General features: G+C 41.6%; 1 protein-coding gene across 2 annotated transcripts; it reads left to right on the top strand.

Moving 5' to 3' along the window:
* Nucleotides 1-74,935: 74,935 nt before the first annotated feature.
* On the top strand, nt 74,936-143,844 carry NEDD9 (neural precursor cell expressed, developmentally down-regulated 9). Of its 2 annotated transcripts, XM_063298892.1 has the most exons (7): nt 74,936-75,163; nt 107,388-107,810; nt 134,701-134,802; nt 138,299-138,400; nt 139,930-141,123; nt 141,920-142,009; nt 142,830-143,844. In XM_063298892.1, the coding sequence occupies exons 1-7, from the start codon at nt 75,152-75,154 to the stop codon at nt 143,337-143,339; spliced, it is 2,433 nt and encodes an 810-aa protein (XP_063154962.1). In that variant the 5' UTR covers nt 74,936-75,151; the 3' UTR covers nt 143,340-143,844. The 2 variants fall into 2 exon arrangements, with proteins under 2 accessions (XP_063154962.1, XP_063154963.1); XM_063298893.1 differs by lacking the exon at nt 134,701-134,802.
* The last annotated feature ends 335 nt before the right edge of the window (nt 143,845-144,179 follow it).

Raw genomic sequence — 144,179 nt, 5'->3', positions numbered from 1 at the left:
TCCAGAATACTGCATTGCACACATACATTGATTTCTGTTTTTCTTATGACAGGCATTCAACATGTTTAGTTCTCTACAAGAACTGGGTCTCTTCAAAGTCCTTTGTTCATTAGTGCCACTGGTTTATGTCCATATTTATATTTATATTCACAGAACTAAGGTCACAATATACACTAAATCAACCTTGATTTGATCTAGTGAGCCTTTGGTTTGGGTTTTTTTTTTTTAAACAAGCAGGGTGAACAAATGTTATAGCAGAAGTTCCTGCTGAGGATATGCTTCCCCTTTGACCATCCTTTTTTATTTTCCCATGGGGAGACACAGGAGGAGCACTGATGCAAAATAAGCACTGCTCTACTGTGATAGAAGAAAACCATTGTAATAAGAAGAATATCAGTAGTTCTTAGACAAGCCACTGATTGTGTGACATGGGATCTGATCAGGAAATAATTAGATGCCCTTGACAAAGGTTAGAAATGGAGATCAAGCCTTGGTTTGTGTAGGTATAGAGTGTTGTTTGGCAATGCTTTCTGAGAATAGTTGGGATGCTTCACAGGATAATTCGTTTTTGTTTTTGTTTGTCATTTAACCTTTTCTTCATAGTGTGCATTACAATTCTCTACTTGTATACTCAGAAACAGGCTCCACTGGGTTCAGTGAGACTGAAGAGAGGGAAAGTCCATCCAGATTTAAATACTGTAGCTAACTTGGTGCCCATCACAAATGTCTTGAACTACAAATCTCTATCCCCAACCAGCAGAGCTGATGGATTATGCTAGCTCATGATTATGGGAGTTATAATCCAAGATTAGAGCCAGTTTGGTGTAGTGGTTAAGGCGCCAGGCTAGAAACTGGGAGACTGTGAGTTCTAGTCCTGCCTTAGGCACAAAGCCACCTGGGTGACCTTGGGCCAGTCACTTTCTCTCAGCCCTAGGAAGGAGGCAATGGCAAACCACTTCTGAAATCTTGCCAAGAAAACTGCAGGGACTTGTCCAGGCAGTCTCCGAGAATCAGACACGATTGAACAGATTAAAAAAAAATAATCCAAGACTGGTTTAAATTTCTAGGATATTATTCTCCTCTTTATGATTCTGTCAAACTTTCTTCCTTTTCATAGAAAACAGAAGCATTTTTAAACACCAAACAGATATGGCATCTCTAATGGGAACCTTCAGAACAACTGAATAAAAACTTTACTACTCTGAAGAAAAATGTCTGAGTTTGAGATAAAGGCCTTATAAATTCAGATGAGCCGAAGCCTGTGTATCCCACTGCTTAGCAATGGCCCCTTCCCCAAATATTGGGAATGGCCAAGGGGAATTCTTTTAGCTAGAAGTATAATTGGCTCTCTGAGTAGCAAGATCTCCTTTTCCAGTCATCTCAGGTCCAGTTCTTGGCATTGCCAACTGAAAGTTTCAGGTTTCAGAAATTAGGAATCATCCCACAGATGCACTCACTGTTAGCCAATGATCTGATCTATGCAACTTTGTAAATGTAAAGACACAAGAATCCCATACAAATAAACATACAGAGAAGCATGAATTTATAGATAGGTGCAGATACGGATACATGTTTGTTCATGTGTGGTAGGGCTGATGTTTTGACTAATTACGAGTCCAGATGGGATTTAAATATCAGCCATATTTTCCCCAACTCAATCACCATCAGCACCTTTTTTTTTTTTTTTTAAAGGAAAGATCACTACTTGAGGAGTTCTTGGAAACTGAAAGTCTACGTACCATTTGGTAAATCTATAGTCGACTTAAAGACATTGCTATATCTGTTTTTATCATAGTCAGAACTATTTATATTCATCTTCTATTATCACATTCACAAAAATAGCAATCTTTTTTTTCTTGCTTTAACATCTCAAATTATTAAAAGCTTTATTTTTTTTTGCATGAGAGGGTGATATCTTGTGGTTTGAGTCACAGAGTTAACTCAGTTGCAGCTATTAGAGATATAAATGGCTTTGCTAAGTCTACTGGTTCTAGTGGGACTAGATATTTGTGCTTGTTCTTTTTTAAAGGGACAAGTGTGCAAATCTTAAATTGTTTTTGGGGTGCACAGATAAAAAAATCAGCCTGTTAACTGCTCAAAATTAAGATTTTTAGCCATTTATGTGTTCTATGACTGAAGATTGCCATTTTATTTTTATATTAAAGATTTTTATTAAAAGATGAAAATGTTCACAATGGCTGAGTCAGCTGCCCAGGGAACAAGCAATCTAATATGTAATTCATTTATTTTGTGTCAGTTTTAAAGAAGTACAGATTAAGTGCTCTGAGAGAACCTGTCAGAACTTGTTCCTAGATCTCATAAAAGTGAAAATGAATTATTTTATCACTGTCCAAATGTTTTAAGACTGTTTTTCTTTGATAGAGCTTCAAATAATGCATGAAGCAGACTTTACCTTACTGAGTCACTTCACTTATTCTAAAGCCTAATACAAACAAGAGCTATAATAAGCAGCAAGACTTTTATATGCCCAATGGTGGAAAGATTTAACATTACCCACAATGGAAGAGTGGATGGTGAAGATGATGGAGCTTGCTGAGATGGCTAAGTTGACAGCCTTGATTAGAAAAAAGACACTGACTAAATTTAATGCCAATTGGAAGCCCCTTTTGGACTTTTTGCGTGAAACATAAAAAAATGAAATTATAATATATGGGTTTGATGATTAGAGAAAATAGTACATGATATAAAAATGAAAGTTATATTGTAACCACAGAGTAAGAGTTCAATTTAAATTTATACCAATAACTGTTGTAAAAGCAAATTGGAAATCATTTCTATATATTTTCTTCTTTCTTTTCTGCACTTCTGGCTGTGTTTGTTCTTTCTTTCCCTTTTCTCTTTCCCTCATCTTAAATATTAGTTTCTATTAGTCTTTAATCTTTCTTACTTAAAAAAATTAATAAAGTTATTATAAAGAAAGAGCTATACTGTAATTCTGCTTTCTAGAAATAAAAAAAGGTAAGATTTGAGTTCCTTTACATTTAATATGCAGTTTGTTAAAGTGCATATTATTTAGTTTACAGAAAATGCACTTGTTTATAATAGGAAGAATTCTTACTTCCATCAGAGCTTTTGGTGATGCCCTCCAAATCAACTGAATTACAGCTGTTGCCCCAGAAGCCAAGACAGAGGTTGGGGCAAAGGCTCCAGAAGTAAAAGAAGCTGATTTCTAAACAAAAAAAACTGCCCAAGGACTAGGATGAACTGAAAGCAGGTTTAAAACCTAGGTTAAGTTCAGATGGATTTCTCTTATTATTACGTAAATGACAAAACTGCTTTAAAAGCTTTTTAGAAATGGAAATATTGTTACAATAATTATATACTATTTTCTAAAACTTGTAGTTTAAAAATGGGGACTTAACCCCGGCTTGTTTTATTTATTGACAATAATATATGACTCAAAGAAATATAAGACCAAGTAAAATAGCAGTAACAATCTCACTTCAACCAACAGGACTCAACTCATAAAGAGGACCCCAGGGCTAATCAGGTACCAAAACCCCTGCAAAAGAGCTTGATCTTTCCAGAGGGTAGCAGGATAGGAGATCCTCAGATCTTCAGACCTCTTAGAGGGGAATATGCATTACATTTCATCCCAGATAGAGTGTGCTGTTTGAGTTTGGAGATAGTCCCGGAGAAACCTGAGTGCCAAACCAGATAGAGGTTTATAGGTTAAAACCAGCACTTGGCTCTGAACATAGGGAAAAAAATTGGTAATCAAGGCAGCACCCACAAGGCTGGTATGATGTGACAGTAATGGCTCTCACCTACCAGCTGGCAGGTCATCACACTCTGTACCACCTGTAATTTCTGAATTATTCTCAAAGGCAGCCCCATCTAAAGTGCATTGCAGAAATCTAGCCGAGAGGTGATAAAGGCAAGTGCCACCATCACCAGGGTGTCCCAGTCCAGATATTGCTGTCCCTCCTTCTCTACTTTGACCCAATACAATGTCAGATGGATCATCATAAAAACCTATATAAGATACTGAAGTCACCACAGATTAACAGTTTTTGTGGAGGCAGCCAGAAAAAGATAACATATTCATTGGTGGAATCAATGAAGCATGGGCAGGGCTTGGACTGCACTGCAAGTTGACATGGCTGAATCACACTTCAGTTATTCACTGTTTAAAATGGGCTACCAATGATACATGGCTTTAATCGAATTGAACAAAAAGGGAGAGATCTTAAGCAAATGAAAACAGCTCTAATAGTAAAAGGTGTAAGAATATAAATCACTGCTAAATTCTAAAATTTCCATGGAATGTATATCTTGCTCTTGTAAATGTTCCCTCCCCTCCAAATGAGCAGCCATCTGGAATCCAACAGGTTTCTAGATACCATTACATGCTTGAGACCTGATCACTTGTGACTGACTGTGGACTGTCTTCAAACAAACCCTTAGCCTTCAATAACTGCCCAGAGATTAAACCACATGCAATTGCATCCATCAAGTAAGTATTATATTTGCTTAAATCTGGGAAGCCCATAATTTTTCCTGTCATAGTCTGCAGCTTTCTCCTACAAAGTTTGCTTGGGGTTCAGTTACTGACCTTGCTGCCATGTAATCCTAGCAGTCAGCAGAAAACTCTTGCATTATACAGTCCCGAAAGTATCAGATGGAACTTGAGTCCCTGATGGTTTCACCAGGAATTAGGGAAGACCTTGAATGTGTGTGTAATTTTTTTATTAAAGATTTTTCAAGCAATAAAAGACAAATTGAAAAGAAAAAAGAGAAGAAAGAATAAGAAATAAAGAGAAGAAAAAGGAAGTGCAGAGAACAAAAAAGAAAAAAGGAAAGATAGAAAAAAAAGAATAAGAGAACAAAAGTGAGAAAAATAAGTGATTTCTGACCTTCTTTGCAACAGAATTTTACAAACTTATTATCCAACTTCCCTCCTTAATATTACAAAAATCCCTTCAGCCCCTTGTTTAGTCCTTTTTCAATCATCAGATCCATAAATCATCACTTTGCTTTTCTCTATTTTCCGCAAAAAGTCCATAAAAGGCTTCTACTCTTTTAAAAAGTTATTTAATGTCAATCCCTGAGCAAACAGGTCAGATTCACTTTTTCTGACAATTCCAACATCTTCACAACCCATCCCTCCATTGTGGGAATTTCCAGTATTCTTCCATTGTTGTGCATATCATAGTCTTGCTGCTGTTACCACGTATAAAATCAATCGTCCGTGAGTTTTTTTCCCCTAATTGGCTATCCATAAGTCCCAGTAAGAAAAGTTCTGGCTTTTTCTCAATATTAATCTTTAAGACTTTTTGTACCATTGTATGTATATGTATCCAGAATTTTCTAGCTTTTTCACAAGTCTACCATGCATGGTAAAATGTCCCTTCATATTTTTTACATTTCCAACATTGCTTGAGGTACCTTGATACACCTTTGATGGTTTCTCTGGTGTCGTATGCCTTGAATATAGAAGACCTTGAATATATAGAGAGAACAATATTCCACTACAGCTGAAACAAAAGCAAGGTTTAAGAGAGATTTCGTGTTTAAGAGGCTAGGTCAATACTTGCATCTAGAAATAGTTTCTTAGTTAAGATCAACTGTCATACACAAGGGGGACAGCACCAGGGAAAGGGGGCTTGAGAAAGATCCTGATGTGGAACATTGAATTTAAGTTCTTAATGTGTAAGATTATGTGCCATCAAGTCAGTGTCAACTCTTAGTGACCCCATAGATTTTCTCAGTGACAATCTGTCCCTACCCTGGTCCTTCAGGTCTTCCAACAGTGCACCCATTGCCGATGTAACTGAATCTATCCATCTCACTGCTAGTCATCCTCCTCTTCCCTTTCCTTCCACCTTTCCAAGCATTAGAGCCTTCTCCAGAGAGCTGGGTCTTCACATAAGAACCCTCAGTGAAATTAGCAACTATTGCTGCTTTTTATTTTGTTTTTAATGGATCACACATGTATTTATAGTAGCACAGTAATCGTAGTCAGTGAAAGAGGAACCTATTCCTCCACTGGCAAGAAAGGATCCAGAAAGAACAGAAGGCAGAGGTTAGCTGATGTATGCTAGGAAAAGCAAGGACATAAGCAGTTTCTATATTTAATTATTGCAAATGAAAACTAAGATATTCCTGCTTAACAGCAAGTCTCAGGGCAATTTATAAAGAACCAACACTACTTGCAACTTTTACGTGACAGGAAATGCAAGTAGCAGATTATCATCTGACAGCACTGAAAAGGAAGAGGAAATAAACTGCTTGTGGTTTCTCTTTTACCCAAAAAAAACAAACCTTACAATTTGTCCAGTGTGTGGAGGTGGGGAAGAGTGCTAAAATTAGCAAATGGAAAGCCCAAAGGCTTTTTTCCCCCTTGATTCTGATAGTTTCATTGTTGGAGATGACATAATCTCTCTGCAGCTATGAGCTGTTTTGATCGCTAGGACAAATGGCTAGAGAAAAAAAGAGACGGAGGTCTTCATGTGCTATTTCTGTGTCTTGTTTCTCACCTGACCTAATGTTAGTTACATGAAGCTCTGTGTTTAAGAGGAAAAAGAGGACTTCCTTTTCTCTATCTCTTTCTTGTGTTTCTCTCACTTCATGATGTAGCTTAGGCAAAAGTGAGGCTTTCCTACATGTTTCTTAATAAATCTAATTTTTACTTCAAATATAATGAATGTCTGTTAGCATAGCTGGGTTAAGCCCATACGCTACATTCAAGATAACTATATTATGGGAATTGCATTTTTTCCCCCAGTGGAAACCTCTGCTAATTAATTACTCTCTTACAACCAGTGGTCAAAACAATAAATATTTTTTTTTTAAAATTAATTACTCAGTATTCTTTCAGCATTCTACTGATGCTCAGAAGCATGACCTCTAGCAGGGGCTTCTGCTGAATTCAAACCTTCAACACTCATAGAAGAATCCTTCCTGGTGGGGATTCAAAGGAGGAGAAGTGAGAAGAAACACAGGGACGGACAAGATCGCCCTGCAAACTGTGGCTGCTTTCAGCTGCTTTCTCTGTTTCTGATATATGAAGTCAGCCGGTGGCTTTCAGTTCCCCTCCCTGCTGATGATCTGCAAATGCACATTCTGCAAAATGATGAGCGCTCCACTCATCACAAAGGTACATTTTATTGGTGAAATATATGTGTGTAGATCTTGCTCCATTGGGTGTAACTCTAAGACTAGTGGTAAATGGTCACTATCTAAACACCAATCAACCCTATATCTACCCAGAAATTTCAGCAAACTGTGGGATATAGCCAGATCGTTTATTCATTTTGGCATCTGCCCAATATGTAAATTACCCAGAATAATCTTCTCTTTCAGGTCCATCCAAAATGGATAAATCTGCTAAATGCCTTTGCCAGATTCAAGCTAGCATAATTACGATATTAAATCATTACAGAGACAGAGTCTGCTAAAAGAAATGCTTGCTCCGAATTGAGAGAAATGTTCTGATAATATTTATATATAGTCCTTTGTCATTTAGATATATTCTGACATTGCAATTAATGCCCATAATCATATGTGCTCTTGGATTTATCATTAGCGACTTCCCCAAATGTTTTATTAGGTAGCATCATATAAGGCTGATTTGTATGTTACCACTAAAGGGAAGAAGGTACACATTGATCAGCAACAGGCTACACGGATTAATCTTAATTAGAACTGTTGAAGCATGCCTCTCCAAGCAGGGAGGGGGCAGCTTTGGACATGTGACATGAAACTTAGTGGACTCAAACACTCCAAGTCCTCCACTGGGACATCTCCTACCCCAAATCATGGATTATTGCAATGAGATGGAATAGTTAATCAATCTAGTTCCGTGTTTGTCAACCTTGGCAACTTTAAGATGTGTGGACTTCAAGTCCCAGAATTCCCCAGTCACACTGATCTAGTTAATCTCCCCCTGCATCCAAGTCTCCTGCATGATCACAACATCACATTTAGCTAGATAAAATAATGAGCTGACATCCCTATTTTGGTTTTTCATCCTGCAGCATTCTAAGAGAATATTCTAAGTCATGCATCTTGCAAAACTATTTTGCTGTCTCTTTGGAGGTCAATAAATTTGCAGGGATATATTCCAACATGGGGAACTCTCATCTTCCTCTGTTGGCTGGAAATAATTGTAAGAATAATCCCACAGATCAAAAGGGCAACATGCTGGCAAAGGTTAGTTTCAACCATATTGTAACTTTAGAGATGCTTTATGTATGGCTGCCAACATTTGAATGATGTTTTAATGTAGGATGACCACAATGGAAGAGAATGCAAATCATAACCAGAATTTAATAAGGTTTTCTTTCCTTAGTCCAAAAATCTAAATCATTCCTTTGTTTTATTCTCTTCAACCTAACATATAATTGATACCTATCCTCATTCAGATAAATACACTGCATACATTCTTGGAATGCATGGACTTATTGACTGCAAGAAGCCCAAAGGCAAACAGAGTATATGCTATTCCCTGTAAGTTATATTTTATTGTTTTAACCACTTGCATGTTGTTCTTTAACCATTTACTTAAAAACAAGCCCTGTTTAATAGAATGGGATTTACATTTTAGTTAATATGTACTTCTCAGATGTCTATTTATGTTTCAATACATTTCTTTTGTAGTTGATGTTATTTAAGAAAATCACATTGCAATGTAGATTAATAAAGATGAGCATCTATTTTAAAAAATCAGTAGGAAACATGACAGAATTAGCTCTGTGTAACATCATTCTTGTTTTTTCTCCTCTGGGGGTAAGTTTTCATGACATGATATGTCACAGAAAGGATTGTTTAATGTCAGTTTCTTGTGTTGTGCAAATACCTAGCAACAGGTAAACAATGACTGTAAACTGCACAGTTATATTATGGCTTGTAGTTGATTAACTCAGCCCAGTGTTCATTCACAATGCCATTCAAACTAGAAGCCTAGTTCAGTATCAGATTTATTTATTTATTATTTTATTTTATTTATCAAATTTGTTACCACCCATCTCCTCCCACCAGAGGGACTCTGGGCAGTTTACAACAAAGTAATCAATAAAACAATAAATATATAATATAATTAATATATAAAATATGATATATAAAAATGCGATTACAAGTAGACAATAACTACAAGTAAAAAGAAAATCCAAATGGCAGATGATCTAACTCAGTCCTTGTGTGAGACGAGCACTCTAGGGCACTAGCCATCCCCAGACGTGATTACTCCCTTCCCCACCCCAGGCCAGGTGGCACAGCAGACACAATTGGAGTTTTGGCAGTACGGCAAGAAACAAAGATTGATCTTGTTGTTGTTGTTATGTTTTTATCCTTCCTTTTTTATATATAAAGAGCAGATAGAAAACTGAAGAACTCTGGGCAGAAATTGTGGTTTTATGCTACCCTGACAGAAAATTTACTGTTAACATGGCCTAGCAACTGATGACATGGCAATTTTAAGATTTATATTATATTATATTATATTATATTATATTATATTATATTATATTATATTATATTATATTATATTATATTATATTATATTATATTATATTATATTATATTATTGAATTTTTTATTGTTCATAATGTCTACATTTATCCACTCCAGCACAGAGGAGCTTGATACACATCAGCTAGGTAGTAATCACGTCAGCAGTTCAAGCTGATGACTGAAAAAAAAATTGGCAGGGATGGAACAGTTTAAAAACTGGCATTACACATTACAAGCTGGCTACCCTTTTCTATGTGGAAGAACTGTATCTCTGACTTATTTCTGATGAATGGAACTGCTCTAGAAAAATGTGGCTAAGTTGTGCTTTTGCAAATTCAGAAAGGAAAAAAAAAGCCAAGATAAGTATAAAGCTGATAAATAACAGAAAGGCCAGTTGATGGGTTGAATTGTCAGCAAAAGAAGAGTACACAGGTCAGGAACCAGCACTGAAGTCAGAGCCTGTCATTTATTTATTTATTTATTGCAATTATTTGTATGCTGTGTCTTCTTGCCTGTTTAGATAGCTCGTGATAAATACAATAAAAATCTGTAAAGTATCCAATACTAAAATAATCAGCAATTAAAATTTGTATACATTGTGCACCAGCTTCTTCAGAGAAAGTGCTAACCCATCAAGAGCTATAGCTGAAACATCCATGGTATCAGCAGGTTTTTGAACCAGCAGTAACTCTGACTTGCTGGATTCAGATATAGTCAACTGCCCCATTGTCCCTCACAGCCTCCAGGTAGCAGGTCAGGCCTCCGACACATCTCCTGCTCTGCCTGAGTTTCTTGTAGATGTTAAACAGAATGGGAGAGAGGGCCAAGCTGTAGGACAACCCATGCTAAAGTGCCCAAGGGCTCAACCATGCACTCAAGGAGTGGAACGAATGTAAAACAATGCCCTAAATTCCCTACTTTTGTGGGCAATCCAGAAAGATACCATGATCAATGTTACTGAATCTTGCAAGTACCAAAGGGGCATATAAGCACCCTCCAAGCCCTACTGCAAGTCATCAACAAGAGTGACCAATACAGTCTTCATCCTATGCCCAGACCTGAAATCCACTGGAAAGACCTGAGATCCACTGGAAAGGATACAGATATTATCCAGGGCCCGCTGTAACTGAAACTCATCCGCCTTCTCTACAACATTACCAAGGAATAATGTCAATAGTTCTCTAGGATGGCTGGGTCCAGAGATGGTGTTCTGAGGAAGGGGTCATATCATAATGTCAAGACTAGTGACATTATCCCCTCCCCTAAAGATGCATTTGCTACCTCCTAGTTCCATGCCACCATGTTCTCTCTAACTGCCTGTAATAACCAAGAGGGACATGGATGTAATTTACAGCTAACAGAGAACCCTGTTGACTTCCTCAAAAGTACCAGATGATCCTGCATGAAAACTGTATTTTCATGAGATTCTGCCTATCTGGCATCCAACTCAGAGGAAATATGAGTGATTTTGTCTTCAAACTACTCACAAAGACCAGCAGTGTCCCAGAGCCCAACATGAAAAAAGCTCATTCTACATGAAGCTGGTGGTCTGCACTCCTCAGACACAGAAAGTGCAGAGAGGTATTGGTGGAAATGCTGGCTTTACTCTCAGACCTGGAAATATTTGGACAAAAAAGAAAAAGAACAAACAATCATCTAATTTCCCTCAAAGGTGGTGTTTTGCTGGAGACAAGATGAAGGTAACGTCATGAGGATACAGCAGGAAAAAAGAAGTTGCCAGGACATGTTTGTGCATGGTTAGGTGCAAATGGCGAGCACGGTTAAGAATTATTTCCTTTTTTCTTGCTCCTGCTAGATTAAGGTAATGAAAGTAAACACTGTCTCATAGGACTCTTGGTTTCTGCTAAGAAGAGAACCAGTCAACCTTTGTGCTAAGTTGCACTGGGTGAAACGTAGGAATCATAATCTCATCTACTCTGAGATGTGCCCACAACACTAGGAACAGGCCAGCACTAGACCTCATTAAGCAGGATGGTCTCTGGCCATCCCAGAGAAACAAGTTTTCATTTCTCCCTTTGCTTCAGGACTGGATCAGGTGCAATTTCCTGCATGTGTCTCAGAGATCACCATTTGAACATTTCTAACTGGTGCTTCACAGCCCAGTCAAGGGAGAAGTTGAGGTCACATCCATTCCCAGAAAGAAGTCATGGTGGGATGGGGGTACCTAGAGTTTCTTCTACTCAGTGGAGCACCTGGGGCTTAAAGGTTGGTGAACCAGAAAGTCCATATTGCACCCAAAGCTGCAGATGATGCAAAGTGAAGGAAAAGCAGGTTGCTTATATAATATTTTAGCAATGACTTGAAAATGAATCAATGTTGATCTGGAAGAATTTACCATGTCAGAATATTGCAGGAGTATATGATTGTCTATATCTTCCCACAGGCTGGAGTTTCCCCATATCAGTTTGGAAGAACTCAATACATGTTTCTTACACATTGTTCATGCTCCAAAATCTTGTACAAAGAGGGTTTCAGAACAATTATATATAGAAGTCTATGCACATCTGCTTTCTCTGTGTAGATGCCGATGCACAGAGGATGGGTAGGAGCAGCAGCATGACATCTGGATGGAGAATAGTAGCCTAGTCCTGGTGCTCTACTTATGTGTCAACTTTCCTCTGCAGGAATAATGTGTGAATATTTCTATTCACCTCTGTATAAAATGATCCTGAATTTTTAAGAAGTGTCTATGGCTGCTTGAAAGTAATAGTGTCTTAGGACCTACAAGTAGTCACTGGGCTAAGCAGGACATTATTCAATATTATTAAAAATTCCTCCTTGGACCTCAGTTACCAATGCAGTTAGAATCAAGTGATTATGATATACATGACTCTCTCCCTTCTGTGTATAATAGTAGGATCTCTTACCTTTCCCCTGGTTATTTAATTATTGACGCCATGTAAGAAAGGGTTCTGACTGCACTTTGTAGTGAAAGCTTCCTGTTAACTCTCCCTAGGCTTACTATCCTTAAGTTGGCAGTTACAAAGATTTTCTCTTAGTTGCTCTCACTGAGTTGAGGCTAACAAACCAGTTCAGGATCTGCTTAGAACATTGGAATATAGGCATGCCTCTTTCACAGGCACACAGAGACGAGAAAAACAAGCATTAAAAGATGTAACTTGACTATTATTAAACTCTCAGAAAGGACAACTTTAATATACTCAAGCAGCTGGCAGGACATTTTGAGGCCAATTCTGCAGAAGCCGAGCAATTGTGGTTTAGACGGCTTCCAACTATTACCTAACAGTTTCAGAGTTGCGGCTGTCTGCTCTTTATGCCATCTTCCCCCAACCTGATGTGCTGGCCTATAACTTCATTCTACTTGGTAAAAACAAGAAGAATCCAAGTGTCTATCCAACACTTCAAGAGAACACCAGTTTGGAGAAGGCTGTTCTGAACTCAGTGGCAACACTTTGAACTAAAGTATTCTTAGCAGAAGTAAAGAAACTACAGTAGAAGAAATCAAATGAGATACATATGTTGCTGTTTATAATGCTAATACAGTATATGCTCCCAATATTCCCAACAGGTAAGAATAGAAACATGCAGAGAACTATATTTATGTCTATCTTTTCTGGAAATTGCATATGTTAAGAATAAATATTGTTCCCTGTGAAAGTCCATAGACATCTAAAAACATAGAAGTTATTATGAATGCAGATAGTGGGTAGTTATTATGAATGCAGATATGATTAAAGAACTTTAGGAGGAATAATTGCCTGTAATAACAGAGTGCAAGTTAAGTGCAAATTAACCTAAAGCCACTTTAAATTTCATGGTTGCTGGCAAATCAAGTTGGACTGTGTACTATTGATCCACAAATCATTTATCTCTCTGGCAGAAGCCCACTGTAAAAATATTGCTAAGCTGGATAATAAATGTAAAAGAATAATTCCCTTTTCAATTACAAAATATGCATATTTTGGCATAGCTTGGGAGTTCCCCAAGTCAATAGAAGCTGCTGCCTTAATTTTAAGTGGTCCCACCTCTCTTCCAAAACATTAGTCAATGAACTACATTATCAAACACACAGAATTGCTCAAGAAAACACTTAGAATGTTTTTTTTAAACCTTGAAAAGGTGCCCTAAGGGGCTTAGAATAAAATTTTGAAAAGTTCCAAATAAAACCAAGGTTAAAATGCCCCACCCAGTCACCAATTTTAGCCAAAACATCCACATTTTCCCTTAGCCATTTTAAAGAGCATAAAAAGTGGATAGTCAGCCTGAAATACAGGAATTAGGGCAAGGCAGATGGTTGAAATGACTTTCAGGTTATTGTAAAATACTTCATCATTCAAACTGCAGACTTGGGAAGAAGCCAAATACTGTAGTTGAGTGAGAGTGAATTCTCTCTCTCTTTTCTAAATAAGAATTTTATTAAGTTTCAAGTAAAGATAAAAGCTACAGAAAAGCAAAAAACTACAAAGAGGAAAAAAACTAAAAAAGTGTAGAAACACAAGAGAATTTTTTTTCAAAGTTACAAAAAGAGATGACTTCTGACTTTAAACAGCAAGGATATACAAAAATTTCCATAATCAATCCCTTACTCTATATTGAACCAAAATCACATTATTTCTATAAATCATTCCATTGGCACATTGTAAAAATCACTAAATACAGTTATTCCCTTCCCTTATATTAAAATAAAAAAAATGAAAAATGTATATAAACCTCCTAAACAACTCCCCCCCCCAAAGATAACATTCATTTAATTATTTCCTTCCTACTACTATTCTATACATTTCTGTCTACTATAATAAAAATCAAACTAAATATATACATATATATATATATATATATATATATATATATATATATATATAAATTGTCTGCCATTATACTTGATAATACAACAATTATAATAATCTTAATCACATTAAACCTAAAGCCATCCAAATAAACATTTATTTTTTTTATTATACCTTAATAATCTTAATCCATATCGTTAAAGATAAATGAAATCAACCAAACCCTGAAAGCAGTCCAGATAAATATTCTTTAACCCTTGTCCATTATGCAAAATAAACCAGAGCATTTACATATCCTGACAATGTGCACAGAGCTTTTTTCTTTAAAAAATTGAACAGCCCAACTGCTCCCCTCAGAAACTCCGACTTCTCTTCAGGAGACCTCCCATACATAATAACCTCCTCTTTTCCATGGCATTCCACCAGAAAATCAATTTCACTTGTGGCTTGCAACTCACTCTCTCCCTTAAATTTCTCCAACTCAACTATCCAATCTTCATCCAGCATTTCAACAGAAGCCCCGGTCTCACTCTTAGAAGAGACATTTCTGTCACTGTTAGATTCCTCAGTTTCATCCATGACATCCCCAGCCAGATGACACATTTTAGACCTCATATCTTCCACAATGTCCTGAATGTCTTGCATAAAAACTTGGTAGGATTCAGAAAGAATCTGTTTAAAATCTTGATGAAAGTCAGAGAAAATCTGTTTGAAATCCTCCATGTCTCAGGCAGTAGAATATGATGCCCCCTAGGAGCTTAACCAGCAAAAGTCGAAGATATGAAGGAATTTCGGAATGTGTTTACATAAGCAAAAGTGAGATATGCAGACAGTTTCCCAGGGAAAGTAGAAGCAGAAAACTGGAGGTTCAAATCAGCCAATTCAACGTGTAGGAAAATGCTAATCTGTTCAAATTTAGTACAAAAATAGTAACAGGGAAAAAATTATTTACTCTCAATCCTCCTTAATATTTGGAGGGAAAACAAAGTCCAAAACTTAAAAAGAATTTTTAGAAAGTAATCCCAAAGAGTGAATTCTCTTTTTGTACTGTGGGCCTTTCCTTACTTTCTCTTAACAGTGGCATGACTATGCCTATCTAGCAACATGCTTTTTTTCCTGCTGGGTTCTCATGCTTTCATCTCACAAATTCCCCACCACCACCACGAGTGAGACAGGCCTAAGTGATCCTTAGCTGCACATGAATTAAAGTAGTGTTTTCCCCCTTATTCTGACACCATCCAAGGGTAGCCTCAAAGCCTCAAATCTGTTAGACTTACTAGTCTTCCATCCCCTTGAAGGGGAGTTCAGTGATTAGCAGCAAATGGGAACAGGAATAAGGGCAAGAGAAGGATTAGTAATAGGTACAGCAAATATAATTTTCAGACAACCTAAGGGTTGTGGACAGCCCTTTGAATCAGCAGTGGGAAAAGGCTTGTGCTAAATGAAAGAGTGGATGAACTCTGGGTGACCTACTAGAACAAACTCTTCTCTGCCCTGTTCTGATTTTCCAGCTGTCCTAAATAGCTCCTAATTCCTCTTCCAGTTATATTCCACCTCTTTCATAACACAGAGTTCTTCATTTCCATCCACAGTAGTTGCTTGCTGTTATTTAACTCTGGAATTCAGGGAAGAATTAATTTTCCCCATGAAAGGCAATTCTGAGACAAAGATGAGTGATCTTTTGGCAGAAAACCTTGATTAGTAGTGAGGTTGCGCAACTGTCATTTCACTCCATTTAAATAGTCTATTTTGAGAATGGGGACAATGTAATGACTTCACATTGGCCTCTTCTGATTGGTACAGCTCAGCTTTTGTTAAAACGGCTTATGCTTTTTTCTTCTCTCCTTAATCTCTTTTTTTAACATCAGCCCTTCACTATACACTCATCCCATTATGAACAGAAGCCAAATGAACTCATGTGGCCTTTCAAAATCCAGACAGGGTATTTTAAGAAACTGACTTATTATTTCTTGTGCCTGGGGAAGGTAACTGATACATCATTCAAGTGTCCTATGTGTGATGTATTTGATCTAATATTTTGTCTGGCCTAAAGTTGATCCAATTTATCATTCTGGGTATAATTTATTTGAAGAGATGGAATAACATCTCAGAGAATGGGTGAAACAGAAATACCTATCTGCCACAGTTTCCTGATATTAAAAATAACTTTCTTACCCTGTGCTATGAGCATTCCTCCTCTATTAGGTATAAACTTTGCAGAAACTTACTTAGATCATTGCATTTTACAATTCATCTACTGACTTAATTGGAAATGCTGAAGGCTCTGTGTTTAGGATGGTTTGCTTGTTAAGTATGTCTGCACAAACCCAACAGACTAAATTATTGTGTTTAAGGAATAACTTCCTGGATTGAATCATAGAGACCATTTAAATTTAAATGTTTACAAGTCACTCTACACACAGCAAGGGCAGGAATATTACAGGTAGTCCTCAAGTTATGCCCACTCATTCAGTGACCATTCAAAGTTATGATGGCACTGAACAAGGGGGACTTATGATGGGCTATGAAGTTGCAGCAATCACAGTATCCCCACAGTCAAGTGATCACAATTCAGGCACTTGGCAACTGGCTTGCACTTACAATGGTTCCAGAGTCCCGCAGTCACGTGATCACTATTTGCAACCTTCCCTGCTGGCTCTGACAAGCAAAGTCAGTGGGGAAGCTGGCAAGGAAGGTTGCAAGTTGCTTCACTTCCACTCTTGCTGCTTTTTCTCCCGAGGAGCCCCACTACAGAGTATGAGATCCCAGGGATCTTGTACTCCATAGCACGTGCCTGTCCACAGCATTCCCCTGCCTGCCTGTACTCACAACACAACACACCACAGCATTCACCCACCCACCCACCCACCTGCACTCACTCTGTAGCACTCACTCGCCCACTGGCCTGTTTGTGAGCCATCTAAGGAAAGGCTTGTTGTGACCAGGACTTGCAACTTCCTGCCAGCTTCCCCACTGACTTTGTTTGCTGGAAGCTGACAAGAAGATATAAGTTGCAGTCACGTGAGGTCCTTGCTTAATGACCCATAATCCATGCTTAACAATGGCAAGGTGGACTGCTAAGATTGTTGTCACTAAGCATTGCGGTCACGTGACATCAAGTTTTATGACTGCTTCACTTAGTGATGGAAATTTTAGCCCAAACTGCTGTTGTAACCTGAGGACTACCTGTATTTTGTTACCATGAAGCTGTTTACCCTGCAAAATGCAGGCCTTCCTTCTCCCATTTCAACCTCACCTAAACACCTGTCTTTGGGAGTAGCATGCTGGGTAAAGATTTAGTCTGGGTCCCTCCAGATGGGTTTAAACTACTTATCTGCACAACTACCTTGTGACAGTCAAGTTGTATCACTTCATGCTGCAGGTTGAGACTCACCTGACATGCAGGTAGGGACTCATATGAGTCATAAGCCATGTGCAGCCAACTGGGCGGACCTTTGAAGCAGCCCCATGAGCCATGCAAAGAAGTAGTAGAACACTGAAAGGTGTTTTGCTCATGCTAATGTGCTTTGTGAAGCCCCCCTTTGAATACTTTGCATAGCTCAAATAAGTTGCCTTGTGGACAATTAGAATACACTGCTGTATTTGCTATTTATGATTTTTGCTATGATGCTTTTTACCCAGTTTTTATTGCTTGCTAACTGCCCAAAGTCATTTGTTTGAGATGGCTGGCCATATAAATTGAATGAATGAATGAATGAATTATCTTTCCAGCTTTCTTCTGCTCGCATGAAGTGAGGTGCTTTTTGATGCTGGAATTCAATGTGCTTGGCTGATGGTTAAAACAGTAGTTGTACCTCTTGATCAGCCAGATAACATCTGGAAATATAAATGAATTCTAAGTTCCCTTGCCCCTACAAATAATGGCTCATGTAATGCAGAAGGAGGGTCAGGACAAAAATAAAGAACAAGGATGACATGACATTATTTTTGCAATGTATGATTTTCACTACAAAGGACAAGGAGGCAGAGATATTGGGTGGTTTTATTGCAGGCGGCCATTCCACACATTTTTCCACTTGCCAGTTGCTCTAAATATACTTGAAAAGCAACCCATGATTTCTCCACATTGCCCTTCCTATCTTTAAGTCTCAAATACTTTTAGCATACTATTGGTTTAATGCTTGAAATTCTGGAACTCACAGAGAATAATTTTAGCCAATAATTGCTTGCAATTTTTCAGTCTGATTTAGCTAAAAGCTGAATTTAAAGAATGGTAGCCAATCAATACACATTCTTTCTGTTTCAAATTAGCCAATTTCTGAGTGTATTACTCCCAGAGCTTCTGCACTCTTTGAATTAAAATTCCTTTCAAAAAGGAATCCCTGACATGTATTCGTATCCATTGTTTGGCAGCTTGCAACATATTCTTCCTAACAGATTGCCACAAGAGCAGTGGCAAAGAGAAATAGCTTTTAAAACGATTAATAAATACACTGAGAAGCCTCAAAAGTTTTCTGTTCATCATGGTGCCCAATATGCAGGGCAAAGAAAGTCCTGTGAAATGGGTCTTCCCAAACTAAACTGGTGAGTGTGGTTTTGCACCAAGCCTTGTGAAACAGCCCCCACTCACCCAGGAGAACTGTTGGCTTTCCAGAAGGTTCTAAAAACCTGGCTTTTCCCACAGGCTATAGGGCCAGGTTGTTAGCAGAGCCTAATATTGGCAAGTTTGCAATTGAGGATAATAGGTGAGATGCCTTGGTTTTTGTATTTTGTATTCTGTAATTTATGATGTCTGTTTAAAAGTATTTTTGTTATTTTATTGGTCTGTACTGTGAGCATCCCAGAGTTATTTGAATAAGATGGGCAGCTATATAAATTTCCTAAATAAATAAAACGAATACTGATCAAAAGGCAGGGAAAAATCACTTTATGAAAGTTCTTATTATTTCTGTTGTTCTAGTTCTGTCACTTTGTCATAGTGATGCAAATATGTCACACAGCTGACTTTCAATAGAAGATTCAGAATGTCTAAGACAGACTCCCCTACTCTGGCACCCTCCAGATACATCTGATCATTTCTTATCATAGCTTATATCATTCCTAACTAGCAAGTTGACTTTTAACAATGGAAGATGTAGTCCAATACCTCTAGAAGGCACCAGATTGTAGAAGGCTTGTCCAGCCATTCTGCCATCCTGAAATTGCTGTTTTTTCAATCTTTCGCATTCCTTTTCCCTCTGTTCTAAAATGTATTTAAAGAACCTGCATCAGGGAGGGCACTTCGACCTGTCAAATCCTCTGAACAGTAGGAGAAAACGACCTGACACAAAACTTTCCTGTGCTCTTCAGTCCTTACAAGGCAAACATAGCTGAAAATGAATTTTCACATTTCACCTCAGTGGAAGTTCACAAAGTTTAATCTGTTCAGAAATGACAAGAAGTGGGAAGGGTGTGCTTGACTTCCTACACTATGTAAACAAACCCATTCACAACCATGTACACAGCAGTAGAAGAGACTGAAGAGCTACCTCTCTTTTACATACTTCGTGACGATGAAGAAGAAATGGAGACCTGACATTGTAGAATGCTATACAGAATTTCTTTTTTAGAAAATCTCAATCTACATTTGACTTGAATGCTGATCAAGGTCTCCTCAAAGCTTTTTCTGAATGGTCCTAGGATTTAATATATTATTACTTGTGGACTTTGATGAGGAGTAATTTCTTTCCTTAAATTAGCCTTCTCCAACCTTGAGATATGCTGGAATAACGACTCCTGAACTCCTGATCACTCTGGGTGATTTTTTAGTGGAGGAATAGATTAACAATATGCCTTCCTATTCAGCAAACTGGGAGAAAGGAAAATCTTTGCTCACCCAGCAGGAAAAGAAAGCTGGAAAGAATATAAATGTAGGAATGGGAAAATAAACAACTACAGTATGAGCATATATAAGTAAAAGGAGGGATGATAGAGAAAGAGGGGAAGAAACATTTAAATTTGTATTGATCTACTTCCTTCAAATCATAAATGCCCTGGGACAGTGTATCTGTATATGTGTTTTTGTAAATTATCTATATTTACATGGAAAGCAAGAAAAGTGAAAAATAATTAAGGAATGGCATTTTAATTTAATGGAGGTTTAAGTTCAACCAGTTTACAGACATTTTAGGACCATTTTGGGATACAAGTAGCACAGCATAACACATCAGTTTTGATTAACTGCCCAAGATGAATGGTTTATAACATCTCAACAAATCAACATAAAAAACATTCAGGCTTGAACTTAAAATGTAATATTAAAAACTATTGTTCTGGATGAATAAAATCTTTATAACAAAGATTTAATTTAATTACCTTTAATTAACAAGGAAATTATATAACAAGGGAACCAATACATCTTGAAACAGTACAGGTAATCCTTGTTGAACAACCACTCATTCAGCGACTATTCAAAGTTACGATGGCACTAAATGAGGGGGACTTATGATACATCCTCATAGTTGTGGCCATCATTGCATCCCCGCGATCACATGATCATGATTCAGTTGCTTGGCAACCAGCTCACAATTACTATGTTGCAGCATCCCACGGTCACATGATCACCATTTGCGACCTTCACTGCTGCCTTCCCACAAGCAAAGTCAATGGGGAATCTGGCAGGAGGTTGTACATGGTGATTACATGACCACGGGACGCAACTGTGTGGGACTCATCTAACAACAGCAACTGGGACTGCCACAACTGCTGTCATAAGTTGGCATGTTCAAGTGACATCATTTATGACCATGTCACTTAGTGATGGAGTTGCCAGTCCCAATTACCATTGTTAAGCAAAGACTACCTGTATATGGGGTCATAAATATAATCAGAATCATAAAAAACCATAAAGTGCCCAACGTTTCTGTTATGAAGATATTAGAAAAGGGCTTCCTAAGACACTTTGCTACGTCACATATTCCATCTGATTCCTCCTCCTTAACTACCTCCACATAGTTTCTAGAGCAAATAAATACCCAGCTTCTGTCTTTGTAACTCCCATATCTCTATTAAAAAAGGACAATTTATCTTTTGGCAAATGGACCTGCTTTCCTGAGTGTCACGTAATCAAACACACATTTGTTCCTAACCTCTTGTAAGAGAGGGCAATGCCTGTAACAAACAGTGCAGTAAATCCTGCACCTGCTGCATCTGACACTGACAAAAACCTAGGCTCCTGAGGGGCCTTGGTCAGGCTGCCCTCTAAAACTGCAGTAGGCCTTAGCTCAAATCTAGCAAGGGCAAGAGCCCTTCATAAATTATATTTATCCACTTCTTTTAAGTAATCTTAATAAGGGAAATATATACTGATTAGATTATGAACTGAAGACGTTAGAAAGCTTTGACTTTCACCTCACTCAGTGTCTGGGTTTGGAACTGGGCTGGAGTTTGGCCACTTTCTCCAGTATGCAATCCCTGACTTCTTTCAAGAAAAAGTGTCTCCCCAACCCAAAATATTTGTCTATGCTCTTTTAGATCAGTGGGCCTCTGAGAGGTAGTTGATCAGTGCTCAATAAACTGAAGGTGTACCAAAAGAAATCTGGTTGGACCCCATGCTTAGAAGTGACTGCAAAACAGGAATGTTGGATTTGGCAGGAAACAGAAGGAGAGACACACAGACCAAACAATAGCTTGGTGGAAATCCATGGCCGTGATGCTGGAAGAAAGTGCATGGACAGATATGTCCATTCCCAGAAAGCAGCACTATGTGGATGTGAATCACTTACTGTACTTGAGAGTGAGAGAGAGAGAGAAAAACCCTTGGATTTTGTCCAAAACAGACAGATGTTAATTTACGTTCTGTAAGAGGACTTCCACATCTCCATATCACAGAGATCTCTGGTGTTTTATAGTGTAAAGGTTTGTGTATGCTTGTGTGTATATCTGTGTGTGTCGTAAATGGAATTTAAATGTATAAATATTTAAGTTTGGAATGGAGTTAGGAAATTTTGCTCAAGCAGCTACATTTTTCCCCTCGGTCTTTGGACACCAGACACAGAAGAAAAGAGGCAGTTGGCTCTTGCTCCCCAAATACCACTTCATTTATCTCTCAAGGGAAGTGTCTTCTGCATCCAAACAGATGGGCAAAGCCTTTGCCAAGCAAACAGTTTTCCTCATTTGCTGGGAACACAAAAATCAGACAGTTGTCTGCGTTTCTTTCTTCGACTTTCTAAACTAGCAGTAAAAGAAACTCCACATTTCCCAGTGCATTTATTTGCATCAGCTTTAGATGGAAAGAAACAGCCAAACTGGAAAAATGATTGGGGTTTGTGTTTTCATTGACAAAGGCCTCTATCTTAAAACACATACTTGGTTCATTCAGTAATGTTGTGTTGCAATGTAAAAAACTGTAGTTTGCATTATTCTGCTGTGAACAACCCAATATATTTTACTGTCCAAGAGAAAGAACAAAATGGCCTTCCTTCTCCAGTCCCTGTACAGACAGACTGTTGAATCTAACTGCAACACAGGAAATGTGTCTTCTATCACATGTGAAGCCACAGAATAATAAAGTCAGAGAATTCATGAAGGGTGTCACTGCTGTCCTTCCCCTGTTACACTCACCACCTGAGGTTACTACCTGTCATGAGTGCCGTTGAGCTAAAGTCATCAGCGCAATGGCACTCATGACAATGACAAGGAAATAAGTGAAGGGGCACAAGTTAAGTAGCCATCAACCCACAACGACTAACGGCTAACAAACAATAGCTAAACTAATCACGGAGCCACCCAAGCCATCAGCGACAATACAACGGGGATCGCCCAGCTGAAAGCAATCAGCAGAAGAATGGAAACCTGAGGATGGGCGATCCTGGAAACCCTCAACCAATGGCAGGGCAACGCATGGGACAAAGGGGGGTGACGTGACCGTGAGCGAGGGGGCGCTGACCGGCGCGGGGTATTTAAACCCCGCACCGGCGCGCTCCTGTCACTCTCAGCTTTTTTCTACCAACGTTGTACCTAACCTGAAATAAACCAGAACCTGCTTTGCAAACCAGCGTCTGAATGTTATTCAGAGGTAGGCAGCGCATGACATAAAGCTGAGAGTCATAAACTCAGCCTCGCCGAGCCCCACCGGACGACAACGAGCCGAGGGAGGAGTAGACGGCGAGAAGACCAGCAAGATGAGGCCGGAACGGCGCGGGCAAGGAGGGCGAGCCGCGCGGCAAGAGACAGAGGAGGACCGACTGAGGCCAGAGGCACCGCGGACTCCCGGAGCCATGGACGCCCACCCCACCCGACCCGAGCCTCAGCTCCAACCCCAAGGGGAGATGGCGACGGAGGCAACCCGACCGCGGGAGGGAGCAGCACGACTTCCGAAACCAGCGGAGGACCCCGCGCCCCACATCGCACCCCAGCAACGGGCGTGGAGCGACAGCCCCACGGTGCTCAACACGGAGGAGGACGACGGAGACACCCATCAGACGGAGGAGGAAGCGGACCCGCGGCGGAGGGACGATGAACCCCACCGGCAACCCACCCCCGAGGACGCGCCAACGGAACCGGCCCCAGCGGCGGCGCGGGCTGTGGACGAGGAGGCACGAGCTGAACTCGCGGCCATGCGGGCTCAGCTGACGGAACTCCGGACCATGCTCCAGGCGCTTATGCCCCCCACGCCACCCAACGACGTCCCCGCACAAGCCCACACCCCGAGCGAAGCACCGAACCCACACGGGCCAGCGGAGAGCCAGCAGACGGCACAGGCGGCCGACACCACACCCCAGGAAGCGAGAGGCGGGGCCGCACAAAACGCCCGGGCCCCAAAGGACTTCCCCATCTTCTTCGATGGGACCCCCTCAAAACTCTCGTTTTTCATCACCAACGCTAGGGAGTTCATGGGGAGGCACGGACACTCCTATGACTCCGAGGCCGACAAGATCGCCGCCGTGGCGATCAAACTCCAAGACAGGGCGGCGGACTGGTACGTCCAACTGTACGAGTCCAGCTCCCCCGCCCTCGCCACCTTCCCTGCTTTCATCAAAGAGATGAAAAACTACTTCGAAGACCCCCTAGCTAAAGTACGGGCGAAAAGCGCACTCCAGAGACTTAAACAGGGCACACGCACGGTCCCTGACTACGCCCTGGAGTTCAAAGCCCTCGCGGGAAAGGTCTGCGACTGGTCTGAGACCACCCTGCTGGAAATCTTCAAAAGGGGGCTCAACCGCGACGTTCTCCAATGGGCCCTCTACCGCGACGACCCAGAAACGTTACACGGGTGGATCCACCTCGCGGGGAGAGCCGAACACGCGCACCGCACCTTCCTTATGACAACCACGGAAGACACAAACTATGTCGGGAAAAAGGTACCCGCACCACACGGGGGGATGGCCGGCCCCATATACCCAAAAAAGAGGTTCAACCGGGAGCCCTGCGGGAGGTGTGGCAAATTAGGGCACAAGACGGCGGATTGCTTCGCCAACCGACCGCCGACCAGCGCGCCCAAGCCCGCCCCGAAAATTAGCCCCAAACCACCCAACCCGGGGCCGCCCCCTCACCGCCGAATGACCGTGGCCACAGCGACACCGGAAGAGGGCTGGGACGCGTACTGGGGGGAAGAGGACAATACCGACCCCGACCAGCCGGCGGGAAATGCTCCCCGCCTGCTCTGAGACGCGTGGCAAGGCAGGCGGTGGGACAGCAACGCGGACCACCTCAACGAAACGACAAAAGCTCCGTAATATTGGCAGCAATCCAACTCTCTGCCGGCAACGGAGCCACCACGGCCGCGGCACTAGTGGACTCGGGGTGCTCAAAAAACCTCATCCACCCCGACCTAGTTGCCAAACTCAACCTCCGCTGCTTCCCCCTCCCCACGCCGCTGGCATTCCACCAGCTGGACGGCTCTACAGCGGGAGGGAAACCAGCCACGCTACAAACCGAGCCGGTCACCCTGCAAATGGGCACTCACACCGAGCGCACATCGTTCGTAGTCACGCCCATCGGACGGCCCATTGCAGTCCTGGGGATGCCATGGCTCGCGAAAAACAACCCGCGGATCAACTGGGCGACCCGCACCTTCACATTCGGCGACGGCGAGTATCGAGCACCAGCACCAGCTGGCAAAAGCAACCCCACGGTAGGACGAGCGGAGGCGACCACACAAGACAACGCCGCTACCACAGCAGACCTACCAGAACAATACGCCGACTTCTCCGAGGTCTTCGGAGAGGCAGAGGCAGACCAACTACCCCCCCACCGCAAGACGGATTGCCGGATCGACCTACTGCCCGACGTCCCCCTACCTAGACCAAAGATCTATTCGATGACCCCGAAGGAGATGGCAACCCTCCGGGAGTTCATCGATAAAAACCTAGACAGGGGATTCATAGAGCCAGCATGCTCACCGGTCGGAGCCCCCGTCTTATTCCGGGAGAAGAAAGACGGGACCCTACGGCTCTGCACCGACTACCGGGGCCTAAACGCGGCTTCCCTGTCCAACAAATACCCCTTACCCCTGGTAAAGGACATGCTCGCCCACCTCTCCACGGGCAAAGTCTTTTCCAAATTGGACCTTCGCGAAGCGTACTATCGCATCCGAATCAGGGAGGGGGACGAATGGAAGACGGCGTTTAACTGCCCCCTAGGCGCCTTCCAGTACAAGGTACTGCCCTTCGGACTCGCGGGGGCCCCTGGGGTGTTCATGCAGCTCATCAATGAGGTACTGCATGAACATCTGTTTAAAGGGGTCCTGGTCTACATCGACGACGTCCTCATTTACACAAAAACACACGAGGAACACGTAACCTTAGTCAGGCAAGTCCTCGACAAGCTCAGAAGGGCGCAGCTCTACGCAAAGCCTACAAAGTGCGAGTTTCACAAAGAGCGCCTAGACTATTTGGGGTATCGAATCTCCGGGGACGGCATCGAAATGGACCCCGCAAAAGTCGAAGCGGTGCTAAACTGGGAGCGGCCCCGCAACAGACGGCAACTACAGAGCTTCCTGGGATTCGCGAATTTCTACAGGTCCTTCGCCCGGGGGTTCGCTGAGATAGCCCTCCCCTTAACGGACCTCCTCAAAACCAAAGGGGTGGGGGACACCCGACGCGCCAAGAACCCAGGCACAGTGCTGAATTGGACTCCCGCGTGCCAGACCGCATTCGACAAGCTGAAAGCGCTGTTCACGACGGAGCCAATCCTCGCACACCCGGACCCAGAACGGCCGTTCGTGGTCCAAGCCGACGCCTCAGACTTCTCCCTGGGAGCCATCCTGCTACAAAAAGACTCCACGGGGCTCCTGAAACCATGCGCCTACCTGTCAAGGAAGTTCTCCGAGACAGAGAGGCGATGGCACGTCTGGGAGAAAGAAGCCTTCGCGGTGAAATCGGCACTAGAGACATGGCGTCACCTACTCGAGGGAGCCACCCAACCATTCGAGGTCTGGACGGACCACCGGAACCTCGAGGCCCTACGAACGCCTAGACGCCTTAGCCCAAAACAGGTCCGATGGGCCCAATTCTTCAGCCGCTTTGATTTCCAGCTGAAGTTCATGCCGGGCAAGAAGAACTTCCTGGCCGACGCCCTCTCCCGGCTGCCCCAAGACGAAGAGCCCGCCCCAGACACCATTGGGACGGTCCTATCCGCCTCGCAACTGGGAATGGCCGTGACCACCCGAAGCGGCGCACGGAGGCAACTCGACGCTACGGCGCAGCCGACGGCGGGACAACCGGCGACGGAAAGAAGCCAACCGCAACTACCAGGGGGAATGCGCACGGACCTCGCCGCCGCCCTCAAAACCGACCCCTGGTTCCTGGCAAACCCCGACAAGGTAACGATGGCGCAAGACCTGGCATGGGGGGAAGGCAGAATCTACGTCCCGGACTCGCAACGCCAGGCGATCTTGCATAGGTCACACGACGCCAAGCAAGCGGGACACTTTGGGTTCCTCAAGACCCTACACCTAACACGGCGCCAATTCTGGTGGCCCGCGCTCAGGCGAGACGTAAAAACCTACGTGGCGTCCTGCCCAACGTGCGCTAGGGCCAAACGGGCACCAGGCAAACCCGCGGGGCTATTGCAACGAGTGGCAGAACCCTCCCGCCCATGGGAGGAAATCTCTATGGATTTTATAGTGGACCTCCCACCCAGCCAGAAGAAAACGGCCATTTGGGTGGTGAAGGACTACTTCTCAAAGCAGGCCCACTTCATCCCCTGCACGTCGGTCCCATCCTCACAACAACTAGCCAAACTCTTCCTCATCCACGTGTACAGGCTACACGGATGTCCCGCACGTGTGGTGACCGACAGGGGCACACAGTTCACCTCCAAATTCTGGCGGGCCTTCCTGAAGCTGACGGGGACCCAACAGGCCCTATCTACGGCTTGGCATCCGCAGACGGACGGAGCCACTGAGGTTCTTAATGCCACCTTAGAGCAATTTATACGATCATATACGAACTACCACCAAGACGACTGGGCTGAACTGCTCCCGTTCGCCGAAGTCGCATACAACAACGCCGTCCACACGAGCACGGGGAAAACCCCGTTCGAAGTAGTCTCGGGGCGCGACTTTGTCCCCATACCGGAGCTACCTCAACCCCCGGAACCCCAGGTGGACGCCAGCGACTGGGGACGGAAGATCGCGGAAGCATGGCCAGTAATCACGGCGGCGCTAAAGGAGGCACAGGCTGCTTACAAAGAGCAGGCCGACAAGCACCGGCGCCAACAACCGCCGTTCCAGGCGGGAGATATGGCCTATCTCTCCACCAAGTTCCTAAAGTCAACCCAACCCTCGAAAAAACTGGGGCCTAAGTACATCGGGCCGTTCCGAGTCACGCAAATAGTGAACCCGGTAGCAATACGCCTGGACCTGCCACACAACCTCCGGAGACTCCACCCGGTGTTCCATACCAGCCTCCTAAAACCGGCAACCACCTCCCGATGGCACCCAAGCACGCCACAGCCCGCACCGCTAATGATCGACGGGCAACACCACTTCGAGATCAGGGACATCCTCGACTCCCGCAAGCAACGAGGAACTCTACACTATCTGGTCAGGTGGAAACACTTCCCCCAACCGGAATGGGTGGCGGCGCACAACGTTAACGCGCCTGACCTGACCAGAGCATTTCACCGGGCATACCCCGACAAGCCACAACCAAGGTCAGCAAATCCAACCCCCTCCCCGCAGGCCCCCCCCCGCCTCCCGTGCCCCAAGGGAAAGGGCCCCCCCCAAGCCCGCGACTTGGGTGGACCTTCCCCCCCCCGGGACTCACTCCCCCCGCCCCGGGCCCACGGGGTGGTGACAAACGATCGCCAGCACCCTCCCCCCGCCCCCCGGCCGCGGGGGAGTGGCAAGCAAGTCAACAGGGCAACCTGGGGGCAACGCCCAGGAGACACAACAAAGGCGACGCACTCTAAATAAGAAAAGAAGGGCCCTACCTGGAGCTGAGCAGCACCCGACCAGCCACGCCTCTCGCCTCGCCGAACTGAGCCAAACAAACAGGGTGTGGTTGGAGCATGCGCACGCCAGGTCAGAACCCGAGCATGCGCACCATGGACACACCCTGGGAAGGCACGTGGTAGAGGGAGGAGCAAAGGGAGGGGCGACAACTACTCCGGCGGGAACTTTGAAAAAAAAAAAAAAAAAAAAAAATGTGGCGTTTTGACAGCTCCACGGGGAAAACCCAGAAACCCGAGGGAGAACACTATTCGGAAAGGGGGCAGTATGTCATGAGTGCCGTTGAGCTAAAGTCATCAGCGCAATGGCACTCATGACAATGACAAGGAAATAAGTGAAGGGGCACAAGTTAAGTAGCCATCAACCCACAACGACTAACGGCTAACAAACAATAGCTAAACTAATCACGGAGCCACCCAAGCCATCAGCGACAATACAACGGGGATCGCCCAGCTGAAAGCAATCAGCAGAAGAATGGAAACCTGAGGATGGGCGATCCTGGAAACCCTCAACCAATGGCAGGGCAACGCATGGGACAAAGGGGGGTGACGTGACCGTGAGCGAGGGGGCGCTGACCGGCGCGGGGTATTTAAACCCCGCACCGGCGCGCTCCTGTCACTCTCAGCTTTTTTCTACCAACGTTGTACCTAACCTGAAATAAACCAGAACCTGCTTTGCAAACCAGCGTCTGAATGTTATTCAGAGGTAGGCAGCGCATGACACTACCTTATTCTGCCTAATGATAGGTAGGCTCAAGGCATAATCATGTAATCATAAGGGCTTAATGATGGTTTAGGATACTTCTAAAGCATATTTTTGTGGTTATGTTATTGTTTATGCTTTGTTGGAAAAAAAAGAATAAGAAATCAGAACAAGAAAATTTGAAAAGTTAAAGAACTTTTGAGAATATATACTGGATAATTCACCACAGAACTATAGAAAGCCTTTATGTCTGCTCAACAGGAATTTGTCTTTACATACTTGCTAGAGAATGGTCATTTAATTTGGGGAGATTTTATCTATAACTTCTGCCTGTACTTACCACCCACAACAGTATCATTTTTGTTTCTTTTTCTCTTGATTTTAACCCAGATGCTCTTGGCAGGGTTTTCACCCTTGATGTCATGAATTTTGGTACTGAACTAATCATTCTTTGCATGTAATGTCATGCAGGAGCTGTCAATGGCATGAGGACTACAGATGATATAAGTTTTGATGATCTATCCTGTACAATCTAGTTTCATAAAAAAGTGGCAGACCTTGGATAATATTAATTACAAACTAATATTTTAGATACATATTCAAAAAAATGGAACCATAAATGGTGGCCTCATTGAAAGTAGAAAAGGCCTTTGATATGGTTTCATTTAAATTTTTGGAGCAGGTTTTGGCCAAATATGGATTTTTGTTTTTATGAATTAGATTAAAATATGTTATTCTAATCCTTCAGCCAGGGTTATTACAAATGGAATCATTTTCTAAACTATTAAGAGTCTAATAGAACTTGTCAAGCCTGTCCTTCATCTCCTCGTATATTGGAACCACAAGATAAAAAAGTGATATGCAAAGGACAGGAAAGTTTGTTTGGAAATAGCAAAAGAAACAGTAGAAAAGAAAGCTAGATTCCAGGGCTGTGTTTCCAAAGGTCTCTGTCTGGAATGGAATGAAAAGACAGAAGGAATTGTGCTTCTATGACCTCAGAGCCAATGAACCCACAATGGGAAATCATATTGGATTGACCCACAAGAAGAACTGGAAATGAGATAGCTGCACAAAGGTCCTGTTGCAAGGAAGCGTTAGGCTTTTGGAGTGCATGCATCAGCCTTAGTTTCCAAAACTTCTGTTTATATCAGCAATCTGAGTTGACCTTAGTCCCTCTGTGACCAATTTATACTATTTTATTTCTCTCAATAAGGAACATTTTATCTAATTCATTTATTTGGATATGACTTGATGTTTTAGGAGAGTTCCTTCAAGGCCAAGGCCATATTTGGACCCATTCAGAAACATACTGTGAAAAATCAGTGTAGGTACAGGATTCAGACTACTATTGAGAGGAAACTTTAATACAAAAGAACCCTTCCAAAAATGTATTTCTGGTACCTAAGGAAATGTTATATTTTTTCATCCTATTTTTCAGAAGCCTGAAATATGTCAGTGAAATCTTTGCTCCCATAATGAAAACTGCTGTTCTGTTTTCAAACTTCCCTGCATGTTCAAGGCTGTGACAAACTGAAAATCAAGCACACAACTGTTTTATATGAAGTCCTGTTAAGGCCAAGGGTGAAGATCCAGAGAATTGTTTGTGAATAGCTCATTTAGTACAAATTTCTGATTTGCACCCAATGTCAGTTATATCTAACATCAGTTCTACAAAACAGGATCTATATTATGCATGCAGTCGAAATTTTGCACCAAGCAATGTTTAATTTTTTGAACATTTTTAACAGGTTAATGACAGTTGAGCACATTTTTACAGTTGAATTAAATGTGAATCAAGAGCCAGTTTGGTGTAGTGGTTCAGGAATCAGTCTAGAAACTAGGAAACCATGAGTTCTAGTCCCATCTTAGCCATGAAGCCAGCTGGATGATCTTGAGCCAGTCACTTTCTCTCAACCCTAGGAAGGAGGCAATGGCAAACCACTTCTGAAAAACCTTGTGAAGTAAACTGCAGGGACTTCTCCAGGAAGTCTCTGAGAATTGGAGACAATTGAACGGATTTTTTAAAAAGTGAATTAATTACTATTACTGTTCCTCCATCAATGAAAGTCTCAATTAATGGAACAGGCAGGGGCAATTCATCCTCCTTTACAAACATCTGACTGCCCCCTCAAATTCTGCTCCATAGGACTGGGGCACCCTTAAACAAAATTAAGAATGGTCAGATGTTCCAGGAAGAAAAGTTCCATTAAACAAACAGAAATCCAATCACACAACATCAGATTTCATCCAGCTTCTCTTATTTAAATCATCATATAACTATAATAACTTAAGTGCCATAGTGGTGAAAAAGACCTTTTTCAAAAAAGGATGAAATTTTCTGAAGACTTTCTTCTATGCTCAGAAGCTTCCATAGAACTGCAACTTATACACAGTTTCGTCTGTAATCTCTCTTCTGATGTCATAGCTGCAAAAATATATTCCTTATTATAAGTGCTACTTATCTGTATAATGTAAACTCTGCAATCCACTATAGGCAATAATAGGACAAGCCCAAATCATGTGAGTGTCTATTCACCCATTTTATGATTCGACATAATGAAGTTAATAGGCCATCCAGTTAAAAAAAATTCCAAAATGCTTTCTCAACAACAACAACTTTTAAGATTGCTGTTTAAGATTGCTGTTGAGATTGTTATTATTTCCAGCTGGAGGCTAGGGGGAATCTCTCATTCTTTCTCTCTCTCTCACACACACACACACATACACAGAGAGAGAGAGAGAGAGGAGAAGGAGGGCTGTGTTAGTGTATGGTGACAAATAAATCAGGAGTCTGGTAGCACCTTTTCTGACTAACAAATTTTATTAAATGGCGTCAGCTTTCACAAGCTGCAGCTCATTTCAGCAGATGCTTAGAAACACACATTATTTCTCAATTTACTGCATCACAGATAAAACCCTGTGAAGGGAGATCTGGAATAAGAAGATCTTGGATGGGAAATGAACTGTAAAGAGCACAGAAAAAACTGCCAAGAAATATTAAGGGGGGTTCCTATCAAGACTGTTATTTTCAAGTCACAAATGAGAGTGTTCGCTGGACTAATAAATAGTAAGTGAATTGTGGAAAAACACTGGATGATGATTAAATTTCATTTTTAGAGAGCTGAAGCCTTAAATTACATTTTGTTCAAATCTGAGTAATCTCAGCAAGGGAATAATATTTTTATAAACTAAATGAGGAACATATTGAAATATCATCTTTACCCGATTAGAGATGTCGGAATCTTATGGTTCTAAATAAAGTAAGTGAAAAACCTGTGAAATTAAGACTGCTGCCCTAGGCAGACCTACTCATGGTTTGGTCTGTGTATGACTATATAAATCGGCTTTATATTGGTTATCACCATCAGCCCATCTACCCTAATGCTGTTTATTCTGAGATTTCATAAAGAGAACCGGAGATTTTTTTTTAACAGGATTGGCTATTAACTTCATTATGTTGAATCATAAAATAGGTGAGTAAACACTCATATGATATGGGCTTGTCCTATTTTTGCCTATAGTGGATTGCAGGGTTTATGTTATACAGATGAGTAGCACTTATAATAAGGAATATTTTTTTGCAGCTATGGTAGTTACTGCACAGAAGTACTGCTCATTTGCATTTATTCATTCATGCAATTGTGTATACATTTAAACTTAGAACAAACTGAAATATCTGTAGTGCCCAGGGAAATGTGATACAGAACAGAAGTCTGTAGAGATGAATACTGAGAAGCATGGTTTATATCAAAGTGGGTGTGCCCTGAACACAAGCCTGCAGACTAGAGAGAAGACAGGATGCAGCGTCAGACTATAGAGAGAAAGAGCCAGAATTTACATCTTTATTACACCTCCGCTGATCCCCACGTCATCCCTTGGCAGAGAAAAGAGGGCATCCAGTAGATGCCCGCTAATAATCTGAGATTGCCACAGTCTTCTTTAACTAGTATGCAGCAGTGTGAACAGCTTATCCAGAGGATAACACATAATTATCTTGGAGCAGTGTCCAAACAGCAGAATAAGCATGACTGAAATGCAACAGCAAAAATACACTAAATTAAAAGCATTTTATATAAAACTATGTATTACAAAGGTGATGGAAAGGAGGAGAAAACATTCATTCTTCACATTCACCCAGGAAAAACATAGAGAAAGAGTGGTTTTCAATAGGCATCTTTAAAAGGTGATTGTAGGCAACATGAACTTTGTGAAGTCAGGAGGAGAACATTATACCACCACAAATGCACACTGGACACTGATCTTGGTTGAACCAAATTCGGTGGTCCAGTCTGTTGTAGCACTGGCTCAAGCTGATTCATGTGCTTGGACTCCAGGATACTTTTTCCTGCAGTCACACTATAAGCCAGCTTCACCAATTCATTGTTCAGTGCCTTGTGGGTCTCAGAGTTTGCCATACCAAGATAATATCACTTTATAAGTTGAGAATATTGTATTTTTAATATGTTCTAATATCAGGCTATACAGGCTGGCTGAAAGTAAGCCAATAGGAATGCTATTAAAATTACTCTGTCCATCAAAGGGCTTCCACTAGTAATTACCTTGAGACATTCTTGTTTAAACTTTGCTGCTGTGTGAATACTTGAAAATAGCTACTGACCAAAAACACTTGCAACTTGGCATTCTTGGCCCAAGTACAAATCCTCTGGATTTAGCTGTGGGATTGTGTGTGACTGTGACTGGCATATGTGGGCCCATCCAAAGCTTGTAATTACATATCATCAGTATTACATAACATTTGCCCAGATGAGATCATTTTACCAATTAAGACATATTTGGGGAATGTTTCAGCTAAATTTTAGAACTTAGCCAAACTTCAAAACAGAGAAGCTATGGTTTCTTCCAAGTCTTTTGGGGAGGGGGAAAGAGATCAAGTATCTAGTTGGAAAGACTCATTAAACCAATCAGTAAGGCTATAAAATTTACAAATAAAGAACTTATAGCTTCTTCTCCTGGAAAAAATTCCATGTGTTCTTTCTAACCGATAAAATATTTATAATGGTTTGTGCCAAACATTCTTAAAAAATTAATGTAAGATTACAGTAGGGCAGTAAGATATGGGCTGCAAAAATATTGGCAACTGCTAGGTGGCAGCAAAGATTAAATTATTCTATATGTCTGCTGCCCTCTACTGGCTATCTGGATATTGCAGCTCAGTCCTAATTATAGTTTCAAAGACAGCTTCAAATGCCATTTCCAGACTGGCTACATTTCAGCTACACAATAACCCCCAAGCTTACACACTTCCTCTCTCCATTCTTCCTTTCTGATGCACATAAGTAAGAGTTTAATTAAAATCCAGATATAAACTGTGCTTAATCTTGAACAAGCTAGCTTTGCAGCCCACATTTTGAAGCTGTTTTATTTTAGCAAACCATAGTTACTGATCTTAGTTACATTAGGTTCAGGCAACACCACAGACTTTTGTTAATCATAAACAGAAGCAAAAGCTCTTAAACATCTCACAGCTTCACCAGAGAGCACAGGAAGAGCAGATCCATGGATCAGGAATTAGGGCAAGCAGGATGAGAGGTATCCATGTATTCTTATCACGCTAAACCATAGTTTTAGTGTGACATCCATATACAGCTTTGTAAACTTTGTATACTGTCAGAGAACTGCTAGTGTGCTCAAGAAATTAATTAAGTACATAATGGTTCCCATGATCCCAAAGAGTCACCAACAAAGAAACTTCCTGTTGTATCTACATGATTCAGACTTTTCAGATATTTATGAAATACTGCTGTGATGCCAGTAAATAGCAGCTTGATCACAGCTGGCTCCAAAGGTTGAGGTTGGTGAGGTTGGTTGGTGAGACTAGACCTTGGCCACATCCCTAAGACCAGCAGAGGGCACACTCTATGTCTCTATATTTACTACTGAAGACTTAGCTGAAGAGGAATTTCAAGTTTCATTCCCTCTCTCCTACATGTTAGGGATACCATTACAGTTCTGTGGCCAAGAATCTTCAGTCCCTGAACCTGCAGAGATTTCAGTGACATTTTTAATGGGTGAATTTTATATAAGAAGGGCAGGCAAAGACAGATTACCAGAGTCAGTTTATTTCTGCTTATGTAGAAACAGAAGGGAGCAAAAAGGCTTATCTCATATATTGCACATGGGAGTAGTAACCTGTATCTGGAATTACTCACATATTTGAGCCTGATTACAAGTAGCTTTGATGCTTCTATTTTATTTGTTTGCTTTCACTTATTTGGTGTTTTGATGGTAGGAACAGTAGCCATTTCCTTCACAAAGTTAACATCCACAGACCAAATTTGTGCCTCCCACTCCCATTCACCCTTACTCCCAGTGCAAAACAAATAGTCCACATATTTTTGACCTGCAGCTAGGAGGTCAAGAGGCTGATTTGTGGGCAGCTCATGAGTTGTCAAAAGTTGCCCACTCCTGTTTGATAAAGCTGAGGGGGATATGAAATACTAATAAGTGAGAAAATAGATCGTTGCCAGTCTATTATCTCTCCTACCCACTGCATATCCCAATGCATCCTGTGGTATGATGGATAAAATGTTGCACTGACACTGGGGAGACCCAGGTTCTAGTCTACCCTCAGTGACAGAAGCTCATTTTGTGACCTTGCACCCAGCATTTTCTCTCAGTCCAACCTATCTCAGAGAGTTGCTGTGAGGAAAAATGGGAGGAGGGTTTGCTATGGAGGCCACCTTGAGCTTCTGAACACATGTAAAAAAAGGCAGGGCCTCAATCACATGGGGACATTTGCCCCTCCCCTCCCCGGAAGCCTAAAGGACAGCATTTGGACTCTGTGGGCCATCAGAGACATGATATAATATGGTGTGGGTGTCACTAGAGTGGGTGAGGCCAACATTTTTACCTTTGGGGGTTGGGATGGTCTGCTTAAAGTAAAAGCATTAGGACCACCAGACACTCAGTCAATTTAATCCATCTATTTTAGGAAGGAAGGAAGGAAGGAAGGAAGGAAGGAAGGAAGGAAGGAAGGAAGGAAGGAAGGAAGGAAGGAAGGAAGGACAAGGATTTGGCTGCCAACTTTTGGTGTAGACAGGTAGTCTGATGTGATTATGAAGTGGATCTGGGGGAACTATATGTAGCCAATGGGTTATCCTTTCCTGGTTTAAGTGCCATTGGTCAGTTTTCTTGTGTATGTATGAAGTGGGATGTGCACAACACGTTCTGTGGCCTATATGCAACTTGCTGTCATAATAACATGTATTTGTATATGGCATGAAAATATATTTGATTTTATTAATCAAAAGTAAAAGAGAATTACAAAGAAAACAAATGAATTTGTGTCCCTAAGACTTAGAAATGAAAATGAAAATCAGAATAATATAATTTCAATTTTTTTTAAGGAGATAATTTCATAAACTCAAACATCTGGATGTAGTCATTCCACATTCTGTTATTGTGCTGGAATAGGCCTGGAGAAAATGCCCTTTGGAGTCCTTGGTGCTCTCTGAGCCTTGTTGTTTTCTTGCAGACGTTTCATTGCCATACTAGGCAACATCTTCAGTGCAAAGAGGGAGTGGGCCTTGCTCTCAGTTTATATACCGTGGCTTGCCCTGCTTATGTTGCTGGGGGTGTTGTTCTCTCCTTGGGAGTTCTTTGATTGGGCTGTTGTTTGCTGCTTGGTTGATTGACTGAGTTAATAGTTCCTTGATTAGGGTGTATTGTGCTGTTTGATGGTTCATCTGGTGTTAATCCTAGTGTTGATTTTTCCATCTCTGGGTGTTGATTGCTGGCAAGGGAGTGTACTGGTCTTTTGGCTTTTCTATTGTCTCTTTTGAATGGTATGTAAATGTTGTTTACCTGTATGTGTCTGTTGATGGCTGCTTGGTCTAAGTGCCAGGCTTCCAGGAATTCTCTGGCATTTTTGGATTTGGCTTGGTTTAGGATGCTCAGAGTTTCCCAGTTGAAACTATGGTTGAGTCTGTCCATGTGTTGTGAGATTAAGGAGTTCTCATCGTGTCTTCTGCCTGCTAGATGGTGTTCATGGATGCACTCTGCTAGTCTTCTGCCTGTCTGTCCTACACAGTGGCTGTTACAGTCTTTGCATTGTAAATAACTCCTGTTTTTCCTTCTTGGGCTGTTGGGTCTTTTGGGTTGCTTAATATGTTTTGAAGAGTTTTAGTTGGTTTATGTGCTACGGTGATGCCATGTGGTTGTAACAGTCTGTTGGTGGTTTCTGAGATGTTTCTGATGTATGGCAGTGTTATCCTTTTCATAGTTTCCATTGGTTGGGTTGTAGTGGGTTGGGTGGTGAGGCACTTTTTGATAAAGCTGAGCAGGTATCCATTTTGTTGGAAGATGCTGTACAGATGTTCTTTTTCTTTTTTCTGGTGTTCTGGGTTGCTGCAGTGTGTAAATACTCATCTGAATAATGTTCTTACACAGCTTCTCTTGTGGGAGGTTGGATTGTTACTTTGGTAGTGGAGCACTTGGTTGGTGTGGGTAGCTTTCCTGTAGACTTGTGTTTCTAACTTACCATCATTTCCTCTACTGATGAGGATGTCCAGGAATGGTAGTGAGTTGTTTTCTTCCTCCCTTGTGAATTTTATTCCATTAAAGATGTTATTGATGGTTTTCTTCCAGTTGTTTCTTTTGTATTATGACGAAAGTGTCATCTACATGACACTTTCCATACTTTGGGTTGTATGTGTGGGAGTGCTATCCTTTCCAGACGCTGCATTACGATCTCTGCTATAAGTCCTGAAATCGGTGATCCCATGGGTGTTCCTTTGATCTGTTGGTATATTTCTCCATCAAACTGAAAGTAGGTTGTAAGGCAGAGGTTGATGAGGTCCATTAGCCTGGGTATTTCTATTTTGGTGTATTTGGCTAGGTCAGGTTGCCCTTGTTACATTTCATAACATTCTAGAAAATGGTTTGTGAAAACCTCAGGCTCAGAGCTCTTCTGGAGATTGAGCAAATTGTCAGTTTTCTTTAACACCACACCCCGCAAACACACACACATTAATAGTTGGTTGAAAGTTGAATCACTTGCAGAATGGTGGAACTAGAACAGGACAGGATGTCGACATGGTGTCCACCTCTTATGAAAGCAAAATAATGTGGTCCATTATAAGAAAAGTAGAGTAAAGGGCATAACCGGTACTTAGATATTTTCTTCTCATTACAAAGAAAAATAAGTCTGTTCTATTCTTTTAGAACTTGCAATCCACTTTGAAATGTCAAAAGCTAGGATGAATTACTGTCCAAATACACCATGCCTTGGGCCATGTCATTTACAAGTCTAAAACCTACTCTACCACTGATGGTATGAGAATTTTAGAAATGTTTTATTGATGTATAAATCAGTACTAAAAGGCAACTTGAATATAGCCAGGAATTTTATTGAAAGATTCAAATCCCCTAGGCTTGTCTGGAAAATAAGAAACATGTTCAGAGATGAAGTGTCCTGCAGGGATTAAGGTTCACAAGCGAAGGCCGACCAGGAGTTTTGTCTAGACTGAGTGTTAACCTTCTTGTTTGAAATGAGGGAAATAGGACAGGCACTGGCTAAATTATGTCTGCATAGAGTGTTCTGTCTTTGATTAAGTGTTCACTGTGTGAGGGGGGGATAGAGTTAGCTAAGTCACACTAAAAAAGTAACCATATCTGGGGAGGAAATGGTATTGTCACAGGAAACAAAGAAGTGCTGCAAATGACATCTGAATTGCCTGGGCATTTTATTGTGTTGGTGTCTCAGGTCAGCAATCTAGAAATGGACACATTTAAAACACGGTCAAAAGAGTTGTTCCTCTCCAGCCTCACTCACCCACAAATTGCTACCAAGTATTGTCACTGAATCTCAGATTTGGGCTCACCTATTTCTTTCTTTCAATGAGATCTTTCAGATAATCAAACTACCCAAGAATGAACTTTCTCACTCAGTGGTAAAGATTACCCATTGTTAACCCTTTTATTATGTATTTCTATGTTACAGCGGGGACTGGAACTCTTTTTCAGCCTGAAAGCATGATTGGATTATGAAATATCTTCAAGAGTGACAAAATATGAATTAGTGGGCACAGAGCCTAAGGCAGGGGGTGCCACTCCCTCTCACAGACCCATTCATACACACACAGAAACAGTGATTGGAACACATGCCTTTTTGTTCACTGCAAATTAGGATGATTTGCCATGTTGATCCATGGTCAGGAGAAGGTTTGAAGGAGACACGTTATTAGGCCAGATAGACAATGGTTATGAAAGGTCCTCATGCATGCATTACTGTACAGAATTGAGCTCTTGTTACTTGGGAGGCTTTTAGCAAAATGCCTGGATTGGACTTCCTGTCTGAAGTCAGACTTCCTGTCTGAACACCATCCCTTAGCCATCACAATTGCTGCTTCCCTTCTCTGTCTCTTGGTGCATCTCTACCTTCTCCTCTCATCACTCCTTGCTGTTGGAGAAAGCAGATGAATCCACAATGATTCCAAGGAGCATCATCATGATCATGGCCTCCTGCAGGTTGGCAATGGTTGGGATGTGGGCCTCAGCAGATACCCAACAATGCCAAACCCTGACCCTGGCCGGGTTGCCTTGACCAGTTTCTCCCAACTCCTAGAAGTTTATACGAGGGACTGCATGATGATGAAGGCCAGATGGGAAGAAAAGGCCTCTGTTCAGTTGCATCAGCTCAGCTTCAAGAAGTCTGAAGATGATGAGGCTTTCAGAACATCTGCCTAAACTACTGTATAGGTTCTTGAATAATGAGCATTTCTGTAGAATGCAACATTGCTCAAAGTATAATGCCATTGGGTTTTGTTGTTTGCACTATGTATCTCTTTGTGGAGATAAGCACTGAACTGGATTTACTGTTCTGATTCCTGATTTAAAGCCAATAAAAACCCTGCTCTCCATGCAGCAGGATGCAACTGGCAGTGAGTAAAAGAAGAGAACATGTTTGCACAGGGATCTGATGCTATATAGTAGCACACAGTCAATACATCTTATTTTGCCACTATTCTCTGCGCCTGTACACATCGAAAGAGGACACAAATACCAGATAAAGGCTGCATCTTGAGTTTGCATACCCATTTGATCAAACACCTGGACCTCAGCCATTGTTCATTCAAATACCTCATTAAAAGGCATCAGCAGCTCTTTTTTTCTTTGGCACAATTGTTTGGAAGAAATGGGTTGCAAATTGATAATAGCTATTGTGTTTTATTGCCTACTGGCTTGTTTCCTGGCATTTAGGCAGAACAAATAGCTTGGTGGAGTTGCTAACAGTGATTGCTAAGGGACCGTACAAGGAATGGGCCTGCAAGGAGTTTTTATCAAGAGTCATACAATCTCCTTTTGCTCCTGAAAAGTCGTATAAACAAAGAAGTTCTGCTGGATGAAAGAACATGAAAACAAAAGAGTTGTTGAGGGTTTCTGATATCTTTACAGTATAGGTATTTGTAAGTGCATGAATGTTTCAGGGCATGTGTGTGTCATTTGGCTATTTTGCAATCATTTCCCAATGATTGCAATTATTACTTTAAAAAAAAAGTCCTGGGGTTCAAGAAATTCCACAGCTAATAGAACATAGAGTACTTTGTATGCAGGAAGTATGAGATTCAATCCCTTGCATTTCCAGCAAAAGGTGTAGATACCAATTAATGAACAAAGCAAGGTAAATCATATGGGAATTTTTGAGGTAACCCAGTTGGAATCTTCCAGTTCATAGGCTGAAGTCCACATTCAGCAGAGATGAATGGTTGGACTAGAACAAAGCTCATTAAGTGTACCTAAAGACATGGGTGTCATGGGGAGGGGGCAATGGGGGCAAATGATTATTTGTGTGTGACAAGGTCATTGCATAAATGATGTGATTTATATATTGCAAGTGATTTATGTACTTGTGTCAGACATTGAGATGCAAATATATAAAGGTGATATTTTCATGATAATGTCACCATGCATGTGTCATCATTTGGCAGCATCATGGGTTGTGGTGAACACTGCTGTCTAAATCATATGCTTAAGGTCCAAAAATAACATTTATTAAGACATAGGCATAACATATATGGGCTGCAAAAATCCAGACAACCACTAGGTGGCACCAAAGAATTAAACATTTCTATCAACACAGAGATAGGGAAAGGAACAAAGAAGGAGTATCTTGCTTCCTCCCTTCCTAATGCCACTAATGGTTAATAGAATGAAAAGATTAAAAAATTGATACTTCTGAAGCTGCATCTCCAACACAGACAAACTATCTTGCAAATTTTTTCAGGGTTCAACACCCCTGATTTCTGATAATTGGCCACATTTTGAGACCTACAGAAATTGTGGTCTATAACTCCTAGCAATACCCACAGGACCTAGTAATACTGTGCTGGATGAAAAAGTGAGCTTAGTAGATATTAAACTAACTTTCTCTGTGCCTATCCTTGTTTCTCTCTGCTTTTATAATGTGTGGAAAATAGAAGCTGAAACTATTCAGGGCTACATTTGTATATTCTTCATAGATTCCAGGCTTAAGTTCTGACACTGAAAACTAATGCTCGGGCAGAGCCTTGGCGTGCCCTGCTGGCCTAGCTTAAGTCCTGCCTTTCTTATGGATTAACTAACCAAAGGCAGGTGGCCTCAGCTGTGCGGCTCTGAACTTTGCAGAGACAGAGCTGACAATGAATTCTTTAAAGCCTGAGTTTAGCAATTCTGTTTGTCAAAACGAGAGGCTTCCATTTAATGCCTTTATTCCTAAACACTTACCATTGGATGTCTTTTTTATTTTTATTGCATTTATTTTATGGAGTGTGCCATCTTCTTCTCATGCTTCCAAAAGAACCCAGAGCAGTGTACAAATGAAGAATTGCTTATCCATATGCTCTTCCTTGCAACCGACTAGTCATCTCTTCTCCTACCCTGGAGATGAACCCTCCTGCGAGCCAGAAGCAAGTATCAGTCTCCTTATTTGACTTCAGTATGTCTTAGCAAGCTGGGAGCTACTTATATGAGTGCTTCTGGCATACGACGCTGAGTGATCGACCTAATGGCAGAGCGCTAACTATTATCTCAGCACAGGTTGATGTGGATGGAAATCAGGTTAGATAGATGTTTCTCACAGCTGCCAAGTAGGAGTGAAATGGTCAGGTTGATAGCTTATTATCTACATGTAACAATAGCAAATATGGTTCTGCACGTTTTTCAAGTAAAGTGTATGTAAGTTTGGTAAACATCAACTGGGAAGAGAGATATAGCTATATATATTTGTTTGGTTCTGCTGGATTTGCAAATGGATTTGCATTTTGAAGCACATTAAGATTTCCAGGGATCTTATCCAATGCTGCTTGAAGAAATCAGTACTGATGTAAAAGAGCTTGTCTACAAATGCTGCTTCTCCAACTTTTCCCAGGGTGGGACTCTCAAAAGATGATGGGACTGTGATTCTGAAAATTCCCAGCCAAATTCTGTTCCATGGGTCAATGACATTCTATCGTGTTGAGTGGCTTCTCTATGAATTATGGTATCGGCTTGCTTATTCATGTCGATTCAGACAGTCAAAGAAAGGTTGAGGGATAAAGGCAATACCTGGGTATGGTTTTAATATTTGTCACATCGACTTCCACATTATGCTTTCCAGTGAGCCATCTGGGATTCCGTCTAAGGTTGTGATGCATCTAGTAAACGGATCTGCAGATAGAATTCATTGGACTGCAGTCAGCAAGATGTGTGGAAAGCTAGAGCTGGGGGCGGTGGGGAGAGAACTGTCACTGCTGCTTTTAGCCGTCTTTATTCATTGGAGGGGACGACTTGATACATGTGAAGCTGTGTGGTTTATGGAGAAGGGTAACATGGTTCAGATATGATAAGGAATGAAGGCAGTGGCATTCACAGAGAAATACAGAGGAAAATCTGTGATTTTTTAAAAAAAAACAGTGTCTTAGGAAAGAAAATCTTGTTTAACGATATGATACTTCTGACATTACAAACAATTGTATCCTCTTAAGATACCACTTTGTATCTTTTAGGTTGCTTTTAATTTTCTCAGAGGTTTATTTCATACATAAACATTTTGTGTGAAATGCCTAGCCTCCTAATTTAGCCTTCCCCCAGCTAATGTCCTCTACGTGTGTTGGTCTTGGTGAAGGCTGCCGTAAGCTCTCGTGAACAAGTAGCATTTTAATTTTGTTTCCAGTGGATCCAGTCTAAAAAGAATAATGTGGCAACTTCAGAACTTCAAATGCCAGCCAGCAAAGTCACGATGCTCATGTTCAGTTCCGTCACAATATCAGTCTGCTCTATTTGACAAGGTTGTTGTGAGACTAAATTGGGGGAACTCTGCTGTTACTGTTATTTCGCCACTGCAATACACTTTATATAGATGGAAATGATAAACGTAGTGCTGCATCAAATCCAAAATCTCAAGTTGTTTATTAGTCAAAGGAGGGAATAAGTGATTGGTGGGCAGCCAGAAGCTAAAATAAAAGAATAAGACAGTCTTAAGTTCTTAAGTAGGCTGACTGTGCCTCTTTGATAAAGTGGGATGTTCAAACCTAAGACCTATAATAGAAACATCAAAACAATTTGAGATTTATTTGCTTCAATTTGAAAACTAATGAAAACCTTATTGTACATTAACATTCCCCCCAAATTGTCACACTCTTAACACTACAATTGGAATATATTTCTTTCTCCTTTAGTAAATGATCTCTGTGGCTTAATATTCCTTTTTTCAAACAATCTGGCCTTAGATGTTCCTACATATAACTGTCAGTGTCTGAATGTAGCTCCTTGCAGACGTAATCCAATATTGCATAGCTGTAGCAATATTTTACTAGCAACAATTTTACCAATTGTCATTGCAAATGTTAATTTTAACTATCATCTGTGTGTTCCGAAAGGAAATGGGAGCGTTTAAAGGGACTAAATCCAGTCTTGGAAGTTGTACTTGAGACCCAGACCCTTTCCCCTTAATTATCTTTTGTTTAATATTGATTGGCAGCAAATTCAATCATGCAACTATGTTCTGTTCCTTAACCCCTTGTCTGAATGTATACTTTTTAAAAGTATTACACTTGCCTCCTTTTTATTTTAAATGAATGGAGAGAGAGTCCATTGTTTTCCAATGAACTGAATAATTCTACGTGGTATTTTTAATTCTCCAGGTTCTTTTATAATTATTTTATCTACACTGTAATAGTTTTTTTTTTTAAACACTCACTCTTTATCTTCAGTAAGTACGGCACAACTTACTGTATGAAAATTGTCATTCTTTGGCGTCAAGATTTCAGACTTCATAGGTTGAAGATTGATCCTTCTGAAAAGACGCCCTTGCTCCTTGTTTTTCACATTCACTTCTGTCTGTTGGGTCTCAGATCTGCCTCTCCATCCCAAAGTTCCAACACCATTGGCAATTTTCTACATTGACTGATGGGGGGGGGGGGGGAAGAAAACTCTGTTCCAAATACTTGTCAGAACTTCTATGGCTATTAAATGTATGGTTTTTCTGTTTATCTGAAAGGAGGGTATCACTGATGGGAGGACCATGGTTTCTTTAAAAAAGTAACTTTTGCCATCCTTGCTATTTGTATATTTTTTGGCAGTTGAGAGAAAGGGAGCGGGTAGGTGCTAGAACTCCAACTGACCCAGGATGAAAGGAGCTTGTGTGTTCTGTATTACAGCACAAGCAAGCAAAATTTCAATGTTTTTATGTTTTAAAAAAAATGGAAATGGGCTCGTTTTGTTTGTCTTCTTGTTGATAGCACTTCAAAGGAGTATGAGATTTGGCATTCTGAAGCATTTTGCTTTATACATGCTTATGGATTTTCCACTCTCAGATATTTCTAACTGAGATCAGGCCCTAATAAGGTTGGGAATTGGCAGCATTTTGATACAGAAAACAAACTGAACTGAAGTTCAAAGAGTTTTTAAAAAATAAGAGGGTATCTGCATTTTGAGTACAGTATTAGGGTTAATAATTACCCCTGCTTAATAAGGGCAATTTTTTTATTGTTGATATACAGTAGTTGAAACAAGGAGCTTTTTTTTGGTATTAAAAGAGACAAAGATGAGTGAAATCACTATTTGGCTTCCGCTCTGTTTACTTACCAAGTCTTTAGTTCCACATTTGTGAACCATATTAGCAGTTTGATTTCTTGTTTTGTCTGAATCAATCTGTACATGTGTTTGTTTATACATACATGGAACTAGAGACTTCTGGCTAATGACTGGAAGTGTAGTAATTTGAGAACAGCTGTTCTGGACTAGTTAGTTGTCCCATACAGTTCTGCAGAACTGGGATTGAACTACACTAATGTTGGGTCAGTTTAGCAATAGAGAGAATGTTACTTATCTGTGCTGTAACCCATGCTTGTTCAAGGTAATTTAAGCTGATATCCAGTTTTCTACAATAGGCAGCCAAATGACTAAAGCTAAATGATTTTTTAGAACATGTTAAGCACTCATGAAGGGACGCGGTGGCGCTGTGGGTTAAACCGCTGAGCTGCTGAGCTTGCTGATCGGAAGGTCGGCGGTTCGAATCCACGTGACGGGGTGAGCTCCCGTTGCTAGTCCCAGCTCCTGCCAACCTAGCAGTTCGAAAACGTGCCAATGTGAGTAGATTAATAGGTACCGCTTCAGCGGGCAGGTAACGGCGTTCTGTTTAGTCATGCCAGCCACATGACCACGGAAGTGTCTACGGACAAACACCGGCTCTTCGGCTTTGAAACGGAGATGAGCACCGCCCCCTAGAGTCGGACACAACTGGACTTAATGTCAAGGGAAACCTTTACCTTTACCTTAAGCACTCATGAATCATAAGAGGTCCAAGATTACAATTTCAAGCTATATACTTTGTATACAGTGGCTCACCAAATGTAGTTGAGCAATTCTGCTTTGGACAAATTGCTGAAGTTGGGCACTCTTTCTAAAAATATTTAATTGAAATAACTAGGAACATTGGCATATACAGGCTTAAAACGTCTTCCTTAAACATTGACTAGATATAAATGATCCCATTGTATGTAGAACCTCTGAACAGGGTTCTGTTCAGGCTTTCTGCTTTGTTATGAGTGGCTAACTTTAAGCAACCATTCATGGGTGGGAAGGAAAAGCCCCAGGCTACAGATTATTGTGATGTTTTCTAATTAGGGCCCAGTTAAAATAGTTCTAAATCCCTAAGGCAGACAAAATATGTTCTCATCCTTCATGTTAGATAATAATTATGGTTTCTCAGAAAAGCAGTTAATGACAGCTTGCAATTTTATGACCTAAAGCAGCATCGACTTGCAGTTGTTCAATGTAAGCTGCCTCAACTATTCAAAGAAACCACTAGAATACTGTTACCTCACGGCACAGAGATGTTCTCTCTTTCTCATTATCCATCTGCTATGTGTAAGTGTATGTACTCCATCTAATTCACAGTTCACCCAGCCTATATCCCTCTCTTCTGCATTCATGACTGGAGTGTTATGAGATGCATCTCCTTCCCCCCACCAGTGGTTCTACAACAAAAGGAAGAGCCTCAGTGACAAAAAATTGAAATTATAAAGCAGTTTCGTTCAATCCCAAAATGAACATGCATAACAAAGAAGGCACAGGCTGCCAATTATTTAAGAAACAAAGACAGCTACTGTATTTTGGTCATAAGAATTTTTTTTAAATCCAAAATGTATGGTTGGAAAATACATGAATTGGCAGCAGTCTACATGCGACCAAAGGATATGCAGGCAAACTGCTGAGGTTTGCACAACTCTTCATCAGGAGAGGTAGCAGTTCATAATTAATTTCTTTTCTTTTTTTGAACCCTCTATTGTGAGGAAGAGCTTTGCTACAACATTATGGAAAAATGTGCTTATTACCAAAAAGGGATAGACTTGGCTTTCAGTTGAAGCTCATTTTATAGGATGTGAATGCCATCGTTTGTATGAAAAAGTATTCTCTTTGGGTCTATGTTGAATCTCTCCCGGTCATCTTTTTTGGATGATGTGATGATCATGTGAATACTATGTATAATTTTATACCCCTTTTTTATGGTTTCCCCCCGAAATAAATAGTTCCAAATATTAAGTAAAGACGAAATAGATCCCATTCTATCCACTTCTTTCTACAACAGAAAACTGATCACACTAGTTATGCCCCAGACATCTGGAGGGTCATACAGTATCATAACACCAGCACTTGGAAAAAAGTTTGTAAGCAGTAAACTTGTGATTGCAGGATCATGTGACTTCACTCCCTGAATGAGTTATTTTCAGTTCTTTACTATTTCAGGCAGCTGTATGGTGCAATAATCATTTTGCCTGAAGGAATGAGAAAGAGAGAGAGGGGGGGGAGAGATCAGTCAATCGCTGTGGTATTTCCACATTGAATAGGCAGATTGCTTTGCTGTAAATCAGAAAAAGCTTGTATGTTTTATTGTCAAGTGATGGAGAAACAATACTGATGTACTGAGGATTTCTCTGTAAATAAAAAGTTATGTTTTTTTAAAAATCACAATTTATACTGATTTAACTGTCAAATTTATACTATAGAATTTCAGACTTAACAAATCCATTCTCCAAACAGGTACTGTATTCTGGGAAAATAGGTGGAATCCATTGTACTTTGCCCTTGGACAGATATTTTAGAATGACCTTTTGGATTTTGCTGGATCCGGCCATTCAAAACTTTGCACCCTCATGTAATCCAAAGTGGTATCCATGATTTTGTTCCAAATAAAGGGTCCAATGAGCACAAACATGGTGAACATGTCCCTTTCCAGGTGTTGGTGAACTCCCACAGCCACAGCCAACAATGAGGGACAGGAGTTGGAATTGCAGCAACATCTGGACAGCTGCAAACCTCTTTTCCTTATTCAGTCTTTCTTCTAAAGCACTACCCAGGCAAATAATACATAGCGGTACAGTAGTGGTTTGCTTATTTATATGTTTATTTGTTCATTTATTTATTTATGTAACTTTACCCTGCTTCAATCCATTCCCACTCAAATTGATATTTTCCAGTAGAAATAAATGTTATAAGCTGAGAAAAGTAATGTTCTATGTACAAACACTGTAGTTTCCTGAAATAGGCAATGTTTCCGCCCCCCCCCCTTCCTAACCCTAAGAAAATCATAGTCTGTATCTTTTTAAAAATTCTTTTGGGAGTAGTCAGGAGGGCTGGGATCTTCTTTATGCTTCAGAAAGGGCAGAGATTTAAAGCATTACTTCCTTTTGTGGTCAACCTGCTTGCTGAACATTTTTTACCCAGTTGCAAGTTCCTGCCTCCCTTCTTGCTTTCTCTTTCTCTATGTATGTTTTTGTAGGTTATAAAATAGTAAGGTATAAAAGCCATCAGCAATACGGAAGACAGCTATCTGCTTTCCCATCCTTATCTTTGTCTCTGTTTCATAAAATGAATTTGTATTTCAGAAGCCCGAGGAAAAGGTCAGCTGATATTTCCAAGGCTGAAATGCACTTTTGCACTTAATCACTTCTGCCTTTATTTTTGTTGTCTTCCACAAGAGTGAAGGGCAGGAAAGATTGCTCTGTAGATAAGGACATGGACAAGAGGATATTACTGGGAAGAAATGGGTTACAATATATATATTCTGGCAGACAGTAATTCCTTGAGCTTAAATATAACAGAAAGGGAACAAACAGTGTTATCATAACCCTTGCACACTTGTTGGAAATTATACTTACAAATTCTAATTTATCTATAGTCATCACACATGTTGAAAAAATCCAGAAATTAAAAAAAAAACCTCATGTCCTTATTCAGGCTTATCCATGCCCTTATACTCATGCCTTTATTCAGGCTTCAGTTAATCTAGCTGCTTTTTCACACCGTTGTTTTACAAACATTTGGATGCTTCCTGAGGGGGAATGCTAGAATATGGGCCCTGCCTGTTCTGCCCAGGTCCATTTAAAGAAAATCACAGCACAGGATTCTGATTTAATCTCCATCTGTATGAACAGTTTCTGAACTTCTTTTATGTGGTTTGTGTTTGAATAAGTTTATATGCACTCATAGCTGCTTTGTTTTAAGGGTAGTGGCACACCATAGCTTTGCTTAAATATTTTCCTACAAAAAATGTAGCCTGTGCTTGAAAAATATTTTTGGCGCAAACAAAACATTTTTTAGTCTCCACTTACCAGATAGATCAATTTGTTCAATACCAGAAAAAGCTAGTAAGCTATGTGGAATGCTCTTAACATGCACTGCATTGTTTACTAGGTTCCTTGTTAATTATGTATGCTTTAAAGTATTTCATAATAAAGAATTATTTAAAGGATTTTTGGTTGTTTACAATATTTTCTAACAACAACAAAAAATGCCATAAATTCATTTCTACAATATCATGATGGAAAAATGTGCTAAATTATTTCCATAACTCAAATGTAGTCCTTTGGCATTAGCTCTGAGGCAGTATATTTAGAAAATTAGGACCAGATGAATTTAAAATAGAAACTTACATAACTTTTACATTGTGTGTGTGTGTGTGTGTGTGTGTGTATTTTCCTGTGTGTGTGTGTGTGTGTTTTCCTGAATGTGTATGCTCAGTATTAATAAAATTTAACTTTCACAAATCATTTTGGCAATTATATGCATGCATTTTGATCTTCATGGAGAATATTCTTAGACTGCATAGGCCCACCATTGAATAAGTATTTGTAAACAGAGATGAGTTTAATTAATTAACATCAAATATCTTTAGTGAAAAAGAAAACACTACAGCAAATAGCAAGCTGTTCTAAATGACAATATTACATTCCTTTCTAAAGAAAGGAGTACTTTTGCCTTCCTTTTCTCTAAGTAGTAACAAAACCTCTGTCTCAATGAGTGCCTGCTACTCACTTCTTTCAGTAACAAAATATCTGAGCCCGAAGCTGTCCTCATATTTGCATGTCTGCTTCTATATACATTTCTGTGTAGAAAATCTGCTTTCTTTTGCTAGTTTCCTGAAAATAACAAATCAAAGTATAGACCTGATTGGTTAGTTCAAGGAACAAACAATGCTCTGTTTCCTCTCCAACACATCCAGTGATCCTGTTCCAACAACATCCTTAAATGGATAAGTGAGAAATCAGTGTGTTGTCAGAACACCACAAAGGGTCAAGCCAATTAACCTGCAGAAAGTTAGCCACAATCTGACCAATCTTGCAGAGGGGTAAACTAACTCCATTTACTCAGTTGTAGGGTAGGAACATCTAAATCCAGTCAGTTGCTCCATATTGCATAGATGGATCTCCCAAAAACAGAGCTGGAGATTGAGTGGCTGTAAAGTAAGACTCTCCATCATAGAACAAACCACTATTCTCTTTCTCTTCCTGGTGGTAGTTGATCTCTAGAGATTCTCTGTGATAGCCTCCCCTCCAGTTCTGAGACCCCTTGTCTGTTCATTCAAGTCTTCTGGAATCAAGTTTGTTCAATCATCTCATTTCTAACAATTCATGGTTGGCTTTGGAAAGCTCTGTTTAATTTGTTGGGGTTCAAGCTCCACTTGTCCTCTGCCTGTCATTTATGGTCAGATTATAGTTGCATCTCCATCTATCATAATCAGTTTATTGCAAATACATACATTCAAAGACACCAAAAAAACTCCAGCCATCTCACTCTACCTTGCCTTACACTCAAGTAAGCTCTTTACAGCATCCCCCTCTCTGGAGAAGTGGTTAGATGTAGGTTAGAAAATAATTGCTTATGCTCAAGGCACACATTTAGAACCTCTAATTCAGCCTTTCTCAACCTTTTGACCCTGGAGGAACCCTTGAAATATTTTTTAGGCTCAAATATAGGCCAAAAGTTACAAAATTGATATATTTGTTTCATGTGTATATATGCATTAACAGTGTTTGTAAACTAAAAATAAAGAATGAGACTTACCTCTTTAATGTGAAGTTGCCCAAATTTGAAATAATTTTTTAAATAAATCATGATTTCCCAGGGAACCCCTAGTGACCTCTTGCGGAACCCTAGGGTTCCACGAAACTCTGGTCGAGAAACCCTGATCTAACCAGACAGGGTATCCCTATCTGACTGCATTGCCTGAGGTTCCGTCATAGCCAGGGTTGAAGATATCTACCCCTACCTGACCTCCTCCTTCTCCTCTGAGGGGAAGATTTCTAAAGATGAAGACATAGGTCTTGTTCAGTTGCCAAGTTCAGAGAGTGGAAGCTGGCACAGTCCAGAGATCTGCATTTCCCACAAATACTTTTAAATTTTCTAATTTACCAGTTGATTGGCATGATCAGTAGCTGGCGGAAAACCAATCACTAATTTTTTGCTTCCATTCATGGCAGGAAACCAATGGTTTTGTCCTTTTTACCCAGCTGATCAGGTGATCATTAGGCTTGTGAGAATAGGTTTGTTGGTTTCTCACTGCTAATGACCCAGCAACTGATGTAGCCACCACGGCTGAAAAGGTGACCCACTCACCACCCAGAAAAACGTCCTTTCCCTTTGTATCTGTAGGTGCATAAAATCAGTGGCCTTTAGGCTTTGTGTCCTGTAGGAATTTTTAAAGCATAGCATGAATGTCACCACAAGAAGTGTGACTCCCTTTTTGGTTGTGATATTCTGAAGAAAGTTTTCAGAAACACTTGCTCACTTGGTATCCACTCTAATATCTTTTCAGTACCAGGCTAAGGCATTTTAATTCTTTCATTCCTTTTTTAAACCATATTGAAATCATTTTATTCATCTCTGATGGTCATTTCACTTTTCTTTAGTAAGTTGGTTTTAGTTCTTCTATATGGCTGGTTACCTTTTATTGGTGCCAAAATCCATGCTAACCTTTTATGTTGGATTTGGATTTTTCTGCCTGTTGTGTTTTATTGTGTTAATTTTGTTTGGAATTTTTTATGCTACTGTGAGAAATCTGTTCTGTAAAGCAGCAAATAGATATAATGAGCAAACACATTAAATATTCTTATTCTAATATATTCCTGGGGGGTGGAATTCACATTTTCTGCTTAAAAAGCAAAAGTGTGGGTGTTTTGCAAAATGGAAAAAAAGAAGAAAAGTCAAATAAAGCCTCAGTAATGCACTGTTGAATCTTTTTCCTGCTTTGTTCATCAAGAGCCCTGTGTCACAGTAACACTATTGTTCTGATCTTTTGAAAGTCAAAGTTCCTAATTACTTGGATGGTACATGGAGGAAATCAGAAAATGTGTGTGTGTGTGTGTGAGTGTAGGGAAAGAAAAAAGAGAATAATATATGTTTGAAAATGACAAAGGCATTGCAGTTAAAGAGGACCGAAATAAATCCAGTGTGTTTGTGGGAGTTATGGGCACTGCATTTTCATTGGTAAGATGTTTCCAATTTTCTTACAGCCAGAAAAAGTGTTCTTTCCTTGCTCTTGGTTCACATGGGAGTTGCCACTCTCATTTTTACCTCTAAGTGTGTCTATGTATTAGAGTGGCTACTTTTAAGTGGGTGGGGAACAGAGAAGAGAATGAGCATTCAGAGCAGCAGAAGATTGCCTGGTCTGCTTTGTTTCAGAAATGAAAGAATCTTTGAAAGTGTCATTACAAGCAATTGACTGCAGCGGAGTGACATCTGTGCATTCCATTCTTTCTTCCCTTCTCTACATAGTTTGGATTTTTCTCTTGCTTCCAGCACACCAGCTTGGGACTGATTGGGCAAAAGAGGGACTAGAACCGCAGCCATAAATCTGTTCTTAATTCCAACAGGTTAAATATGCAACCATTTAGGACAGATACAGTGTGTTATAGAGATAATATATTGCTTTTACCCTAGAGGACTATGTGGAGCTTTGCATTTATCAATGCATCTCAAACACCCAAGACTGAACTCCATCTCTAACCATTTACTTTCAGGACAAACCGGTATGCTTTTGACTGCTTTGGGATTTCTGTGCATACCACATTTTGCTTAGGGCAGTCTACAGATGGAGTTGCATAGGTTGTTTTGTGAGCATCTGGTATATGGATGATCTGTATACCAGACAAAACCTGGATTAGGTATTCCCTGTTTTCATCTATAATTTTTCCAGTGCACAGAAATCAGTTATGAACATATAACTATATAATTCAGCTTTGCTCTGAACATTCCTCTGGGACTTATCTCTCCACTAAAAATGTACAGAGCAAGACCGCAAGAGTAATTATGTTTTACAGCATGAGACTGATTTTGCACTATTAATGGAATTTCCTGTTTAATGAAAAGGATTACTAATAGTCTTAGAGGCATTCATGGAGTTTATCTGGCTACCAGGACATTTCCCTTTGTTACGGATGCATTGCGTTGTGGGTGCGAAGCTGTCTATTCCATTCAAGTGGAAGGGAACGACCCCACACCCGGAGGCAATTACAGTTTCCTAGGGTTCAGTAATTTCTATCAGCAATTATTTGGTTTGCCATCAATTTTGGTGGCCAACCTTAAGACATGATGTAAAAGACTATGTTGCTTCCTGTCCTGTTTGTTCCATGTCAAAATGAAAAGTGGGGAAACCACAGGGGCTTTTACAGCCAGTGGCCAGCCCATCCCACCCCTGGGATGAGATTTCTATGGATTTCATTGTGGACCTTCCCCCTAGTCAGAAGAAAACTGTCATTTGGGTTGTGAAGGATTTTTTCTCTAAACAAGCTCATTTCATTCCATGTGCATCCATCCCGTCAGCCCCACAATTAACGCACCTTTTTCTCCACCACATCTACCGCCTCCATGGTAGCACCTCCCGTTTAATTTCTGACTGTGGCACACAGTTTACTTCCCAATTTTGGAAATCATTTTAAAAATTGATTGGCACTAAACAAGCACTGTCCACATCGTCCCATCCTCAGACTGACAGTTCTACTGAAATTTTAAATTCCACTCTTGAACAGTTTCTTAGAGCATACATTAACTACCATCAAGATGATTGGGTGGAGTTGTTACCTTTTGCTGAAGTGGCTTACAACAATGCTGTGCATCAAAGTACCGGACAAACCCCTTTTCATGTGCTTTCTGGTCACGACTTTGTTCCCATCCCTGAACTGCCACAGCCCCTTCCCAGACATGTTCTGCATCTGACTGGGCTGTTAAACTGTCTGATTCCTGGCAGTAATTCAACAAGCTTTGGCTGATGCCCAGGCTGCTTACAAGTCTCAAGCTGATAAGCATCATTCTTTACAACACGACTTTAAAGTTGGGGATCAGGTGTATCTACTAAATTTATCAAATCACCTCAACCCTCTAAAAAACTTGCTCCCAAATTTATTGGTCCTTTTCCTGTTGTTCAGATTGTCAATCCAGTTACTGTTAAATTGGAACTGCCTCACAATTTGAAGTGCTTGCACTGTTTTCCATTGCAGCTTGCTTAAGCCTGTGCACCACTTGCCACGTTGGCACCCTCAACCTCCTCCCCCTGCTCCAGTTATGATTGACAGCCAACAACACTTTGAAGTCAAGGACATCGTTGATTCTTGCAAGCTTTGTGGCACCCTGAAGTACCTGGTCTGATGGAAACACTTTCCCCATCCTTAATGGGTGTCTGCCCACCATGTCAACACTCCTCATTTCGTTAACTGTTTCCACCTTGCTTATCCTTTGAAGCCTGCTGCTTAATGTATTCTTTGTTTTGGGGGGCAGTATGTCATGTTCACTGATTCAATGTAGTTTATACATCGTAACGTTTCGCATGCCATGGCGCTGATGCACATTTCTGTTTGGGAGGGAGCTGCTGTGAGACCTTGTACCAAGCTCTGTATGTGAACTCAGTACAATGGAATGTGTTTGGGTTATTTTCTCTGTTCAAGGACTTTTCCCGCAGACCATCAGAAACCGTTAGGAGCACCTGGGATTGTGAACTTGAGAAGATTCTACGGGGGGAGGGATTTCATTTGCACCGAGGGTTTTTAGTTTGAATTTGGCGCACTTTCATCTTTCTCAGCTTTCTCTGTGATCCTGTATACTATTCTTTAATAAATCAGATATCTTTGAATTCACACTCATGAGTCTGATGGTGTTTTAGAATAGGCAACCATTACAGGAAGCCACATTAGAAGCTTCATGATTTTCCAAACATGCAAGACTGGAATAGAAGCTTCATTGCTACAGGGACTAAGAGGAAAATGGGGAAATGATGCCCCATATTTTTTGAGATGGTGATCCAGAGTTTCAAGGGACAATGGGGTAAATAGTTGGAGCACTGCAGAAAGTTTCAGATGAATAGCCTCTTCCAGCAAAATCTAAGACTGGACAGAAACCTTTTATTTATTTCTCCAGAGCCAGATCACCTTTACCAGCCTCTACCTTGAGCAACATAGTTCTTCCAGAAGTTTTCAGTTCCTATCATCTCCAGACCACATGGCCAATGACATGGACCTGACCCAATTTATTGGGGCACCAACCCACTAAGAAATCACACACCAGATCTGGGTTTTGTGACATGACATGATCTGAAAGTGAGAGGCACTGAGCTTTGTCCCTTGTCATAGTCAGATAACTCTGATTGCTATGGAGCTTCACTGGGTGACTCCCCTCTGTAGTGGGGAGAGACCTGTCAGATCAGTCCACCCAAGGTGCCTAATGGTTCCAGATAGTTTTCAGAGAGTGCTTGCAGAGTTTCCTTAGGATATGGTGGGCAGTTTGGTCAAGACCCTAGCTACCCAATGGAATAAGGGATGTATGCACTTGACCAGATTGCACCGGAGTGGCCTCTCCCATCCTGAATATCCACTGCAGAGCCTTAGTTTCCTGTGGAGCTCAGAGAGATGAATCGGCAGAGGAGATACCTAGAGTGACCAGACACTGGTAAGAGGCCACCTTTGAGCCTATATGGTGGCGATACAAGTGGCAAAAAGGAAATATTTTGCAGCCTTTATTCTGTCCATTGAATATCCAGTGGCCTTTTTAAGCTGACTTGTTCCCTTTTAGGGTATGATGATTACCAAGAATATTGGAAAGGCTGCTGTGAAGAATTATCACAGTATATAATTTAGTAGCTAAAAGCACTCAGATCCAAATGGATCTGAACTCTAGCTGGACAGTGCCAATGGAGATGGCTGCGGTTTCCTCTTGTGAAGTGATTTGGGATTAATTTGAGTTTGTAAGTCTTGAAGCAGGTTGGGTTCTCTATAGTGTCAGTTCCAGCACTTCCTCTCTGGATTCCTGCCCCTTATGGTTGATTAAGGCCTCTTGTGAGGTGGCAGAAAGTTGGGTTTGAGCAATAATCAATGCCTCTGAAAGTGAGGGGGTACTCATCTCTGAAAGAGGCTGTGGTACACCCTGCTCAACAGACCTTCACCTTCACAATTACCCACTGTTCTGAGTAATTGTAGGCCTTTATACAGCCTTCCCTTTCTAGGGAAGGTTGTAGAGAAAAAGATGGCACTGCAACTTTGGATGACCATAGAGGAAGCTAATTATTTGTGTCCTTGGCAGTCAGGCTTCGGGCCACAGTACACCATGCAAACTGCATTTGTATACTTGTGGATAACTATAAGCCCCACTAGGTAGACCAGACCAGAAAATCAAAATATCTTGCAGGTCTAATTGTGCTGTACCTTCCCTCCTTCTCATACCACAGTGAATCAGAAAGGCATTTGCCTGAGCACCTTCCTAATATTATCTTGTTTTGCAGTACTTAAAAGGATGTTTCAGACCCCTTTGCCTAGGTAATGGTTCTTATGTATGTCTGTCAAGGTCACCTTCCTTACTGTCTACAATGACCTTTCCAATGATCAGAATCAGGGGAGTGTAACTGTACTGGTCATCCTTGATCTCTCCTCAGCTTTCAGTACTATTGGCTATCATATCCTCTGCCTTTGCAAGATTGGAGTGTGGGGCACTATTCTTCATTGGTTCTCCTGTTTCCCAAGAAGCGGGTGGTTCCAGTCAGTCTTGGTGGAAGAAAAGAGATCTACCTGGAGACCTCTACTTTATGGAGTACCATATGGTTCTTTATTCTTCCTATTTCTCTTTAATATCTACATGTTAAAGAGTGGAGATCATCTTTCAGGCTGGGGTCAGGCATCATCCATATACTGATGATACCCAGTTATTCATCTTGGTTTGCAATTTGGGAGTTATCTTGGTCTCACATTTTCTGCTCAATGAGTAGGTGGCAGCTGTGGTGGGAAAGGCTTTTGCACAATTACAGCTTGTGCACCAATTGTAGCCATTCCTGGATCTGGAAGCTGTTTATAGTCACTCATGCCTTATTCACTTTTTAATCTATGATATTCAATTGTTAGCTGCCCACAGCCTTCAGGAATAGGTGGCATATAAATAAAGTTTGTTCATTCATTCATTCAGGATTTTATGTACTAAAAGGCAACAATAGACAAATCATCCTGGCTGTCAGCACCTGATCATTCGAGCATTCACACAATCAGTCAGGAGGCTGGGATTCCTTTAACTGTTTAATGAAGTGTAATGAATGGTACAGAAGGCAAGCTGTGAATAAAGAGTTCCCGCTCAAACCTAACTTTAAAAACTACATTCCCTTAGTTAGTCCCTTTTCCCATGAAACCATGTCATCCCCCCTCCCATCCAGGTGGTGTTCCTGGCATATCTCAACCCTGTGTCCTTGATGTCCACCATAGCCATAATAAACAACTTCACACTCCAACTTCACACCCCCTCCCATCTGGCAACACGGATTCCATTCCTTGGAGAAGGAAATGATGGCAGATGCTCCGATAAGGGGTTTTGTAAAACCTTTGATCAGGGGGATCTGACATACCACCCACCCAAGAAAGACTAAGAAAAAAAACAAACAATTAGATATTACATGAAATTAAACAATGAGGTTAGTAAGGAGAGGGCTTAGAAGGATACTTTGCATGAAACTTTTTGGTTAAAATAGGATCATTAACATGACATGCATTAACCCACTCAGGATCTGGAAAATGCTTCCATTGAATCAAATACTGTAAAGATTTGCGAAAAAAACGAGAGTCCAGAATGTCTTTAACTTCAAAATATTGATGGCCATTGACCATGATGGGTGGAGGGGTTGCTGCAGACTGATTCCACTTAGAACGTTCTGGTGCAGGTTTAGGCAAGCTGCAATGAAAAACAGGGTGAAGCCATTTCAGGGCGGGGGGTAATTGTAATTGAACAGTTATAGGATTAATAATTTTTGTGATGGGGAAAGGCCCAACAAACTTAGGTGCAAGCTTCTTTGAGGGTTTTTGAGAGCGTAAAAATTTGGTGGAGAGATAAACAAGATTGCCCACTTTAAATTTCCATTCTGGGCGTCTGTGCCGGTCAGCAAATTTTTTCTGAGTTTCATGGGTGTGATCTAATGCCTGGCGGATGATCGGCCAATTAGTGGTGATCTGGGCAGCCCAGTCAGCTACTGAGGAGTCAGGCAAGGATTGCAATTGAAGGTCAGGTATTGGAACAAAGTCCTGGCCATAAACAATATGAAAAGGGGAAAAGCCAGTGCTTTGGTGAACTGCATTATTATAAGCAACCTCAGCGAAAGGGAAGAGGTCCACCCAATCGCCCTGTTGAAAGCTAATGTAGCAGCATGAGAATTGCTCTAGAGTAGACTGAGCCCGTTCAGTCACTCCGTCCATCTGCAGATGGCTCAACGAGCTGAGGGATTGCTGGACGCCAATTAATTTTAAAAATGCCTGCCAAACTTTGGAAGTAAATTGGACGCCTTTGTCTCAAATTACACACGTGGGACACCCGTGGATTTTATAGATATGAGTGAGAAATAGCTTGGCTAATTGTTGAGCAGTTGGGATTTTAGCACAAGGTATAAAATGAGCTTGCTTGGAAAACAAATTGATTACAGTCCAAATAATAGTCTTGTTTTTACTCTCAGGTAAATCTACAATAAAATCCATGGCGATTTCTTTCCATGGAACCTTGGGGGAGGCTATGGGTTGTAAAAGTCCTTGTGGTTTTCCCCCCTTCCTCTTAGCCTGGGCACAGACATGGCATGAGGTGACGTAGGACTGTACATCAGCGTGAAGGGAGGACCACCAAAATTGGTGCCTCACCAAGAGTTTTTGTAAAGGCAAAATGCCCTGCAGATTTGACATCGTGGGAGCAACGTAAAATTGTCTGGTGAAGAGATTCAGGCACGTAGATTTTACTGTTACAATACCAGACGTTGTCACTTTCAGTTAATTGGGCTTTGTTACATTGTAGCCAGGGATCATTAGGGAGCGCCTGAAGCAGTTCCTCTCTTAGGTCAGCCTGCACTTTCACTTTCCCGGCTACTGCTTGTTTGTGCATTACGCAAGCCATTCCAAGCTGCTTCTGAGAGAAAACTGTGTCTACAATTTGAGTTTGGGCAGTGTGATATTGCGGGAGGCGAGAAAGTGCATCAGCAAGAAAATTCCTCTTGCCAGGAAGGAAATTTAGGGTAAAATTAAAACCGCTAAAAAATTGAGCCCAACGAATTTGTTTGCCATTCAATTTCCTGGGTGTTTGTAAAGCTTGGAGGTTTTTGTGATCAGTCCAAACCTCAAAGGGATAACGAGCACCCTCTAGCAAATGCCTCCAATGTGTGAGAGCAGTTTTTACAGCAAAAGCCTCTTTTTCCCAAATGGGCCGTTTGCGCTTAGAGTCTGAAAATTTGCGTGAGAGGTATGCGCAGGGGTGGGGAAAACCGGTTTCATCCTTTTGAACCAAAACTGCCCCGATAGCTGAGTCAGAAGCATCTGCCTGCACAATAAAGGGGTGAGTTGGGTCTGGGTGAGCTAGAACGGGTTCTCTAGTAAAAAGAAGCTTTAAACTGTCAAGAGCAGTTTGACAATCAGAAGTCCAGGCAAGTCTAGCCCCTGGGGAGGTAACTTCCCTGGTTTCCCCCCTCCCTCTAGTTTTCAACAAGTCAGTTAGAGGCAAAGCAATTTGAGCAAATTGGGGGATAAAATTTCTATAGAAATTCACGAAGCCTAGAAAACTTTGAAGTTGCCTCCTGGTGCAAGGGGGTTCTCACCCCATTATGTCTTGTACTTTGGCAGGATCCATTTCAATGCCCTTGGAAGAAATACAATAACTCAAATAGTCCAGCTGGGACTTGTGGAACTTGCATTTAGAGAGCTTGGCATACAGCTTAGCATCTCTTAGTTTTCACAAGACCTTTTTGACAAGCTGAACATGGTCTTTGAAGTTGTCAGAATATATTAAAATGTCATCCAAGTAAACCAGGACCCCTTTGTACAAATGTTCATGGAGGACCTCATTGATATATTGCATAAATATTCCAGAGGACCCTGCCAACCCAAATGGGAGGACTTTGTATTGATAGGAACCCAGAGGGCAGTTAAATGCTGTTTTCCATTCTTCCCCCTCCCGAATTCGAATTCTAAAGTAGGCTTCCCTGAGGTCAAGTTTGGTGAATACTTTTCCTTTCGATAGGTGTGATAGCATGTCTTTCATTAAGGGGAGAGGTTATTGATTGTTTATTGAGATGGCATTTATTCCACAGCAATCCATGCAGAGTCTCAGACAGCCATCCTTTTGCGCCTGGAAAAGTACCGGGGCTGCTAAAGGTGAATTGGCAGGCTCAGTGAACCCTCTCTCTAAGTTTTTGTCAATGAACTCTCTGAGAACTTGTTTCTCGGTTTCTGTCATAGCATACATTTTTGGCTTGGGTAGTTTAGCCTTTGGGTCAATTTCAATGGCACAGTCAGTTTTCCTGTGAGGAGGCAATTGGTCACACTCTTTTTCATTGAACACGTCCAGAAAGTCAGTATGCCATAGGTTCTGCTGGAGGGGTGTGGTTGAGGAGGATGTTGGCTACATTCCACCTGGTTTGTGGTACAGTAAAGAGGTTGCCAGCCCCATTGTTAAACAATAAAGCACGTGAGTCCTGGCTGATTTGTGGTTTTCTACTCTTTAGCCATGGGAGTCCCAGGATGATAGAATAGTTGGTGATAGGGGCTACAATAAATTGCAAGGTCTCTTTATTCCCCCCCCCCCAACCTCATGGCCAAAATCTCAGTTCGGAATTCAACGGGACCCCCCGTGGGCAATAGAACCATCCATCTGGGTGAAAATAATAGGATTTTTAAGTCTTTTGGTTTTAAGGCTCAGCGTGTCAGTTAGGGCGGGGTGTATTAAGTATTTTGTGCACCTCGAGTCTAACATCGCTGTCAAATGGCTTTGTGTTGGGTCTTAAGTTTTTTAGTTCTACTTTCACCAGCAAGGTGGGGCAATCATCACTCACCAAAGGATCTTCTTTGTCATCTACCTCCGAAGTAGGCATGTTGCGCCCTGGAGTTTCCACCTGCTTCTGGGCGTGATTTAGAACAGGTGAAATTCATTTCCCGCTGGCTCCAGTTCCTCCTGTTCAGGATCTTTGCCAGAGTCCATCAGGGACTTCACCTCTGGATCCTTTCAGGCTAGCGCTGTCACACCAGCCATCTTGCATCTGGTTGGCGGGGTCTTAGCCAGTTTGGATCCTCCTTTCAGTGCATTCAACTCCCCATGTGGGCATTCTGCTGCTCTGTGGGTGTCCTTCCCGCATTTGAAACAGCTGCCTCTTTTGCCTGTGCAGTCTTTCAGGTCCTCCTTGTCATGGAGCAGTTTTCGCTGAGCGAAGGGAAATTGACCTGGGGCTACAGTATTCTTTCCCATCGTTTGTGCTCGGAGCTGCCGACGGAATTGGTATTTATTTATTTATATTTATAAATTTATTCACCACCCATCTTCCCCTCATGGGGGACTCTGGGCGGTTTACAATAAACCAGTGGGTATTCTCCACGTCCCCTGCTAGGCAGATCCATTCGTTTAAAGTGGGGGGGGGGGTTCTCCGCAGCAGAGCGCCCAACTTAGGATTTCTGGCTGCAAGCCCCCCTTGAAGTAGTCAATCTTAGTGGTTTCTGACCAATCCATAACTTTTCTGGCAAGAGCTTTGAACTCCACGGCATACTCCACCACGGTTCTTCCCCCTTGCCTAAGTTGCTGGATACCTGTCTTCGCCCTCATCTTGTCAAGTGGGTCCTCAAACTGGTCTCTCAGTGCCCTCATGAAGTCTCACAGGTGGTTCAGCTCTGGGGCCATGGCATCGTGCAGTTGCACAAACCATTCCACCGCAGGTCCCCAAAGCCTGGCACCTACCTGGCTCACTTTCTTGTACTCGGTGGGAAAGTAAGACCCATATTCCTTCATGTATATGGACACGTTGGTCAAGAAGAATGCCGACTGTCGTGGATCTCCATCGAACTTAACTTGTATGGCCTTCGGGGTCACAGCTGGTGTGACCCCACTGGGCAGAGCTCTCCCCCAGTCGCCTTGGCTCTCTTGGTGGCCTCCACTCCACCAGCACCTCACTGGGGATTCGAAATCTCGGGTTGGGGTTAGGGTACAGCATCTTCCTCATGAGTCCACTCTGGATAGCTGAATTGATATCTCTGCCAAGGGGTATGCCATGGTCTCCAGGGTTCTCAATACCTGCTGCAACACCACTTCCATAGCAGACATCCTCGCCTCCAGGCTCCGCATCTTTTGCGGAGTTCCATTGTGGTCTGGTATAGTCCCATGCAACCCCGGACTCTGCACCCTTACTTGTGCCTCCACAGGTGGAGGGGCTCTTCTCTCTTCCTCTCTGGCACCGGGCTGGGAAGGACCCATCTGTGGTTCTTCTATGATTACGCTTGGCGTCTGAGGCTCTCTCATGAAATTGAGGGAGCGGTGGGCACTTTCCAACTCCGTCGTGTTGAGCCGGGGTTCCATCTCACACTCGCTGTCCCCGCTCCCCAAGCTCTCCTCCATCTCAACCTTTTCTTCTTCCACTTTGGCATACAGCACTGTCCTCTCCGATGACGGTAAAGACGATGGCTGCTTAGCCCAGGATTTTCTGTGTTTAGGCATGATTCGTTAACTCTCAGCTGATTTACTTGCTCAGGAAGAGTTTTCGAAAATATGGATTCGCAGCTTAGTGTCAGCACCTGATCATTCGAGCATTCACACAATCACAGTCAGGAGGCTGGGATTCCTTTAACTGTTTAATGAAGCGTAGTGAATGGTACAGAAGGCAAGCTGCAAATAAAGAGTTCCCGCTCAAACCTAACTTTAAAAACTACATTCCCTAAGTTAGTCCCCTTTCCCATGAAACCATGTCATCCCCCCTCCCATCCAGGTGGTGTTCCTGGCATATTTCAACCCTGTGTCCTTGATGTCCGCCATAGCCATAATAAACTACTTCACACTCCAACTTCACACCCCATCCCATCTGGCGACACGGAGTCCATTCCTTGGAGAAGGAAATGATGGTAGATGCTCTGATAAGGGGTTTTGTAAAATCTTTGATCGGGGGGATCTGACACTGGCCAGGATAACTGGCCAGGTATCTCTACCCTTTATGTAGAGGTGAATCTCTCCCTCTCTCTCCCTCTCTCTCAAAATCATCTGTTCATTTGACTCCACTTCCCAGCTTACCAGGGCAAGGGCTCTGCATGGCTGGAATATTATTAAATCTTCCCTCTCAAACTGCTGAGGGGAGGGCGTTGAGGCAGGCTCTAGAAAAAGCCCAGCTATATTTAGGATGAGTAAGTGACTTTTGGTAACCCACTGAAAGATGACTCTGACTTTCTCTAAGAGGTCAGTATATCCTTGAGGTTTGATTAAGTTCACCTTGTAGCTCTTTGATCATCTGCTTAACTGTCTCCTTTGCTCAATTTAAGCTAGAGATTAGCAGTTGCCTCAGAGACAATCTTTATGTTTGCAATTTGGCTACAATTCAACCCAGCCACTTGGATTTGTGTCTGATGAGTGCTGTTAATGGCAGCAGCCCCATGGTTATCAGGTTAATCCAGATCCAAGCAAATAACATTGTTTGCCATGCTTTGACTTCTATTCTAGAGAGACCAGCTTTTAATCTCAGTGTCATGTTAGGCATACATCTAAGTATCATAAAAAGGGCTCTTAAAAGCCCAGATGAACGTTTGGTAGGCATCATGATTAGTAAAAGGGTCCTAACTGTACATTGTCAGGCAGTTGTGCTAGTGATTTAACGGCAAATAGCTTGATTGTAGCAGATATATAGTTCCCTCCCTGACTCCTGTGGAATCCTAGGATTACTTCCTTATTCTGTTGAGATGGATGCACAGTTTATCTGCACAGTTCTCCTTCAAGAAGATTGGATAACTCGTCCAAAGTCCCCAAAAAATCTAATCTGCCCTTTAGCCTGATTATTAATATACCAGCAATGGGTCTCAGGGTTCTTAGGAAAAAACTCTTAACTTCAGGTTTTTGATAATTTATAATTAATTACTTTTTTTGTACAGTATTATGTTAGAGCAAGGCCTGATTAAGGCCAACTGATGCCCTAGGCACAGGCCAAGAAAGATATCCCTCTAGAGAAGAGGAACCCTCACACCATGAGATGGAAAAAAATGTGATAACTGATGACACCTTCAAACCAAACTTTTAAATTTTTCATCACTCACCATGCCAAAGAAAATGCTTTTTTAACAATGCAAATTAAAGTCAAACATGGCAGATAAGAATAATTACAAAAAAAAAAGACTAAATTTGAGTGTGGCAGTGAAAGAATTAAGGGCATGATAGCTAGGGAAAAACCATTAACCCCCCTTCCCTTGGTGCCCTAAGCATGTGCTTATTTTGCTTAATGGTTAATTCAGGGCTGGGCCAGAACCTTAAGAGATTTCTTAAACCAACTTGGGTCTGGAACAAGATAGCTGCATCCTAACCAGACTGGCAAATATTTTTCTGCCAATTTTGGTAAATGTAAGTAATGACCAACATCTAGGCTTTGTATTTATTTATTTATCACATTTATATGGCCGTCCATCTCATACAAAGTGACTCTGGACAGCATACAATAAAACCTACTATTAAATACCTACTACAAAACCAATTAAAAACAATTAAAACAGTAAACAAAGATAAAAACAAAACCACAAGTAGGATAATATTACACATAATACATTATGGCTCAGCAGATAAATTGACCCCATGCTGAAAGGCCTGAATAAATGGAATTCAGTTTTAGTTTCCTCCCATATAATCTCAATTACACAATGGTCCAACTGGTAAAAACTAGGTCGGGCCTTTTTCATTCTACCAAGTGTTGTTAGAAAGGCAAATTTAGCCATTAGAGAAATTCTGATTTACTGGTTAGGATCCAGGGCATCAGAGATGACGTATTTTTCTTAATTGGGCAAAGCAACAGTCAAACAGGCTGGTTTTTGATTATCTATCGTTTTTTATGGAACTGGGGACAATGCTCAAGAAGAGCAAAGTATGAAGAAGAAGAAAACGCAAACAGGTCTTGACTAATAAGATCCAAGGAAAGGTTCAGATACTATTACTTCGACAGTACTCTCTGCAGTAATATCTGAACAGGCGTTTGTTTAAACGGGTAATAATAACTACTTTATCTAGACTAATTGTATTTGTCTTATCTGGAGTTCTGTGTGTGTGATCGTTGTGATCCCTTGTTTTTTCAGTGTTTCCCCTTTCCCTGCAAACACCTTTTTATATCTAGAGAATTGGCTTTTTTGCCTTAATAAGGGGATTTCTCATTAACCCTGTCCCAGATATGACACTGCATGGTTAAAAAGCTTCATCTTACTAGCTACTTCTACTTCTGTTTCAGGACTGGCACAAGTCCTGAAGTTAAGTTCTCTGTTACTGGCCACCTTCCTTTCAATTTTTCCTAAAGCTTGGCTCAAGGGAAATGTTCTTGATAGAAAGGCTAACCCTCCCCATCTAGGCAAATTAGGGTATGTCAAAGTTTCAGCCTGCCTGTATCTTAAGATTAAAAAAAAAAAAAAGCTGGGAAACCTTTGAAAAATTGTATCTGCCAGTGAACATTTTCAGTCCACTCCTCCTCCCAATTTGTAATGCAATCTAATATTTCTGGAGGACACCAAGTTGCCTCCCTCTCCTTAAGAAGCAACTGGGATCTTAAGAGAAAACTCTTCCTTCTCACCGAACATTTCCTCCACTGCATTCCCCTCTCCTTCCCACTGACAGACTGATCTGGAGCTACAGTATATGTGATCCTTGGAATGGAGAGAGATGGCTCATTAGTGGGGTGCCCCCAGAATACCAATGTCTAAGAAACTAATTCAGGGAACCTTATGTCAGGGGGCATCAATCTGAGAAGTTCAGGTTCAGGAACTGACCCAGTGAATATGCTGAGATCTGGGTAAATTTCCAGCATTTCTTTTCTTGCACCAGAGATTTGGCTCGCCCCTCCCCATCTGCTCAGGGAGGGAGTTCTACTAAAAGAAATCCCTGTACTGTAACTATATGGATGTGCCAGAGTATTTGAAGATCAGAATGGAAAGTCTGATTTTTCTAAACAAGTGATAGCACACTGACCCAGTACTTCACATGAAGAAGTTAAATGAATTGGCTAATGTATCCAAATTGTGCAGACTTATTGCATGAGACAGTGGTGGACTGTCCTATCTTTATGGACAAGGGGCTGAACTGCTTGGCATTTTGTCCAGTTAAATAACTAATTGCAAGAAACGTTGGTCATAAGATGCCGATGCATTACCAGGGATTTGTGAGTTGGGTCTCTGGTTAAAACCATCAACAAATCAATTGAAATGAGTCCTGGCCACTGTCCTCCAGAGCCTTAACTACAAAAAGCTTGGCACAGCTGTAATCCACAAGCACGTGATTCCTGCAAGTTCTGTTAAAGTCAGGAATTTGGATTATAACACCAGAAGAAGCTAGTGGTATAGCTGGGCACCTTCAAATCTAGAGCCTCTTTACGATTTTTATAGCAGCAATGACTGTCATAAGAAAAACATACATCCACTCTTATGATTAAACAGATGGAACCACCTTTAAAAGATAGACAAATCTCCATTTCCAGCAGATGGCTAAAACAAATTTGTATAAACCATGTGGATGTCAGTGATATTCATTTATAGATAGTGGTACTTCCCTGAGAGGGCAGCATATCAGAAATTTGATCAAAGTGCTGTTTTACATAAAAGCAAGTAAGAACACTCCCTTCAACATGATAAGTAACTTTCCCTCTTAGTTTTAACTTTGGTTAGTTTTTTGTAGTTCATGTTGTTGTGAGAAGCTCGGCCAAGTTTGTTAGTTTATGGCTCAATGTGGTGTGAGAACCAAAAACTCTGGTCAATTCAATAAACACACATTCAAACTAACCAAGTTTAATGTGCTATACAAATGTAGCCAGTGACTTCAGCCACATGTCTTGCCAGGGTCTACCTCCAGGCAGATAGAGGGGAGAAGAAAAAAGTCCATGCAATTTCATGACCACTCGTGCTAACTTAAACTTCTTTTTTTCCATCCAAAGTAATCCGATCCACCCAATATCTGACTAAATCAGAACTCTTTTTTCCTATGGGTGAAGGTGTCCTTTCCCTCAACTGGCCTGCTTCTTCCATGCAGGGAGAGGCTTGCAAAGCCCAAGACTTGATCTGGTGGAAATGGGGCTGCCAAAGCATCTGCATGGCTGCTCTGGAGAAAGATAGCCCTGGGCTGCATGGACAGGATAGTATGGTAGATGCTCATGCAACCTCTGTGTGGGGGCTGGATGACTGGCAGTGCTGAACTGTGTAGAAAAAAAAATTAACAACTGGTTTGCACAACCTGAGCTGAACCGGCTAGATAGCACTCCTATCTTTTACCATAATAAAGTTTCCACCCATCCATCCATCCATCCATCCATCCATCCATCCATCCATCCATCCATCCATCCTAACAATATGGGCTGGATCTGCACAGCACACTAGGCTAGAATATGGTTGGTTAAATTTTACTTCAGTGTTTGATGGAAACCCAGCCTCAGTGGAATGCTATATAAGTTTACTTAGAAGAAAGGGTCACTGTTTGATAGAGTCCGTTTCCAGGAAGGCCTGCAGAGCAAAGAAATACATAAATAAAGGACTGGAAAATCTCAGATTCCACTGACTAGAGATTAATTGGCATTTCACTTACTTGACCTCCAGTGATTCTAACCATATGCTTAAACTGCCCTCTGAAACCAGCTATAGGCTATGGAGTTCAAGCATACCCCACTTTAATATAGCTTTTTCAGTATCCAGTTTTATTGAACTTAGTGTCAGACACTAAATTTTCTAAAAGGGAACAGTAACATAATATCAGGCTGTAAAACCATTAACATCTACAAGGTTGTTAGGAAAACTTAAGTAGTTCTATTAACCACAAGCGTCCTTTATAGAGTTTGTTTTACTTTTGCAGTTCTGCCATCTTCAATATCACTTTCATAATGGATTCAGTTTCAGGCATTTTGGGAAATACAATCACATTTTGACTGGTATAAAAATAATTGCAGGCAGCTGGAGTCTTCTATCCCAGAAAAGAATAAACATAACTTTGAAGAAACCCCCAAGAATAGCATGATTTTCTAAAAGATTTGGATTGAATATTGTTGACATTAAATATTGTGAGCTTCTAAGTTTAAAATGCTGGATTTATTATTCAGATAACTTAATTATTTGCTTGTAAATGTATAACTAAAGATCTGTTGTATATTTTAGAAAATGAAGAAAGAAAAGAGAATAGAAATCTAATTCTACAAATAGTACTGCTTAAATAATGCTCTAATTACAAAAATAATCCTGACTTCCAGAGCAAGCTGGTAGAGTTCTGGCAGTGGATTCTCTCTTCCTACCTGCCAGCTTTGCTCTACCTGGCAAAGACACATTTATGTGCACGTAAGAACCATTGATGTTTTAATCTTCTTCTCATTAGGTATATATAGAAGTTCACCTTGGTGCTGGAATTAAGTTTATTTATTTATATTGATTTATACGGCTGTCCATCTCACCAATGCAACTCTGGGCAGCTAACAAGAATTAAAATACAATCATCTATCTATCTATCTATCTATCTATCTATCTATCTATCTATCTATCCATCCATCCATCCATCCATCCATCCATCCATCCATCCATCCATCCATCCATCCATCCATCACCAGCTAACAGTTGGGAACACAAAGTGCCTCCTGAAATGTTTTCTTGTGGAATGTTTTCTTGTAGCCATTAATTGTTACCAAAAAACAAACTGGAACTTCGTCCCTCCCCACAAAATAATAGTCTTGAGTTACAAGTGTCCCCCACTTCCTAACTTCTGTAGTCAGGCTCCCAAGAATGATCAAACCAGGCAAAGATGAGCTCTCTATGATCCCACAGTGTCTGAAGGTGCAGAAGTGAAAGATATGGAAGGAATAAATGGAAACAGCATTGTCAAGTGGTGCTCATCAGCCCATCTCATTTGCCTCAGTTGATAATCATCATCTTAGTGTTAGATCCTAGAGGTTTCTCTGGAGAAGGATTCCTTAAATTGGAGCTAGGAAGGCCGATGGTGGATTTAAAAGAGCAGAAGAGGTAACTCAGTGGGGTTTAATTATTATAGTAATTTTTAATTATTGCTTTGGTGCCTTTGAGTCATTTTGACTCCTGGCAACTGCCTGGACAACTCCATGCAGTTTTCTTGGCAAGACTTTCAAAGTGGTTTGCCATTACCTTCTTCCTAGGGCTGGGAGAGAGTGACTGGCCCAAGGTCACCCAACTGGCTTCGTGCCTGAGGCAGGACTAGAACTCATGGTCTCCCAGTTTCTGGTCTGGTGCCTTAACCACTACACCTAACTGGCTCTCATTATAGTAATTTCAGATTACCAATTGCCAAAGAGGGTAACTATCATAGAAAGCTGAGAACATAGAACGCTTAGAGGTCGTACTAATCAGGAAGCCAGGCGAGAACTTAAATGTCCCAATTAAACAAGAAACTCCACAAGGAATTCCTACTTCAGCCAGAGATAATTAAATCCAGTTCTATCCACTGACTAAACTATATGACACTGTCCATAGAGCCTCATCTATTCTCAGTTAAAGAAAACAACAATGGTGTCCATTACAAATTTGTCATAGGTCACTTCCAGGTGAACAGCTCCAGGCATTAGCAATAAAGGAAACTTCCACATCAGATAATTTCCACTCCTCAATCACTCACATAAGTGAAGCTGAACTGCAGTCTTCTTCATTTCTGCTGACCTGGAAATGCAGAAACATTCGAGAATCAAGAGCCAAACAATGCTCCCACCAGCTGACCAGTAAGACAGTACAAAGAAGATCATTCAGTCAGGGCCCTACCTTGACCTTGGTCTTGGATTTTAAAAATCCTCATTCACTCACTCCCCACAAGAAGGAAATAAATTGCTAGTGGCCTATCTATGCGTTTTATACATAATGTATGCATTTGTCTGGTCCTGTGCAAAAAACAATTTTCACTGCACTGTTCGATAATAATACTATGTTGTATAATTATACTATACAGTATAAAATATTTTAATATATTGTTTTTATTCTGGTCCTGATTTGTTTACATTGTTTTTGTAAATACATCTCGGGGACCCTCTTAGGAATGTAGAAATAGCTTGACAATAGACAATAAAAGAACTAAAATCCAGATTCCCTATTCAGAGTTGCTGGAAGTCCAGCTGTATCTGCTCTGAAATGGAAACTTTGTACAGTAATCTGGTAAGAGAATGCAGCTTCCTGCTCATTTTTAGACCACTGGAAGCAATCCGAGTCCATCTGTGTCTCAGGAATACTGGTGCAGGTCCAAGTTGGTCAGAATAAAAGAAACAAACCCAAAGTCCTACTAGCAGAACGCTTTGAGTCTCAGACAAGAGATTTTTTTTAGTTCAAATCATTTTGTCTGGCTGGAGTTTCTCCCAGTCAAGATAGTGAATGTCTGGCCAGGAATCATCTAAACCTCATTATAAGGAATGGCAGTAGTATTTCACCATTTGAATTTTCTCTGGCTTGCTCCCTAGTGAACCCAGATTACTTTTTCACTATGGTCTTTATTTTAAAAAATGCAACCAACAGGCACCTTGGGTCATTTTAAATTATTATGTCCTTTGGCATTTGATTAAGGCATAAAAAGGGAACTCCCTTTTCTCCTTTTTTCCTCCTTATGCAAGATAAACCTTTGACTTTTTGATTGCAGAGATAATATTTGGAGCGTTATAGGGGACCATTTCTTGAGGAGTGGGGGTAGGAGAGGGACCAAAATAATTAAGATGCAGTGTATGTGAAAAGATAAGCAATAATCTAGAAATGGAATTCTACCTTCTTTTATTTAAAATTAGTCTTTCTATTTTTCTTTTTCTTGGAAAATAAATTCATTCCATCTTAATTTACAAAATAACTTTCCAAAATACAGAGACCTCCCAACTTATGTCTTTTAATGATCATCCACAATTCATAGGACACATAAATTCTCCAGAATTCTGGAAAATATGCCTACATTCCTCTTCTTTTGCCAATTCTAGTTAAATGGTGTTTAATTGTTAGGTTTTGCTTTTAAAATTAATCTGCAAGCATTGTTCAAGAAAGCCTTGTCTGCAAAGATTGTAGATACCAGCCTTTCTCACCTTGTAGAGGAACTGGACTACAACTGCTATCATGCAGAGCTTACATGTAGTTGGGGATTATGAAAGATGTGATCCAAGACATCTAAAAGGCACCAGATTGGAAAAGGTTGGTATATAGCATAACATACATATTATGTGTAAAAAGCCTCATGTAGCACAGAGTGGTAGGCAGCACTATTGCAACCGAAACTCTCCCCACGACCCGAGTTCGATTCCAGCAGAAGCTGGATTCTTGGGTAGCCGGCTCAGGTCGACTCAGCCTCCCATCCTTCCGAGGTGGGTAAAACGAGGACCCAGCTTGCTGGGGAAGGGGACGACTGGGGAAGTCAATGGCAAACCACCCCGCTATAGTCTGCCAAGAAAACGTGGCGAAAGCGGCATCCCCCCCAAAGGGTCAGGCATGACTTGGTGCTTCCACAGGGGACCTTTCGCCTTTTCACATATTATGTGTAATACTTCTTAGGAACAGGGCCACAACTGGGGGGGGGGCATGCAAGGCATGTGTCCCGGGCATCGCACTGGGGGGTGCCAAAATGAGCGCTGGGGGGGCACCAAAATGGGCATGGAATCCATGTTTGCCCCAGGTGACACAAACCCTAGTTGCGGGCCTGCTTAGGAATGTTGGATCAGAGCAGACTATTTTCCAGCTAGTCTACTTTTATTTGTTCTGGCAGATCTCTGGAGCTGTGTTTCTCAACCTCTGCAACTGTAAGATTTGTGGATGTCAACTCCCAGAATTCCCATGCATGCTAGCTGGGGAATTCTGGGAGTCCACACATCTTAAAGCTGCCAAGGTTGAAAAACACTGCTCTAGAGTCTCAAACAGGCCCTTCTGTGTACTCTGCTTTTTGATTCTTTTATTCAGAACCTTAATGGACAAAGCAACTGTTCTACCACTATGAGACAATTGTTCCCTGTGTAATGCAATTAGATATTCAAGGCCCACTTCATCACTTGTTAAATTCCTACAAAGAATTGAAATGCTGCTCCTGCAGATACCAACATACAGCTATCCTACACATGACTGGAAGGTTCTGTACCAGCAACAGAAATAAACAAAAATACTATGCCCAAATTCATAAGATATTGATTGGCACCTTGGATTTCTAAGGGTTATGGAGAGAAATAAAGGACATTTCAATGAAAGTATGTTCTGACTGCTTTGCATCTGCTGTACCAATATTTTTTCCAACATTATCAAAAGGCTGTTCTGCCATCACCCCCATTTTCTTTCCCCAGGCCCTCGAAAAGCAGCATGAAGCTGAGCCACCACTATCTTCATGATCACCAACTTCAAAATGTAGAGAAGCAAGAGAAGGGAGGTGAGGTGACATGTGAATGCCCACCAGGGCTGTTCTGGAGAGCGATGTTCAAAAAAGCCAAGATAGTGGCTGCAACCATGTGTTTGCACGTGTGAGATTTCATGTATGATCCATTTTTTTTTAAAGTGTGGGCTTCAATTGCATAGTAGTGGCTGCCAGATTGACTTTTTAATTCTCCCACTCCCCATGGACATCTCTGGTTCTTGCCATTATGTACTGTTGGGGTCTGAACTGTCTGTAACTGTGAAAAGTGAAGATATCAAGTCAGTGTGTGGCAGCTGTAAAAAAGCTGCATGCTAGGGAACATTAGGAAAAGATTGAAAATAAAACTGTCATCACTGGAGTGACCTTATACAAATCCCTGGTATGCTGGCACCAGGAATACTATAGAGAATTCTGGTGGCCTCCTTTGAAAAAGGATAGAATGGAGTTGGGAAAAGTGCAGATCAACCAAGACGATCAAGAGGTTTGAACACCTTCCCTACAAGAAAAGGTGACAGCATTTGGCTCTCTTTAGCTTAGAAAAAAAGAGGCTGAGGGGGAGCATAACTGAGATGCATAATGTGATGCAAAGCATGAGAAAATGGACGAGGAGAAGTATTTCCCCAGCTCTCAAAATAGTAGCAGAGACATCTTCTTCGCCACGCTGGGAAACAAACCCTGGATTAATAAGGGCCTTGACCTGATTCAGCAGAGTTGTTCTTATATTCTTATAGAAAAGTCTGCTCAGAACTGGGGTGCAACTGAGGAAAGGCTGGATTTGCTGTTATCTCACACTGGAAGAGTAAATGACTGAGTAGATGACTCAGCTCCTGGATTCTGTGGTGCATGTCATGCGAATGTATAGTTCCAGAGCTACCAAGTCCCTGTGCAAAGTGGTCAAGTAATCCACTAACTCAGCCTTTCACATGTTTCCATCTTTGGCTTGGGGTTGCAGTCCCAATATATTGATGGTTGTGAAACTCTGATCAAAGTAAATTCCCCTCGTGGGCAGAGGGACCCGGCAACCCTACCACAATTACAAGAAAACTGTGAGCAAAACAACAGATGAGTGGCTCCTATAAGGGCAGACTTTTGTCTATAGAAAAACTGATGTGGTCTCTCCTAGCCATTTTTAACTAATCTCTGTGGGTTTAGCTGTTCCACAACATACTAACCCGCAGTTAATTTTGTCCAGTTATAGGTATCAGACCATTGCTTCAGCCACCTGTGATTTCTGATCAGTTATTTCAGTGTTTCTACCGGCTGAGGAATTCTGGGAGTTGAAGTCCATGCATCTTAAAGTTGCCCAGGTTGAGAACACTTTGCTTGGACCTCTGAGCTCTGGATTTTAGCGAAACCACTGGTTCGGTTTGTAAAACGAGGGCATGAGAATTTAAGTAAGTGGTTTCCTGTCAAGAGTTTCGCTTTAAAAAGGAGGATTTCCTTTGACACCTAGAGCTGCACTCTAAATCAGGTTTCCCTAACGCAAGTGAGCTTCCCGTGAGAACTCACATTTTCCTCCTTCAACAATCCGCTGTAGCAGCACGAAGGGGAGCTGAAGCCAGGCGCCTGTGCAGAAGATCAGGCAAGAACTGAATGAATAACCCCGAAGACAAACAGGCAGATCAAAACTGTCCTTCAAGCAAAGGCGGAAAAGCAGAGCGAGTATGGCCGTGTCTAGCTTTCCTAGCGTATCTCGCTCTTACGGTGTAACCGTAAGGAAGTCGGGGTTTATACCGCCACAACGTTGGCTGGGCCAGGCGAGGAAGTCGGTTAAGTAACAGATCCAGTTCCTGCATACTGAAAGCTTTACTATAAACTTTCTTCGGAGCGTCGAACTCCCTTCAAGCACTCGGAGCAAAACTTCGGACGACCCCAGGAAGCGGCGTCCAGGATTGGGGGAGCAGGAGGGCGGGGCGACGGCCGCGTTGCACCCCGTTCCGTCCTCCTCCGCCCGGCTGGCTTTCTCGCCAATCGCGGGGAGGTATGCAAACGAGCCGAGCGTTTTGCCCGCTGCAAGCAAAACAATGAGCTCAGACTGGCTGGGAGCGGAGCGGAGCCTCTTGCGTGCGAGGTGCTGCTTGGCACGCTAGCGGCGCATCCTCGGCACTCGGAGGCTCTGTTTACATTTCGCTGAAGGAGGCGGTGAAATGGAGCGCCCGGCTCGCGCCAGCTGCTGGGTGTAGTCGGCCGGATTTCGCCAAGCAGAGACCCTGTGACCGAGCCCGCGAGCATGAAGTACAAGGTAAGAAGAGAGCGCCGGGGTGGTCGCGCCGAGTGAGAGACTTTCTAGTCGCTCGTTGCAAAAGAGGGACCGAGTTGCTTCGGAAGAGCCTCGGAAGGAAGGCGCAGAGCGAGCACCCCGCATGGTGCCAACGCAGCTTCAGTTTGCAGCCGGTCTGTCAAAGAAGTTTCCCAGGGGAGTTTAAACTAGGTGGGGTGAAAGCTGGAGTTTGGCTATGGCTTGCTGCGTTGCCGCCGTGCCATCTTTCACAGACTGATTTTATTCCCGCCTCTTAATCGAAGTTTTCCCAGCCTGGCGTCCTCCAGATGCTCTCAGCTTTCCTCCACCGTGGGGTTGATGGAAAGGGTAGTTGCCCGCATCCGGAGGGCGCCAGGTTGAGAAGGGCTTCTGAACTTTGAGGAGGGACATGTTTTGCTTTTATTGCTTTAAACTTAGGAGTATTGTACTGCCAACGTGCAAGGCATTTGCATCACTTTTGCTTCCCTGGAGCACCCCGCGGTAAAGTTCCTTTTAAGAGTAAAATCTCACGCAGTTCTTAGTCAAAGGACATGGCATGAAATAAGTCCCACGCAGTGCCTTTTCTCTATCCAGTTACCTAAGCATAAACCCTGTTCAACTAAGGAACTGGACAGACATCATACTGCCAAGTTTATTACTTACAAATAAGTCTGTTAGCTCAATTTTGTCATAGGTGTATAAAACCCCGATTTCTAACTTTTCTGACTAAGAGGCAAGGTAAAAAATGTGACAAATCAGTTACTACTACTGAAACTATGTAAATCATTCAGTCTGAATATACAGCTAAAAGAGAAGCTGTTCTGGTTGCGTTCAGTTACTTATAAAAATCATCTGCTTAATTTTGAAACAATCTATTACTAATGTTGCCCAAGCAAAACTGGTGAAAAATTTGCTTTTGGAGCTGTTCTGGAATAGTCTAAGCAAGGCAAGTATTTCATTCTCTTTTCTGAAATCTTAAAGAAATCAGGATTTTGTCTGCTGGCACTGTAGAAAATAGTTTTGGTGACATAATGATCAGCTGTTGACTTGAGAGGAGCTAGGATTTTGCCCTGTCTTGTGCAAGCGTATGTAGATGATCTGAAAAGATTTCTTCCAATGAGCTACTGTTTTGATGAGCAGTACTGTAGAATTGCAGAATTGCTTGGTCAGGGCCACAACTAGGGTCTGTGTCACCTGGGGCGAACATGGATTCCACACCCATTTTGGCACCCCCCCCAGCACTCATTTTGGCGCCCCACCAGTGCGGTACCCCAGGGCACATGCCCAGGTTGCCCCCCCCCCTAGTTGTGGCCCTGTGCTTGGTTATTTTAAGTAGAAATGCTTTAAAGGACAGTGTGGCAGAGTGCTGACTTTCTCAAACTGATGCCTCTAGATATGGTGGACTACAATTTCTGACATTCCAAGCCTTGGAACTGGATGTTGGGAATTATAAATCCAGGACTTCTGGAATCGGACAAGTGAGCAAGGGATGATTGCTATGATCTTTCTACTCTGAATTCCTTGCATAAATGGAAATTGTTATCCTTTTAATAAAGGAGCTATAATTTCATTCACTGGGATTTCAAACGTGTTACTACAATTGGTACATTCCAATCAGAATAATTTATTGTCTTTCCAAAGTACTTTTTAAAAAATATTTTAACTCCATACATGCTTGCTCAGAAATCCCACTGACCTCAATATCTACACTTACAAATAAGAAAATCATGGCTTGATTCCTAGTAGAGTAGAACTCTGTAGAATTTACTTGAGTAGAATCTAGGACAGTGTTTCTCAAACTTGGCAACTTCTGGGAGTTGAAGTCCACCCACCTTAAAGTCACCAAGGTTGAGAAACACTGTACTAGGGCCTCAATACCCTCGTAAGACCCATTGCAGATGCTGGTCCTATACTTAAATCTGTGGTTTGGTACTGCGTGAAGTACTGAGTGGCTGTTTCTCATAATCCTTGTAATCTCCCATCATATTCCTGACCTAGATGAGGGACTGAAAAACAGTTAAATCCAGCCTCCCAGCTCTGTTTAGAGCAATAGGAAACCCTGTCATGGTTTGAATTGGAAGTCCAGGTCCCTCTCCAAACAGAAGCCAATTTAAGCACAAACATCCAGAAGAAACGGAAGGCAGGCAGAGGAGTTGTTACTGTGACTTGGAGAGGACAGACCAGTCATTTACTCAGACATGCTGTTGGTATGTCCCAAATGAGGGTGGAACTGTTTTTCTGGCTGAGCCCAGATTTTTTTTTTTTTTGCTTTTCATTTTGGGTGGTTAGAGGTTACAGGAATTGGGCAGTGATGTTGTGATGTTACTTACACAAATGAGTAGGGCTGATTCTCTTTTCTTTTGCTTTTCTTTTGAATGTGCTCTTTTTTTTCTTTCCTGGTAAAAATTGAGGGGACATCGCATGGCTGATGTTCAGCAATGTGTTGCCCAGCATCAACCTAGAAAGGATGAGGCCTATGGACTGCATGTTTCCTTTCTGTATAACAGGGGGAAAAGAGAAGGAAGTCCCAAAAGTTGGTTTCCAGAAAATAACTGAAGAAGATTGTGCATGCCCTTCTTTCCAATTCTCCAGCAGGCCCAAAAGACGCAGAACGGTTGGGAGGGGCAGAGGAGGAAGAGGCTCTGCTGTCATGCTGCTCTTTGCAAATGTTCAGGACCTCAAACAGAAGCAGGTGCCACTCATCCAAAAGCTCTGCTTGCTCCTGAGCTCTGGAGCTTCCCAATGACAGCACAATCTGGTTTAACACTACTTGAGGGTCCTTTTCAAAGGGAAACTCTACCCATCTCTTACTGTATTTTGGCTCTGAAAGTAATATTGCAAAGGTACCACAAATCTACATATAAGTAGATATCTCAGTTTGCTAGCATGGGCTAAGTCTCTTCTTAGGTAAGAAATGGGCCTAAGGGAAAAATTGCTCTTTTTTCATGACTAGGTTTGGTAAATGCACTCTTTAGAAAGGATGACCTGGGAAGCAGGGCTGGTCCATCAATCCTGCTGAAAGACCGGCTTCATCAGATTCCTCCAATCACTGGACTATATCCAGTTGATCATGATAACACTGATACAGTATAAAAATAATAAGCTAGATAGTGCAGCTTGGCCTAACTCTGGCTTGGCTCCATTCTCTTAAATGACTGCAGAAATCTAATTCTCATACATTCTGATTCCAGGCAAGGTTTTGTTCTGATGCAGTGGAAACCATTTTTGTAAAACAGCAGTCATTAATAGTCCATTAATAATAATAACAACTATGTTTTCATATATCTTGCTGCGGTATATGGCTAACATACTATGATGCTGACCAGCCTACATACCTGGAATAGTCAAACAATTTTGCACTGAACACAACTTACTTCAAGATAGGCAGTACAGTATTCTAAGAATTGCAGTTCTTAGAATGACAACATTTAGCCAATCTGACTTGATCTTGAAAAGATAAGCAGCATCAGACCACCTAAAACATGGATGGGAGACTACCAGGAAATTCCAGGGCCATAAGCTAGATGTAATGAGCTGTGGGAATGACCTTGGGAGACAGGAGGAAGAGCCGCAACCTAGACAACAGTCTGATAAGAGAAATCTGGGTCCAAAGGAGGGATGGGGGTGGAGAAAGCATCTCAGAAGGTACCCTTCCTAGTTCTCTGGAAATCACCCATTTCAGTCAGAAAAAAATCTTCCATGCTCTGTAATGTGCTTTCTCCATATTTAGTAAAAATTAACACTTCTAGTTAAGGAGATTATTATAGCTAGGGGAGGGGGAAAGTGCTTTCAGACTTGCAAGATCCTGTTACTGTAACCTTCCAATAAAGGTTAGTATTCTTGGTTTTGGTTTCCTGGTCTGGACTACTTGGAAGGGCTGACACTAAACTGGAAAGTCTAGGTTGTTGCTAAGAAAGCTACATAGATGTGTCTGTGAAGTCATTAGGAGACAACCTTGATTTCACCTTTTATTTTTAGATTCAGAATCCTAAGTGGAGAGGTACAACAAGTTTCCAACCAAGATTACTTGGTGTCATGCGCTGCCTACCTCTGAATAACGTTCAGACACTGGGTTGCAAAGCAGGCTCTGGTTTATTTCAGGATAGGTACAACGTTGTTAGAAAAAGCTGAGAGTGACAGGAGCGCGCCGGTGCGGGGTTTAAATACCCCGCGCCGGTCAGCGCCCCCTCGCTCTCGGTCACGTCACCCCCCTTTGTCCCATGCGTTGCCCTGCCATTGGTTGAGGGTTTCTAGGATCGCCCATCCTCAGGTTTTCATTCTTCTGCTGATTGCTTTCAGCTGGGCGATCCCCGTGGTATTGCTGCTGATGGCTTGGGTGGCTCCGTGATCCGTTTATCTATTGTTTGTTAGCCGTTAGTCGTTGTGGGTTGATGGCTACTTAACTTGTACCCCTTCACCTATTTCCTTGTCATTGTCATGAGTGCCATTGCGCTGATTACTTTAGCTCAACGGCACTCATGACATACTGCCCCCTTTCCGAATAGTGTTCTCCCCCGGGTTTCTGGGTTTCCCCCATGGAGCTGTCAAAACGCCATTTTTTTTTTTTTTTTTTTTTTTTTTTTTTTTTTTTCAAAGTTCCCGCCGGAGTAGTTGTCGCCCCTCCCTTTGCTCCTCCCTCTACCACGTGCCTTCCCAGGGTGTGTCCATGGTGCGCATGCTCGGGTTCTGACCTGGCGTGCGCATGCTCCAACCACACCCTGTTTGTTTGGCTCAGTTCGGCGAGGCGAGAGGCGTGGCTGGTCGGGTGCTGCTCAGCTCCAGGTAGGGCCCTTTTTTGCTTATTTGGAGTGCGTCGCCTTTGTTGTGTCTCCTGGGCGTTGCCCCCAGGTTGCCCTGTTGACTTGCTTGCCACTCCCCCGCGGCCAGGGGGCGGGGGGAGGGTGCTGGCGATCGTTTGTCACCACCCCGTGGGCCCGGGGCGGGGGGAGTGAGTCCCGGGGGGGGGAAGGTCCACCCAAGTCGCGGGCTTGGGGGGGGCCCCTTCCCTTGGGGCACGGGAGGCGGGGGGAGGCCTGCGGGGGGGGGGGTTGGTTTTGCTGACCTTGATTGCGGTTTGTCGGGGTATGCCCGGTGGAATGCTCTGGTCAGGTCAGGCGCTTTAACGTTGTGCGCCGCCACCCATTCCGGGTGGGGGAAGTGTTTCCACCTGACCAGATAGTGTAGGGTTCCTCGTTGCTTGCGTGAGTCGAGGATGTCCCTTATCTCGAAGTGGTGTTGCCCGTCGATCATAAGCGGTGCGGGCTGAGGCGTGCTTGGGTGCCATCGGGAGGTGGTTGCCGGTTTTAGGAGGCTGGTGTGGAACACCGGGTGGAGCCTCCGGAGGTTGTGTGGCAGGTCCAGGCGTATTGCTACCGGGTTCACTATTTGCGTGACTCGGAACGGCCCGATGTACTTAGGCCCCAGTTTTTTCGAGGGTTGGGTTGACTTTAGGAACTTGGTGGAGAGATAGGCCATGTCCCCCGCCTGGAACGTCGGTTGTTGGCGCCGGTGCTTGTCGGCCTGCTCTTTGTAAGCAGCCTGTGCCTCCTTCAGCGCCGCCGTGATTACTGGCCATGCTTCCGCGATCTTCCGTCCCCAGTCGCTGGCGTCCACCTGGGGTTCCGGGGGTTGAGGTAGCTCCGGTATGGGGACGAAGTCGCGCCCCGAGACCACTTCGAACGGGGTTTTTCCCGTGCTCGTGTGGACGGCGTTGTTGTATGCGACTTCGGCGAACGGGAGCAGTTCAGCCCAGTCGTCCTGGTGGTAGTTCGTATAGGATCGTATAAATTGCTCTAAGGTGGCATTAAGAACCTCAGTGGCTCCGTCCGTCTGCGGATGCCAAGCCGTAGACAGGGCCTGTTGGGTCCCCGTCAGCTTCAAGAAGGCCCGCCAGAATTTGGAGGTGAACTGTGTGCCCCTGTCGGTCACCACACGTGCGGGACATCCGTGTAGCCTGTACACGTGGATGAGGAAGAGTTTGGCTAGTTGTTGTGAGGATGGGACTGACGTGCAGGGGATGAAGTGGGCCTGCTTTGAGAAGTAGTCCTTCACCACCCAAATGGCCGTTTTCTTCTGGCTGGGTGGGAGGTCCACTATAAAATCCATAGAGATTTCCTCCCATGGGCGGGAGGGTTCTGCCACCCGTTGCAATAGCCCCGCGGGTTTGCCTGGTGCCCGTTTGGCCCGAGCGCACGTTGGGCAGGACGCCACGTAGGTTTTTACGTCTCGCCTGAGCGCGGGCCACCAGAATTGCCGCCGTGTTAGGTGTAGGGTCTTGAGGAACCCAAAGTGTCCCGCTTGCTTGGCGTCGTGTGACCTATGCAAGATCGCCTGGCGTTGCGAGTCCGGGACGTAGATTCTGCCTTCCCCCCATGCTAGGTCTTGCGCCATCGTTACCTTGTCGGGGTTTGCCAGGAACCAGGGGTCGGTTTTGAGGGCGGCGTCGAGGTCCGTGCGCATTCCCCCTGGTAGTTGCGGTTGCCTTCTTTCCGTCGCCGGTTGTCCCGCCGTCGGCTGCGCCGTAGCGTCGAGCTGCCTCCGTGCGCCGCTTCGGGTGGTCACGGCCATCCCCAGTTGCGAGGCGGATAGGACCGTCCCAATGGTGTCTGGGGCGGGCTCTTCGTCTTGGGGCAGCCGGGAGAGGGCGTCGGCCAGGAAGTTCTTCTTGCCCGGCATGAACTTCAACTGGAAATCAAAGCGGCTGAAGAATTGTGCCCATCGGACCTGTTTTGGGCTAAGGCGTCTAGGCGTTCGTAGGGCCTCGAGGTTCCGGTGGTCCGTCCAGACCTCGAATGGTTGGGTGGCTCCCTCGAGTAGGTGACGCCATGTTTCTAGTGCCGATTTCACCGCAAAGGCTTCTTTCTCCCAGACGTGCCATCGCCTCTCTGTCTCGGAGAACTTCCTTGACAGGTAGGCGCATGGTTTCAGGAGCCCCGTGGAGTCTTTTTGTAGGAGGATGGCTCCCAGGGAGAAGTCTGAGGCGTCGGCTTGGACCACGAACGGCCGTTCTGGGTCCGGGTGCGCGAGGATTGGCTCCGTCGTGAACAGCGCTTTCAGCTTGTCGAATGCGGTCTGGCACGCGGGAGTCCAATTCAGCACTGTGCCTGGGTTCTTGGCGCGTCTGGTGTCCCCCACCCCTTTGGTTTTGAGGAGGTCCGTTAAGGGTAGGGCTATCTCAGCGAACCCCCGGGCGAAGGACCTGTAGAAATTCGCGAATCCCAGGAAGCTCTGTAGTTGCCGTCTGTTGCGGGGCCGCTCCCAGTTTAGTACCGCTTCGACTTTTGCGGGGTCCATCTCGATGCCGTCCCCGGAGATTCGATACCCCAAATAGTCTAGGCGGTCTTTGTGAAACTCGCACTTTGTGGGCTTTGCATAGAGCTGCGCCCTTCTGAGCTTGTCGAGGACTTGCCTGACTAAGGTTACGTGTTCCTCGTATGTTTTTGTGTAAATAAGGACGTCGTCGATGTAGACCAGGACCCCTTTAAACAGATGTTCATGCAGTACCTCATTGATGAGCTGCATGAACACCCCAGGGGCCCCCGCGAGTCCGAAGGGCAGTACCTTGTACTGGAAAGCGCCTAGGGGGCAGTTGAACGCCGTCTTCCATTCGTCCCCCTCCCTGATTCGGATGCGATAGTACGCCTCGCGCAGGTCCAATTTGGAAAAGACTTTGCCCGTGGACAGGTGGGCGAGCATGTCCTTCACCAGGGGTAAGGGGTATTTGTTGGACAGGGAAGCCGCGTTTAGGCCCCGGTAGTCGGTACAGAGCCGTAGGGTCCCGTCTTTCTTCTCCCGGAATAGGACGGGGGCTCCGACCGGTGAGCATGCTGGCTCTATAAATCCCCTGTCTAGGTTTTTATCGATGAACTCCCGGAGGGTTGCCATCTCCTTCGGGGTCATCGAATAGATCTTTGGTCTAGGTAGGGGGACGTCGGGCAGTAGGTCGATTCGGCAATCCGTCTTGCGGTGGGGGGGTAGTTGGTCTGCCTCTGCTTCTCCGAAGACCTCGGAGAAGTCGGCGTATTGTTCCGGTAGGTCTGCAGTGGTAGCGGCGTTGTCTTGTGTGGTCGCCTCCGCTCGTCCTACCGTGGGGTTGCTTTTGCCAGCTGGTACTGGTGCTCGATACTCGCCGTCGCCGAATGTGAAGGTGCGGGTCGCCCAGTTGATCCGCGGGTTGTTTTTCGCGAGCCATGGCATCCCCAGGACTGCAATGGGCCGTCCGATGGGCGTGACTACGAACGATGTGCGCTCGGTGTGAGTGCCCATTTGCAGGGTGACCGGCTCGGTTTGTAGCGTGGCTGGTTTCCCCCCCGCTGTGGAGCCGTCCAGCTGGTGGAATGCCAGCGGCGTGGGGAGGGGGAAGCAGCGGAGTTCGAGTTTGGCGACTAGGTCGGGGTGGATAAGGTTTTTTGAGCACCCCGAGTCCACTAGTGCCGCGGCCGTGGTGGCTCCGTTGCCGGCCGAGAGTTGAATTGCTGCCAATATTACGGAGCTTTTGTCGTTTCGTTGAGGTGGTTCGCGTTGCTGTCCCGCCGCCTGCCTCGCCACGCGTTTCAGGGCAAGCGGGGAGCATTTCCCGCCGGCTGGTCGGGGTCGGTATTGTCCTCTTCTCCCCATTAAGCGTCCCAGCCCTCTTCCGGTGTCGCTGTGGCCACGGTCATTCGGCGGTGAGGGGGCGGCCCCGGGTTGGGTGGTTTGGGGCTAATTTTCGGGGCGGGCTTGGGCGCGCTGGTCGGCGGTCGGTTGGCGAAGCAGTCCGCCGTCTTGTGCCCTAATTTGCCACACCTCCCGCAGGGCTCCCGGTTGAACTTCTTTTTAGGGTATATGGGGCCGGCCATCCCCCCGTGTGGTGCGGGTACCTTTTTCCCGACGTAGTTTGTGTCTTCCGTGGTTGTCATAAGGAAGGTGCGGTGCGCGTGTTCGGCTTTCCCCGCGAGGTGGATCCACCCGTGTAACGTTTCTGGGTCGTCGCGGTAGAGGGCCCATTGGAGAACGTCGCGGTTGAGCCCCTTTTTGAAGATTTCCAGCAGGGTGGTCTCAGACCAGTCGCAGACCTTTCCCGCGAGGGCTTTGAACTCCAGGGCGTAGTCAGGGACCGTGCGTGCGCCCTGTTTAAGTCTCTGGAGTGCGCTTTTCGCCCGTACTTTGGCTAGGGGGTCTTCGAAATAGTTTTTCATCTCGTTGATGAAAGCAGGGAAGGTGGCGAGGGCGGGGGAGCTGGACTCGTACAGTTGGACGTACCAGTCCGCCGCCCTGTCTTGGAGTTTGATTGCCACGGCGCCGATCTTGTCGGCCTCGGAGTCATAGGAGTGTCCGTGCCTCCCCATGAACTCCCTAGCGTTGGTGACGAAAAACGAGAGTTTTGAGGGGGTCCCATCGAAGAAGATGGGGAAGTCCTTTGGGGCCCGGGCGTTTTGCGCGGCCCCGCCTCTCGCTTCCCGGGATGTGGTGTCGGCCGCCTGTGCCGTCTGCTGGCTTTCCGCTGGCTCGTGTGGGTTCGGTGCTTCGCTCGGGGTGTGGGCTTGTGCGGGGACGTCATTGGGTGGCGCGGGGGGCATAAGCGCCTGGAGCATGGTCCGGAGTTCCGTCAGCTGAGCCCGCATGGCCGCGAGTTCAGCTCGTGCCTCCTCGTCCACAGCCCGCACCGCCGCTGGGGCCGGTTCCGTTGGCGCGTCCTCGGGGGGGGGGGGTTCATCGTCCCTCCGCCGCGGGTCCGCTTCCTCCTCCGTCTGATGGGTGTCTCCGTCGTCCTCCTCCGTGTCGAGCACCGTGGGGCTGTCGCTCCACGCCCGTTGCTGGGGTGCGATGTGGGGCGCGGGGTCCTCCGCTGGTTTCGGAAGTCGTGCTGCTCCCTCCCGCGGTCGGGTTGCCTCCGTCGCCATCTCCCCTTGGGGTTGGAGCTGAGGCTCGGGTCGGGTGGGGCGGGCGTCCATGGCTCCGGGAGTCCGCGGTGCCTCTGGCCTCGGTCGGTCCTCCTCTGTCTCTTGCCGCGCGGCTCGCCCTCCTTGCCCGCGCCGTTCCGGCCTCATCTTGCTGGTCTTCTCGCCGTCTACTCCTCCCGCGGCTCGTTGTCGTCCGGTGGGGCTCGGCGAGGCTGAGTTTATGACTCTCAGCTTTATGTCATGCGCTGCCTACCTCTGAATAACGTTCAGACACTGGGTTGCAAAGCAGGCTCTGGTTTATTTCAGGATAGGTACAACGTTGTTAGAAAAAGCTGAGAGTGACAGGAGCGCGCCGGTGCGGGGTTTAAATACCCCGCGCCGGTCAGCGCCCCCTCGCTCTCGGTCACGTCACCCCCCTTTGTCCCATGCGTTGCCCTGCCATTGGTTGAGGGTTTCTAGGATCGCCCATCCTCAGGTTTTCATTCTTCTGCTGATTGCTTTCAGCTGGGCGATCCCCGTGGTATTGCTGCTGATGGCTTGGGTGGCTCCGTGATCCGTTTATCTATTGTTTGTTAGCCGTTAGTCGTTGTGGGTTGATGGCTACTTAACTTGTACCCCTTCACCTATTTCCTTGTCATTGTCATGAGTGCCATTGCGCTGATTACTTTAGCTCAACGGCACTCATGACACTTGGGAGCCCAAACCTTCACTTGTCTCCATGTAATTTGCTATTTGGAAAGCATCCCAAACTAGCTTAACTGAATCAAATCATTTCATCTCAGCTATTTGTGGTTGACAACCAAGTCTGCTCAGTAAATTCCTATTGCCCAGACAAGAGATTGAAGCTAAATTAGCATCTCTGCTCAGGAGTGACTTACTGCTGAATAGACACACACAGGATTGTGCCTAGAGGCTGCATTTTTCACATGTGTAAATTCTGTAGGCTGTAATAGTGTCTGAGTTTCCAAAAAACAAGTGACTGAATGCTCATTCATTTTAATTGTTCAATATTTTAATTGTTTAGAAATGGCAGAGGCCTTACATATTGGTTTAGGACACCTATCATTGGAAAGAAATAGGAGATCTGATTTGAGGTGGCATGGACCTATTAAAAGCCACAGTTATTTCATTATTCATGCATTGTGAGCCATGGTTCGTTAAATCATGCTTTAATGAATAAACCACAATTGGCTGGGTTTATAAAACATGCTAAAATAGCTAAACAAAGCACATTAGGTTTTAGTGTGATGTGCAAACCCAGCAGTGATTTAGCTGGATGTGGCATATTCTGGTTTCACTATAAAGTAATTCTTTTCTGGTTATAATGCACTGCAACTTGATATTTCTAATGATCTGTCTTATCACAAAACTCAAGTGAATGAGCCTACTTAATACTAGACTTCTTTGAAATCACCCACTTCAGTCAGAAAAAAATCTTCCATGCTCTGTAATGTGCTTTCTCCATATTTAGTAAAAATTAACACTTCTAGTTAAGGAGATTGTTATATAATTCTAGATGGAACAGGCAATCCCAGTGTTTTTCAAACTTGGCAACTTTAAGATATGTGAACTTCGACTTCCAGCATGCTGGCTGGGGAATTCTGGGGTAGACAAACAGGGCTAGACAAAAGAAAAGGAAGACCAATAAAAGATGGAAGATTTTTAGCTTCCGTAAAACCTTTTCTGACAGACAAGTGTGTTTACCTTTCATGGGAAATCTATTTTTTTAATTGTTTACCCGTGGTTGCCCATCTGAAGTCAACAAGTGATTTGCTCTAGAATACAACTGTTGACTCTAGAGATACTAAAAAAACGACTCCTTGCAATTATCATCATTTCTCAAAGCTGAAGAATGCTTATAGAGACGTTCTATAAAACAAGCCAATCAATCCTCCAAATCATATTATGTATTTGCATTTTATTTACCTGTCTAACCCATTACCATAATGATTTTCTGAAGCTGAGTAACTTGGCTTGGATCATCCTTGCACCTTAAAGTTTCCTCTTCAATCAATATTCATTCTTTCTTAATGGGAAAAGTCATGCATGTATCCCAGATATCCATTTCATCAGCAGTTACAAAATACAATGGTACTTGTATGTTCCAACAGATGCTGGTTGGTATTTAATAAGGAATCCTTGGCTAGATTGGTCCAATCATAGAAAGCTGTTCTTAAAAGCTGTTATATCTGTTGCCTTCATCTAATTCTCATAAAGTGTTCTTCTCTTGCAAAATGTAAATCTATATTACAGAAGCAGGAGTGGGCAACCTATGGAGATGAGCCACATATGGACCTCCAGATCCTTTTCTGCAGCCTTCAGAGATCATGATACGAAATTATTGTAGTGCAATTATAGTTGGGATGGGAAACAAAACGAATTAAATGAAAACTATACCCCTCATCCCAAACCACCTCTTTTGTTCTTCCCTGCAGTGATACTATCACATCACCTGCCGTTCTCTTTGTGGCCCTTGAGGGCTGAAATAAATATTTTTTAAAATGCAGCTCCCTCCCTTTTGAGTTGTCAAACTCAAGAAAGGATTTAGATCAGCATTTTTTCAAGCCTTTAGTTACTTCTCTGTCAACTGAAACCTGACAGGCATAGATTCTGGTACTTAAATCCTTCTTACTCTGTAATTTCTCCTTATGAGAGTGATTTGTGGGAGCATTCCCAAGACAGAAAATTGTAACTTAGGAAGATGTAGTGAGTACCATGTTCTGGGAGACAGTAGCAGCTGCCACCCGATGGGGAGTCACCGGAAGCTTCTGGCCAAAGGAGAAGAAATTAGGGTTGAGGAGCTGGTGCTGTAACAACTCATACATGAATTCATACAAATGGTAAGATGTTTTCAGGGCCAATTTTGGGTGGGTTCCCCCACATCCCTGACCGAAATTGCTTCTTAGTTTCAACCAAGAGACCATAAGAAACTTTCCCAGAGAATGTTCTATTTTTTTTCAGAAGGACAACACAATAAAACAGTCCCTCTTTAGCCTCAGATAATTCGGCAAGGCTCTACTGGTTTCTCTCCCTAAACTAATTTATAGAAACTAGCTTTAAACTCCATATAATCTTGCTTCCAGAGATTCTGTAGTAAATAGATATGTAAGAAGTAAGAATTCATCTTGCTGGAACAAATTTCCATTAACCAACTAATAGATACAAATTCTGATTATTGAAATGCACTAGTTGTTAACAATTGTGTGGTGTTAAAGAATAATGTACGAAGAAGTGGTAGCACAGAATTGTAATTAGCATCTATGCGTTCCAGGTCATTCTTGGCCAGTGTGCTATGAAGGAGCCCAAAGGCAAAGAAGAAGAAAGGATTCAGGCAGACAGCATTTCAGAACTTCAGCTACAAATAATTATTGTGGTAGTCAAAGAGTAATTAGGGGCAAAACTATACATTCTAAAGTCATACGTATTTCCAAGCCCAACAGGATAATTACGTACGTATACCAAGGCCATCAGAGTGTGCTACTTTGCAACTAGCTACTTAACTGCTACAAGTTAGTAATCTGATGATGGCTTCACACATTACAATAAACCAAGGTGTGTTAAATTTGTAACAATGGCTGGGTTCACATAGTATGCTAATCCACAAACCATGGTTTATAACCTATAGTGATTCAATTCATTTAATATATTAACCAAATTAAACCAACTTAGTATGGCATGTGAACCCAGCCTAAGTCAAGGGAGGGCAGGTAAGAAGTTAGTCAACCTAGTGGTTCAGCTAAAGTTCTTTATAGGCCATACTGCCAACTATTTTTTCCTTTCAAAATCTCAAATGCAATGTTTATAAACTATTAAACAATGATAAAGAATTCCAACCTCCCCACCCATTGTGGGATAATAATTCTATTATGTCATAAAATAAGTGATTTAAGCACTCCTTTAACAGACAAATCCATTAGATTTTATAATCTGGAAATTCAATCAGTTATTCATATAATTAAGCAGAAAAATAATTGCTGCTGTTTGTATAATAGAAGGCTTTTCTTTCTCCCTGAAGAAAAAAATTAGAATATTTCAGGTAAATAGTTTTATTAAAATTTTCACAACCTAGACTATGGAGGCCTGTTCTTTTTCTTTGTGACTTCTGAAAAACCTGGTCAGGATTACTGTCACAGTCTTCCTTAGTCTTGGTGCCTTGCAGATACAGGACAAACCTCCCACATTCTTAGTAATATCTATGCTGACTTGCAAAAGGCAATTGCATTTAGATTTAGTGTAAACAACTTTTGTTTATACCAGCCAAGATAGTGAGTGCCTACTGTAGTTAAATGATTAAGATGTTGGACTAGGAGCTAGGAGAAGTAGGTTCTAGTTCACCGTCAGTGATGGAGGGTCACTGGGTGACTTTGGACTTGTTGATTTTGTTGTTAATTTTACAGTCTTAACATATTGCTGAAATTCTGATGTCAGTGTGTCATATGCAGGGAAAATGAAGAAGGGAAGGAAGCTTGAAATAGAAATGCTGTCCTGCGGCCTGTGGTTAGACACGGTGAATAGGGAGTTTGTGTCCCTTCAAATATTATGGGACTAAGCTCCTATCATTCTTGAGCTTTGTCTGGGTTGTGTTAGTGCTGGAATCCAACAACTTCTGGAGAATATGTTCAATATGTCCCCCAGACCACCAGATAAAATTGGGATTCAAAAGATTGGAACTTGGAATGACTGTATCCTTTGTTCATGACCTTCCTGGTAGACCTCAGCTGTGTTTTGTGACATGGGGTGTGGCGCAGAGTGGTAGGCAGCAGTATTGCAACCAAAACTCTCCCCACGACCCAAGTTTGATCCCAGCAGAAGCTGGATTCTCAGGTAGCCGGCTCAGGTCGACTCAGCCTTCCAAAGGGTCAGACATGACTTGGTGCTTGCACAGGGGACCTTTCACCTTTCACAAGAAGCCTTAGGACCTTTCTGACGCATTATACTATGAGAGTAATAGGTACACGAAATAGACTGAGATGTCCATGAAGCTGTCCTGAAAGAACTTGGAGTCTTTGCCCATCTAGCTCAGATTGCCCTGCTTGTTTGTTGCTCATTAGAGGCTTTTCCTGGCTCTGCAGCCTGGAATTGTTTTCAGTGGAGATGCCTGAGAGTAAGCCTGGACTTACAGTATGCAACATGTCTCCCTTCACCACTAAACTATGGCCTTATAACTAACAGGCACTCTATTTCTTTTGTCAATCACTTTTCCTTGAAATTTTTCCTTGAATTATATTTTCTTGGGCCCGTTTGAGCAAGTATATATTAGCTTAGGCTCTGTTTTTGTGCAGACTGGAATGGAGAAAAGTAAATGTGCATGGAACCACGGCTGATTATGCATACTACCACAATCATATGCAAACAAACTTTGCATGCCAATTACCTTTAAAATACCAGAAGTTCCCAATAGAGAAACTTTGTTGGCTGATTAAGAATCAGAAAGAGAACTCGCAAGTGGGCAGTCCACAATCTACAAGGCTTGTGTTAGCACTGCAGAAACTAGGAGTTTTGATTATCTATTTTTAGATAATTTGTAGGAAAGAAACTTAAGCAAATTGGTTTGTAATGCCTGCCATTTGGCTTGCATGCTGCCTTAAATACAAAGTCTGGATTGCCAAGGCAAACTAAAACGGTGTCACTGGGAAGAATGACTGTATTTCTAATCATGTGCTTGCAAAAAACTATCTGTAACCAGGGTAATGAAAGTCCCCAAGCATGTAACCCTGTAAAGGGCTTAGGAATGGCATGCATTTTGCTGCCCAAATCCTAGCACTGTTTTCTTCTGACATTCTTGATTATTGCCCTCTGCCTGTCAAGGTATAAAGGATGGCGAATGAGATCAGCAAAAGATGAGGCGTCAGTCACACCGTCATAATGATGTGCCCTGACATGGCAAGGAAGGAAATCAGGCTTGTCACTTGCTATTTCAAAAAGATTGCTCTCAATATGAAATATGTTATAAACATGACATAAATAACAAAAATAATATATCAGCCTTTTTCCAAACTCGTGGCCCTCTGGTTGTGTTTATCTCCTGCCAGCCTGATTAAGGGCCATGTGGGATTAGGATGATGATGGGATGTGGTGAAACACATTTGTAGGGAAGCCAGGTTGGAAAAGTTTAGATCAAAATTGACTCAAAAGAAAGAAGGAAAGAGAAAGGGAGGGAGGGAGGGCGGAAGGGTGGGAAGGAAGTGTGAAGTACCTCTTGATTTTCTTTTTGGAATCTGTAATGTACCGTACTTAGTACACAATGCTTCTCTTGTTACAGTTTTGCATCCTGATGAACTGAATGCAAGATGAATGTCCTATACCTTGAGTTAAATTAATTTTAGCGTGAATGAAGGACACTAAAGAGGCAGTGACAGGATATTCTTATTTAGTGAGATGCCTTAGGAAAGAAGAGTTTAGTGTTATGGAAAGGGTGGCTTTATGTGAAAATATGAGACTTTGCATTCTATATTACTAATGAGTTTTTTTATTTATGACCTTCACACTTTTAAAAAGTAGTGAATGAAGATGCTTTTCTATACATATTTGCCAGTAGAACTTAGCTTTCAGACTTTGTGTTTGGGTTGTATAGTCCAAACGTAAATTTACTAACCTAAAGCAAATGGTAGTAGTCCTGCACAACTTTGGATATACCTTCTGAAAATGTGTATTGGCTTTCAGCAGAACTAACATGGAAACAACCAGGGCTACTTCATCTTATTTATCTGCTTCATTTCTCTCTCACAAGGAGTTCAGATAGCAGCTGTACCTTAGTTTTGAAACAAACAGTATTATCAGGCAAGCTAAAGGACAGGAACTAGACCAACACTGTACCACAGGGACATCAAATAAGTTTCATACAAAAGCAAGAATTACAGCTGAGTTTTCGTATCTTCAAGACTTAAATTGTAGGCCCACCTTGCCTAGCGTGGCACCCTCCAAATGTTTTGGACTACAACCTCTGGAATTCCCAGTGAGGGAATAATGGAGAAAATTGACTTCTGAGATAGAAGGCAATAGGTCACCTGTAGCCACCCACCATTTTTATTTCCTGAGGGTGTCTTTCCTCTGAGCCCTAGAGGGACCCTATTCCTGTAATTTCATTCCTATGAAATTATGCTGGAGCTAATACTTTCTGCTTAAATTTTTTAGGATTAAAAGGGAACTTGCAGTACATGGCAAGATTCCTGCCTGCTCAGGGATACCATATTGCCTTTCTGTAATTTACTATGACTTAATTCAAGCACAGGGTCATGGTGGCGCTGCGGGCTAAACCGCTGAGCTGCTGAGCTTGCCGATCGGAAGGTCGGTGGTTCGAATCCGCATGACGGGTGAGCTCCCGTTGCTAGTCCCAGCTCCTGCCAACCTAGCAGTTCGAAAACATGCAAATGTGAGTAGATTAATAGGTACCGCTTTGGTGGGCAGGTAACAGTGTTCCATTTAGTCATGCCGGCCACATGACCACAGAAGTGTCTACGGACAAATGCCGGCTCTTCGGCTTTGAAATGGAGATGAGCACCGCCCCCTAGAGTTGGACACGACTGGACTTAATGTCAAGGGAAACCTTTACCTTTAATTCAAGCATGATAAATCCATAATGGCCTTGTGATGGATGTGGGTTGCTACAGTCTCAGAATGGTGCTGTGAATGGGCATGAAAGGTGACTCAGAATTTTATGGAAATAATCAGTTATGGGTGACGATGTGCAACTGCTTATTCATCTCTGCACTCCATCACAACTTGTGAGATCCAGTATGGTTTTCTTAAGCTGCCTGGGCAGGAAAGTAGAGAGGGAGAAATGCATGTATCATTTTTCATCAGATCCAAATGAAAATGTTACAAAACAGCAGAACCAGTTACCCACATCCAATTATTCCACCTACCCTTCCATGCACTCTCAGATCTATACTTGTTCCAACATATTTCCAAATGCATAAATGTTCTTAATGTCAGTTCTTATTGCTTTGATTTATTTTGTGGTAGAGGTTGTATTCTGCCAAGCAGAAGTGAGAATAAGGTGCTTCTAATGCAGATCCATGAAACAGATTTTATGTACTAGGTCCAAGATCCAGTGTCTGAGTATCTGACACAAATCTGTGTCCCATATGCTGCTTTTTTGGAGAGTTTGTTTCCTTTCTTTGTTCAGTTCTAAGCAACAGTGAAAATGTTCATCTATGAAAGATGTAATTCACAGCCTGAGATGTATAGCAAGATATAACCAGAAGTGTCCACCGAATTGGACAGTTTTGTCAAAACGACAAAAAGAGTGTCATAATATCACAATGCAACTTCTGCCCCTTTCATATGGGCATGCAGCATTATGGCACAGGTACACATAGAGTGAAACCTGCATTGTTTCATCATTTGCCCCTCCCTAGGGATGCCCGTGGATGTAACTTACAAATGAGAGGAATAAGTTTGCTAAAATTTCCACTGGGGACCATCATTTGTGTAGGTTGAGGAGACTATCTTTTTAGTCTCTAAGAAAAGGGGTCAATTCCTGCCATTTAAAGTTTGTGTGTTCCCCTTTATTCATGTATTCATTCATGTATTCATTAATTCATGTATTCATTCATTCATTCATGCAACCAGGCTGGATTAGTATGCTCCCAATGAAGTTGAGGAAATAAGAATGGATTTAGCCTGCATGAATCTAGGCAGCATAATAAGAGATCTTTCTTGAGATGTGCTCCATTGACTTGAAAGCTGGAATTTCATCAGGGAAACCCTGTGATTCATTCAGAGACAATAGTCTTTGCAAACTGCTTAATAATTGTGAGAATAAAGTTTTGCTAAGTGCAATCTAGGCTCATCAAAAAAAGTAAAAGGTCATGAAGAATCAGGAGATATTATGCTTAATCCATAGCTTCAGAACAATTGGATATGCAGAAAAATTCTGACGTCATTCATATTAGCAGAAACTTCACTGTGCTTTTTTATTTGTTGTGCTTCATAGAATTAAATGGCTGTAGTTGATTGTCCAGAAAATGTCTTATCATTCTGCTTTTGACAAGATAGTGCTGAAGTAGTTTTTCAGTAACTTCCAGGGGGAATGTTATATAAGATTATCCATTACCCCCACTGAATTACAGCTTTTCAGAAACGTAGTGGGGATGAGAATTGGAATCCATCTGATGTCTTTGGTATTCAGAAGAACTTTTTATAGCATGGATTACCACCACTGGATAAAATGTTCACATATTAATGCTCAGGACCAATTTATTCTTCAGTTTCTATCACACTGAAGCATACTGCATACCGTCTAGTTGTCTCCATTCATGCTCAACCATATGATAATTGCACTGTTGGCTACAAGACGATATCTGATACCCTTTTTAAACTAATGGCTGGTTACACAGTATATTCTATCACCACACAAGCAACCTCAGCCTTTGCAAATATGAATTCCTAAGCCACAAATAATTTCCTCATCCCCAGACCTATTCTTTATTTAAAGCATTTACCCCTTATCTTTCTACTGAAAGACATCAAGATTGCTTACAATCCAAATTAAAATATTTGTCAAATAAAATCTTCATGAATTAAATCATTTAAAATGCATAAGACAATAACTGAAAAACAATGGATGACAAAATATCATAATACTACTTGCCAAGCAGTATAAAAGAACCTACATAAAGTTACGATGGTATCTGTCAACTCTGTGTCTCTTAGGAGTACCTTTAAATATTTTCTACCATATGTTTCTGGATTCTGGTGCGACAATATTTAAATCATAGTGAAAGCATACTTGGTTTCCTTGATTCCCAAGCTCCTCCTGCCTCTCTTTTAGTGCACTTTTTATTGTCTGTAATCAGAAGAACTACAGTATATGATATATTGTGCCCTGAAAAGAAAGCCTGTTCACTTTCAGAGGTAACAAAATCCAGGAAATGGGGACTAAATATATATTTGGGCCAAATTCTGTGAGTCTGTGCAGCTTGTAAAGCCTTGACTGGACTAAGCTGGAAAGGAGGAGGTGAGGCTTCCTTTTTCATATAAAATTATGTCATTCCAGTGTTGCTTTCAGTTCTCTAGAAAACCCCATGAAGCTTGGGAAATGTGATCAGAGTTTGGTTGCCTCTCCCTGTCTCTTGTAAAAATATTGGCTGTGAGTGTGTCTCTGATAATTCAGGGCATATCTTGGGGAACCTTTATCCCTCCTACATCTTTGCAAGAAGAACAGTTCGACTCAGATGGCTAAAAGATATCGTAATTTCTTCCCCTGCATTCATTGTGATGTCTTTTATACATAAGAACATAAGCAGTACCCTGCTGTTTCAGACCTCAGGCCCATCTAGTCCACCAGTCTGTTCTCACAGTAGCCAACTAACTGTACAAGGAAGCCCACTAGTCTCCCAGCAGATGGCCTTCAGTCTCTTGATACACTGATCTATTAAAGAAAATGAGCAGTCATCTCCAAATAATTCAGGGCAGTGTTTCTCATCTTTAGCGACTTTAAAATGCATGGACTTCAACTCCCAGAATTGCCTAGCCAGCATGCTGGCTGGGGAATTCTGGGAGTTGAAGTCCACGCATCTTAAAGTTGCCAAGGCTGAGAGACACTGATTTAGGGTATCACAGAGAAAATGTGCAAGATATGTCCTTACTTTTCTCACACTGTAGCATGTGGACATGTTCTCAAAGACAGCTGGGGTTCACAAATGGTATTGTTAGCGTGATGGATATGGCTCAGGAAATAATAGACTAAGTTTAAGATGACAACAAGAAAAAACAAGCAAACAAGCAAGCAGAAAACTCTCCACCCTGCAATCTGTTTTGAGTTTTCAGATGTTTGTGCACAGGTATTTCAAATTAATAACAATCCTTGAAGCAAACAAACACAATTTCAACTTTACCCAGACTAGCCTCGCTTAAAATATGTTATTAAAGTATCATTCAAAACCTTGGGAGAGCATTTGCTTGTAAGGGACTATCATAAAATCCTGAATGGTCACATTGATTAAATACTGATTTGCGCATGTAAATTGCAGAGTAGTAACTCCTTCACAAGAGGCATTTATGGTTGGCTGAAATCCATGGGAAAGTCCGCCTTGGGTATTTGTGATAATGGCTGTGTTCACATGTAACAGTAATCTCAGTTTAGTAAAGTATGCAGGAGCAGAAAGGAGCTTGAGCAAGGCTCTGGCCTTGAATGCTGCCCTCCCCTTTAGCCAAGAGAAGAAATAAAGTAGAATTCAATGTTATTCCAGCCTGTTTGGCAAACTACAATTTATGTTAGGCCCCTTTTCATAGTTTGCATATAAACATGAATTCTGGCTAGAGAAGGGAGGACCTGAGCTTAGTCTTTTGCATGGGTGCCTTTTTGCTTGCATAGTTGGGTAAAACCAGCCATATATTGACTTGGTTCATACCCTTGCTACACATTAGGAGAAAGGGATTGCTTCTTGCTCATCCAGAACATTGCATTTCCAAGTGGTTACAATGTAAGAAGCATCCTAAAAAGTGCTTTGAGAAAGTCTAAGTAAAATAATGCCATACCATTATAGGGAGAAAGGAACCCTTATCCAAATATGAGTATATTCCAGCAGTTACTATTTGAACAGAGATGTGAAACAAGAAGATAATGATAACATGAATGTAATAAAATTAAAAAGGACCAACATTGCCTCCCACCCACCCCCAGCTATAGATAACTCAGAGACTAACACAGGCTGTAATGCCCACAATGATGGCCACAAACACTGCCATACTCCTCCCCCATCCTCTGCTCCAATATCATTTTCTCCAGACTTTTAATTGTTAAATAATTTTAAGATTTTTTTCCTTTTGTTAGCTGCCCTAAGATATTAATCAAATAAATAAGCAGAAAGCCAGTCACCTTTCCCAGAAATGCGATAACTGAATGTTTGAGGCTGCCGTATAATTGTACAGATCCTCCAGGTCAAGGGAGAATGTCTTCAGCATCATTTAAAGAGTGGGGGGAACACTTCCCAAGCATTAATCATGACCATTAAGCATGGGGGCAATCTCATCCTGACCCATTGGATCAACCAGGAGGGAGAGGGATCAAGTAAACAGGTGGTAGCCCTCATCTATGCACACAGCCCATCTGCATCTTCAAGATCTGCAAGGCTGAAAAGAATTCAAAATAAAAGGATATACGGTTGCCTAGGATACCTCACTATGACCTGCCCCAATACAGGGATCCAAGTTGAAGCAGTTCTGGCTGACTGACTGCAAATAACTGTGCTGTGCCTGAGATCACCCCAGCTCTCTCAGGAAGAAATGCTGTTGTGACCAGAGCACTAACCCTATCCCTGCATTGTCTCATCTACCCAAATTACAGCAGCATTCTCTTGGAATGAGCAGACTGACAGATGAAATATCTGTTCAACAAGCTGGAATTCCTACTGATTGCTTTCCTCCTTCTAATCCAGGTCTGCTGTGTTATGGAATAGGTTGGTGACAGAGCTGGGAGAGGTGGTCTTCCAGGATTAAATCTTGGATAGTAGGTAGCATGGATGGATAATGAGGCCACAGAGAACAGGGCTTTTAAAGGAGCCACCTTCACCAACGTCGATTTCTGTGGAAGAAAAGAAGCCAAATAAGCAGTTTGCTTGCCATTTACAGTAATCATGACTTGTTTCTTCCCTTCACTTGGTTTGTAATGCTCCCAGAAGATGAAGAATCTACCATGTTACCCCAGTTCCAACTCATTGGAAGACAAGAAATCAGACAACATTCTTTGGAAATCCTTACTAATTGCCTCTCATTTTCCTACTCTCCAGGACTTAACAACAGTGGGCTTATTTCTTAAACTAGGGACGTGGTGGCGCTGCAGGTTAAACCGCTGAGCTGCTGAGCTTGCCGATTGGAAGGTCGGCGGTTCAAATCCGTGTGATGGGGTGAGCTCCCGTTGCTAGTCCCAGCTCCTGCCAACCTAGCAGTTCGAAAACATGCAAATGTGAGTAGATTAATAGGTACCGCTTCGGCTGGCAGGTAACGGCGTTCCATTTAGTCATGCCGGCCACACGACTACGGAAATGTCTACGGACAAACGCCGGCTCTTCGGCTTTGAAACGGAGATGAGTGCTGCCCATAGAGTCGGACACGACTGGACTTAATGTCAAGGGAAACCTTTACCTTTACTAGGATAACGTACTGATCTTTTTCTTCTGCTGCTTGGGAGCCACTTCTGATCCCCCTAAAGCTTTTAAAGAGAAATGGGAATAATCCATTAAGGAAGAGAGAATTGCTCCCAATATGCTTGGATTTTAAGATAAGGAACTTCCTAGAAGAAACATTTCTGTACCTGTCCCAACTTTGTTTTGCTATTCTCTTTTTTCCTTTAAGAGGTATAATGGGGGGGAAAAAGACAACCAGGTATAGATAGGAGGAGAGAGACATTATAGTATAATCATAATATGCCAGTAAGCAAGTAACATGCTTTGAGAAATCGTATTAGTTTATCATATTTTTATTAAAAGGAAGGGGAGAGAAAATCTCTTTTCCTTCCTTCCTTCCTTCCTTCCTTCCTTCCTTCCTTCCTTCCTTCCTTCCTTCCTTCCTTCCTTCCTCATTCAGCTGCAGTTCAGCAAAATCCAACACAAGTTTTTTAGAGAAACTTCTTTCATGCAGAATGAGTGAAATCAACAATTGTTCCCAGATTCATCTCTGAACTGACTTCAAAGGAAGAGAATTAATTAGAAAAGGAGACACTGGTCAGCATGCCTTCAGAGGATCAGTCCTAAAGTCTGAATCATCCCTGCACTGCATCAAAACCTTGAACAGCAGAATGAAACATCTGGAATCTAATTATCTTGTTGGATGCATGCCTGCCACACCTTAAAATGAGCCTGGCATTATATGGTTTATCTTGGATGTGAATTTAGATCATGATGCCAAGGGAAAGAATGCAAGTGGTTTAACTGTTTTTTTAAAGCAAGGCCCATAATTACCTTTTTAAAAATGCATACATGGTGATTAGAAATGCATTTTAAGTTCTTGCTTTTACATCTCTTGTCTGAGGCTGGTGATGGCTTCATTGCAACCTTTGCAGGACCTCATGCATGATGTGGTATAGGAAAACGGGCAGTTACAGTATGATAGCTCCATGGAATGATATATAGAGATACTTGCGTTTTCCTGCCCAGGCCAAAATGCTTCCTTGTGCTGTTGCCTTCAGACAAGTTAACAGCTGAGTTGCTCCAGGATTGGCATTTTGGGAGATGCACCAAAATGAAATGGCAGAGATTTGGGGCGTAGCATCTTCTTATGGTTCTGCTAAGACTTAAAAGTCTTCACTTTTTATTTGCATAGAAAATGAATCTTCTAATTTATGGGTTGAATGGGTGGGATTTCTCTGTCTGTCTGTCTGTCTATCAAATTTATATAGCCGCCCATCTCACAAGTGACTCTGGGCGGCTATATAATTGCTCTGCTAGAATTATTTTTAGCCAAAGCTTTCCACAAAGAAAGCCCCCATCCTTTCTTCACAAAATACATATAATGGTCTTCTTGAAGAGCCTTTTGTCTTTGGCTAGAGGACTACATGTCAGAAGTGAAGGACTTACCATTCTCTGAACATGCCTGCATTTCTCCTTAGCTGTTATTTTCATATATTTGTAAAGCCTTCTAAATCTTATTGTCTTATTTTACTAATTATGAAGGCTTTTTAAGGGGCACTCAAAGTAGATATAAAGTCATAAAACAAGATAATCTAAAGAATGATGGACAAGGAAAATGGAATGGTGAAGGAAGAGGAAAACCACAGCCTTTGTTACATTTGCAGGGGCCTGTGAAGATCAGCTGGAATGAAATAGAATAGAGAGAATAAAGGATTCTGGGAACTACCGTCCCAGCTAAGTTAAGTGAGGAGACCCAAAGTCCATATTTTTCTCTACCATGACCCAGTAGGATGGTGATGGCTAGTTAATAGGTCTGTGTAGTGCTTTAAGTTCGGTTCAGAAAAGGTGCCTTGAAATGTGAAGAAGCATGAATACAGTACCTGTTTTCTGTTCTAGCATTGAATGGCTGCTGTAGAGAGACTTCTGCTGCACCTGGATGACCCTGGGAGCAGATGCAGCTACTTTAATGAGTTGCTGACAGAAGTTGTATTCTTGCTCACATGTGTGTCGAAATACCTCAGGTCCAAACTTCACAAATCTTCATTAAATAACACTTAAGGGGAGCACCCAAACAGCAGGAAACGCCCAGTCCTTTACCAGAGTCACTGGAGAGCCCTTGCAGCCCCACTTCTCCTGTTCTTTATAATATAAAATTTAAGTGCATATGGATAACAGATCATAGATCCATTCTGTACAACTGTCTGTCTGACTCTCAGAGCTATGCAAAGGTCTGGATATTATTATGGAAAACCTTTTCTTAGAATTGGCTAGACCTAATTATACATTTGCAAACAGAGGTCCCTGCTTCCTTTTTTTTTTTTAGAATCAGCTATACAGGCTATTACTATGGCCAAGGCAACTTAGATAACATCTTTACATGTTCATGTGTGGTAAAGATCACCATATTTGCATTGACTGAATAGTCAGAGAGAGAGAGAAAGGGTGGGGGGAGCAGAGTTTTCCAGAACTGCAATTTTACACTCTGTGTAGCGGGAATTAGACTGTTTTAGTTCCTACAGAACAGCCTACTTTTTGCAGACAGATTTGTCACACCCAATGCTTCAGTGGGTTTCCCCTTGAGAGTGCAGTACAATAGACACTTTATCCCAGGGGTGAGGGATGAGGGAAGCTGGAGGCGAAGTTGAGACTTAAAAGAGCGGCATAAAATCGTATGCCGGCATTTAGGGCTTTTCATTATCATCAGGCACACAACACAGCATGAAGTTTCCTCGGTTTACTCCCTGACCCTGTTTTAATTCCATGGTATCTTTTGTTATTAATCATAGAGGCTGCCTTTGGCTACCTTCTTGAGGACTTCAGGGTGGGGAGGGTGAAGTTTCACAAATGATTAGCCCATAAGGTTTAGCAGACTTGCTAGCTAGAGATATGTCACTTCTTACAATCTGTAGGAAGGTGAGCAGAAGGCTCTTCTAATGAATTAAAGCTTTCTTGTCTGTCTGTTGGAAGCAAGGGGTTGTATAATATTGTGGCCCTTACTTGCTTTCAGCCTGATATAACTCACAGGATAAAATGAGAGGGTAAGTTTTGTATACAGTACCACCTCCGGCAACGTGGGAAAAGGGCAGGGCACCTGAATATAAAATACACTGTTTTTCAGAGTGATTCCTGACAAAGAATTGTCACCAATCTTTCACCATTCTTGGCAGTTTGTAAATGTGTTTGTTGTTGTATTTAATTTATAGACTGCCTGACTCCCAAATGACTCTGGGCAGCTTACAAGTAAAATTCAGCTGATGAAAAGAAAATACAAAACCAAAATAAAACAAACCAAACAGAGGACTCCATAATCACCCTGTTCCCAAGGCCTGGGAGGACAACCTGGCCTTCAACAATTTCCTGAACAACATAAGGGCAGGGGCCACACCAACCTCCTTTTTGGAGTAAAAGCAAGGCAAACAGTGAGAGAGAAATAAAACAGCCTATGAAAGACCGGCTGCAAATTCTTCCTGTTTGAAAAAATAATCTTGGCAAATGGCAAACACTTGCTGTAGCTTTTGCTTGAGACGCTTACATCACTCTTATCATTTCCTTCTCTCCAGCCCTGCCACCCCCCACGCTTAACAAGAGAAAAGATAATTCAAGTTTGGTGGGCTGCTAGAACAGCTCATAGTGGAAATGATGCCTCCTTTACTCAGAAAAGGTGATGACTACCGAGGAAACCGTAACAACAAAGTCTTGGTATGCGTAGGTGTCGGTCAGAAATGAAAAAAAGAGTTACTTGGCCTGATATATTGCTCAGTGTACACAAAAATACGTGCCTGGGAGCATTTCCCTCTCCCTTCCTTCAAATGGGGCAAAAAAATTTGGTAGGCAAAGCATTCTTCAGCTGTTTTCTTATTAATTATTGTGGCCCAGTGAAGCTCTTGACAAAGAATCTTGTCTGGGCATTTGCTCTAAATACAAGCAGACTTTAAAGAAGCCACTGTACTTGTCTTACAGTGCATTGATTATTGTTTTACTGTTTACTCTGAGACTGCGTATCCTTACTACATTCTGGTGATCGACCTACGTCACTGTCATTCTCCCTGTTTACGTTATCAGGCAGGATGGATACTCCCTGTCGCCCCACCCTAGTGCTAGCTGGCCTCTTTCCTTTTACTGTATGAAGTTTGTTGGCTCACTGCCTTCCAGAACAACTTTCTTTTCACTTCCTTGAATTTTTTTTTAAAAAAGAATGAGCTCTTTTCCCATCCTCTCTAGCATGTCCACAAAATGATACCCTTCTATGGAATATTTTTTCTTAATCTGAGTGAGATTAGCAAAAGGTTTTAAAGTCTGGGTCTTTAAAACCATCAGTGCACAAATTTAGAAGAACAGACTGCAGTAAATGCAGTATGGGGGGACAAGCAACCCGATGTCCCCTGTTTTGGACTAAAAGTCCCATAGCCAAAGGCAAGGGACTGTGAGAGTTATCATCCCAAACATCTGGAGGACCCCAATCCCTGCAAATTGTTGAAACACCAATAGGGCCTATTGGATCACTGCCACTCACAAGCAGTGAAGAAAGGATGAAGATAAAAGATCATTACATACATTATTTTTGAGTCTTTGTGTGTGTATGTGTGTGTGTGGCCTTTGAGTCAATCTTGACTCCTGATGACTGCCTGGACAAATCCATGCAGTTTGGTTGAGAGGAAATGACTGGCTTAAAGTCACCCAGCTGGCTTCATGTCCAAGGCAGGACCAGAACCCAGTTTCTCAGGCTCTAGCCCAGTGCTTTCTATCCTGGTGCCTTACCCACTACATCTAAGTGGTTCTCCCTCTCAGGAGCAAGTAGGACCCCCCACAGCAGAGAGTTGGTTGCCTCCCATAAAACAGCATTTCAGGAACCAGGGAGAAGTTGGAAAGAAGATTGATCTATGTTGTGACAGGTTGTTCTTTTGATTCTGAAATCAAATGAGCTAATACAGCTTTCCCTGATGCCCTCCATATATATTGGATTATAACTTAGTTCTTATCAGCATGGCCAAAACCTGCTCCTGTCTGCTGTTTAAAATAAAGAAAGAAATTGAGATCACTCTAAAGAGGAGGGTACATGTTTAACTGGCATCAGACTCCAAATAGGCTAAGAATATATTCCATTTACTTGGAAAAAGCACCACTGAACTCCTGGGCCTTATTTCTTGGTTGACATGGAATGACATTATAAATATACTTCCTTTGATATTCCAAGATCTGTGTTGCTTCTTTTGGGAATATCTAAATGTATTTAAATCTAGCTCATAATTTGTCAAAAGGCAGATGATTAATTAGCTAAGGCTTCTTTAATTAGCTGACAGAGCATTTAAAATATAGTTTGCCATTTATGTAGTCTGTTCAAACTAATCCTTGTTCATTAAACTAGCATAATTTTTACAAAGACCTTGTTCTTAATTCAAGACACCAACAAAAAAGGCAATAAAAATGTAAGGCTAAAAAAGCTGAATGTAGAGTTTGTTTATTTATTCAAATTTTTGCCACCACCCATCACCCCCCACAAGAGGGACTCTGGGCGGTTTACAATAAAGAGTTGATTCATTCTTGATTAATTTACCGCATGATAAATTTACTCAAGTAAATGTATATTTATTTTGAACAATTTATTTTTTAATTTCTTTTCTTCATGGCTTTGTATTTTATTTCAACTAAAATAGGTGGAGTACTAAGGCCAATGCAGAGTTCAGCTTCCCCTATCTGGCTCCCTCCAGATGTATTGAAAATTTATTCCCCAGAATATTTCTAGCCTACATGGCAAAAGGCTGGGCACTCTGGGAATTACAATCCCAACACATCTGGAAAACACCAAAGAGAAGAAGGCAAAAGTAGTGGCTAGAGATGCCTCATGGCCACTTGCCTGAAAAGCCCATCTGGAAGGTGAGCAATGAATTTGCCTCACTTCTGTGTCCAAAACCATTTAGTTAAATAGCTTATTATTCTGAAAAGAACACTTACTCTTTTTTTCACTGTATGAGAAAGAAAGTAATCATATTGTTAAACTGATTTGCATGAGAAACTGGGTTTTTCCAAACTGGGTGTTAGAGTTTGGCTTTCATGGGACAGTTCTGACTTTGAAGTAAGCCCCTTTGGGAAGTGGCTGGATTCACTGATTGCAGTAAGCCATAAAATGACTTGTGTGGCTTTGCCTTGGTGTCTTGCATGAACCTGACTATTGTGGTTAATAAATTATGGTTTACAATTTAATGTGTTGTGCAAATCTATCCAGCAGTGATTTATTGTTGGCCGTTCGAGGTAGACCAGGCTAGGAAACCAAAGTTATGAATACTAATACTACTCTTACTATAGGGTTACAGTAAAAGAATCTTGCAAGTCTGTACTGGTCAGTGACCGTAATAAAATTGAACTGAACTGAATCTTGCAAGTCTGAATGTGCCTCCCCCCTCCCTGCATTTATCTTCGTGAGAACTAGGGAGGGTCCTGTCTGAGTCGCTTTCTCAAATTACATTTCTGCTTTGGGCTCAAATTTCTTTTATCTGTCTGTTGTCTTGGTTGTGGCTTTTCCTTCTGTTCTCCAAGGTTATTCTCACAGCCCATTACATTTATAGATTAAACTGTGATTAAACAAGCTATGGTTTAGTGAATCCAGGCAATTAATTATTTGTGATTGCAGCAGCAATTTGAGAAAAACTTATAAATAGGTGAACTGAGATGCATGTCTGTCTTTGTATATGCCATTGCTGTGATTTTAGTGAGTCAAGTCTAGACTGACCATATGTCCCGTTTTGAACGGGACAGTCCCATTTTTTTAACATTTCCAGACTGTCCCGTTGTTTTAACATAAATGTCCATTTTTCCCGTTTTCTTAAAAACCTTACTTAAAAAATGTGAAAGTTCCCGCGAACCTGTCAGAATGCAGTCTGACTTTGAGTGGAAGGAGGGGGAGCTCAGCAGAAATGGTGGGAAAAAAGCCACAGAACTCAACCCGGTGGGAAACCTAAAAAGAAAAAAACAGGATCAGCTGATAGGCAGTGATCAAAAGGTGAGCCGATTGGCTCCTGCCTTGAAACAGCGGGAAAAAAAGAACGGAAAAGCACAGCCAAAGGAGGAACAGCTTGTCAGGGACAACCGTTCACTAGACTCTCCAGCTCAGCCTTGCCTCTCGCAAACGAAGGAATCCAAATATTCCCAGCCCGAGAAAACCGGAGAAGTTCCTGCCTGCCGATCCAGCCCGTCGCCCAGCCCTGCCCCGTTTTGCCATCCCAATGTCCCATTTTTAACCTCATCCTGTTTTACCATCCCAATGTCCTGTTTTTGTCTCAAGGAAATATGGTCAGCCTAGTCAGATCTGATTTTAGTGGTTCAGGGCTGATTTTTCAGAGTTTGCAGCTCTTTGTAGCACTGGAGCCGCCAAATGAATGGCTGTGCTTTGCTATATCCAGCAGAGCCAAGAAATGAAACATTTCAAGGCAGGCCTTTGTGAAGGTTTCCAAGAATAAGACTCTCTACATTTTGTCTGCTTTCCTCTGAATGCCTGTTTGGCTGACAAGCTCAGTACATAAGGTGCCAGATAGCCCCATATGCTAAAAAGAGAGGTGATGGGGGCAAGGCATATTTTGTCTATGAATGGAGATAGCAGACTTTTTTTTAGATTTTTTAAATTCTTTTTTTAAAATTCTTTTTAGATTTTTTTTTTTTTAGATTTTTATTTTTTATTCTTTATTATTTTTATAAATAAGTCAAGTGAAAGCAATCTAAATACATTGATATTAAAATTTCTGATTCAGTGGAGTCAAAATGATTGGATGAGAATCTGAAGCTTCATTGGAGTTGGGTGGCTAATAAATTTAAAATAACGACAATGACAACAATTTTACCTATGATTTCAAGTAATCAGGTTTTTAGTTGTTCTCCTACCTTGCCAGGGGCTTTCTGGTTTCGATGTCAACATCCAGAAACCAGAATCATTCTTGTTGTGATTACTATTTTGGAATTGTGCTTGTGCAGTTATTTAGCTGGATGCTTTTTCAAGATGGGTCTGGGATGGTAGTACAGGACATTGGCAAGAGAGAGAAAATGATTGAAAAGAATGAAAATCCTACTGTATTGGAAATCCCACTTGTGTCCATTAAAATAAGTTCTTTTTTTAAAACTCTTGTTCTTCCACAAAAGTTAGAATCTTGTTTTGCTTTTCTTAAAAGTGAGGTGAATTTCTGAAGTAGCTTGTCAGATTTTACAAGGGCGTGTTGAAATTTCATCTCTAGGTAGATCTATAGGATTCTAGACATCTAATCTTGGAAACACTTTTAGAGATTATTGAAGAGATGTTAAACACCTGAGAGCAAACAGAGAAGAGGGAAACATTTGTCAAACATCTGGAATAAAACATCAGTTATTTCTTAAATTCTTAACACACTTTTTCTTATTTATTCAGTGAGATAGGTTGTAAAATTCCCATTTTCCAGAGAGTAAAATAAAGTTGAGAGCTGGTGATATGTAGTGGTTATAGCATTGGATTAAGTTTGAGAAGGCTGAGGTTGAAATCCATCTTCAACCATGAAAATGTGCAGGATGCCTTTGAACCAGTCACTCTTTCTCAGCCCAACCTATCTCACAGAATTGTTGTTGTGTTGATAAAATGAAGAGAGATTCCACTGTAAACCAGCATGAGCTCCTGGAAGAGAGATGGGATATAAATCTAAAACATAAACAAAGCTGAGAGATAGTTGGCTTGCTCAGAAAAATTTAGCAAGAATCCATCGGTAGACAAAGATGTGGACTAGGATTTCATTCTGGCACACTGTCCATTTCACTGCTACTAAACAAACTAGGAATTTGGGGCAATGTGTTTGCTACATGACAGCTTTGCCATTTTTTTTTAACCTATTATACTTTTAGTTTAAAGCAAACAAGATAAATGTAGTGGCTTTTTTGTAAAAAAAAAAAAAAAAAGCTGTACCAAGGAAAGTGGTATCAGGGGCTTTCAAATTTCATGTCTGCTAGAAGTTTGTAATTTTGGAAATTCAAGTTCCTGGACTTCAACAAGCATAGTAAATGATTCAATCTACAATTAGGAATTCTTGATCAGAAATTAAGCATTTGAATGTATTTCATGAGAGTAATCTTAAGATTTCACTTACAGAGTTTCTTCTACACAACTACCAAAATAAAGGTGACTGTGATTATGTTTTTCAGTAAAGCCAAATGCGTCCAGATTTTTTTATTTATTTAACATATTTCTCTGCCATAAATTTCATTATGCAACTAATTAGAGATACTGTACTTAAGTTCTCCTTCCATTGTCTGTTTTCTCTGCAGAATCTTATGGCGAGAGCCCTTTATGATAATGTCCCAGAATGTGCAGAAGAGTTGGCTTTCCGGAAAGGTGATATTTTGACAGTGATAGAACAAAACACTGAAGGATTGGAAGGGTGGTGGCTCTGCTCTTTACATGGACGACAAGGCATTGTTCCTGGAAACCGTGTGAAACTTCTGGTAGGCCCTGTACAAGAGAGTCCATCTATCCAAGACTTGCCAAATTCAGGACCAGCATCTCAATCCCTTAATCAGCAAAAAATCTATCAAGTGCCAAATGCTCATGCATCTCCTCGGGATCCCATCTATCAAGTACCACCTTCTTATCTGAATCAGGGAATCTACCAGGTACCCACAGCCCATGATGTTTACCAAGTGCCTCCATCCGGGCAGAGAAGTTTTGGTGGAATTGATGCAGGCAATAAGGTTGGTGTAGCTGATATTTGAAGCATCTGTTTCCAAAGCATTTGCATGAACCACATAATTATGGGATTGAAAAATGTGTCTGAACTTGGTGGATTTTCTATACTAATATATTTATGTATGTATTCAATGTGTCAGGAATGAAGTATGATAATAACCAAGAGGGATGACAGCCATTGTGGTAAAAGATTCAGCCCTGTATGGGATAATAGAATTAGACAATTCCTTAGAATTCCATCCTCTTGATTTATGTATTCAAATCAAAAGCAGGAACAGTAACTTGGGCCAACATCTGGACAGTTTGGGCACTAGTCCCACGTTAGCACAAATGATGCCTGACCACATACACCCAAGGGTCTTGTGTTCCCTTCCATGTTATAGAGCAGGAGGGACTGAGTCAGCCTTGACAGATTCCAAAGAATTGTATACAAATAACCATGGGTAGATTGCTTCACTTTGTTTAATTAATTCAACTCAAATTGTAAATTGACTAGCCAGTATGCTATTATGAAGAAGTGAAGCATTTTGGGGGTCCTATGGAATGGAAACATTTTAAATTTTATTAACAGAACTCCCCACTGATGGTACTGAGTGTGGCTCACATTATCATCTGCAGTCTCTTGGAGCATGTCACCTATGCTCTTTGTTGGGCATGCTTTATTTATTTGTACCAAAATGGTGCCAATGCCGGCTTCAGATAAAAGCGCTGATTTGTTTTAAGGACTTTATGCTTCAGGATATGTGGAAAAAATGATGTAAGAGTGACATTATTACTACACCAGAAATAACAGGAAGTCTAGATAATCATAATTAAAAGGATAAGTATAAAACCTACAGCAAAGAAAGTGTCACCTGGCACTCCTCTACAGTGCTAACATGCCCTTTGCATGAGTCAAGGTAATTGCCTCTTAAAAGCTGGAGGAAAAAATTGCTTTTCAACTGATAGAGAAGCTGGAAGGCAGGACTATCAGAATATTCTCTAGAATACTTGGGTCTTGTTATTTATCCATTATGAATGTGTTGCACTGACATACAACAGCCTGGAATACTCAGCTAGGAAGTACATGTCTGGTGGATGCCAGGGTTTAATCTTACTCTGCAGTTAATATGGGCAGAAATTCTAACTCAGCCTTTTCAGAAAATCCTTCCAGCTCACCCATGAGTCCCACCTCCATTTACTTCAGAGTAACTCAGACCAGTAACAGTGTTTAAGAACTAAATTTTCTGTTCAGACATTTTTCGGAAAAGCTTTTCTGATGTTTTGACTGCTGATTCCTCCCTCCTTCCCCCATTGCAATGGGCATATTTTCTATAGGCAGTAAATGACTTACCAGTTCATTTGTTTACTTATAACTGGGCAAACTGTCGACAGATACCTGATTTAATCATGGGGAATGTATTGTGTCCATTTGGGGGAGAAGATTGAGATTTGAGGATATGTTAGGAGATGAAATGGAAGTGTAAAAACCGCCCCGAGGCTTAACCCATCTATTTTAACCCTTGGCTTAACAAAATGTCATTTACAAATTATGCCACTGAAAATGTTGTTACCAAATTTGGGCAGCTTGTGGTGTGGGTGTTTTGGAGATTGCAAAGTAAGATTTGGGGATAGCAGATGACAGGTGGAAGGTTCAAAATCTATGGATTTTGAAACTGTAAAGGTTTCCCTTGACGTAAAGTCCAGTCGAATCCGACTCTAGGGGGCGGTGCTCATCTCCGTTTCTAAGCCTTGGAGCCGGCGTTGTCATAGACACTTCCGGGTCATGTGGCCAGCATGACGACTCGGAACGCCGTTACCTTCCCGCCGAAGCGGTACCTATTGATCTACTCACATTTGCATGTTTTCGAACTGCTAGGTGAGCAGGAGCTGGGATTAACAACGGGAGCTCACCCCGCCGCGCGGTTTCGAACCGCCGACCTTCCGATCGACAGCTCAGCGGTTTAACCCGCAGCGCCACCGCGTCCCTTAGTTTGAAACTGTAGTGCAAATTATATATAAACTGCTTAACTAAATCCCAAAGTAAAATACCTTGATACAAAACAACTTCTTTGCCATTGCTCCACCCCCCACCCCCCACCCCCCCTGTAGAGTGCTGCCCTGGAAAGGCTGACATCAATGTATTGGAAACTCTTTTGGACTTAAACATAGCAAAACGTATTATTGGGGAATGGCAGTTCATTGGACAGGTGGAGCCCAAAGCAAGGTTAATATGAATACCCAAGGTTAAAAACAAAGCCAATATGCATAACCTAAAGCTGTAACCCTAAGTAATATGACACGGAAACCCACCTCATATCTCCTACTTGTGGAAAACTCAGTATATTACAGTTTTATATCTACTAGACCTTTTTGATGAAAAAAAAAGTCCTTTAATTAAAAGGTTTGTGGGTGAGTGGGTTGTATGTAAGGTTGTGCTCCTCATCTACACAAAGCAATCTCTTACCCTAAATCCCTGCCCTCAAGAGGATCAGTAATAAATCTTAGTATTCACTGGAGTATTAATTGGAGCCTGATCAGATGAGCGCCAAGTTTCTTGCTTGACCTCTAAAATTATGAATATCATTCCTTCAACTGACAACACCTGTCCTCAGCAGATTAAATGAACTGTTGTGCCTAATAAAGGCAATACTTGCAAGTATTCTATGTGTCTTGGCAAAGCACAGAAGTTAAAAATATTCCATCTCGCACGATCTCAAAGAGCCTTATTAATAGCAGAGGGTCAAAATATCTAGAAGCCTGCAGCCAGCCTGCAAATGGCTAGCTCCTGTTTTCTAGCAGGATCTTCCCATGTAATCACACTGTTTGTCATCATCCTTGTCTAACGAAAAGGCAAAATATAAACTAAGGAATAAATGCAACAAACCTCTATATTTACATAGAGGTCTTTTAAGGTGTGGAGAGGGCTTATTTTCATAGCTGTAGTTTATATACAGGGAAGGTGACACATATTATTTATTTATCAGCGTCAATGTAAAATAGAGAGACCTCCAGTATTGTACTGCACACAACATGTCAGATGTGTGTAATACAACAGTAGGAGGCAGGGGAGAAAAAGAAAGTGTGTAAGTGTGTGAAGTGCATACATATCAAGGAAGAAAGGATGACTCCATGCATATATAACTATACTTAATCTAGTATTTGCATGCACCACACTGAAGTGACCCCTCTTCTGGGAGGCGATGGGCGGTGGCAAAATTTGAAAAATAAATAAATAATAACTAAAGTAAATAAATGGGAAAATAGAATTGCAGAGCTGGAATAAACATTTGCAAATGTTTCTCAGTGTGAAAATGTTGTGAAAACAGCAAACTAGCATCAGGAAATGAGCTGGGCTAGAACCTATTGCCACTTCGTCCATGTGCCTCTTTCGAAATAACAGGTTTCTGCATGGGACCAGTTGCTCAAAGAGGTTTTTGAAAAGGCTCCTATGAAAGGGAGTAAGCACTGAGCTCTTTGCAAGTGCCTAATTCCCTCTGTGGAACATAGTGTTTGCTGTCTAACAGTTTCCATTAGATAAGCACTGAGCATTATAAAACCAAGCAGTTATTGCTGGTGGGCACAGCAAGGCAGGTCAGAGAGACGTCTCCAGGCAGGTGATTAGAGTGATGCAATAACTGAGGAATGTGGAGGCCATTGCTGGATTAGTTTCTCTTGTGGTGCTGAAATACAGCTCTGAAAACAAATGATTTCAAATTAGATAAAATAAATGATGGATAGCTTGAATAACCCTTTGAATCCCTTGTTGAAAATAAGGTTTTCAGCCAGGATTGTTTGTCACAAAAATAAATTTAAAAGACTGAGTTGCAAAACACATTTACAAGGTGTTTGCTACTTCAAGTCCATAATTCTTGAACAATCCTGGGATCCCTGATGGTTATCCGGGTTTTTCTGGCAACAATGATACGAGTTTAGATTTAACTGCTGCTGTTGCTTCTTTAGCTTTGCGGTGCTCTTAAATCAAAGTAACTTAAAATAAGTGGTTTTTCAAGTGGAGAATCCCTTTTTCCTGCCTGCAGCTTTTGGGGCACTTTATGCAGATGGGAAATTGCAGCAATGTTGGGATAGGAACTGTTAGGCTTTACTATTGTCAGGGCCAGCTGTGGGAAGCAGTGAAAGTGCCCTAGGTCAGTCTGGTGGACCAAGGCATTCTAGGATATGGACAGGAGGCTTGGAATTGTCCATCTGACATCCTGCCTGACTAACATATCCATCATGGTAATGCTATCTTGCTATGATGGAATGGTGACCTGGGCTTAGAAGACAATTAACACCCATTTGAATTTGGGGAAATCTCATACCACTGAACAAGATGCTTTTGAATGTGTGTATTTGGACCCTTCTGATTTAAAAAAGATCGAACAGTTTCAAAACACCTGTCTTGATCACCTGAGTAAGATATGGAAAATGTTGAAGCCACAACAGGTTCTCCTGGCTTGGTAGACTGATTTCAGCTATTCTCCCAAAATATTTCAGGATTTAGACTCTTTCACTAACTCTAGTAGTGTAGGAGTGAGCAGATTTCAGGCTAGTAGAAACTGGTTTGTTTTTCTTAGGACTCTGAAGAGCCATAACCTGGAACCTCATGGAAAAGACCAGATAGTTAAATGCAAATAAAATTCTCTGGGTTAAGGTTTTGAGTACCATAATTGTACAAAAATCAGTTCAGCAGTATAATATATGGAACAGTTAAGAGCAGGGAAATATTTTGCTATTGAATTTGTTCAGCAATCATGGGTTATAAATCCTTGCCAATCTACTATAATAAGCCCAGAGATTTAACTGTAGTTACAGATCTGACTTCTGCCCAACCTTAAGTGGACAATCTTTATAAGCAGTATAATCTTAGACTCCTTTGGCCTTCTCAGCTACTTTTTAGGTACTTGATTATGGAATCTTTCTAAATACTCTTTGGATGTTGGGAACTAAACATGTTGCATTACATTATAAGGTCCATTATTTTATGAAATTCCCTCCCATTGTAGGCCTGCCTGATCCATAACCTTGCTTCTGTGGGGCAGCAATGAAAATGTGTGTAGTTTTTTTCTGTATCTAATTTATATTTATTTTTAGAATACTTTTTCATATATACTTTTTATATTTATATACTATGTGTTTCTCCTGTGTGTGTGTGTGTGTGTGTGTGTGCACATACATATAGTACCTACATATCCTTCTTCACTGCTATTGTTTTTACATCGATTGAATGGTTGTGAAACTGCAAGGCCAATAAAATGTAGAATAAATCAGAAGTGGTTTGAAGTTAATCTGCAGAAGATTTGCAGAACAATCTACTTTTTACTCTGCCCTACTCTTGATACTATTATTATTATTATTATTATTATTATTATTATTATTATTATTATTATTTTCTTACAATGGCAATTAAAGCCAGTTTGACCAGTGTTGGAATAAACAAGCCCATGATTTTTCATAATATACTGGTACAGTCTATTAGTTTTTCTCAAAGAATGTAGCAATTATTGTGAACTAGAGGGAGGCTTGGAGTCTGCTCTCTAATGGGAGGTAGGGAAAGGATGGGAGGGCTGTCTCTCAAGTAAGAGTAGTGCCAGTGGGGGGAGGCTTCCTAGGTAGATTAGTTGGACATTTGTGTGAGTGATCAGGGGAATCAGCAGGAATGCTTAGACAGATTGTGATTCCCAGGATAAACCTATTTGGAGTTGGTGGGAGGGGTCAGGAAATCTAGCCAAGAGCTATGAGGTTGGAGATTATAGATATCCATGCATCCACAGTGATGGGCAGAGGGAGGTATGATGGAAGGCATTGGGCTTGTCAGTAAAGGAGAAGGGGACTAGCAATCTGGTGTAGGTCCCCAATAATAGCCCATTGCTTTTTCTGAGGGAGGTGGGATTGCTAAGTACCTTTGCCTCAGATTGCTGCTTGTGAATGCCAGGTGTATGCACAATTTGGTGGTAGATAAGTGTGCAGGGTCCATGAAGACTGAGACAGTAAATAGACTTGAGTGAATGAATGTGTACTTCTGGATTCTGAAGGTAATTAATGAGAATGAGGGAAGTACCACCAACCTTGAAGCAGGCAATGGTATGCTCTTTCCTGAAGAGGCAAACTCTCAATTCAGCTTTATTAGATGATTTCCATTCAGTTTTCAATTTTTGGTGAAATTTCAGCTCCCAATCAGGGTTCAGACCTGCAAATGGTACAGAGACCGCATTGGTCGTGGTTGTTCTGTTAGATTACCTTTACTGGGACTTGGATGGAAAGAGTGCACATGTAAAGCCCTATACAGTGTGGTCCCAGGTTATCTTTTGAACCATCTCCTTCAAGTGATTCTGCCTGTCCTGTGCAATAATTGAGGGTTCTAGCTCCATGAGAAGTGATGGACACATGAATTTGAAGGCAGAACTTCTCTTTGGTGGCCTCATCTCTTTGGAACACCGTTACATCTGGCTCCTTCTGTGTAGATCTTCTGCGAGATAGTTGAAATGGTTTTGTTCAGACAAGCTTCTGAATTTTAGTAGTGATGTTTGGCTACTATTTTTGCTTGGAATTTTGATAATGCACATTTCTGTATGTGTTCTGTTTTATGGATTTTATTGTATACTGTTGTATTTTATGTTTGTAAATTGCCCAGATCCTTAGAGAGAGAGAGAGAGAACAGTATATAAATAACCTTTGTGGCCTTATGGAAAGCCCTCAAAATGTGTTTTTTTTAGCAAGCCTGGGGATCCCCTGGTAATAGGGAGCCTGCACGTTGGTTGTATTTGAAATATCTTTCCTCTCATGGTCTTATTTATTTTTATTCTCTTTAATGGGTTTGTAAAATGTTTTAATTCCTGGTTCTATTGCATGCTGCCCAGAGTCATTTAGTGTGAGATGGACGGCCATATAAATTTGACAAACAAACAAACAAACAAATAATCTAACAAATGTGACTTGAGGTGAATAACAAACAATATATGAAACTCTACCATAGCGTGTTCACAAGATCTGAACCTGTCCATCATAGATGAATCCCAAGTAATTAGAAAATGTGATGGTTTGAGCCCATACAGAGATATAACTATTTTGTGTGACTTGGTTAGGGTCTAATTAATGGAGGATCATGACTTAATGCATAGAGCTATTTGTTGATTTCCTGACACTCTTCCTCAATATACCATAATGCTAGGAATTAGATATGGAGAATGATGGTCAGTAGAGCGGAGGTGTAAGTAACATGTACACACATAACCTTAAAAGGTCTTGTATCATCAAGAACAAGTCTGATGACGAGGAACTAAATAGTAATACCTACTCAGATCTAGTCAGAGGTGCTATCCCAGATCCCAAGTGAAAGAGTATCTCACTTGGAATATTTAGTCAGTGGAGAAACTAAATGCATCCTGAATGTATCCAGGGCACCGTTTATTACAATGTTGTAATAAATAATATTATTTATTACATTCCAGGTCTGAGACTTGGCACTGACAACAAATGCTGGGGCTGAGCTCTAGCTCATAATTAAGTCCCAGTCAAAAGCAACTGAAAGAGATTGTGTATTGTAGCAAAGCCAGTGTCTGCTATTTGTTCTTAAAATGTATTTCCAAAATTGGTATGCTACCAAGTTTTTAAAGTATTGTATCACAGTCTAAATAGAAAGATATCTACAGTCTAAAGCATCCATAAGATCATATAAACATCTCTGAGCCAACGTCACAACTGTGCTTTCCATGAGACTTAAAACCTTACAAAAAAGGAATCTCTTCTCTATCCCTGTTCTATCCAAGGTTGACAAAGGCTCACACAGTAATGAGTCTCATCATCATCTTGTTCCATGTTCCCATGTCCTTCCTTCCAATTAAGCTGCAATCACAGCCTCAACTGAGAAGAGAAAGGGGGAAAAAAAGATTGAAAATAAGAAACATTTTCTCTAGCTCATTATTGTTTGCTGCTGTTGTTCACATGCTCCTAAAAAGCCAGAGGCTGTGGTTATGGTGAAAGCAGTTTAACTTTGTTTGTTCTTTCTGCACAAGACATTTTAACATCAAAGGGAGAAAAACATCTGTACTATTTGAAATTTGATTGTGAACCATTTTTTCCATTTGGAGAAGACTTTCCCCCCTTGGTGTGCCCTCATTTCAACCTTAGTCACATAATGCCCCAATTTCTTGCTACATAATTCTCAAACCAAAGTTTATTTTAGAAAAGGAGGCCTAAACATCAATGTATAGTTTCACTTCTCATTTTAAATATGCCAAAATAGCTGTAGTTCTAGTCAGTAGGGTTTTCTAATTCTCTATCACTTAAATTTCTCCACTTTTTTTTTCCCAAATAGAAGTTGTCACTTTTATCAGTTCTGGAAAATATTATGCAAAAATGATATCATATAAAACAATGGGTTCAGAAGTTGCATTAAAGAACACTTTCATGGTGATAAAAACATTGTCTTCAGTCTGTTGGACCACATTAACAGCAAAAGTATAATCTATGCCAAATGATTGGTCCTGATTATCAACTAATCAAAATGGCACAAAGAAGCATACAAACTTTCAAATTCTCCAAAACTATTCATCAGGCAATCTTGGGGTGCAGAAGACACAAGAAAGGCCCAAAATAGGCCAGATGTCTCAGCCACAGGATCTTCATTTCAAAGTAAGCTCCTAAATGAAGATTGTAGGCTGAATGCAGTAGCCATTAGTAGAAGTGCCTAGTAATGGATGCTTTCAGATTACACATACAATTAATGCCCCTAATTGCTAGATGTAATCTGACACTTACAGTGTTTACCATTGACTGATGTGTTCATTCTATGATCTTCATCCTGAAACAGGTTTTAGTCTGTACATTCTTTGTTCTGGTGAAGGTATTGTCCAGTTCATGGGATAAAAACTTGTCAAACTTGTTTGATTTCAAAAAATGCTAAGCAGGGTTAGATTTGGATGGATTTGGATGGGAGGTGCTAGGAAATTCCAGAGCTGTAGGCTAGATTAGAAAAAAGAAGGCAAGAGTAAAACACTTTTTGTTACCAGTATAACTACGTGGTAGACCCCAGGAGCCAAACTCAATTTGAGGAAGTCTTTACTTCCTTTACATGTAGGTATTGCCCTATTTGCCTTATGGACCAGTGCAGCTAAAATGGATTTTTAAAGAAAAAACAACAGAAATTATATTAATGCAAGTGGGTGTATAATATAAGTATATAATATAAGTACACTGATCATTTCAATAATAAATAGTTAGGAAGCAATTCTCAGTTTATATCTGTTGACTTGACAACTGTCACTATCATTTATCAGTCCCTCAGGACTGTGGTGCATAATAAATCTTACAGTAAAATCAATGAATAAATGTGTATCTTTTCTTTCCTTCAAGAAACTCAAGTTGGCATTAATCTTCCATTCAAGTATTATCTTCTGGGGCTGCTGCATCACTGCCTCTAAAATTCCAGTGTACCACTAGTCAACTTCTGATAGGTGAACCCTTCAGTTTTCAGAAGTTGCCGCTCTATGAGCCAATGATTAAATTATAACAAAGAATTGAACCAATTGGTTGATCTATTGATGTGTCATTTTTCAGACACATTAATAGTATTATTCATTCATTACTCAAAGCCGGCAACTTGCATTTCTCATAGTTCCCTTGAGCTTCTGTCCACACACAAGGCAATCTGAGTATTATATGGCCTCAGATTCTGCAGGGAAAAATGTTTTTATATAAATAAATAACCATGCAGGCTATGATGGAGCATATCCCCATATAATGTACTCTTACCACGTAAAAGCTAAATGCTGCATGTACTCCTAATTTTGGTGACAAGCAAACCAAGTAAGTGATTTCTTAATGGCAAGAAGAGTGGATAGTGCATTGAAAAAGAAAGTACTGTAATATGAAACATCTGATTTTGGTGATTTATTGATGACAGCAACATGCATGTGGGTTAATTTTTGAATTCTAGTAAACAGGCTTGTCCATATATCAAAGTATAAGAGAGTTTAACTCAGACAGTTAAATGTATAATGCCTGCTTCCAGTATAACAGGATCCGAAGTATTCCATCTTTTATTTTGCCCACATATTCATGGAGTAGAGTCATACATCTCAGCCATTAGCATCTACATCTCTGGTTATTCTTTAGCTTTCAGGCTTTCTCAGAAAACCACTAATTGAAGACTCGTTCAGTCAGGAATATGGAATGATTCACTAATGTGACCGTAGAAAGTTTATTTTGAGTTAGAGACCAGAATTTGAATGTCTTTTGTGAGTGAGTGAATACATTCATTTTCACACTAAAGTTGGCAAAGTAAGCATTAATTACTTTTTATCTTGATTATGTAGCATTCAATTTGAAAGAAATAAGGAAGGGCAAATGGCTTTTATCCCTTGCAGCTAAATTGTCATATGCATGTAGTGATTTAAATATGAAGTAGATCATAGATATGTCTCTGAATGTGTATAATACTGTGATATATATATTCACTTGGATGCAAGCCCCATTGATTTCAATGCACAGCCTAATTTTTATTTATTTATTTTAGAAATCAACACAATCCATTTTATTTTCTTATTTTAGAAGACATTATACAGTGCTTTTCCTCTCTCTCAAAAAAGCCACTCAATGCACCTTGCTAAACATGAACATAACAAAAACAATAAATATGAACATATTAAAAAGCAGCAGGAAAGAAGAAAAGAAATAAAACCAACTCTGCAATCCAATAAAGTTAATCAACCACAGAGGCACATTCTTGTTTCCATAGAAGAGTCTTCAGCAGACTGTGGGATTCAGGATCAGGTGCAGAACTGCCCCTCAGAGACCCAGGTTCTAGTCCACCCTCAGCCCCGGAGGCTCACTGGGTGACTTTGGCCCAATCACTCTCTCGCAGCCCAACCTTCCTCATAGGACTGTTTCCTGTGGTGGAAAATAACCCTGAAGGAAAGGCAGGGTCTAAATGAAATGAATAAATACACTTACTTCTGTCAGAACTCTAGTTAACAGCACCCCCTGAGGGCTTCAAGGACAATTCAGACAGAGTTTATTTCAAAAAATTAACTGAGATCTAACAGTATATATGACCAATACTGAATGTACTGTGAGTAGGGTCCAGCTGCTAACTAGGCAGACATTCTGCTGGCCACAGCCAGCTGTTGGAGAACATTTAATGACAAGGCTGGATGGAAGAGGGATTTTTGTTTTATCTCAGTGTGGTTCAGTTTCTACATCCTTTCCATAATGTAACTTTGCAGAACCCCACAGAATTTTATTTGTCTTCACAATCAAGCAGTTACCTTGCAGCCATGTGCAGAGACATGCATAAACACACACGTATACATGATTACTAGGTACGTGCACTCAGACAAGTGGCACAAACATTTGCTCAGATGATTAACTCTGTGTTGGCACCTCCGGCAGTAAACTGTTACCCTAACAGATGGCCAACATGTTTTTCTCCTTCTCACTGTGAGAAAGACGTGGAAGTCCTGGGCTTTTGCATGGAGTTTTATGGAAGGAGGTGATAAAAAATCTTTCTTGTGGGCTGTGGCTAAGTTGATTCTTCCAGGAAACTGTCACTCCACCTACGTATATTTTATTGTACATGGAAACATTGTGAAACTAAAGCAAAACTTAGTAACTTGAAATTACCTTCCATTAGGGTGAAAAAACTCTATTTAGGGCTAGATGATATATAAGTTCAGTGTATTTTTTACATGTTGTGAAACTGTTAACTGTGAGTCAGAACTGATGCCTGATGGTTTTTGCTGTGAGCCTTGCAAAGTGAGTTTCTGAGTGCTGTAAAAGGGCAGCAAATATTTAACCAATTTACTTAGCCAAATTTAAATAATACACAGATGCTCAGTGATGTACTGTACAATAATTCAAAATATACTTCAGTTGGATTCTCATGTCCTTTGTATTGCTAAGAGACTTGTCCTTAAACATTAGAATGAAAAAATTATGGCTCCAGTTATTCAGTGGATTGAAGACCTGATGTTACTTGCAACTTATGAATGAGTTCCTTGCAGATATAGATTAAGTTTGGATGATTACTATGAAATATAGGCATCCTTTATTGAAATTATTGGGTAAAATTTCATATATACAGATATATGTATGAGCAGAGAGAGAGAGAAAGAGAGAGCGAGATGGCCTTTGAATTAATCTTGACTTGGTATCTACATGGACCAGTCCCTGCAGTTTTCTTGGCATGGTTGTTTGGAAGTGGTTTGCCATTGCCTTCTTCCTAGGGCCGAGAGAGAATGACTGGTCCAGGGTCACCCAGCAGGCTTCATGCTTAAGGCGAGACCAACTCACAGTCTCCCGGTTTCTAGCCAGGTGCCTTAATCACTACATCAAACTGGCTCATATATTACGTTAGACATTTTTAATATATAAATAAATAAAATAGGGATTAAAAAGAATAAGCAGTGGTAATAACAATAGTGAACTACTTAATTTGTTACTTTATTGTTGTCGTTGACTGCCAGATGTAAGGAAGAGAGGAATATTCTGTATCGTGTGTGAAAATAACTGGCTTTTTGTTCTGCCTACCTTCACTGGGTGCATGGGGGTATGCCATTTCCTCCCTTCATTGCCCATGTCCCCCAGCAACAAAGGGTCTTGAACCAGCCCTGACTGTGGGTTCACTTATAAACCCACTGGTAAGTAGATGAAGTCATATGAATGAACCGACTGAGGGGCTTGAGGTGAATTTGGCCATCTGTTCACAGCCAAACCGGTTTAAGCCACATTCACATTTGCAGTATGTCAAGGCCTGGAAGAGGAGAGCACTACAAGAGCCCAGTGAGGACTGGGTGTATTCATTGACTGGTTGTCTTATTCAGGGGGACAGCGAAAACTTCAGGATATTTTCCTTTGCTACAAAAGCACTTTTTTATTGTTATGGGAAGAGGAATTTTAGGGATGAAAAACAATTGAATTTGAAAAGGAATGTCAAAATTAAAATTACCCATCATATCTGTCTAAGTAGGTGGAGGTTTGGGCATGAGTTGATTTAAACATCACAACGCTACTGCTCATATGGAGCTGGCTTACATCACATTAAGCCATTGGAATATCTAGGTGGGCATGGTCACCTCAGTCTGTCATTGTCTTTCCAGAGTCTCAGTCTTACACAGCTTTGTTAGCTGAGATCTGGAGATTTAACATAGGTCAAAGCATCGACCTGACAAACATGAATTCTAGATTTGAGCTTTAGCAGAACCAAGAAAAGAGTAACATGTAGGTTGCAGAGGCATTTGTAAAAATCAGAGGTTTCTTTAAAATGACAACAAGTGTGTTGTGATATTGCAATGCAAGCTCCACCTCATCATTTCCTCCCAGACACACACACACACACCTGAGCTTCTTATAGATGCTCTTGGTAGGTTTGTTCTCATTCCCTCAGCAATCAGTAGTATTGATATGAGTAATTAACGGCACCTACCAGTTTACCCAGCACTACTACTGCAAAAGCTGCAGTGATTGCCATTTGGCTTCCAGGTGCGACTCAAGTTGCTGGTTGTCACCTTCGGAGGCTAACATGGCTCAGGACCTGGATAAGATCTAGCAAGGAAGATTTCCTTTGAGCCCCAACCTTGAGGGATTGCCATCATCAGGAACCACAAGGGTGTCCCTTATCTGTAGCTGCCCCTCTCTTTTGGAATAGTGCTGCACTGGAGGTCAAGGAAATGTTGACATTCAGGAGAGCCACCAAGGTCTGGCTGTTCCAGAAAGCCTTTGGGAATCAATGGTGTGATGGTTCCCCTCCTTGCAGGAAGTAATTGTTGCTATTAGTACTATTTTCCTTGGTATGTCAGTGACTAAGAAATTTACTGTCTTTGGGTTTGGGGTTTGATTATTTTGAATTATTGTAAGCCACTCAGAGACTTTTTGGATTTGAGGGATGTATAAATTGCAGGAATGAATGAATGAGCCATTCATTCTGAATATAGTCGAACGGGCTTATCACATTTTGAAGTGAGTAAATAATAGGCATTCTTAGAAGACTTGGCCTCTTTACATCCATTAAATCTAGTATCCCAAGTTACCTACACACCACTGCAAGCAATGAAAAAGTGGAGGGATCTAAACCTCTAAGTTCACTACACATCAAGTTTACATTTTATTTATATTTGTAGTGCAATGAGGAAAAGTTAATACAATTGTAGTTAATACAATGATATTATGTATATGTTAATTCATAAATGGCAAAAAGACAAGCAAACTAACAGAGGTATTGTTTATTCACAAGTATGTAATACATCAACCTTAATTTGTGACTGATACAGTAGTACAGTCTAAAGACTGATAGGAACTGATTAGGACAATTTCTTGTTATCTCTGAAGTAAGAGTCAAGGTATATTTAAAGAGAAAAGTTATTTTTTTTTTTAAAAAAGCAAGTGATTTATTTAGTCAGCTGCTTTTTGTCAACTTTATTTCTGGCTGCTGATACAAGATAGAACACTGGTTTCCTTCCACATTAACATCTATCCTGAAAACAAGGTCATACCTTGTGGTAAGCTACCTGGAAATTCATTAAGTATAATTGGATTTGATGAATAAGGTGCCGTCAAGTTGGGTTTGATTCTTGGTGACCGCATGGACAGATGCTTGCAGTCCCAGGAATAAGGACTGTCCAACAATCTCTTTAATCCTATCCATCAACCTTATTTCTTTTCTTCATTTTCTATTTCCCTCAAGCCTTTTTCTAATCCATCATCATGTGTTGGGCACAACACATGCCCAAATATATAAATGTCTACTTGCTAATCATCACCTCAAGGGAGCAGTTGGCCTCCATTTAGTCCAGCATTGATTGATTGGTTCTCCTTGCAGTCCCTGGTATTCTTAATAACCTTTTCCAAATCCATAATTTGATGGCATCTATGTTCCTTCTTTCATTCTTTCTCAGTGTTTTGCTTTTACCCTCTTAATAAAAAGTAGGGTCTTAGTCTACTTTTTAAAAAAATATAAAAATATTTTAAAAACTAGACTCTTAGGGATTATAGTGTTTAGGAACTGTTTGAAAATGGGATCAAGGAAGGAGAATTGCATATGGAGTGGGATCTTCCACTTATTGCAGCTATTCTGGCTTGAGGTTGGTGGTGATTTTTTACTGTAACATGTGAATCCCTAATGTCCTGAACTCTTGCCAGAACTAATGTCCTTCAAATACATTGGGACTACAACTCCCAGAATTCCCAGATAATGAGGAAAAGCAACTCCATCTGAAAGGCACCAGTTTGGGGAAAGTTGTTTCATAACAGGAAATAATCAACTTCAAACTGTAATTTAGTGGTAGTGTTTTACAGACAAAATTGCTTACAAAAAGCATACATTTTGCATACAAAAGATCCTAGGTTCAATCCGTAACATCTGAGATAAGGTTGAAATAAGTTCTCTGTGAAATCTTAGAAAGCTACAGTAAGAAAGAATGGACAGTACAGAACCATTACCAGCCTTCTGTGCATGAGGTGAGCCATTTTGTCTGTAGTATGTATGATCCACACTGAGACAATGAATTCATTGTTAGTGTAAAGGATCGTATATGTTATACATATGAGGATCCCAAAGTGCTGTGATTTGTAAAAACAATGAAGTAGTTAGTGACATTTTAAGGGATAGCTAATAATTTTATTGTGACATAAACTGGAATGTCCACTCTAATACCTTATCTCTAAGATTTTCTAGCTGCTATTATTCTATATGTAACCTTTATTGTATGCTTTTAAGATCTTGCTGATTTTTAAAAAAAGAACTGAGCATTCTCAGATACATTGGGTACTCCACAGTGATAACAGGATCACCATGGATGGACAGTTTATAAATCAGTTTATTTTGCAAGATCAAAATAATCTCTTTGTATGCAAATGACATGAAGTTTGACTATTGTTCCACTTCAGTGAACATTGAATGGATTCTTAATCTAGGTTTTATAATAAAACTTAAGTTGCTGCATGTTTTGGTGTTAACAACATTCCTGAAAACTGGAGAGAACATTGGATTCTTTTATTAAGAACAATTTGTTTTAATTATATTCTTTTTGTGACTGTATTATTTTTAGAAACTGCCATTTAACATGACCTTTGGTCTGCAGGAGGAAATAAAAGAAAGTGCCTTCATCCAAAACCCTTCAATCTGATGCCAATCTTGTTTAAAACATAGAAGCAGGGGCAGAAGTGACCTTTGCTGAGTCATGTTAAATCATCATTTCCTTGACCTTGAAAAGGGTTAAAAGAATACAGGGAAGCACAATTGGTTTTTAAAATATTTCCTTCTGAATAAACAACTCCAAATAACTATTAAAAATACAGGTGTAACAAACAATATATGGTGAGCATTATAATATAACGCTTACTATAATGTAATACGGAATTGTTGGGCTTAGAGAGATAATAAGAACCATCCTATGTCCTATGCTCATCTCTCAAGTTCAGCTGGAGGGGTTTTTGAGTGAGTCACTCCCTCTCAACCAAAACTCCTGTATTATTACATGATTGAGAAACGAAAAATGAGATAAGGACATAGGTTACCTCCAGTGTAAGCACACTTCCGTTATGCCATTTAATGTTTCGGTTATTTTTTCTGCCTTCCGCAGTTCTCTGTGAGCCCTCACAATTTTTCTTTGCAGATTCCCCAACTCTTTAGACAAGTTCTGTGGAATGCAAGAAGACTTCTAATGGAAGGGGAATCTTTTGACCCACTAAATATAATTCCATCCATCAGCAGGAGAATACAGTTGAACGTTGCCATGGTGCTGCTTCAAGCTCTTGGGAGACACATGAAAGAGGTCTAAATAAATAACTGATCTTGCCAAATGCACTACCTTGTTTTGACTTGCCCACTTTTACAACACTGCACAGTTATCACATACTTAGGTGGTGTTCTGTAATGATTAAAAGAATAAGGGAACTCAAACCCAGTTCAAAGTTCACCGCAATTATAAACTCAGGGAAGAAGCTTGCTGTTTTCTATCCTTTCCTGCCCCTTATCCACAATATCAGCAGAAGAGCTGAAACAGTTAAAGCTGTGAAGGATTATTACTGTATTGTCTCTAGGTCTAGCTTTTGTTTTGTTATCACTGTTTTAGTGCAACCCTGCCACAGCAAGGCTTCAGTCCAGGGCTGGATAACCTGATGGGGGCTGGGCTGCACTTGGGGAGTTCAAGCAAAGTGGGTGGAGCTATTTTTTTCTTGGTTGGTGGGGAGAATTTTATGGGGATTTTGTGGGGATTTTTTTGCTTTTTTTTTGTTTTCTTAACTCTGTTAAACATCTTGTAAGTTGTGCATTGCAGTTTTAGTGTGCTTTCTACCTCATGGTTGGGAGAAATTGTGCCACTGACTTTCACCAATAGTAATCAGAGGAAACACAAGGAGGAACTTAGGGAGCACTTGTGACCCGGGGGCCACAAGTTGCTTACCTGTGCCCTAATTTTATAGCAAATCTGCACTATGGGGAAATGGAGAAATCTAGTTACAGGGCTCTATTGGTCAGTCTTTTGAGCTTGGCTGTAACAATTCACAGAATTCGTCTGCTTAGTATTAACACTTGGAGGTTATTTTTAACTGCAGTATAATTTTGTTGCTTTAAATTAACTTGCAAAATAACCCCATGGTTCTTTGTGTACGTGTTTGTTTAATTTAGGGTTTGCAAAATTAAATGATCCAGAGCTGCCCATTTCCCCCAGGATTATACTGTTCCATGGGAGGCAGGTGGGGGTTCAGCCATTTCCAAAAATAAAACTTCCAAACTGTAAGTGGCTTGAAGAGTTCGTGGTGTGGTCCAGCCCCAAACAGTCCTATTTCGTCCAGAATGTTAGGCCCATAATTCTTTAAATGCGTTTGGACAATTTACTTTTGGAAAATGCTGAAACCCCTCTCATGACATGAGAGCATTCCAGAGTTCTCTAGAAGATCTGTTCCTGGATTGATGAATTTTGCATTTCCCTTGTTTAACTTAAGTTGGCTGTTGTTGTTTTAAAGTAGGGCTGTGCATCTCTTTGGATCTCTTTTGGAAGAGGCGCTTTGGAACATGCAAAAATGCAAATGCAGCACCTGTCTGCAATTCACTGCAACAGTTGCATCTGCTTCCAGGATTGCATGGCTGTTGCAAAAGTGATCCTTTAAAAAGATACAGCAGCTTTAATGAGCCACCAATACATTCTAAAGTTCTTTCAAATTGAATCTGAAACATTGCACAGCCCTATTTTAAAGCTGAAAGCAGGTTCAAGGTGCTATTCTAGCTACACATTCTCATTACCAGTGATTTTCCATGACATGCATACATTGAATGTCAGTAAATCAGTATCAGGATCTTAGCATAAAAGTAATATATTTGTTCTTCTCTTCTGTATTTGTGCCACTGCTGGTCTGACTCCACAATGATAATTCCACTGGAATTCCATTAAGGAAAAATGTAACCAAGAACATATCTGAAATAATAATGGGTCCAGTTCTCTGCTTAAATTGCACCTTTCTCTACAGTATTCCATGAAACGGATTCTTGGCTATGTTGAAAGAATGTTGGACTAGCTGGACCATTAGTCCAATCTTGCAAGCCATTTCTCCAGTGCTCTTCTATACTTCTGTATTAGGCAACAAAGAGGAAGGATTTCCCTCAGTTTTCCTTGGGTAAGGAAAAGGGATTTAATGAACCACAGAGTTGGATGCCTGACACAGTACATGCACAGTCAGCATCTCTCTTGCTAAAAGAACACAGAGCTGGCACAAGAAAGGCCCTAGTCACCAGTTTCGGAAGATGAACAACTCTGATAGACATCCAGCTTTGTTCTTTTTTTAACCCACTCCTGGATGCTGCAGGACCGACACATGTACACGACTTACCTCAGCAGAGCCAAGAACCCCTGTCAGTTGTTTTGCACAGATGAAATTGTCATGGCATTTGGCAATTGTCAGAGAGATGAGAGAAGGAAAAGGAGTTGTGGGTACACCATCTGGTTTTGTCAATGCATAAACAAGTCTAAAAATCTGGTCTGAAATGTACAATTTTTAAGAACCAGATGACCACAGGCATTCGGAAGGAGAAAGGGGAAAATGAAAACCTTTGGTTCCTTGGCGTTTCTCAGGAAGCAGATTCCTGCATACCAGAAAGGCAAAAGCAGGGAGGGCAAAGAGAGAACTGGGGGGGGGGGGAATATGTTTTTCTTCTTCTGTTTCCTTCCTCTGGGAGTTCATTATTTTAAATGCTACGTTACAAAATGAATCTGTGGATCATTTGTTTTTTTTAATGCATAGCCCACTGGGAGGGACAATTTACCAGAAGCAAGGCTGTGTGGCAGCCCCCTCCATATAACAGCTGTGCCCAGCTGCAGCCCAGGTCCAGACAGGGCACTGAAATTCTAGCTCAGTCTCAAGACCTGTTCCTATCTTTCCAAAGCTGTATCCACAGGGCTGGAGCCCACACTGTCCTGGCAGTATCTGGTAGGAAAGAGTAACGTAGGTCGAGTAACTGACATGGATCATTCTCATGCTTGCATTCTTCAGACCCCCAAGAGAGGGACACGCATGGGAGGAATCCACAACAGTTTGCCCAGCCAACCCAGTTTCTTCCAAGCTTTTTGCCAAGTCCTTGCAAAATCCCTTTACCTTTGTTTTATTTCGCTTGATTCACTGTTACTGCTGCTTACTGCATTTTATTTAAAAGTCTGTTTGACAATTAGTGATGAAGAATGCTATAGAAACTTAGGGACAGAAAGAGGAGCTAGAGAACTTAGTGGGCCTGAAATGCAGTAAACAGAAACAATTGCTTTATGGACTTGGAAGGAATAGAAGGAGAATCTCCCAGCAGATCTGTCTGTCTGAGTTATATAGCTACCCATCTCACAAATGTGACTCTGGGTGGCATACGGTAAGACAAAATGATTAAAACAAAGTGTTAAATAACCATTAAAAACAATTAAAACATATAAACAAATATGCAGGGGAGTGCATTCAAGATCTTACATACAATATAGCCATTTTGTGCGGTCCGTATTTCCCTGGGATCCACAGGGCTGCTGGCAAAACCATATTTTAAGAGATTTCCAGAAGGTCAATAGGGTCAAGGCCAGTCTCAGCTTTGAGGTGGGGAGATGATGTTCCAAAGGGTGGGTGCCACGGCAGAAAAGGCCCATCTCCTGGGTCCCGTCAGATGAAATTCCTTAGGAGATGGGGCCTGTAAAATGCCCCTCCTGCCAGACCTGATGGGACAGGTAGATGTAATTGGAGAGGCAGTCCCTCAAATAACCCGGTGCCATGCCATGTAGGTCTTTAAAGGTCAAAACCAGCATCTTGAATTGAACCTGGAAGCAGACTGGCAGCTAATGCAGTTTGTAGCGAAGTGGTGTAACATTTGCCATTCTAGGAGCACACATAGCTGCCCGCACCGTTGAATTTTGCGCCAGTTGAAGCTTCTGGATACTCTTCAAGGGCATCCCCATGTAGAATGTGTTACAGCAGTCCAATTGGGAGGTGACCAGGCCATGAGTAGCTGAGAATAGAGCCTCCTGATCAAAGAACACATGCAACTGGCACACAACATGAAGTTGCACAAAGGGCCTCCTAGCCACAACTGTCACCTGCTCTTCGAACAGGAGCCGTGAGTCCAGAAGGACCCCCAGATTGCACACAGGGTCTGTTTGGGGCAGCCCAACCCTATCCAGTACCAAAAATGATAAGGTCCCAGAACCAGAAGGCCCCAAAACCCAAAGCCACTCAGTCTTGCCAGGGTTGACTTGAAGCTTGTTGTTTCCCATTCAGACCCCCACAGCCTCCAGGCACCGAGGCAAGACAACAACAACTTTAGAAGCTCAAAAGATTTTATCCCCTGTATCCCCTAAGAACTGACTAAGCTAGGCCCAGCCTGAAGTTCAGGGTATACACATTTCCTGAATCCCTAAGAATTCAGACTGTATGATCTGGGCCCCCTCTTTTTAATCATCTTTTCAGTTACCACATAAGGTATTAGAATTTTAAATAGATCAGATGAGGTTTTGATTATGTAGTCATATTGCCTCATTCACAAAACCTGATGGAGGGGCCCCAGATAGCATTCCCTCCCCTTCATTGATAATCCTTCTATGTTTTCCCAATACATCCCCTCTTTTCTTTTAATGCAGCAAATCTGGATCTGTGAATGATGGAGTAGCTCCATATCTTTTGGTTGGCAGCCTCATTTACTTATTTTCTTAACCCACCCCTGTCCCAAAGGACCGTGGAGTGCAAAGTGAGGAACAGAATCATAAAACAAGAGTGTAAAATTCCAGTACATTTCTGTAGTAGGTATCACCACTGGGCTTCATTTCCAGAAGGCTAACAGGGGCCATACTTACCTCAGGGAGAGGGTCAAAAGAGTGGGAGAAGAACTGTTGTTTAATTACTTAGTATGGAGAAGAACTGTTGGTTAATTCCTCCCCCTACCCCCAATGCGGTTCTCTCAGGGTGAGTATTCTCAGCAAACCCCTTGTAAATGACCAGACAAGGTGCGCAGATTCAGTTCTGGTGAGGCTTTGCCTAGTCCTGGTGCTGCACTGTAAAGGACTTCAGAGCACTTTGAACCCAGTCATCCTTAGAGGCACCCCATGTCTGGGCTTTTTTCCCTCAGTAAGGTGTTTGCAAAGAATATAAAACAAGTTCTGTTGGGTGCTTGCTCTTCCTAGGCAAGACGTAAGAATATGTGGAGCAGGGTGGAGGCTGAAAAAATCAGTTTGGTTATATAAGCATTTTCTTCCTCATGGCTTATAGCTTTGGATGCATCCCCTAATAAATATTGGGTAAAAAGTCAGTCTCTTTTAATCTGGGGTTATTAGACGAAGGTTAAATCCCAGTTCTGGTATGAGATGAACCCCCTGGGATCAAACCACATTGTGACAGGGGCTTGCAATGGTAGAATATATGTGTGAGTGTGCCTTCGAGTCAGTGAACTAGTCCCTGCAGCTTTCTTGGCAAGATTTTGGAAGTGGTTTGCCATTGCCTCGTTCCTACAGCTGAGAGAGAGTGACTGGCCCAATGTCACCCAGCTGGTTTTGTGACTAAGGTGGGACTAGAACTCATGGTCTCCCGGTTGCTAGCCCAATGCCTTAACCACTACACAAACTGGCTCTCTTAATGGTAGAATATGGTCCAGTTGTTTCTGTGGACAGGGAACTTCCAATTCAGGATAGTTCCTGGTACAGTGTTTGCATATTGGCTCATCCCCTGCCCAAGAAAGGGGAGTTTTTTCTTCTCTAGCCTGCTCAGAAGAAAACAATTCCAGATGGTCTTACTCCTGCTTGCTTCAGCTGACCTACTGTTTGCACAGCAACAACTGCAAGAAAAGGAAGCCAAGGAGTAAATCATCAATATAGTCCAAACAGCTGGATTCTTTGAAGGTGCATTTTATACTGTAATATGAAGGCATGGGAGGTAGAAAGCTCTGATTCTCTGGATGTGCCCTTTTGTAAACTATATGAAAAAAGACAAAAAGACAGTCATTGTTAAGTCATTAGAGATGCTAATGTTTGGTGAGAAAATAAGGTAACTCCCAAAAATAGGGATGAAGGAACAAAAAACTCCAAACATTATGCCCTCAAGGGAGGAAACTTGCCCTTGTATTAATGAGTCCTGTATTTAAAAAAATACGGATTTGGAGGGCATCTATCAAATTTAATTTGGGTTCTAATAAGCTTGATTTTGAAAGATATTTAAAATTCCAAGTAGGCTGACAATTTTCACACGTTTCTAAAAATAAGACAGCAGGTCACTCTGCCACATTGCCAGTGGCTTCTGAATCTTAACAGTTATGTGCCAGGCAGCATAGAAGTAGAGGCATTGTAGTTTTTAAAGCTGTGTCAATCTGTTGGGCATTGCTTGTGTCCACCCATCCAAGAGAATGGATTAAGGATGCAGTTCCCCTTCCCATGGTATTACAAGACCAATTATGGCAATAATTACTATATCATGAAGTGGGGTGAATCTTGGGTGACTCATGGCCAGAAGTGCCTTCTAATCTAGGGGAGTGGGGGGAAAACAGTGAAATCTTTCCTGTTGCACAATTGATGATTTGACTATAGTATTTGCAAGAATTAGATGTTCACACAGGTTTGGGCTAACCCCTAGAGGCTATCCTTGGGGTGAGCAGCAAGCCTTTAAGGGTCCATAAATACAAGAAAGAGTATCCCTACATGCCAGTGGGGTACATTTTCATTTTCTTGTTCCTAAGGAAATATTAATACACAATTATATGTTTGAGAAATGGCGTATGATACAAGTGCCTTAGCTGGAATTCAGAGTAGCAGATTTCAAAATTGCAATGATTGAGAATTTATCTTCATGGTTTGTATAAGCAGCTGGACACCAAAGTTGTTGCAAAGTTGTTGCAAAAGGATTAAAAGGTAAGGCTACTCAGTGTTGAAGCTTTTGTTTCAAATTATCTGGTCTCCCAAAGGATAGTTTGTAACACCATGGGAACTTGTTGATTATGTAAAAAATTGTTGCAAACAAAGGGTCTCTGTAAGATCAGAGTTAAAATGTGTTCTCTTTTTTAACACAAAAAAAGCTTTAGTTCCAGAGCAATGAGAATGCTTAATAGTCAGAATTAGTAGGTCAGACAGCTTGTCACTGAGAGATATTATTTTGTGCATTTGTCAAGAACAACCTGACTTCAAAATTGCTTGTGTGTTCAAGGGAGTGAAAGAAACTGAAACAGCTTGTGGCATTTGTGTTTCCTGTGTGTTTGTATATAATAACACATTTGAAAATTATAAAGACATACAGAAAACACAAATTCACATTATGTGGTTGGTTGACTAAGTAGGATGTGTCCATCAAGTAATTGCAGCTATGCACTTCAAGTGCAGCCATTGAGATGAGATTTCAATGCAAGCTAGTTTTCTGCATTTCAATGGAAAATAAGGATCTGACACATGTATGTATGTATGTATGTATGTGTTTATTTATTCATTCAGATTACATAGCCACCCATGTCACTTTTATGTGGACTCTAGTTTTGTTGAGCCTGTATGAACTTAGGCCAGGGAAGAAATCTAGCAACTTTTGAGCCAAGTGCTTTGCTTCTAGCAGCTGATAAACAGGGTAGAAACTATTGTCTAAAGTGCCAAAATGTATTCAAGTCTGATGTGATACCTGAAATGGAACTTCCTTTCTCAGAAAAATCAGCGTTCTTGCTATCTCTGTTTCTGAATCAAGTAATGACAAAGGAGGGCATCTACTTTTGCAGGTTGCTGATTGCCCCAAGAGCAGACATTTTGTTTTGCATTGGGGCTAGAAGACATGTTGGTACTTCTAATGATGATTTCCTTCTTGCCTGCTTGTTGGGTTTATTGCATGCTTTTCCTTTAGATTTCTCAAATCCACTTTTGCACCTAGTTATGTGGTCATGGCAGATACTGGGAGACACACTGAACAGATTTGGATTGCCCAAACTTCAGTCAATTGAATGTATCTTTTGCACACAGAAGGTCCTGGGTTTAATCCCTGACATTGCCAATTAAAAAGACTAGATATTTGGTGATGGTGAAGACTTTTTCCAGAAACACTGAAGAGCTAGGTGGATAATTAGTTTAACTCAATAAAAGGCATCTTCTTGTAACCTGAATCATTCCAGTGTAAACCCAGATTTACTGCAAACTGGTTAGCCAAGCCATTCTGCATATCTCAAGGGGGAAGCCAGAAGTTTTTAATCTAATCATTCAGAAAAAAACCACCATTCTGTGTTTTCACACCAAACTCTATCTAGGATCTATTCAAACAATGTTTGTTTAAAAATTATTTGGCTAGTTCCTGTCAATACTGTATGCAGATTCTGAGTTCAGATATAACCACCCATGGTTAAGATAGAATTAGTGAACTAACAGCAAACCACAATTCAGTTATGATTAGCTGCCAAAAAGCTTTATTGGCATGGATTTGTATGTTAACTAAACCAGAATAAACTACTTTTGATTTGTGTGAATTAGTCTATTGTGACTGCATGCTAAAATAGGTTTGTTTACAAATAAATTCTACTTAACTTTTCACCAAACTCATATATTACGTCTACTGTTTTTTGCTACCCATTTCAGGAAATCAAAGCAATTCCTCCCAAAGCCTTTCTTGTGTAAACTAAGCAATTCATTTCTTAGCCATCAATGCTCAGGCATATATTAGTTTTGTCTATGGGCTTCAGAACATTCTGCAGTAAATAATGTTTATTGTTTATGAAGTATCAGTTTGTTCCATAAACACTATTTATAGATTACTTTATAATTTTTTAAAGGTACACAGAACTAAAAAGTTGCCCTGCATTGGCAAATTTGATCTAAAGCCTTCATTTGTTACCCAAGATTACTATGAAACCATGACGGTGATTTGTCAAAAGACATTAAAACTGTAATGGTATGTGGGAAAGACCTTGAGAGATGGCAAAGAGATGCTGCCTAGAGAACAGTCAGATAAGAGAGGGCACAGTCCGCAGCTGGATAGTGGGTGGAACAAGAAGCTCAGGAGGTACCCTCCCTAACTTCTTGGGCCATAAAGGAGATGGCAGGAGATTTGTACTTTCAGACTTGCAAGATTCTGTTAATGTAGCCTTACAATAAAGTAGAATTGGCTCATCTGGTCGTTTCCTGTCTGGTCTACCTGGGAAGGCTGACATCAATCTTGCAAGGCTGAAAGACTGTTTTTCCCATGCCCACTCCTACACCCAAGCCAAACATTCACCTGATATTTGCAGTTGTTGGAGGAAGGTGTAGAGGGAATCTATCCAAAGTGTGATCACACTAGCTTTGAATTAAAATTAGCAGAGCCAGTCATTATGATCCAGCCCAGGCCCACCATAACTGCAGTGCCCTTTAGGAAAAAAAATCCATGAAATTGTTAATTTTGTGATAGCCCACAGTTCCTTGGAAGTATAAGCATGCAGCTCTCCAAAAGGAGCCAGTTGGTTCTCACAACAGGCCTAATACAGATAGCCACAACCCAGTCATAGCCTGCTGAATAACCAGGCTAACTAGTCAAAAGTTGCTATTGGGGGGAATACAAGGTTCTTCCCCATTTCCTGTAACCATGCATGAATTTTATGAAGACTTGTACTGGCAAGACATCATTACATCAATGACCTCTTTCCCATGTTCCTGCTTCAGTCCAATTTGTCATCCCAAATTTGGGCTGGTCCTAAGATTCCCTAGGATGTGAATCTTGTGAAAAGGCCTGTGAAAAGGGAGTGCTGAATTAATGGTTTAGAATAAGATCTGTCATAAATTTCTATTTGGCATAGCTGGCCTAAGATGCTGTAACCAATCTGATGAGTACACCTATATTATGATTATTATTATTAGATTTCATCACCACATACTGTGTATTTCCTAACAAATGCCTGTCTTTATTATTCACACACTATTTCTTGTATGTACACTTTAAACACCTAAAGCAGCTTTCCCAACTTTATTTTCTCCAGCTGCACTGAGAGTACGAATCCAGAATTCATAGTCAGCATGGCCAAAATACTGGTTGGAAATTGTAGCACTATAATCCCAACACTCTGGAAGGTATTCAGTTAGGAAAGGCTAATCTAGTACTTAAAGCACTCCTAGTCGCTGGAATTTGCTCCTCTTCCTCAGAGACTGATTCTAACTTTAGGCCTGACCTCCTGTCTCAGAAACCTCCCTTTTCATGGCTCCATGAGGTCAATGTGTCAGCTACGCTGAATTTGGTCTGCCAGCTAAACTCCGTTCTTGTGTACAGAATGATTGAATAGAGAAGGTAGGTAAACAGAGTGATGTAATTTGACACAAATGATTTAGATGAGCTAAAATATATATCCTAGGTTGGGTATATATATTTTTCTATCCATAATAAGGATGGTTAAGTTTCTCACTAATAAAACTGCCAGATAAAATGCATCCATCTGTAAAACAAATGCTCACTATTTATGCTTTCCTGTACTTCTTTTTTAACCCTTAGGTGGTAACTCCTGTCAGGTCAGGACAAGGTTATGTTTATGAGTTCCCTACCAAATACCAGAAGGATACCTATGATATCCCACCAGTTCGTCCTCTTCAAGGGGTATGTAGTAATAAAAATGTCATCAGCACTGAAATTAAGCTGCCACCAAGGTCTTGACATTGTATCTATTTCCTGTGTGCAGATCTGGTTCTCTCATTCTAAATTAAACATGTGTTTTGTTTTTAATCTTGACAAGATGGACTTTTGTACTCTCTAGATGGCCAGAATATTTTACAAATACACTGAAAGTTGGGAAGCAGAAAAGCAGAAAATCCACATCTCTTTTCTAAGAGAGAGAGCTAATTCAACTGATCATGAAAAACATGTTAAGGCCATAAATTTTCTGCTTTGCATAGAATTTTTTTCTAGATTCCAAAACCTTTTCCCCCATGAACGTTTATAATAAATAGAGCCAGTCTTAGTAGAACATCAATTCTCTGCAGTAAAACCTTGACGTGAGAGACCATTTGAGGGGAGGGAATTTCTGTTAAATCCACCTTTGTGTTGTTTGCATCCATTTCTGTCACTTGCATAATGTCATTTGTAGTAAAATCTTGATTTAATCGATAAACTCAGTTTAACAGATACTTGACAGCTATTAGTCTGTTAAATATGGGTTGAATGCAAACCAACCATTTGTCCATTACATCCAAAATCACTATACCAGTATCTGTTAAACTGAGGGTTTACTGTAATAGGAAGTAGTTACCTGTGAACCAGTCTTACTTGGTTTTTTAGTTTCTCTGTGTTGAATGTCTACTGGGTTAACCAGATGTGAGTTTCATTTTATTCATGACTAGACAACTTGTGACCTGTTGGGTCATTGTTTCAGAGATATTTCCTTACCTAAACAGAGAAGCAGAATGACCACAGGCAGGCAAAAAAGCAGTGGGAGCAGGAGTGACTTTCAACTTCCTGCCAGTTTCCCCACTGAGTTTCCTTGTGGGAAGCTGGGAAGGAGTGTCAGCAATCATGATCAAGTTTAGACTTCCTGCTGGCTTCCCCATTGACTTGTGGGAAGCTGTCAGAGAGCGTTGGAAATGACTCGTGTGACTGCAGCTGACCATGGCAGCTGAAGCAGCCACAACTTTGCCAAATTTCAGGATGGGATTTTGGACTCATTCTGTAAACACATTCTGTCAGTTAGCCCATTTGGGGTACCTTGGTTGAAACACTGTTGCCCTATGTTGCACCATTTCGCCCAATTGAAGATTACAAACAAACAGACACAAGAGTTGTAGTGGCATACAGATTGCATACTACACAGAGATTCGGGCAAGCCCTGGTGAAATCTAGGGTCTTCTTCACTGATATAATCATGTTCCAATGAGATTGAAAACAGCGGGGAAAACCATCTTACAAGAATAATATGCAAATACCTACTAATTGTGGTCATGGTAAGGAGGCCTCAAAGAGGCTAGACCTATCTTTCTTTTGTTAAGGATTCAATAGCTTCTGACTTTGTTAATTCTGAAGTCCTCAAAACTTGAAATCTGGTTCCGCTTGGCATTTTGGGGGCTTTTCTTTCAGGAGCACAAAAATAGCCCCCCACTCCCCCTCGGCCCTATAAAGTCCTTCTAGCTCCAAATCTAGTAGGTAGTGAAGAATATTTTTGCTGTTCTCAGCACAACAGAGGAGCATTATTGCACCTCATGAGAATTGTTGGGGAGTAGGCATCAATCGTGGGGAGTAGGCATCGTTGCCATCAGCAGTGGTGTTCATACTTCAGTAAAGATGACAGCAGGGGCCACTTATCTGTGGTAAATCACAAGCATTAAAGCTTCAGAAGGATCAAGGTCTGGTTATATTTCGTTTTTTAATATGGTGGATCATCCTGAGCCTGAGTGCATAGATGGAGTTCAAATACAGTTTTGAGTTTTTTATAGCTTTATAGTTGTTTCTTCTTGAAAAGACATCACTGCCAAGTGATTTGGACTGAAAAGCAGCTGACTTACCAAAGGTCTTTCACAGTGTTTTATAGGTGAAAAGGACTGCCTTTTTATCTTCTGTAGCTAAGAACCATTTTGCACATTATTTATTTATTTATTTATATTTCAAATTTCTGTCACCACCCATCTCTCCCGAAAAGGGGACTCATTATGTTTTTTAGATGTAAATCTCTCTCTTTTTGTTACAGGTCCACAGTGTGGCACGATACAGCGTCTTGTGCTTGCTCTACTGCATTGTCCCACACCTTGGATCTAAACAAGTTGATCATAAAAACAAAGTGATCAGAGAACCAGGATTAGCCTCAACTCCCTGCTGAGCTGTGCAACAACCCTTAAATGACTAGTTAACTTAGTTCAGTTCTTTTTTTCCCTGAAAAAAACCAAGCACTTCGCAGTCTTGATGGCAGTCAATCCACTGATAATCAAGAGGACTTTCACTCATCTGCTTCTGGTGTGTTTCTTTAAATACATCCAAAGCAGAGAATCTGACAGCAAAAGAGGACTGCCAAGATATTTTACTGCTTGGGGTAAAGAACAAAGTGATATTCCCCAACATCATCCTCCATTTCATGTGCGGAAGTGAACTGGACTTCAGTCCTAGGGAAACTCCAATACTCTTAGACGAGCCTTTCTCAACCTTTGATCCTGGAGGAACCCTTGAAATATTTTTCAGGCCTCGGGGAAACCGTGCACATTCAGGCTCAAATATAGGCCAGAAGTTACAAAATTATTATATTTGTTTCATGTGTAGACCTGTATATATGCATTTTTTTTTAATCCATTCAGTTGTGTCCAATTCTCAGAGACTGCCTGGACAAGTCCCTGCAGTTTTCATGGCATGGTTTTTCGGAAGTGGTTTGCCATTGCCTTCTTCCTAGGGCTAAGAGAGAGTGACTGGCCCAAGGTCACCCAGCTGGCTTTGTGCCTAAGGCAGGACTAGAACTCATGGTCTCCCCGTTTCCAGTCCAGTGCCTTAACCACTACACCAAACTGGCTCTCAGTATATGCATTAACAGTGTTCTTAAACTAAAAATAAAGAATGAAACTTACCTCTTTAATGTGAAGTTGCCTGAATTTGAAATAATTTTTTAAATAAATCATGATCTCCCAGGGAACCACTAGTGACCTCTTGCAGAATCCTAGGGTTCCATGGAACCCTGGTTGAGAAACCCTGACATAGACCATCTGAGAGGAGCAACCTCTTTTCAAGAGGCCAGTGTGAGACATGCAGCACTGTCCTCCTGAGATCACCCAGGGGATTCCAGAGGAATGATCAGCACCCACTTCTGCTTCCCAACTTCTGTTGTATGAGGCAGTTGGCTCATTGCGCTTAATCATAGGGCTGGTCCTGAAATGAGCCACTTGGCTTGTTAAACAAAGTGTTTTCAAAGGCTTATAGAAGGGGAATAGGGTGGTTGCAAGACAATAAACAAATTTTGTTTGTTGTCAGGAGACATTGGACAGACATTCATGGCTATTGGCTGCAGCGGCTTTAGTTACCGTACAGAGACATGCCGTTTGCCAAGGAATCAATCAGAGAGCTCGGACTGATTTCATGAAGGCTGACGATCTTTCTCTTTTGTGTAATGCATTGTTTCTCTGCTTAGATCTATGATGTACCCCCTGGATCAGTTAAAAGTCCTCCACAGGCAGCTCAAATGAGTGATATGAAATCTCAAGGGATATATGATGTTCCTCCCACAAAAGGGGTAAGTATATTGATGTTCCATTTAAAGCAAACATGTAATTTCATGCTGGACTGAAGACATGTTTAAACAAAAAGTATATTTTGCATTGAAGAGAAGATAGGAGAAATAGCAGAGAGTGCTTTGAACTCCAGGCCTTTTAACATTCCCCTCAAGCTTTATAGCTCGTTTATTTTTTGTTTGTTTTTTTATAACTGTTATAAAGGTACACTGCAGAGCATAATTACTATCCTTATGTAAGACATTCTCGTAATTAGTGTTTTTAAAAATATCTGTACACATGCAATGGACTGATTGTCTGCTTATCTAAGAGGAGTTCAAAAACTATGAACAAGATACAGACTTTTGTGAGGCTCCATTAGCACAAATCTCTGTAAAGTTAATATCAGGATGCACATTCATTGTGCAGTCAGTTTGTGTGGCCTTCACTTCTGTGATAACTTTGACTGGATTCATATATCATATGAACCCTTAATATTGCTCATTTGGTTTAGCGTGTTATGTCAATCCAGCTGGTTTGGCAAGGGCCCTTCCACAGGTTCCGGTCAGGGAAAGGGGCAGGCTTTGAATTGTCTCCCCAGACACTATAAGACTGCTGCAGTCTTTGCACCCCAAGCCAATTAACACTGAAAGTTGATCAGCTCCTTTGCTGCTCTGGAAAAAAACAAAATGAAAATAGATTTGCTATTTTTCCGCTCTGGTAGTGGGGCAGAAGGTTTCCACTGGCAGGAACATCTTTGTCTCAGTTTTATTTCTCCTCCTAGAGTGAAGGTGCTGGAGGGTCCTGACACTATTCTTCCATTGTTTCCAGGCTACTCTGAAAAAAAGTAATTTTGCTGTGTTGCTAGGGAACAGCTTTATATATCTATATCTATATCTATCACACACACACACACACACACACACACACACACAGAGCAAGAAAAGAGTAAGGAAAAGGACAGGGCATTGAGAATCTGGAGGGAGTTCTGGCCAGCTCAAGTGTAGAAAAGTGAGGACACTCAGTGACATGCAAATAATTTTGATGATTTATGGGCCATGTGGAATGGGTTTAGTCAGTGACCATTAGCATGATGTGTAAACTGGGTCAAGTTGTAATAGTCTTTGGTACAGAGCATTACAGTCAGTGTCTTGGTATCTATGAGGTTACATATGAGTAGTAGGGTGAGGTTGTCGTTTTGTGCAAAGCATCCTCTGTGCAAGGTATGATGTTAGTTGTGCTATGTTTGAGCTTGACAGACTGCAGCTCAAAAAAAGCATTTTCAGCTGCTCAGATTTCATAATGTACAGGTTAACTTTGCTGTTGGAAAACCATCTGAACAATTGCTTTCTGTGCTAATACTAACTTTCTCTGGCCATTTTCAAACAGCTACATTATTTTTCCAGGACTTGACCTTACTCAGCCACTTCCACAAAGTAACTTTGCTTGTTTTCCATGTAAATAGCAGTCATTTATACATTTTATAAATTGGATGGTGTCATTAAGAAATTACTGTTAGCCTAGTAACTTAAGTTTGGCTGTTATGTTCCAGATCTGTACCAATCCCTCTTCCTCATGCAGAGATGATGTGGATACTAGGGAAGGAATGCCTGATTTGGCTGCTTGCATAAAGCATGAAACAAGATCAGAAGGTGTATATGATGTCCCTCCTCCCATGGCCAAGGCAGCTGCCTCTTCTGAGCTGACACCACTCCAACAAGGCCTCTATGATGTTCCAGTGAGCCACCAAAGTCAATTTGTTGGACAGCAGATAGTTCCCCAGACAGATATTTATGACACCCCTCGGGGAATTCCCTTCTCTGGACAGCATCTAGCATTTGGTGAAAGTCTGAATCCTGATGGCAAAGAAGGAGTATATGACGTTCCTCCACAGGTCACACAGGACACTAAAAGGCTGCAGGATGCGACTGATGGGATGAACAGATTGTCTTTTTCGAGTACAGGGAGCACCAGAAGTAACATGTCCACATCTTCCACAACATCAAAGGAATCTTCTTTTTCAGCTACTCCCTCGCAGGACAGAAGACTAGTATTGGATCCTGACACAGCCATAGAGAGACTTTATTGGAATCAGAACACAGTAGAGAATGCTGTCTCCAGTTTGATGGCCTTCATCAGTCCTGACTGGCGTTCATATGAGAACATGGAAAAACATATCAACAAGATACATACTGCTGTTGACAAAGTGGAGCAGTCGCTGGTCGACTACCTACATTTCGCGAAGGGGGCAACTGCCAATGCTTCCTATCTCTCAGAACTTAGTCTGTACAATAAAATGAGGAGGGAGCTGCAGAGATTGGAAGATTCGTATCAGATTTTGACCCAGACCAGCCATGACCTCAGTAATTGTAGCTGGTCCTTGAATGTCCTAGCACTTAATAAGCCTCAGAACAAATGTGATGACCTGGATCGTTTTGTTATGGTGGCAAGAACAATCCCAGATGATGCCAAACAGCTGACCACCAGCATCAGTATCAATGCTGAGGTGCTTTTCAAACAAGGACCTTGCAGCTCATACATAAAAAGTGCATCAGAGAACATGAATCCTGCTGCCGATTATGTGTATGATAATCCTCAGGCCCTAACATTGCATCCTGGAGATAAAAACCAGGATCATTGCACTTCTCTATCACCAGTCCTTTCTAAAGACCAGCCTTACCAATGCAACAGCAATAATAGCTTAGAAAAGAGCTGGATGGATGATTACGATTATGTGCACTTGCAGGTGAGTTCCACCTACCTTTCTGGATGTGTCAGCCAGAGGCTTCTGAGATGTTTATAAGCAGGACCTGAAGTCAGCAGCCCTCCCTTGCTATTTTGTCTTAGGTCTCTGAACATGTAATATCCATGTAGCGAGAGTGGATAATATCCATGTTCTAACGGTCCTTTCAGACTATGCCTGAAGTGGTAATAGACACACCCTTTAGAAGTGAATTTCCCAAATCAGTTGCTTTTCGCATGTACTTTATGTCAGTCATGAATTCATTTCCTTGAATGCCCCAAATATGATTGATGGGTGAGGAATAAAAATGTCTTTCTAGTATTGTATATTGGGCATTTCAGGATATTTCAGGCCTGATTGGATCTGTGTTATGGGATCTGCCATCTCATTTTCTTGCCATGGTGACTACTGTCCTTCCCAACTCCACACTCCCTACTTCTGCAGCACAGAGTAGAAACTGTCCACCAAGATACACTAGTCAGATTGTGGGCTCCAGGGATATATCCTGGCAGTAGCAAGCCATTCTCTCTCTCCTGCTTAACTGGTCAATGGAAATGAAAATGCACAAAACCCTTTACTGCCTCCCCTGCCATTTCTGTGGTTGTGCAACTCCCTTTATTAAGATCGTATCAGACTGTAAGATCTTACTGTTCTCATTTACTTTTTCCTCACTGGCAATTAAAAACCCGAATGTAAACATAATAAAATACCTGCTGTTTAATAAACTAGTTAACTGCAATCTCAAGAGATGTGGTTTGTGTGACATGGCTTTTTTGTATCTCAAATCTTCTCTGATCAGGGGAAGGAAGAGTTTGAAAGGCAACAGAAAGAGTTGCTAGAGAAAGAAAACATCATTAAGCAGAACAAGATGCATCTGGAGCATCATCAGGTAAAGATCCCTACCGGTAGCATCTGAACTATCAGGAGGGCAAAAAAGAAAGAGAAGTACCCCCAAGCCCTGGGAGGTAGTTGTTAAACTAGGAGGTTACATAGAGATGTTGTCCTAAAAGAAAGCAGCCGGTCCCAAGTATCTATTTGCTCACTAAGAGATAAATTAAAATATAAGTACATTACATACGATACTGCTCTAATTCTTAGCTATATTTTCTCTGCTTCAGATCAGAATTAATATACATGGAATAGGAGGAGTCCAAGACTTCTCCCCACTCCTGCTAGCAACCATGTTTGAGAAAAATGTGCATGTGTCTGTGGGTGGGGCAAAACTGTGTTTTTAAAGCCTCCATTGATGCAAGCGTTCTTCTCCAGAATACTATAAGCTATAAGGAATTCAAATAATCAATTTACTCTCTCAGTCCTCACCAGCAGTAGTTTTCTGTCTTCTTTTCCCAAAAGCCACCCAACATTTCATGCCTGTTTGTGCTTCTCCAGTCTACCCTGGATGATTGAGGATTACCCATTGGGATGTTTGTTTTTTGTCATCATAATCATGATGAAACTATATTACTGTTGATCATTGATACATTCCTAAGTCTGTGTTCTACACAATTGACAGTCTACAGGCTTGTAACCTAAAGATCGTAATAGTCAGCATTTAAAAAATGTTTTATACTTCCTCCCACCTTGGGGTTCTTCACTGTAGCTCACTGATCCTTGGTTGCAACCTTGTCACGTCTCAGCCATCTATTAAAGGGAATGGTGTCAAGCTCTGATAGAAGTACATGGTATTGACTCTCCCATTTGCCTTTCAGTTGAATCAGTTCCAGCAGTTGGAACAAGAAATCACAAAGCCAGTAGAAAATGACATCTCAAAGTGGAAGTCACCTCAAGGCCTTCACCCAACAAAGAACTTGGTAGCCACTCAAGAGAGGCAGCTTCTTTTGTTTTATTCGGAACAATGTGAAATTCATTTTAATTCCCTCTTGAATGCCATTGATGCCTTCTTCAGCTGCATCAGTGCTGCCCAGCCACCAAGGATCTTTGTAGCTCATAGCAAGTTTGTCATCTTAAGTGCTCATAAACTGGTCTTCATTGGAGATACCCTGACTAGGCAGTTGACAACTCAGGAAATGCGCAACAGCATCATGAATTCCAGCAACCAGCTATGTGAATTGCTCAAAAGCATTGTTATGTCAACCAAGGTGGCTGCCTTGAATTATCCCAGCACAGCATCTCTGCAAGATATGGTGGACCGTGTCACAGACCTTTCTCACTATGCACAGTTGTTTAAATGTTCTTTGGTTCACATGGCATCTTACTGAGGTGCACAGGATGGACCCATGCTTAAGAACTGGAAAGTGTCTTCTATAATATGTACAAATTTAAACTTGATCATGTACTTGTTTTCTGTAGATGTTTGATACTGAATATTTTAAATTCATTTTCTGGATTAGAAATTACGAAGATTTTCAGCAATCTCGATTTTTCAGTTTCAATATACATTTATAAATATCAAATGGTATTCTGCATATATGTATATGTGGGGACATTTCATAAAATTCATTATGTAAGCACCTTAACAAAAACATCATCAGTTCTGTGGTGTATATATGGCCTTGATTTTACGATATCCATTAACCGGATACTGCTTTTCCCTTTGAGGGGCTATAATGTATATTTTATTTTAGCTTAATTATGTCATATAGACAATGTTGTAAAGGCTATGGCAACTCTTAAAGTAAATATTATTGTTTTTAAGTCCAAAGGGAAGATGCCAACAAACCCTCCCTGGAATAATTGTTAATAAATAAACTATATCCCCCTTAACACTAATGCTCTGCAAATTTATTTGGAAGTGAAAACGTGTTTATTTCCACATATTTCATTTCAAAAGGGACACATTCAGAATGACTGCCTTAATTTTACTTTAGATTCTGGAGACTGCCATTTCGAAAATTATAGGTTGCACATTTCACAAGAGTAAGGGCTACTAGTTTGGGCCTCAGAATTCCAGGTTACCACTGGATGAAAGCAAAGACATATCAAGTGCTAAGTCTTTATTGCCATTTAATGATTATCCCAATTTTCACCAGTCCAGATCTGGTATCTTTAAAATAATACCCGTTTCCCATTTGTGTAGTACAGTCAGTCAAATGTCAACA

Source organism: Candoia aspera, chromosome 3 (genome assembly GCF_035149785.1).
Source record: "Candoia aspera isolate rCanAsp1 chromosome 3, rCanAsp1.hap2, whole genome shotgun sequence".
Classification (NCBI taxonomy): domain Eukaryota; kingdom Metazoa; phylum Chordata; class Lepidosauria; order Squamata; family Boidae; genus Candoia; species Candoia aspera.
The sequence above is the reverse complement of the archived record's forward strand: the minus strand, read 5'-3'. Positions and strand labels throughout refer to the sequence as shown.

What these genes read in the sequence shown, in the direction of transcription:
- NEDD9 (XM_063298892.1), top strand. An exon ending in CAGTTCGTCCTCTTCAAGGG is followed by an intron (nt 134,803 to 138,298) that starts GTATGTAGTAAT and finishes TTCTCTGCTTAG; the next exon opens with ATCTATGATGTACCCCCTGG. An exon ending in ATGTTCCTCCCACAAAAGGG is followed by an intron (nt 138,401 to 139,929) that starts GTAAGTATATTG and finishes GTTATGTTCCAG; the next exon opens with ATCTGTACCAATCCCTCTTC.